The 117,500-nt window shown below is 41.6% G+C and overlaps 2 protein-coding genes across 3 annotated transcripts; one reads left to right on the forward strand and one right to left on the reverse strand.

Annotated features, from left to right (window-relative positions):
• The first annotated feature begins 15,450 nt into the window (after positions 1–15,450).
• On the forward strand, positions 15,451–37,161 carry LOC143284783 (ras-related protein Rab-7L1-like). The gene is made up of 5 exons (XM_076591787.1): positions 15,451–16,010; positions 22,135–22,206; positions 27,233–27,414; positions 30,013–30,134; positions 32,391–37,161. The coding sequence occupies exons 1-5, from the start codon at positions 15,890–15,892 to the stop codon at positions 32,527–32,529; spliced, it is 636 nt and encodes a 211-aa protein (XP_076447902.1). The 5' UTR covers positions 15,451–15,889; the 3' UTR covers positions 32,530–37,161.
• On the reverse strand, positions 34,825–83,995 carry LOC143284782 (isoleucine--tRNA ligase, cytoplasmic-like). 2 transcript variants are annotated; one of them, XM_076591785.1, is made up of 30 exons: positions 83,812–83,995; positions 81,557–81,681; positions 79,407–79,563; positions 76,750–76,869; positions 76,196–76,330; positions 75,650–75,734; positions 74,737–74,865; positions 73,799–73,886; positions 73,326–73,386; positions 72,391–72,489; positions 71,683–71,805; positions 68,961–69,052; positions 67,705–67,803; positions 66,182–66,308; positions 65,235–65,308; positions 64,035–64,229; positions 62,834–62,920; positions 61,218–61,446; positions 55,726–55,846; positions 54,678–54,769; positions 53,311–53,388; positions 52,595–52,819; positions 51,373–51,456; positions 48,110–48,190; positions 47,189–47,404; positions 46,193–46,288; positions 44,539–44,706; positions 43,301–43,573; positions 40,152–40,427; positions 34,825–39,467 (listed from the first exon to the last, which is right to left on the reverse strand). In XM_076591785.1, exons 2-30 carry the CDS (start codon positions 81,673–81,675, stop codon positions 39,339–39,341), a joined length of 3,858 nt encoding a protein of 1,285 aa, XP_076447900.1. In that variant the 5' UTR covers positions 81,676–81,681; positions 83,812–83,995; the 3' UTR covers positions 34,825–39,338. The 2 variants fall into 2 exon arrangements, with proteins under 2 accessions (XP_076447900.1, XP_076447901.1); XM_076591786.1 differs by having other exon boundaries at positions 81,557–81,690.
• Between the last annotated feature and the right edge of the window lie 33,505 nt (positions 83,996–117,500).

Raw genomic sequence — 117,500 nt, forward strand, 5'->3', positions numbered from 1 at the left:
AGGTCCCTGAATGGCGGATAGGGGAACGGCCCTCAGATATGGGGGTTAGCTGCGATATAAGTCAGGCTTGCCTGGCCGAATAAGCAGTCCGGGACCAAGTGGCGATGTTCCTACCAGGACGGGGTGGGTCAACAGGTGGCACTGTTGTCCTCACTGAAATACCCCATGTGTCCTATGACGGGTTCATCATGCGGTCAAGAGGCGCGTTATAACCTCTAGCCCCGGTGTGGGACCCTCGGAGAAACAATCCCCCCTGTGCTCACAGGGCAGGATGTACGGGCCATGAGCTAAGGGTGAGGCACACCGAAAGAAAACTCCAACTGAAGACGGCGGTATCGGGTCACTGGCGCAACTAAAACCATGGTACTACGCATCCACGCTTCCATGATGATGCAGTCCACAAAATCTCGATGTGGCGCTCGACCTTCGGAGACCCGCCGGGGAGCCCCGGACCCGGGCCCTATATGCCTCAAAGGGGCCCACCCCAAGCAACCAGTGGTCGGACAAGGAAGAGGAAGTACTGGCCAACACCGACAGCAGTGGAAGCCAAGCTGTACGGCACCCTGGAGGAGCTGCGACGGACGGCAGCCTTCATCGAGGACACCGGGCTGCTCATCTAACGGGAGGCGAACGAGGAAGAAGAAGAAGGCTCCACACTGCTTGCACACACACACACACACACACACACACACACACACACACACACACAACATTGAGAAAGACAGAAAGAGGGTGGCTCGGTGGGGGAGTGGGGGGAATAATATATACTTAAAAGGTGAAACTGATGGATAATGAACAGAAAATGAAGCACATAATAGGGACATCAAACACAGTTCAAATTAGCAATAACTGTCCCGAAGGACAGTATCTCACAAGCTCGATGGGTGAGTGAGCAAGAGAGAGAGAGACAGGATATGGCAGAGCAGGTATTATGGTAGCAAAAGCGTCGTTGGAAAGACATCAGCAGAGAGATGGCAGGAGGAGAGGGGGCTGGGGGTGGATGCAGAACGGAAGAAGAAAGAGAGGAACAGAAGAAAGTCGTTCGGATTGACTGGAGGTGCATGTGGCCTTGTGGGACTGATGGTTTTTCGTGGTCGTTGTGTTCTGGCTGGGATGCAGGTTGCTGCAGTGGATTAAGGCAACAGGTTCGACAGCGAATTGTTTTCAGGATGAGGACCGAGGAAAAAAAAAGGCACACGCTTTTCCAGGGCACCAGAGGACGGTGGTTCTGATGATGGTGATCCTGGCGTTTTTGGAGTGGGGGTGGAGACAGGAGTGGGGTGAGGAAGGATGGCGAGGACACACTGACTGCATGCTTACTGATGGACCCATCCTACCTCCCTCCTCCCCTCCCCCCCCCCCCACCCCCCTATTCATTACCAAGCACTACACTACATGCCTTCTTCTGACACGCTGTAACCCCCCCTCCCCCCCTCCCCTCTTCGTTACCAAGCACTTCACTGCACGCCTTCCTCTGACACGCTGTAACCCCCTCACCCCCCCCCCCCCAACCCCCACCCCCACCCCCCCTTCCCCTCTTCGTTACCAAGCACTTCACTACACGCCTTCCTCTGACACCCTGTAACCACCCCCTCCACCCCCCCACCCCTCCTCGTTACCAAGCACTTCACTACACGCCTTCCTCTGACACGCTGTAACCACCCCCACCCCCCCTCCCCTCTTAGTTACCAAGCACTTCACTACACGCCTTCCCTGACACGCTGTAACCACCCCCTCTACTCCCCCCCCCTCCCCCCCCCTCAACCCCCCTCTTCGTTACCAAGCACTACACTACACGCCTTCCTCTGACACGCTGTAACCACCTACCCCCACTCACCCACCCGCCAAACCCCCAAACCCCCACATCCTCTCTCCCTCTCCTCCCTTCCTTGGCCATTGAGTGAACTGTGATGCTGCATCACAAGAACATTGAGAGACACTTTGAGCTGATGCGGCATTGCACAGTCAATGTAACTGGAATGTGTTGATGCTGATACCTTGACATAGCCAGTGTGTGTCTGGTTTAATTGTGTTTGAAGCTGATGACTGAAAGAAGTGATGCTAACATGTGATGCAATGTGACCTTTACAGGAGATCAAGGCCCCTATATGTGGAAAACCACATATATTGCTCACAAGATTGTTCACTGTTAGCTTTTTTTACATTCATCGTCTTCAAACTAATTCTGCTCTTTAAGACAGTATGGGAATACACATGAAAATGAAACAAAACCGATCAGTGAATAAACTACTTTTAAAGTTTTGAAAATAACATTTTCTGGAAAACATGTCTCAGAGTGAGTGTATGCATGCACACAGCAAACACAGGCACAGAAAAGGTTGTTGTTTTCTTGTTTTCTATTGCTTTTTACAGTATCAAATTTTACCGTTATTATATTCATTATCACAAATTTGGTATTCAGTTCATCTAAAAAATATTACATGGATCAGAACAAAGAAGTCTGCCAATGTGCTGATATTTCTATCAATGGATTATAAAAACTCTGTGTGTGTGTGTGTGTGTGTGTGTGTGCATGCATCTTATATATATATATATATATATGTGTGTGTGTGTGTGTGTGTGTGTGTGTGTGTGTGTGTGTGTGTGTGTATTCACAAATTATACTAGAAAAACAATGAAACACAGTAATGCAATCTTCCACACTCTGATTTTGTTTTATTTATCTGTCATTTATACGCATCATGAAATATATTTTTAAAAATCAATCACTCTAGAAGTAGTCTGAATCATTGACAAATACCAAAGGGTTGTTGCCCTTTGATATGTTAAAAAAAAATCAATTTGACATCACAAACTTTAATAGTTAATACACATATTATCATGGATAAGTAAGATGTTTACAAATGTGCTGATCAAAATTTAAAGAAACTGAAATATAAAGGCACTGCCAGTAAATAAGAGGTGGGTCAATAAACAATCATCTATTAATAAAAGGCATACAACTACAAAGCACATCACTGAATGAAAAGCTTCCATCATTCTCTTGACCATGTCAATGAAGCTCATTTACAAACATGAGCGCATGCTGCTACAGTTTAAATCTCTTAGGAGCGGGGATGGTGGGAGGGGTCGGGTGGAGGGTAGGGGGTGAGGGGGGGGGGGGCTAAGATTTTTTTTTTTTTTTTTTTTTTTTTTTTTTTTTTTTGCAGTATGATTTTTTTTTTCATATATTACAGGACAGTGTAACAGAATAGGATAGGCATTGAACTTCTGATCCAGTGATCACCAGTGATTGGACCTTGAGGCTGCATTTTGGTATGGTGTTGTGTTGAGGCTGCATTGTGGTATGGTGTTGTGTTGAGGCTGCATTGTGGTATGGTGTTGTGTTGAGGCTGCATTGTGGTATGGTGTTGTGTTGAGGCTGCATTGTGGTATGGTGTTGTGTTGAGGCTGCATTGTGGTATGGTGTTGTGTTGAGGCTGCATTGTGGTATGGTGTTGAGTCCGTGGGAAAGGCACTTCAGTTTTCCTCACTCCACCCAGGTGTTAATGGGTACCTGACTACGGTCACGGAAAGTTAATACAGCTGAAGGAGAGGATTGAGCCCCGCCTTCCTTTGCTGAACTCTGGATACAGAATATGAATTCACTGTCCCTATGGCAATGAAAGGTTGTGGGACCTGAACTTTTTGTAAACCTTTACTGTTTGTTGTATCACTGTGCTTGACAGTGTCTTTGAAATATACCAGTTCACTGCTGTGTTGACAAACCTAACTTTAAATCTTCATGCTCTCAACACCTGGATGTGAAACCTCAGAAATTTGACTGGGGGTATATAAACAACGTTTCCAACATCTCAGATGCAAAAGGTCTTTAAATTCTAAGTGGATGACAAAATGTTTAATACGAAATTTTCATTGAATAAGAACCAGCAAAATCAGAACAAAGCCCTCTCACAGTTACTGAAATAGTCTCTGAAATAAAATAAAAATAATACAGCTTAAAAATACAACATATACTCTTTCTATTTTTAAAAAGTTAAAAAGTATTGTTCTTTTTACAATGGTGAAAATAATCACTGTTCATTCACAATCAATGATAACCCCCACCTACCCCACACCCCCATAACAACAATAACAATTATAAAAACAATAACAAAATAATATTCACAAAAATCATAACAATGCAATGATGACATTCTTTAAAATTCACATTGAGTAGATCGTTTCATAAAACAGTAAAGAAGAACACACACGAAAGTGTCTCTGCATTTAGTAAATAGGTAAAGTTATTCAACAAGGAAAAACAGGAATAGAAATTGTACAAAACATGCATGCATACATAGATAAATCCAACAAAAGGTGTTCCACGCATCATAATTTTGCATACACTGATATCACATTGCATGGGTGATAAGAAAAAGAACTTTCATAACTGTGTGCATAAGACAGAGTAAGGTGACACTAAGACGATCAATCATTTTCCTCAATCAACAATTACAATCTGAGAATGTGAAAACTTTTTCAGTGAGATGAATTTTGACACCAGAGCAATGCTCAAGTGCAGGGCTCCATGACTAAGAAATGTACAGAACAGATGTACTTCCAAGGCCAGCTTTTATGAACAAAAATCATATCCCCCCACCCATGCACCCAAAAAACAAAAGAAAGAAAGAAAAAGACAGGACTGGAAGACAGACAGCAACAGTAGATGAAGGAATTCACAGACACACCCACCCAAAGGGACTAGAAAATGCAAAGGCTGTGACAAATCTGAATGTCAACAAATGACTTTTAGGAGGAGAATTATACAGGGGGTGGGGAGGAAATTCAGCCAATGGAAATATTTATCAAATAATCCAAGGAGTTAGAACTGTAAATAAAACAGAAATAGCAACTCCATAGACAGGAAATATACAGATGGAATACTGATACATAAAAAGATCATGTAAGAAAAAAGACAGAATGGGGAGTTAAACCATCACTGAGTTCAGAGTCGGTAAAGGCACATTAGGGACTTGACGTTGTGTCATCAGATGCAGATTTCAACACAGTGTTACATGCACTTTATGTAATTTACTATAATGTCTCACTTATGACATCCAAGTACACCACTAAACACAACTTTTTCTCTCTTCACTGTCACCTTATGTTTTACAACCACACTACTGCTGCATTGGCATAATGAATTCTCTCTCTCTCTCTCTCTCTCTCTCTCTCTCTCTCTCTCTCTCTCTCTCTCTCTCCAACAGCCTTTTCTGGGGGTGGGCGTCTCCCAGCAGATTATCAATCTGAATTAGAAAAAACAACAACAAAACATTACAAGATACCTAATTATTTTAGAGTAACATTTAAGAATACATTCATGGACACCAGGCTGGACTTGGTGTGGACAGTTCAATTCTGGTGACCTTTCATGAAAGGAGCAAGCTAACTGCATCCCCCCACCACATCCCTCCCCTCCCCCTCCATCCCCCACCCCCCAGCCCCTCCTTTTTCCTTCCACTCAAAGGTTACAAAAAGGCAGTCAATGCCACAACAATAAATGTGGGACCTTGTGAAATGAGAGCAACATCAAATTCAATGTGTCACATCACAGGACTATAGCTAAAATCAAGCAAGAAGAAACAGACTTGCACTGCCTTCAAATAATGACCCCCAGGCACAGTTACATATTCCACATGTCATCAAAACCCTGGTCAGCAATTTAAGATATCTGCAAGAGAGAGAAAGACAGAGAGACTGAGACATAACGTCAAGTAGAAAACCATTAAGTAAAATTTGAGCAGAAACTGATTAAGTAAAAATTAATCAAGTAAAAACTCATCAAGTACAAACTCATTAAGTAAAAATTCATCAGGTAGAATCTCATCTGACAGAAATTCACCAGTGCATTAAAAGAAACAACAATCATTCTAGAAACAAATTCTTTGATTTATCCCTATTGAAATCAAACCCTTGTAAAAGATCCTAGTGTGGACTGCAAGACTTCTGTGCTGAAACCAAACAGGGGTGGAAATTATGCTGCTGTACTGGACACTGTTTTGCACTGAAACCGGCCGCATTTCACATCAGTGATCCTCCACATGAGGCTGGTTCCCTGAGAGTTGTGTATGGACACAGTCACTGGGCAAAAATTTTGAAAACCAGTCTTTTAATGAATACCCATGCTCTGCGGTGTCTGTTGCTTGATGTATGAAGCAGGTCAACTGACAAACAGATGAATTGAAAGTCTGTATTGCTACAGCCTAGTCTAGTCAAAGCCTCTAAATTAGCTATCTCAATTGAACACCATCTTGTCATCCCACCTGTGTCATTGCAAAGCTTTTTTTATATAAATTTCTTTTCTTTTTCTTTTTTTTCTTTTTTTTTTTTTCTTTTTTTTCAGTTTAGGTGATGGTCAGTTTCTCTATTTTACCTCAAAATCCTAATTGTATGTGTGAACGTATGTGGTAACTTTTTTCATTGTTGAATCTATCTACTTTGTAATAATATAACACAGGATCTTCTGTGTGGCACCTCAATGGCTCTTCACAGATTTTAGGGAGAAGAAGAAGGACATAGGATTCAGATAACATTGCAAGAGCCTGCTGAAAATTAATATTATGATGATTTATTAACATTTTATACTGCCAGAGCCTAAAATTAAAGCTATTTAGGCAGTAAGTGACCTGCATGCTATTTAAAAAAGGATCATTATATACATGAACTAAATATAAGATTGCCTTGCAATAAAAATAATAAGAAAAACACAAAAGATCCGATACTGAAACATACATGATAGTTCCTAAGTACACTGCATAAAACAAGTCACAATAAGATACAACATCACATACGCTAGATTTGCCACAAATAATCCAAACGGGGGCACTGCATAAAAACCTGTACCCAAGACAAAAGTTGGCAGGGATAAGTAAACCAAAAATATTATATAAAAAAAAAAATTACAGTGAGATTACAATGTTAATTACAGGAGCAAAAATATATGTATGTGTACAGCCCAATGCAGTAAATAAAATGTCACTTTGTGAAGAAAAAAAAAAAAGACATCGGAGCCTGAGTAAAGTGGATGAAATCTGACCCATTATATAAAACATTACAATAATACTAAATAACAATTTCAACGTATGAGCATTCGAATCACACATTAAACATGTTAATGCAGATTTAAGGAAAAAGCAATGTAGGCTTATTCTACAGCCATTATAAACATAAGAGGGAGACCAGAATACCGTCCCACCATCGCCCCAGCATCCCTAACGGCTCTAAGAGCAATGGAGGGGTGCCATCCAGGTCAATTGGTAGCACCTTACAACTGAAAAGTTAACAGCATGCATAATCAATATAATATTATGGCTACTTACATACAGTTAGAGCCTTCAGCATATCTGGCACACAAGACAAACCACAAAAGCTTTCTTTATATAATATTTCAGCACATCACACCTCAAACACAAAACATCGCTAACACTTTCTTAAGTACAGTAACATATTTTTCAGCATAGCTATATAGCACAAAGAAAATTACCAATGCTTTCTTAATATTACCAGATATTTCACCATTTATAAGTTAAAAAAAAATTACCAACCCTTCCTTCATATTAGTCTCTCAGCATATAGCACATAAAACACTGCCAACTATGTCTTCATCATATTACCACATATGTCTCAACATATACACAGTAATATTCATTACTAACCCTATTTTATTATTGCCATGTGTTTCCACGTTTTTATATGGTACATAAAGTATCAAAACCTCACATGAATTTGTGCTTAGAGCCTGAAATAAAATAAGTTCTTTCTTTTAAGTTGTGAAACTTGAAGCCTCATTTCAGAGATCTGAATGAGCTGCAAGTTTGTCAATGCCAGCTAGACTGTCCCCACTGAGGCAGCCAGAAAAACACTGAAGCACTGAGCACACACCATGCAGTCATTACCTCTTAAAAAATTAACTTTTTTCCCCCCTGAACTTGGAGGGGAAAAAAATCATTCACAAAAAGCCCACTTGTGTAAGTAAGTACACACTGAAGTCACAGTCCATTAAATAGAAGGAATAAAATCTTAAAAAAATACGCCCACCCGCACCCCCCATAAATAGAACAAAACACAATACAAAACAAAAAAAATCAGTCACACACATGGTTAAATGAGTGCAGAAGATACCCAACAAATGATTTGTAAAGCTGTTTATTCTTCGGCGCTGGTATTTTCATCATATATTCTTGACTGTTAATGTTTACAAAGAAAAGCAGGGTAACTCCCTGGAATGTTTACATGCACCACACAATACTGCCTTCTTTTGTCATGTCTTTGCCTCAGGTGATCTGATTCAGCAATGGTATTCAGCTTATGAAATGATAAGTGCAGCAGTAGCCTGATGATAATATATCCACTATGAGGTGAGAGCCCATGGGTTCAAGTTCCGTAATGACTGGAATTTTTACTCCTCCCTCCACTTGACATTGTCAGCAAAACAAACAAAAACCAAAAAAGGTGCAAGAACATTATGATCTGCAGTTCTTTTGGGTGGCAACTTCTTCAGTAAAACATCCACTACTTCCATAAATATCTTACTCATAACAATATGACAGGATGCCAGAGATTGCTGAAAAGATAATTTGAGAAGGAAATTCTAAGTAGTAAAGTACCACAGTTTTTTTGTTTGTTTTTTTTTGTTGTTGTTTTGGGGTTTTTTTGTTGTTTTTTTTGTTTTTTAATAAACCACAAAAGATACCTGTTAAACCTAACCTTTTTCGTCTCTGGTTGGCTCTGTAAGGTTGATTGTTGATGTTGATGCTGAGATGGTTTGATTTTTTTGTTGGTTGTTGTCTTTGATTTTTTGTTGGTTGTTGGCTTTGATTTTTTGTTGGTTGTTGTATTTGATTTTGGTACCTTTTTTCTCCACCAAATTGAGTATCATACTGAATGATTCCAACCCATCAGATCCTCTGTGTGATCACACACCCCCACCCCACCCCCACTAAGGCCTTGAAAACGTATCATAGTGAAGTCAATTAAAAGAACAAGAATAACAATAATACTGATCATAAAAAAAATTGAAGAAATAAGGTGCAATCATAAAGTCACAGATATAAAGACCCACCCTGGGCTACACTCACACAAAGCAAGCCCACCATATATATACAGGACACACACAAACTGCAACCCACCAACGTATGAAAAGATGACAATGCAATGAACTTTGTCTAACACAGGTCAACACATTCCTGTTGTGGCTGGAAACATTGCCGCAGCTTCTGAGCAATATGACCTTGCTCTGATTTTTCAAGGGCTTCCAACAATCTGTTGAATGCTTCAGGCTCTTTTCGCATCAAAATGTCAAGCAGTGTTCTCACTTTATCCTTTGACAAAGGCTGGACAATCACCTTTTCCTTTTGATCGACTGTGATTACCTTATCCTGAAAGAGGTGATCGAGAAGCGTTGAAGATACAACATCAACATTGTCCAGCAAATAAATCCAGTTGTTCTGAATCACTTTCTTCTGCATTTCATTCATTGTGGAAAGTCAGAATACATTCCTTTTCCTCCTCCTACCCCCCAAAAATGAATATTTTTTCTTTAAAAACACAAAACGACAACAATGAAAAAGCAGTTCACATCAACATCTTCTGTCAGCAGTGGACATTCCCGTCATTGGCAGCAGCACAGTAATCCACAGGACTTCACTATGACCTCACACTGCAAAAAAAAAAAAAAAAAAAAAAAAAAGGAACAAAATGAAACCTTCTGTTTGAGTTTCAAGGAAATGTCAAAGCATGAGGACTGATCCATATCCACAATACCACATCTTCTGTAGAGAATCTGTGAAAAAGACAACAACAAAAAAGAAACGTACAGATTGATGCTGAACTGTGCATAGTCCCTACACACTGGTCAGGCCCTGACAGCCTCCCTTATGTCTGTGTAAAACATTAACATAACATGGAATAAAAGATAAGAATACAAAATAAATAAGTAAATACATTAATACAATCATAAAGTGAAGAATATGTACTGTTCCATTCATGCAGCAAATCAAACACACACACACACACACACACACACACACACACACACACACTTTTACAAGTACAGTTGACCACACACACACACACACACACACACACACACACACACACATCTTCAATGTTGACGATCTTCAGCAGTCCATTGCTAATGTATGACTTTTTCAACTCCTTGTTAAATAGTCCAGTTGGTTCGCTGTTGTTAGTTTTTCATTAGAAATATGTTATATTGTTATTTTTTTGTTTATTTTTTAAACAAAACTTAAATCAGTAATTTTCACACACACACACACACACACACACACACACACACACACACACACACACACACACACACACACACACACACACACACACACACACACACACACACACACACTTTCACTTACTCGTATGCGTACACAGCTACTGTCTTCTTTCCTGAACTCATAAGGTCTCCACTGTGGAGGATCCAGAGAGAAGCTGAACACCCATGAATTTAATCCCTATATTTTGTTTGTAGGATGTTGACATTCTTTCAAATCTAACAGTTTCTCTCATGTCACTTTTCACTTTCAATCCTTTATTTGAGGAAACTGGAAAAGACTGCAAGAAGTGTTTGAATCTTCATTTTTGAAAAATGGAAGGGCTGGATATGTGATCTTCATTTTCCTTCACAACTTTATCCTCAGTTACATTTGGCTTTTTCTAGTATACAAGAAGAAGAAGAAGGGTGTGAATATTGCGCTATGTTTTTATTAACAACTTCAGTTGTCGTTTATTCAACAGCTGAGTTAAATTCGTGTTCTCTACATCCGCTTACCTGTTTAAATCGACCCGATGACTTCATTGACCAAGGACATGATGACTTCAGTATCTGAGCAACTGATCAGTTTATCATCGAATCGACTTGTACGCTCTAGCCTTTTTGCCGGTGGGTAGTTTTTACGTTGATCAGTTCAAGTCCATTGATATGTCATACTTTCTTTCTTTTTCGTTTTCGACAAACAAAAAATCGAAGTTAGTGCCGCTGTCGTACATAGAGTATGAGTACTCTTCGTGTTTAATATTTCTCTTCTCTTTGCTTCGTTTGTTTCCAAAAACAGGATCGCTCAGCACTTTCGAGATTACAAGGAACTATCGGCGAAGAGAAGCGAAAATGATAGATCATACTCTGTTAATGCAAAAAACGATGAGTAGCAGTTTTTGTTTGGGTTTCAGTTCCAGTGATCCGTCCTGATAATTTACCACATTCGTTTAAAGATTAAGCATAACACTAACCCTATATATGTTAAAACTGCGGCTGATAATCAAGATTTTTTTTAATACTTTTATTGTTTTTACTATTTTTAAACGTACACATGTTAATATGCCTTAAACCATCATAGTCGGGATGTGCGCGCGCGCACGCGCGCGTATCTACATCTTCAGTTGTGTGGAGTGGGTGTGGGTTTGTGGGATGGAGTTGGAAAGGGTGTGCTTGTGTGTTTTTAGTATGCACGCGTCATTGCATTTTTTTTTTTTTTTTTATTGTAAACGCCCAGGGCTTTTGTATCATTAGAGTTGGGCGTACCAAATGTCCTTTTTGTTGTTGTTGATAATTAAGTTAATCAGTAAGCTCCGAGGGGAGAGGCGTTACTGGTTTCAACAAGTATACTGAAAGACCATTGTTTTTCTTCTTCCTTCCGACCAACATCGACTTGTCGATGACTCTGGTCGTGGTTAATGCATGCTGAGTATTGACGGTTCGTGTCACGGCAGTATTAACCTACCGAACACTGCGGACGACATGGATTAGGATCTTTAACGTACGTGCGTTTTTGTTTTGTTTTTTTATCTCAGTGTTCAGCGTGATATACACACGAAGGGGTTCACCGTACACGGGCACTTGCAGGTCTGCACATATGCTGACATGAGAAATATGGGCGCTGTTACCGAGATTCGAACATGGGACCCTCAGATTCAGTGAAAGCAGCGTACGGCCGGTCCAACGCTTTAACCATTCGGCCACTATGATCAGTTGCCGTGGCACCCAAATTCAGAGTCATGAACTCAGTGCACCAGCCCTCAATCCTCAAAATGCTACAGCGACATTCTACTTCAAACGGGCAGACATGACTATTCAGTTCACTTTCCTGATATAATCTATTATATGTTTGTTTGGTTCACATTAATATAGTCACAACATTTCTCACTGATAGTTTGCTGAATAACAATCTCTCTCTCCCTCTCTTCGATCTCTGTGCCTGCATGTCAGTTAATATGTTTATCACTTATATGAAGTTCATTTGATGCTTTTATGTTTTTTCAGTTCCGGCATTTCACGTTTCTGAATCTGTCATGAAGTATAACATAAATCGCTATTGTTTTGAGAGTTTTACGCCCGCGCGCACGCGTGTGTGTCCGTGATGTGTGTGTGTGTGTGTGTGTGTATCAGTGTGTGTGTGAAGTCAAGTCAAGCCAAGATTTTATTTCGTGATGGTAAAGCGCGTGTGTGTGTGTGTGTGTGTGTGTGTGTGTGTGTGTGTATGTGTGTGTGTGTTTTGGCTATTGCGTACTTCTTTTTTTTCTTTTTTTCTTTTTTTTTCTTTTTTTATTAAACTCTGTCGTATATAATGTAGTTCAAATAAATGTAGACCATATCAAGACCCATGGACTGAACGGAAAAAGGGGGTTTACCTACTTATCCTTGAAAATACATATTTTTGTTACGGTGTCTTGCTTTCTCGGAAATTGTGGCGGACTCTGTAAAACAGGCAGTATTTGGCTTTACTGCAAACTGACCTCCCCTGCCTGTACTGAGTAGGGGTGAGTTTAACGACCTATTGGCATTTCGCCCTTCATGCAAGTCATGTTCGTGATTGTGGTCTTCAGTTTCCGTGAAGGGTGGTGTGGTCGAGGAGTTGGTCCTGTTCAGTGTCATGTGTAGTTCTGCAGGCTGGCGGTCAGAGGGAGGTCTTCGCTGTGTCCTGGACGCCCGTTGGCGTGCTGACGGTGTCCGTGTTTGCGGTCCGAGGATTGTCCGCGCTGCATCAGTGCGTCAGTCCTAGAGACGGTGCTCTCGGGTGGGGTCGGGAGTCCTGGCTGGCGGTCAGAGGCTGATCCTCACGGTGTCCTGGCTGTTGACGGGTGGGGGAATCCTGGTGGATGTTGCCTACCCCCGTCTGGAACATGTCATCGTCAGTGCTCTCATGTCTCACCTAGAATCCAACGAAATCTTATGTCAAGAACAACATGGCTTTCGCAAGTTTCGGTCCTGCGAGACACAACTACTCAATTTTACAGAAGAACTGTTTGGTACTGTAGAGAAAGGAAATCAGGCGGACGTCATCATTATGGACTTTGCGATGGCCTTCGATAAAGTAAACCACAGCCTCCTCATCCACAAACTGAAACATTACGGCGTCCAAGGAAAGATCAACAAATGGATAGGAGCTTTCTTGAAAGACCGGCAACAATCGGTGGTAGCGGAAGGCGCAGCTTCCAGCCGGGTCAGTGTGAAGTCTGGGGTCCCACAAGGCTCTGTTTTAGGGCCAGCGCTATTTTTGGCGTACATCAATGACTTGCCAGAAGAACTCTCCTCACTGACACGTATGTTTGCTGATGGCACAGCTGTCTACCGTTTAAAGGCCTCCAAAACTGATCAAAACTTACTTCAGGAAGACCTCAAGAAGCTAGAAGCATGGGAGCACAGCTGGGACATGGCTTTCCATCCTGGAAAATGTACTATTCTCCCAGTTACAAAATCATCTTGTCCTGCAAAATCCAACTATACCCTCCACAACCATATCCTAGAAACTGTTTCTACCTCAAAATACCTAGGCGTTACCATCACAAGTGATCTCAGCTGGGACCTGCACATCGACACCATTTGTGCAAAAGCCAGTAAGACCCTCGGCCTCCTCAGAAGAAACCTGAAGATCCCAGCAGTGCGCCTCAAAGAAACAGCATATAAGACTTTCGTCAGACCAATCTTGGAGTACGCGTGCACCGTATGGGACCCGCATACCCAAGACAACATCAAGAAGATCGAAGCTGTCCAGAGACGAGCAGCACGGTTTGTGGTCAACCGGTACCACAACACATCTAGTGTCACCGCAATGATCGACAGACTGCAATGGCCGACTCTGCAGCACAGACGGAAGGTAGCTAGGCTTGCCATGCTACGGAAAATAATGGACGAAGAGGCGATCGTCGACAAAAGCCGCATCGTGCCAGCCCCACTCAGACAAAGAAGGAAACATTCTTGCCAGCTCAACCAATATTCCTTCTTCCCCAGAACGATACGTGACTGGAACAACCTGCCTGAAACAGCTATAGCAGCAGACACCTTGGACACCTTTAAGTCTAGGGTGCCGCCCAATCAGTAGTCAATTAGATAACAGGTCCCCTACCCCTCCTCCTCCTCCCCACCCCCTCTCTTACCCTAATATTTTTTTGGGGGTTTAATTTATTTTGGGGGGCCCTGCTGTCTTAGATCAGCAAGGGACTGGCTAGCTCGGAAGGGCGAAAAGTGAAGTGATAGTAGCCTGCCGGAGAACCCACTTAGAGTAGGACTAAGTTTTCATCCTCACTAATAGGTCTGTCACTTTCTGTAGCTTGTTTTTCTTTCATCGCAACCCAACAAAAACGGCGTAAAAATCAAATTGATGATTGTGGCCGTCAACGCAGTGAAAGTGAAAGTCACCTCAAGTAGGGGAGACTACGCCAGGAGAGGAACGACTAATGGGGGAACAATCACTACTACCGGCCTGGTAACCGGCGGCCCCTCCTACCCCACTTTAATTTACCTTTTACACCGGTCCAGTTGTCAGTGACCCACAATGCAGCAGAACTTCAACATTAGTTTGAAGAAGAAGACGGAACAAAAATGTTTTGCTACCGCCCGGCAAATGAAAAAAGTTTCGTGCAACACCGGCTCAATCTAGTAGCATGATTAATTAATCAACTTGACAAATACACGGCTGTCTTGCACGTAGAAAAAAGGAAAAAGCTTTTTAAAAATATATGGATAGAATAAAAATGTTGCACACTGCACTGACTGCCCGGGTAATGACGAGCCGCGGCTCTCGGCCCGGTTGGGAGAGCAGCTCGATCGTGTCTTTCAGACAGAGAAGACGCGACTCAAACTTCAACTGAGAGATGTCAGCAATACAACATGGACCTTAGTTATGGTGTGTGGCCCATGCGTGTGTGCCGAACCTTTTTTCATGCATTAGAGTTGTCTTTTCATTGATAATGGCAAGGAGGCTTGCCAGGGGATATGTTTTCGCAACATAACGTTCTTGACTCTATGAGTCATATGAAATTTTTGTATATAAAAGAAATGGGGAGGGGATTGTCAGAAAATGCGAAAGAGTGAATTCTAGTAATGTCCTGTTTGACTTCTTTTCTTCACTTTTTTTTTTAGACCGACGGCAAATCCTCTCTCATTACCCTGTTAAAGGCCTCAATCACGTGAATAATGCCCATGTGCTTGATCATGTGATTCCAAAAGAGCAGAAAAAGTTCTGTGTACACACTCACTTGAAAAAGTAGAGGTTAAAAAACACTATTTGCTGACAGTTTACATATTGCTGACTGCTAGTGTTTCCGTGATTTAAACAGTACAGCGTTAGAAACGTTCTCGGAGAAAGGTTGAATGAAGTGTTGCAAGAATTAAGTTTCTGCTGGCACTGTTTTCAGACAAACTAGGGTCTTGTGAAAGATCCGATTCTCAAACTGCTGCCGTGTGTGCGGTGCTTGGCATGACTTGACAATGAAGTCTGCATGATGGGGAAACGTCTTCTTCGTTGCGCGAAATTCTCTTTGAGGAGGTAAAATAGCAGTTTCGAAACTGCAAAACAGTTGGTTATTACACATTGTCGAGATAAACTTCATTAAGCCAGTTCACGTTTTTGTTCAAAGAAAAAAGAAAGAAAGCATGGCGGAAGAAGTTCTGTTCAAGGTGATCATTATCGGTGATCCAACAGTTGGCAAGACATCGTTTGTACACCGCTACGTGAATGGCACTTTTCGACGCGACTACAAAATGACTATAGGGGGTGAGTCATCAGTTAAAGCCAGATCTGTTTGTTATAAAATATATGTACACCATGTTTCACTCGGTGAAGTGTGGGGAGGGGGCTGGATGAGGGAGGGGGGGGGGGGGTTGGAGGGGACGAGAGTTGAGTTCCAGGGCGGTGCCAGTAAAAGAGCTCTCAGAAATGTTGTGCATTAAGCATTTTTGTCTCTGTGTGTGTGTGTAGAAAGACGGAAAGATATTTTGTGTCCTAAAATAGGCAAATGTTTAATTAAATAAGCGGAAAAGGGATGGATGTGTGTGCCCAGTGCTCCCTGTTGGTCCATGCACTAACTTAGCAAGACAGCGAGGTTATCACACACTCTATCGCCAAAAGCTTGTCCTCTTGTATCTGGCCTTGCTACTCCTCAGTCAGTCATATACACCAGAGCCAAACCCAGGCCCGAGTGCTGATTCATCAGAGCATCCTAGTACTGATTGGCTCTGTGGTGTATGTGATGCCACAGTAACATGGGAAGACAGAGTTGTCACTTGTGAGGCATGTGGACTGTGGTAACATGCACACTGTGAAGATATCCACTCTGAGACGTACGCAAAACAACCTACTACTGTACTAGTGTTTGATCTTCATTCTAATGCAAACAGCCTAGACTGGTCTTTCTCCACCCTACCAGATCCTTCCAGAACAGGTTCATGTAGTAGCCAAGCAGAGGTAGATTTCAGACCTCAACATGCTTCCACTCCTACAAGAGCTACACAGCAAGACAAAAGACTCAACAAACCCTTAAGAGTGCTCAACATTAACTTCCAATCAGTAACAGGCAAGAAGGCAGAATTTGGGTATCTGTTAGATAGCACCAAACCAGACATTGTTATTGGAACTGAGACCCACCTATCTGAAGAAATTAAGAACTCTGAATTCCTGCCAAGTAGACATGGGTACAAAGTGCATCGGAACGATAGAAATAGGGATGGAGGAGGTGTCATGATTCTTGTCAAAGACTGCTACAATAGCACCCGAGTGAAAGAGCTGGAGACAAACTGCGAAGTAGTATGGGCGAAACTAAGACTGAAAGGTCGACGCACTCTGTATATCTGTGCATATTACAGACCCGACGTCTCCCACAAGGCCAGTCTACAGGAGTTTGAAGCTTCAGTTCAGAGAGCTTCCAGCATTCCCAACGCGATGCTTCTGATCGGAGGGGATCTCAACTTCCCTGGATGGGACTGGACAACAATGACCCTAAAGCCCCATACCAAATATGTTGACCTGCACAACCAACTCCTCAGAATCATAGATGAAAATGGACTGGAGCAGATGGTGACAGCCCCCACAAGATGGGAGAACACACTGGATATCATCATGACTAACACTTCTCAACTCATCTCGCGAGTCGAAACTATGCCACCCTTGTCAGACCATGAAGTAGTCTACGCAGAGCTGAATATTGCCCCTCCGCGGAAGAAAACAGTGGAGAGAATGATCACCCTGTACAACAAGGCAGACTGGAACAGCATGAAGGAAGCTGTAGAGAAAATAAGGGAAGAAGTTGATGGAATGAAGGACACTGCGAGCACTGAGAGCCTGGGGACTCACTTTAAAACAGAGCTACTCAAAGCAGTCCAGACCCACATACCCTCCAAGAAATCCAGACCCAACTACAGCCAACCTTGGATCACTCCTGAGCTCCGCCATCTAATCAACCACCGCAACCGAGCATACAAAAAATGGAAAAAGGGAGGAGGCGAAGATCTCAAAGCTGAGGCTAAAGCAAGAAGGCGCGAAGCCCAACGACATATGCGCCGAGCTTACTGGGACTACATCAACGCCACTCTGACAGAGGAGCCCACAGAACATGCACCTAAGTACAAGCGATTCTGGAGCTATATTAAGAACCAGAAAGCTGCCAATGTCGGTGTAGCCCCTCTGAAAGTAAACGGATAACTGAAAATGGAGCCCAGAGAAAAAGCAGACGTACTTAACAACCAGTTCCAGTCCGCATTCAGCGAGGGAAAAACCTACTCGCGGGAAGAATTCCAAGAGAAGTGCAAGATGGCTGAGGGAGACTACCCAGTGCTGAACTCTGTAGACATCACGGAAGAGGGCGTTAGGCGATTGCTGATGAAACTAGACCCAGCAAAAGTGAGTGGACCTGACAACATCAGCGCCAGGCTCTTGAAAGAGCTGTCCTGTGAGATTGCCCCCATCCTCACCACCATCTACAGATCCTCCCTGGACACTGGTTGCGTCCCCGCAGATTGGAAAAAAAAGCCCTGGTGATGCCTATCTGCAAAAAAGGCGAACACTATGACCCGGCAAATTACCGCCCAGTCTCACTGACCTGCATTGCCTGCAAAGTGCTGGAGCACATCATAGTACATGTCACCATGAAGCACCTGGAACAGAGTAAAATCCTGTGTCCCCAGCAACATGGCTTCAGACAGCAGAGGTCCTGCGAAACACAGCTCATCGAGTTAGTGGAAGAGCTCACCTCAAGCATGGCATCAGGGCGAAGAACAGACGTCCTTGTGCTAGACTTTGTGAAGGCATTTGACAAGGTAAATCACTCACTACTGCTGCACAAACTGCATAACTACGGTGTAAGAGGCAAGATCAACAAATGGATCTCTGACTTCCTTGCCAACAGATGCCAAGCAGTTGTAGTTGAGGGGGCCCAGTCAAACTTCATTGACGTCAAATCAGGCGTTCCACAGGGATCGGTCCTTGGACCATGCCTCTTCCTGGTTTTCATCAACGACCTCCCCGAGAACCTGACCTCAAAGACAAGAATGTTCACAGACGACACTGCCATCTACCGCACAATATCATCAACGGAAGATCATGCCCACCTGCAAGAGGATCTTGAACGTCTCCAAATCTGGGAACGGAAATGGGAGATGGCCTTCAACCCGGGCAAATGTGCTACGCTCAGAATCACTCGCTGCAAAAGTACAATCAGCGACAAGTACCAAATGCACGGACACGAGCTATCAATAGTACAATCAACGCCATACTTGGGAGTCACCTTGAAGAAAGATCTGGAGTGGGAGGAACACATCAACAACATTACAAAGAAAGCAAGCAAAGTCCTAGGATTCTTGAGACGAAACCTGAAAGTTGCCTCCAACGAGCTGAGAGAAAAAGCATATCTAACCTTCGTAAGACCATTGTTAGAATACTCCAGCTCAGTTTGGGACCCACACAAGACAGGATGCATAAAGAAATTAGAGAACATCCAAAGAAGAGCAGCTCGATTTGTCCTCAACCGCTACCACCAGCGTGCAAGTGTAACAGACATGCTTGAAAAGCTCAAGTGGCCGCCTCTCCTGAAACGACATCAAGCAGCAAGGGTCACAATGTTGTATAAAATACACAACGACCTGGTGCAAGTCAACAAAAGTGTCCTCCAAAAACCAGTTATGAGAGACAGAAGATCACATGACCAACAATTCCAATGGCTTGTGAACCATAAACAGCAGTATCGGCTCTTTTCTTTCTTCCCACGTGCCATTCGTGAGTGGAATGAACTCCCAGCAAACACTGTTGAGGCAGACTCCCCCAGCAGCTTCAAAAGCAGAGTCACCTCTCACCTCAAGGTCGCCACTCTTGACAGTCTCGCTGCTGCGAAATTCCAAGAGTAGGCAAAACCACAGGATAAATTACAGCAATTGTCGGGTATGAATGTGAGAGTGAATGTTTAGGTAAGTAGTGGGTAGGGGGAGTGCTGGAGGGAGGGCGCTGCGGCGGGGGGTGCCAGGGGCCATCAATAGGATGCCTGCCTGTCACTTCTCGCCCCCTCTGATCCAGTTAGCGGTTAGAAGGGAGAGTGTGAATGTGATTGGAGTAAAAATTTTTTTTTTTTTTTTTTTTTTTTTTTCAAGCAACCGGTCTGCGGAAACCCCCCCCAAAATGTGGCAAAATAATCAATGTGTTGATTGTGGCTACACAACAAAAGAAGAATTGCTTTTGTCTGATTTTAAGGTAAAATTGTCTGTATGTATTTATGTACACATGCATATATGGTAATGTGTGTACACATGTATCAATGTATATTCATATGTATGTATGTGTATACATCTTTTACATGTATGAACATGTATATATATATATATATATATATATATTTATGTCTGTATGTATGTATGCATGTATTTATGTATATACATGTATGTATGTGTAATCATGAATAATTATGTTTACATTACTTGTATGGATCTGTGCATGTATACATGTACTTATGTATGTGCGTGTATGTATGTATGTATGTATGTATGTATGTTTGTTATGTATGTATGTATGCATATTATGTATGTTTGTATGTATGTTTGTATATATGTTGTATGTGTGTGTGTATATGTATACATGTATGTATGTACGTATGTACTAGTTTGTAGGTATCTCTCTCTATATATGGATAATGGAGAAAGATACTCCTGTTCCTGGGTTGCCAAGGAGAAAAATACAATAATGACTTTACAATGATTCATGACCAAATACTAAATAAAAACTGCTGTATTTCATGTACAATGACTTGACCAAGCATTGCTTAAAATAGCCTGTTTTTTGTGTGTGTTTTTTTAAGTGTTCTTTGTCCATATATACATCCCATTTTGTTTTGTGTGTTTGTGTGTGCGAGAGAAAGAAAGAGAGAGAGTGTGTGTGTGTGTATTGTGTGTCATGTGTGAATGTGTGCATGTCTTAATCAGCTGGAAGTGAATCAACAATAAACCAATTAAAAGAAGAATCCATTGTACAATGATTCTTGACCAAATAATGATATATTCACTAGACAATGACTCATAGCCAAATATTGAATATGATGGTTTGTTAAACAATGCATCTTGATAGAATGTTGAATCAGATCCCCTGCTATGACTGAGGGCCAAATATTAAATAAAATACTCTGTTATACTTACAGCCAATACAGTAATTTATGACTGAACATTGAATGAAAATAGTCTGCTGTAGAATGACTTAAGGCCAGATATTGAATGAAATAGTCCATTGACTGGTAACAGAAACATACCAATTATTGCCATTATTGTCCTTGAGTGTGAAACTCATAAGGAGGCCCCAACATAACTGTGGGATTTAATGATGATGACCAGTGCCAACCCATAATTCAGTGTGCCATCTACAGGTTGGAGATGGGAAAACTGGAACCATGTAGTTTGTTGTTGTTATTGTTATTACCATATTATTATTCATGTTGTTATTATCATTGTCATTTTATACAATGATAGTAATAATCTTCTTTTTTGTTTGTTTGTTTCTTTCTTTCTTCTTCTACTACTTCTTCTTCTTCTTCTGCTTCTGCTATTACTTCTTTTTCTCCTTCTGCTCATCATCATCATTATCCATTATCATTAGTGGGAAGGAAATAGACCAGTGGTGTTTTGTACTGTAGAAGATTAGAGAAAGAAAAGGGACAGAGATGTGAAGGGAGAGATGGAGAGATCCAGAGAGAGAGAGAGAAGGGGAGGGGGGAGGAGATGGACATAGACTGTGTGGACTGAAATGTCCTGATACATTGATATGCATGGTCATGAATGCCAGTTATGAACTGTATATATAATGGAAAGGGAGTAAGACTAAGTGGTAATTTGTGTGTGTGTGTGTGTGTGTGTGTGTGTGTGTGTGTGTGTGATAACTATCTATTTGTGTGTATGTGTGTACACAGGCATGTGTGTATCACTGTATGTGTACAAATGTATACATGTGTGTGTATGTGTATGTACATTTTATGTATGATGGAATGTGTGTGCTCATGTGTTTTGCCATTATTCTTACCATGATAATGATAATAATAATATCATTCACTTTTATTGTCGGATGAAGCAGCTGCACGAAGTAGAAGAAAATATAATTGCCACAAAATATAAAGCTTTCCTTCAGGTTGTTATTACTGACTGAATGAATCTTGTTTCAATATATGATATTAAGATTAAGAAACTGGTGATGAAATAATCACACATATTATGATGTACACATGATTAATATTACAATAATAAACCATAGGTATGTTAAGTTAATGGCAAGAACTTTGATATTTTTTTCCCCTTTAAAATTAAAGATATGATTTTACATTTGAGTGATTCAGTCATGTGATGACATTCAAATGAGAGTGATGGCATGTGTGTTGCAGTTGACTTTGCACTGAAAGTGATCCGCTGGTCTGATCGATGCAACATTAAGCTACAGCTATGGGATATAGCTGGTAAGCTAAATGTATTTGTTCAGTATTGTTGTTGTTATTGATACTTATGTAATGCCTATTCTTGGTCAGAGACCAAGCTCTGAGGGCTTTACAAACACAGGATTGTTTGCACAACAGGCTGCCTACCTGGTTAGAGTCAACTGGTGGCTGCCTCTGGGCATGTGTTTATCATTGATTTCCTTTGTCATTCAGTCAGGATTAAGTCATGCGCATGTGCGTGCATGCACACTAACACACACACACACACACACACACACACACAGAGTAATGCTGTGTACTGGTTTTTTTTGTGTTTTTTGTTGTTGTTTTTTTTGTTGTTTTTTTGTTTGTTTGTTTGTTGTGACAAGTCTATTCGTGGGTAGGGGAAGTCCATTGTGTGTGTACATATGTGTATGTGTGTTCAGCAGTCAACAGTTTTATATCTTTCCACTCTGACTTCAAAGTGACCCAAGACATTTTTCAGAAAATGCTCTACTGACATTCACTGGAAAGCTTAATCTGAATGTGCATCAGTGCGTATGCACTTGTTTATAAGTTATACAATTGCATGTGTGCATGTGTTTATGTGCAATCATATAATTCATAAGCAGGTGCATACACACACACACAAATATTCATGCACACATGACAGCTCATTCACAAACCTGACACAAAGACTACATCACAGAGTGCTTCCTATACTATTAATAATACCACTGTTATATATATGGACTGACAGGATGTTTGAACCTTATTTCTCGTTGTCTCTTCTGATCAGTGCAAATAGGTTTTCTTTCAATTCACAAACAGTTTCCTATCAGTAGGTATGATAACTGACAAAAGGGCATGGCCCAGAAACAGGCTGACTGAATTTGTGGTACAAAACACACACACACACACACACACACACACACACACACACACACACACATATATATATATATATATATATATATATATATATATGTCACAGTTGATTTTGAGCAGAATGTGTCACACAGATAAGGCCACAACTCATTAAAAAGAAGAAAAAAGGGGCAAAATAGAAAATAAAACAAAAGTAGATTTCACTTTTGTAGAAGTATTTTCAGGAATTTGGTATTGTAACAGAAATTTAATCTCTCTCACTGAAGATATTATCTGTCTCTGTCTGTCTGTCGCTCTTTCTGTCTCTCACTGTTTCTTTCTCCTTTCTTCTTTTTTTATTGTTTAAAATCTTATTTGTAAAAGCATTCCTGTAAGTTATTTATTATTGTTACTGAAGACTTATCTTTCTTCAATATCATGTGCTCACTGTCTCTCTGTGGTGTTTGTGTGTGGGTGGGTGTTTCTTTAATTTAACGTCTTTTCACTTTGAGTAATATTAGATGTGTGTGTGTGTGTGTGTGTGTGTGTGTCTGTGTGTGTGTGTGTGTGTGCGTATACATGTATACCTATGTGTGTGTGTGTGTGTTAGACTGTGTGTGTGTGTGTGTGTGTGTGTGTGTGTGTGTGTGTGCGCGTGCCCGTTTCAGAAATAGCAGCCTGTGTACAGGCAGGACTGGCATAGAGTTCTTTGTTCTTCCTTTATCAGACAGGGTGGATAGTATGAACTGTGGCTGACAAATATATCTCTGTACTGGTTCTGCTCAGAGCTGGGTCACACTGATCCCTTTGGGAGAAAGGGTGACAGTGATAAGGGGGAGTTTCCTGGGTGTGTGTGTGCGCGCGCGTGTGGTTGGGGGGAGGGGGGGTTGGGGGGGGGGGACCAGGGGCCAGGTGGGGTATGAGGGGGGTGGGAGTGGAGGTGGGAGAGGAGATGAGTAGGGGGAATGGGGGTGGGTGGGTTAGAAGTGTCATGGTGATGAACTGTTCAAAGCCTGGTGGATAGTAATTTTCATCTTCCATCACTGATTATCATTATCTTCTTCTTCATCATTCATGATCTGCAACTCCCATGTTCACTTGTATACATGTACATGAGCAGGCTTTTACATGTATGATTTTTTTCCCTGCCATGTAGGCAGCCATGCTCTGTTTTGGGGGATATTATCATTATTATCTTTTATTATCATTACTGTTAGCATTATTATTATGATCATTAGTAGTAGTAGTTGTTGTTGTTGTTGTAGTTGTAGTCATGTTTATAGTTGTACTGACATGGACCACGCTTGCACATAGTTTCCTTTAGTGTTTCATTTTTTTTCCTTCAGAGAGCTCTGTTCTTGGATTTCGTGACACTGATTAGTTATATAATAGGATAGTTCAGGATATTTTTCTGCTTTCAAGCATTAAAAATTTAAAAAATTTAAATTCCAATTTATATATATATATATATATATATAAACTAAAGGGACGATAAATTGAGTGGAAGGGCAGACGTCATCAATACAGCTGGTCTTATTTATTTCTAGGAGCTTAAAGGTCAAGATAATGTGTCATGAACTGTGTTGTTTCGCAGGGTGTTTTTTTTTTTTTTTTAGTGATTTTATGGTGTGACAGTTTTGTGTGTTTAATGTGTTTAAAAAAGAGAAAAATATTCAGTAGGGCAGGCCTGGAACCACCTTGTGCAGTCAGCTTGACTCCGGCAAAGTCATGGCAGAATCAGTTTAGCATTGGACTTCTGATCCAGTGTTCACCAGTGATCAAGGTTCAAAGCCCTGTTTTGGCATGGTGTTGTTATGTTCCTGGGAAAGGCACTGTTCTCCCGGTTTTTCCTCACTCCACCCAGGTGTGAATGGGCACCTAGCTGCGGTTTGGGAAGGTGGGAAGGTTAAAACGTCAGAAGGAGAGGTTTGGGAAGGTTAAAACATCAGGAGAGGTTTGGGAAGGTTAAAACATCAGAAGGAGAGGTTTGGGAAGGTTAAAACATCAGAAGGAGAGGTTTGGGAAGGTTAAAACATCAGGAGAGGTTTGGGAAGGTGGGAAGGTTAAAACATCAGAAGGAGAGGTTTGGGAAGGTGGGAAGGTTAAAACATCAGGAGAGGTTTGGGAAGGTGGGAAGGTTAAAACATCAGGAGAGGTTTGGGAAGGTGGGAAGGTTAAAACATCAGAAGGAGAGGTTTGGGAAGGTGGGAAGGTTAAAACATCAGAAGGAGAGGTTTGGGAAGGTTAAAACGTCATCAGGAGACAGTGGGGTCCTGGCTTCCTGTGCTGTGCCCTGAACACAGAGGATAATAACTCACTGGTCTTTATACACCCTGTGACACTTTTCTTCAACAGTACATCATGAAGAATCAGAACTGATGAATGGTTTGTTTGTGGTTATTCAGTGCAGGGTTGCTGGCCAGTAGGTCAGTAGTTTCAGATAACTGCCCAGCAACAGTGGCATGCCTTGTTCAAACAGAGACGATGTCATGCGCTGTGCTCAACAAGGACTGATCAGCCCTCCTTTTCCTTGTCCTGTGTATCTCTCTCCAGTTTGTTATCACAGTGTGATATGTATTTGCGATAATAATGATGATGATGATAATTATGATACTAAAACAGTAAAAGTAGTAACAACATCAACAACAGTAATGATACTACTATGACTACTATTACTACTATTGCTACTTCTACTGATAGGTTTATTTATTTCACACTTTTTCCCACATTTGTGTATGTGTGTGTGTGAGGGGGTTGGGGGGTGCATGTTAGTGTGTGTATGCATGAGCATGTGTATATTTCGTTTATGAGTATGATTGATTGTGGATGTATTCATAAACTGGATATATATGATTATGTGTGCATGCAGTGTGTGTGTCTGTGTGTGCATTTGTTTGTGTGCTAGAATTTATTTATAAAATGTTCCTTTTCATCTTTGTAAGTTATCCTGTGAAAGGCATGATACTGTAAACTTGCCAACAGAAGTGTGCTTTCCAAGTGCCTCAGTTTTATTTACTACATTTACTACATTCATGTTTATTTACTACATTTACTACATTCATGTTTACAATTTTAGAAAATGCTTTATTTATCTGAATACTTAAATATGTGCATGTTATTTAAGTTTTAAGAATTATACTGCTTCCGGTAGTAGTTCTTGAATATGTAATATGTTCTTATATGTGTCAATGTAATTTCATGTGATCCTTTGAATTCTTAAATATGTACTTGTCTCTTAGGTTTACACTTACTGTATGTATTGTGAGCATAAGCAACACGACCACATGTTTTTGGGTGTGTGTTTTTTTAAAGGGAAATCAGACGGACATCTTATTTGTCCAACAGATGAAGTGGACTTTGAATGACTGTGACAGTAAGTCAAAACCCGTGCACATGTTGTCATGATTCACTGAGATACAGCTATCCTCCCTCTTTCTGTCTGCATTCTGCCATTTTGTGATGCATGGATCGTTCAGCTTCTCCATATAGGAGGAGGTGAGTGTCTGCGGGTTGGAATCCCTTATTCGGATCAGGATTTTTACTGCATAGTCCACTAGACCGTGAGTGATGGTCAGGATGCTCACTTTCAGATGAGATGATCAGCCAAGGTCCTGTATGCAACATGCACTAAAGCAACACATGTAACAAGAACCCACAACAACAGAAGTGTTCTTTCTGGCAAAATTCTGTAGAAAAAGCCACTTTGATTGTAAAATGAATACAAAAAGCCACTTTGATTGTAAAATGAATACACGTGCAGACAGACAAAGGAAAAATAAAATGCTTGAAGGGGTTGCGCTACATCATGGTGGTGCTCTCTCCCCACACACAGAAATCTTTTGTGACAAAAAGTAATACAATACAGTACAATACATTAAGTCCATCGAGTAATTTTCTGTAATTGTACTTAAATATTCAATTCAAATTCCACCCTCCGTCTCCCCAGTTTCCCCCAACTCACTGTTCATTCCCCTCCCCCTCCTCTCCTGAACGATAACAGCACAAATGTAAAACTCGATACTCTGACAAAACGTCTACAATCACCAGTATGTGTGAGGGGACATAAAACAAAATTCATCATCAATGCAGTACAGTACAGTACAGTACAGTACAGTACAATGCAGTGCAGTGCAGTGCAGTGCTATATAATACAATGCAGTACAATGCACTGCAATACAATACAATACCATACATGTGACAGGTCAGGAGCGGTTCACGTCCATGACACGCGTGTACTACAAGGATGCCCATGCGTGCATCGTGATGTTTGATCTGACACAGAAGAACACGTGCCACAACGCTGTGCGGTGGAAGAAAGACCTGGACAACAAGTGTCAGCTGGCCGATGGTACCTACGTCCCCTGTCTGTTGCTGGGAAACAAGGTGAGTGGGTCGCTGGGCAATAAGGGGAATAGGTGAACAAGAAGGTAGGTGGGTGGGTAGGTAGGTAGGTGGGAAATAAGATGGCGGGTGGACAATAAGTTGGGTGTGTGTGTTGGTGGGCTGTAGGTTTGATGGGTAGATGAGTGTGTAAGTCAGCAGAAGTTCAAGAGGCAATAAGGTAGGTTGGTAGGAAATAAGGTAGGTGGTTAGGTAATAAGGTAGTGGGCAACAAGGCAGGTGGGTAGGCAATACGGTTGGTGGGTAGGTGGGCAATAAGGTAAACAATAAGGTAAGTGGGTGTGTAGGTAATAAGGTGGGCAGTAAGGTAGGTGAGTGTGCATGTAATAAGGTGAACAATAAGGTAGTTGGGTGTGTATGAAATAAGGTGAACAATAAGGTAGGTGGGTGTGTATGAAATAAGGTGAACAATAACTAAGGTAGTTGGGTGTGTATGAAATAAGGTGAACAATTAGGCAGGTGGGTGTGTATGAAATAAGGTGAACAATTAGGCAGGTGGGTGTGTATGAAATAAGGTGAACAATAAGGCAGGTGGGTGTGTATGAAATAAGGTCAACAATAAGGTAGGTGGGTGTGAGTGAAATAAGGTGAACAATTAGGCAGGTGGGTGTGTATGAAGTAACGTGAACAATAAGGTAGGTGAGTGTGTATGAAATAAGATTAACAGTTAGGCAGGTGGGTGTGTATGAAATAAGGTGAACAATAAGGCAGGTGGGTGTGTATGAAATAAGATTAACAATTAGGCAGGTGGGTGTGTATGAAATAAGGTGAACAAAAAGGTAGGTGGGTGTGTAGGTAATAAGATGAACAATAAGGCGGGTGGGTGTGTATGAAATAAGATTAACAATTAGGCAGGTGGGTGTGTATGAAATAAGATGAACAATAAGGCAGGTGGGTGTGTAGGTAATAAGGTGAACAAAAAGGTAGGTGGGTGTGTATGAAATAAGGTGAACAATAAGGCAGGTGATAAGGTGTATGAAATAAGATGAACAATAAGGCAGGTGATAAGGTGTATGAAATAAGGTGAACAAAAAGGTAGGTGGGTGTGTATGTAATAAGGTGAACAATAAGGCAGGTGATAAGGTGAATGAAATAAGGTGAACAAAAAGGTAGGTGGGTGTGTAGGTAATAAGGTGAACAATAAGGCAGGTGGGTGTGTAGGTAATAAGGTGAACAAAAAGGTAGGTGGGTGTGTAGGTAATAAGGTGAACAAAAAGGTAGGTGGGTGTGTAGGTAATAAGGTGAACAATAAGGCAGGTGGGTGTGTAGGTAATAAGGTGAACAAAAAGGTAGGTGGGTGTGTAGGTAATAAGGTGAACAATAAGGCAGGTGATAAGGTGTATGAAATAAGGTGAACAATAAGGCAGGTGATAAGGTGTATGAAATAAGGTGAACAATAAGGCAGGTGATAAGGTGTATGAAATAAGGTGAACAATAAGGCAGGTGATAAGGTGTATGAAATAAGGATGTTTGGGTAGGTCAGTGGGTAATAAAGTGGATGGGTGGGTGTGAAGCCAGTGAGTTGGGCAGTAAGGTGGGTGTGTTGGTTTGTGGGCATTAAGTTTGGTGGTGGGTGCATTGGCAATAAGGATGGATGGATGGGTATGTGGGCAGTAAGGTTGGTGGTGGGTGCATTGGCAATAAGGATGGATGGATGGGTATGTGGGCAGTAAGGTTGGTGGTGGGTGCATTGGCAATAAGGATGGATGGATGGGTGTGTGGGCAGTAAGGTTGGTGGGTGGGTGCATTGGCAATAAGGATGGATGGATGGGTAGGTGGGCAGTAAAGTGGGTGGGTGGGTGTGTGGGCAGTAAGGTTGGTGGTGGGTGCATTGGCAATAAGGATGGATGGATGGGTAGGTGGGCAGTAAAGTGGGTGGGTGGGTGTGTGGGCAGTAAGGTTGGTGGTGGGTGCATTGGCAATAAGGATGGATGGATGGGTAGGTGGGCAGTAAAGTGGGTGGGTGGGTATGTGGGCAGTAAGGTTGGTGGTGGGTGCATTGGCAATAAGGATGGATGGATGGGTAGGTGGGCAGTAAAGTGGGTGGGTGGGTATGTGGGCAGTAAGGTTGGTGGTGGGTGCATTGGCAATAAGGATGGATGGATGGGTAGGTGGGCAGTAAAGTGGGTGGGTGGGTATGTGGGCAGTAAGGTTGGTGGTGGGTGCATTGGCAATAAGGATGGATGGATGGGTAGGTGGGCAGTAAAGTGGGTGGGTGGGTATGTGGGCAGTAAGGTTGGTGGTGGGTGCATTGGCAATAAGGATGGATGGATGGGTAGGTGGGCAGTAAAGTGGGTGGGTGGGTATGTGGGCAGTAAGGTTGGCAAGATGACAAAGCTCACTGGTATTGCCCATGAAATATGTTTGTTTTTTTCATTTTGTTTGTCTTTTTTTCCTTCCATCCGCATTATTCTTTTGGGGGGTCTTCCACCCTGTTTTTCCCCACTTCTTTTTGTTGTTGTTGTTGAGTGAATGTGGTAGTTACAGCCCATGTTTATTGTTAGCAGAATGAATCCATCTTACATGCTTCCTTTCTGTGTGTGTGTGTGTGTGTGTGTGTGTGTGTGTGTGTGTGTGCAGTCTGATCTGGATCACCGGGAGGTGGAGCAGGACGAGATAGAAGACCTGTGCAAGGAGCATGACTTCCTGGGCTGGAGTGAAACGTCCGTCAGGGAGGGCACCATGATTGAAGAGTCCATGAAGTAAGGGGCTGAACTGATGCCTGGCACTTAGCCATCGCTTAGTTTTCTTCCATCAAGTTGACTGCTACGCTCTTCCTGTTTTGCTCAGCATGGCAGTAATAGGGTTAATGAAATAAAGAGTCCCTATTTTTTCTCGGTTGTCCAACACTTATTCTCTTTAACCCTTGACTTGCGGAACCATTTGATTTTCTTTTCTTTTTTTCTTTTTTTTAACAAACAAATTAGCAACCTCTAAAACAAAAACAAAAAAAACAAAAAAATCACAAAAATTAAAATAAAGTACAAGCTTTCTTGAGGGAAAATGGAGAGTATGTATATATACAGATTTTTAGAAGAAAAAAAAACCCATAAAATGTTTTGACAAAAAAAGAATAAAACTCAAGTCTGTGTTTATGGGTGGAAATGGTGCTAAAATATTTGCAAATTTATTAGACACAACAAACAAGTGCAGTTATGTTGTTTTTATCAACTATGATGTTGTTCTAAACATAAACATGATTCATCAGCACTCACACACCCATAAACACTGTCACACAATATTACAACACAAAAGCTCACTGTAATCAGTATTTCAGTTTGAAGCTTTCATTTCATAATAAATGACAACCCCAAAATGAAGGTTTCAATTTAAAGTATTGGGGTTTTTTTTTACACCCATTTTTAAACAACCCCACCCCCATACAGATATATACAGACGTACTTTTATTTTACATGTAATCATCATCAGGATTACCAGAATCACTTTGGTAGATCAACAACATTACTTACATTTACTGTCATGTTTTCATACTTGCTATTGCCAACGTTGTGCGAAAAATCAAACAAAATTCTGGCCACCTCTTCTGTACTGTATGTCCTTGCAACCATGGTGAAACGCTCAGTGTTCTACTGTACAAAACAAAACACACCAAAAAAGCATCAAAATCAATTCAAAACTTGCTGATATATTGCTTCGAGCATGTGTCAAGGCAGTCACTATTTGCAATGAAGTAAGTGTAGTAGAGTGACCGGCTGAACCGTTGATAATGCAGTTACCCTTAAAGTGCAGATATATCCACACTTGGAAGTGAAAGGCTTTACCCCTAAACTGCTGTTTAAGGACAGCATGTGTCATAAAACACATGGGTGTTATGCTGTGTTGACATACACTTTACATGCAAATACCATGCTCTTTCTGTTTTGCTTAGCACAGCAGTGGAAGGGTTAAGGAAGTAGGATCATAGCTCTTCACCAGTTGTTATCATTCTTTGATGAAGTGAGAGTCCATGTTACAGCGCTTGTCCAGCAGTTATTGTTATTGGATGAAGAAAGAGCCCAGATCACAACACTTTTCCAAGTTACTGTTCAGCTTCTTTGTAGAAGTAAGAGTGCAGATTACAGCATTTGTCCAACAGTTATTGTTCCTTGATGAAGTAAGATTCCAACAGTTATTTGATGAAGTAAGAGTGCAGATTACAGCATTTGTCCAACAGTTATTGTTCCTTGATGAAGTAAGATTCCAACAGTTATTTGATGAAGTAAGAGTGCAGATTACAGCATTTGTCCAACAGTTATTGTTCCTTGATGAAGTAAGATTCCAACAGTTATTTGATGAAGTAAGAGTGCAGATTACAGCATTTGTCCAAGTCATTGTTTTTTTTAGTGAAGTGAAATTCCAACAGGTTTAGCATTCTACCAACAATATTTTGATGAAGAGGACAAGATTACAGTACTACTAACTGCTGTTTTTTGTGTTTTTTTTAATGTTTTAATTTGAATGTGTCGTGGATGTAGAGGAATTAACAATCTTCATCAGGCTGGGGACTTCTGTGGACAACATTTTATTTCTGAAAAAGGAAATTTCATTTGACCAAATATTTTATCGAGTTCAAGATTGTGATAGGCCATCATTGTGTTATTTGAAAAAGTTGTCCCCAGATAATCAACTTTTGATTAGAATATTATACTGCAGTACACTCTGTGTAGTAGGTAGATAATACATTATGTTCAGTGCTTGCATGGATGGGGGTGACTCATTTTTGGGAAGGGGATTGCCAGAATGTGAATATGGAAATCTGTATGACACAGAAATACTCTCCATGCATGGGCCCCGCATAGAAGTTTTTTTTGTTTTGTTTTTTATATGTACATTTGTTTTTAGGAATGGACTGATGTATTGTTTTATGAGCTATGAACTGATGTATTGTTTGTTTTGATATGTGAACTGATGCTTTATAGATACTGTATGAATAATGAATAAACAATGTTTTCCACCAGTTACCTGATTGAGGAGATGATGGTGAAGCATGCAGAGCTGGAAGGGTTTTCAGACTCTGTGACGCAAGGCAACGGCATCATCCGCCATCTTGGTTCAGAGGACTCTGACAGTCAGTCTGGGAGTGGATGCAGGTGTTGACTTCATGTGGAATATACTGAAGCTGTTTTGTTCTTATCAACATGTTATCATATAATCTGAGACACTATTTTAAAACTAACAAATCATGAGACAATTTTTTAACTAACAAATCATGAGACACCTTTTAACTCACTCTGGACACATAGTTTTCTCCCTTGCTTTTCTCTGCAGACGACCCATTTGTTAGGCTTAGGAAAAAAAATCACAAAAAATACAAAACACAAAGTAACTGAATGAAACTCTTTGTACTTGACCCACTGACCCCTCTCCTCATGTCATGTGTACGCCCACCCCCCTCCCTCTCTTTACAGCCCTCAGAAGCTGAGTCAGTAACTTCTTGCTGGTAGCTTTCTTCACTGCAGATACTTTATTCAACGTCTTCATCATCCTCGTTGATGCTGAAAACTTCAGTTTGAAGCATTTCAATCACTTCAGCAGCAGTAAAAAGGCACTGTCGTGATCTAGTTTGCTCCAAAAATTTCCGCTTGTATCGCCAGTGACGCCATTTTCAATACGTATGCAGATTAGCTTGTCATATGGGGTGCAGAGATCAACGGTTTGCCAGCGAGTGTACAGTTACGGAACCTCACGAAGAAATTTTCCATAAGACCCTTGACACATTCGCAATGCCTGGTGTAGCTGCGATTTTTATGCTACCCCATGAGGAAAAAAATTTTGATTGTTGAAACTGCTATAGTGTTCCGCGTCTGGAACGCTGCCTTTCGTCAGGAGCATGATAGCGTTCCATCGTCCGGAGTGAGTTAAACATTTTAAACTAATTAATCATGAGACACTTTTTAACTAACAAATATTGAAAGAAAAAATACTGGGCTTTGCTAACATTCCATTTTACTCAAATTTTGCATGAAACTTGGGATTTCTAAGGAATCCTGATTTTATAAGCTTAATGAATGAATCTATATATATTAGTTTTAGTTGTATGTGCGTTATGTTGAGGCTGACTTTTGGGGCTGCTGGACCAGACTGTGTGTGTGTGTGTAGTGTGTGTGTGTGTGTGTGTGTGTGTATTTGTTGCTGTGCATTTGTGTGGGTATACATGAATGAGAACATAATTATGTTTCTGTGTATGTTCTTCTTCATTTTCTCATTGGTTGTCTGTTCACTATAAAGGGATATAGATAGACATGGTGTGTGTATGTGCGTCCGTGTATACGTGCAGGTGTCTGTGTGTATGTGTGCAGGTCTGTAAAAGGATAGCTCAACATGATATTGTGACACAGGTGGTATGTCATCAATCCCATTTACTCTTGACCCACCTCACTTACACGTGACTCATTTTGTCAAGACATTCCATTTTTAGGACATTGTCCCAGTTTTGGACTTTTGTTGTTGTTGTTGTTGCTGATTCCCATTGGATGGGTAAGACTAGGAGTGACTGACTTTTGTGACACTGAAAAGTCTGCAGCAGGGGGTCCATCAATCACTTATCTTAGTACCAAAACAAAGTAAAATAAAGGATGTGTGTCTTAGTACTGAAACAAAATAAAATATAGGGTGCATGTCTTTGTAATGAAACAAAGTAAAATAAAGGGGTGAAAGAACTGCCAAAATGCCAATACGCGAATCAGCATAATACAGAAGTACTCCCTTCCATGTGATTGTTGTTGGTGCCAAAAGAGGGGATGGTTTGTACTGATGTATGGAAAACTTTGGCATAGTGATCTGGTGGTAGAGTGGTCACTGGGCAAACTGGTGTTGCATGGAAGGGCAGTGCAGACCTGGGGTGGCTTTCATAAGCAGTCTTAACAGCACTAAGTTTGCTTAGCTCTAAGAATTTCTCTAAGCCCATGTCTGCTCCACAAACTTAGGAAAAATCTCAACAGTAAGCAAACATAGCGCTGCAACAATCACAGATGCAACCCAGTTTTGCTGCCAGTGTGATTTTCGCCGGTTTTGATCGCAGTTTTTCTATTGAGTATGATAATATGCCATATTGAATATAAATTTACCACATTAAAAGAAAGAAAAAAACAAGAGAAAAGGAGTTGTTATTTTTAATCCTCCTAGCCATGTAACATGATGAACAGGACTCACACAGAGACAGTCAGGTGAAGTCCAGGTCATGTTGAAAGTTCCCTTGTTTTGCCAGTGAAAGTGTGCTACTCTTCTTTTTTTTCTGAAAGTACGCAAAGTATAGATACTAGGTTAGGAAGGACTGACAGTGTATTTGTTTCATTTTTCTTTCCACCTGCCTTCATTGTCTTCAGTCATATTGTGGTTTATGTGGGTCATCATCCAATGGTCTGTTCACACTGATGATGTTTGCTTAATGAAGGATGGATTACTGGAGTGTGTGTTTGTGTGTGTGTGTGTGTGTGTGTGAGGAATTCTGAAAAAGGATGAGGGTGAGAATTTGCTTAAGTTGGAATTGAGAATGAAAGATGTGCAGTTGTGAAAAGGGTGGTATCATTTTTTTTTTTTTCATTTTTTGTTGGTGGATGGGTGTCTTTAAGTGATATATTTGATAGCAAGAGTATGTTAAGCATTTTACATTCCAGTTTATATCATGTATTCATCTGGTATATGCATATATTTTTTTTAACATGTGCAGATACACACTTTTATTCTTTTTAAGAAGAAATGTCAAAACTGATTTATTGTTTATACTGTTTTATCTTTTTTGTTGTTTCTACCTCTTGTTTTATGTGTTGTTATTTTTTTTTTTTTTTTAACCTTTTGTCTAGTATGGGATTTATCTGATGCTGTTAATGGCACTTAGTATGGTGATTTTCGTTTTTCACTTGGGATATCTGCAGAAAAAGTAATTTTGTGCCATTATTTCAGTATAATGTTGTGTAGCTTTTCTTCCACAGACATACATACCGACATGGATGTTCAATGTGCGTAGAAACACACATGTGCAAAGTAGATTTCTTCTTCTTCTTCTGCGTTCACTCGTATGCACACGAGTGGGCTTCTACGTGTATAACCGTTTTTACCCCGCCATGTAGGCAGCCATACTCCGTTTTCGGGGGTGTGCATGCTGAGTATGTTCTTGTTTCCATAACCCACCGAACGCTGACATGGATTACAGGATCTTTAACGTGCGTATTTGATCTTCTGCTTGCATATACACACGAAGGGGGTTCAGGCACTAGCAGGTCTGCACATATGTTGACCTGGGAGATCGTAAAAATCTCCACCCTTTACCCACCAGGCGCCGTCACCATGATTCGAACCCGGGACCCTCAGATTGACAGTCCAACGCTTTAACCACTCGGCTATTGCGCCCGTCGCAGAGTAGATTAAGATGTACACACTCACTGTGTATATAGGCATGTGCATTCACACACTCTTATGGGCAGATATTCAGTTTTCTTTTTGATCATGAACATCTTTCTATGGTTCATGTTGATAAAAGTTATTGATAGGTCAACAGTTGACACAAAAATTCAAACAAGGGAAGCTTTGAATCAACATCTATTGTATGTATGCCTGTGTGAAATCGTACATCACTCTTTTCAGATTTTATAGCAATTATCAGAGGATCTTTGTAATATATATGTATTTCCAGCACCATGTATTTTTATTGTGATTTTTCAACAGGTTTATTACTGTTGGTGTCATTCACGAATTGACACAGCTGTATGTTCTATTCACTAAAAACTTTTTTTTTTTTTTTGGTCAAGAGATGTAAAGTATGTGATGACCGGATTTTTTTTTCCTTTTTGGGTTGTTGCTGCATTGTCATTTTTAATTTTGGGGGAATAGTAAAGAATAAGAGGGATGGGTTTGCCTCAGGAACCTTTGCAGCGTTAAGCTTTCTAAGCGTTGAGTTTTCCTATGTTTAGACTATGCATAGACTTGGGAAATTTCTTTATGCTAAGCTAATTTAGTCCTGCTTAGATCGCTTACACAAACCAGTCCATGACAGAAAAAAAGGATATAATTATAAAGTTTGAGCTGGTTTTGGTGTATACATATATAAAATGCATGAGAGTATCATTTTACAGCATGACTGCGTCTAGTTTGGCCTTTGGTAGTGAGCTGTGAAGTGAATAGTGAGAGAATGTGTGGGGGGGGGCCAGTGAGGAGATGGTTGGGGGTTTTGGAGTGCTGGGATGGGGGTGGGTGGTATACTTACTTACAAGGGACCCAAGGCTTACCTAGGTAAAATCAGGTGTTTTTGCTTATAGGTCAGTTTTTTTGTTTGCTGGCTGACTGAATCAAATATGTTTTTATATAGGTTATATCACATATGGTTGTCTTTTTTTGGGTTTTTTGTTTGTTGTTATTTTTACCAAAGTTTTGTTGTTGTTTTTTACTACTTGTGGGCTAAATAGGTGTTGATATCATTGGTGATCCTTGTTTTTATGTCATAGGTGAAGTCAAGTGGTTTTGCTTGCTTGTTAAGTCGGGCATTTGCAGTCAAAGGTTAATTCAGAGGTGTTTTGTGTCGTAAAATATATCCGATGGTTTTGATCTTGAGCGAAAGCATAGTTGTTTTTGCACTTTGGTTAATAAGGTGTGGTGTTTTTGCTTGTGGGTAAAACAGGAGTTGTTTTTTGTGCTTATGCATCAAATCAAGTGTTTTGCCCAAAAGGTTAAATCTGAGGTGTTTTTTTTTAATCATTGTACATTCGGTTTCTATTTTCATCAGAAATCTGTCAACATCATAAATCCAAAGATTTTGTTTTGTTAATGTTTATTCAAAATATTTTTTTCCCTTCTCGAAACTTGTTGATGTGCTGTCCATTCAAATCCACCCCAATGTTCAGTCTCCAAAGACAGAACAATACCGATACATGACAGTCCAAGAAATGAGCAAATCTTGAACACAGAAGAAATAAGAAAATGCGAAACAGATTCTAATATCAGTAATAACTTAGAATACATTTACAGTAAAGTTTTGTATGTACAAAATGGATCATTTAAAGAAAAGAAAAAAAAATCCTGCAGATTTCAGAACACTGAAAAGTAACAGCTACATTTTTACAAAAAAGATTGTATGGAAATTCTATATCAGTTTAAAGCCATTCTTCTCTCAATTCTTCTGAAAGTACAAGTGAAACCTGAAATTTATCTTAAACTCTTGTACCAATCTGGCAAAAGGCACATTATGCACTTTGAGGGAAACTACTTACCAAAATAATAATAATAGAAATAAAATAAAACCAAACCATACACACAAGGAAAACCATGTTGTGAAAAGTATTTTCCCATATACCAAAACACTGTAGTTTGATGCACACTTTAGTGATGTTTACATTGACCAGCTCAGAACTCTGGTTGTGGAATACAGCTGTGATTAGATTTCAACATTACGTGTCTTGCTCAGGTTTGCATGCTCATCAGTCCAATGCAATGGTCAATGCGGATTTTTGCTAATTTCTCCAAGTTCCTTCAAACTGTACTTTGTTAAAAGTGTTAAGCCATGTTAGAGAGATTGTGTTATGAAATAAATCAGTTGGCAGTCCAGTCTTGGTAATTTCTACAGAGCCTCTCTTCTCAATGCCTCTCTTCTTCATCACCTCGTTTGCCTTTAAGCTTCAGTTTCTTCATTCTCTTGATCATTCAAATTAAGGACTGTTTATACTATAAACATGGGCCTCCTGTTATATTGCCTGAAAGGTACACATCCCACATTGGAAAGACCTCATACCCGTCACATAAGTCACACACATGGCACTGAAGAAAAGAACCCCAGAACCTCCATTGGTTACACACACAAGGACCAGCACAGGACACAGGATTTTAATAATGAGCAACATTCTTCCTTCACAATGGCTGACAGGGTTCCCTCAAAGCAATTCAGTTCCCCCCACCCCTCCATTTGGCAGCGCTCACAAAAACACACTTCCAACACATCATAAGGTAATGTTGGTTGACACACACACAGCTCAAACCTTTCACCACGTTGTCATTAGATGTTCCAATGTTCTGGTTTTGTGTTGTGTGCAGTGGCTGAGTCACCAGCATGTCCTTTCACTACAGCTATCATTCCATAATGTTCTTATGATCAGGCTGATACACAGTGCTTGAGTGAATGTGTGTAGTTCATGTGAATATACATATTCAGCACAGTGCTTGAGTGAATGTGTGTAGTTCATGTGAATATACATATTCAGCACAGTGCTTGAGTGAATGTGTGTAGTTCATGTGAACATACATGTTAGATCCATCTGTTTCACTTTATAACAATGTGAAATAGTGCCCACAATGTCCATTCCAACCTCATTATCTCAAGCTGTTATATTTGGTATCCAAAAGACTGTCAAAACGGTGCTTGCACAGAGAAGTATCAAGTCATTCACTTTATATTCCACAAAACCACAGTTCAAACATTAATTACATCACTAAAAACTCTTCACAGTAATATCACTTTCTTCGTCTGATTCTGATATCACTGGTCAAATGAGATAATGAGATAACAATGATGTGTGTGCATCTTCTGTGTATCTGTGGACCAACACATTTAGGTATGCTTGTGCAAGCCTGTAATAAATACAGATATAGTATGTCAAACACATAAAAAAAACTGAACATGAAATTTCTCACTTATAATTAGACTCATTCTCTTGGTTTGAGATGGTCCATTCTATTAAAGAACAACAACAACAAAAAAGCAAGAAGTCATAAATTATTCTTAACCAGATGAAATCCTAAAGACCACAAAAACTGCACTCAACATGTGACCCTATATTCAACCTACAACCACAACAACAACAAACACAGCAAGGCAAAATCAACCGATCTCTCTCTCTCTCTTCGCAAACACCCTGAATGCTGTCCTGACACGACCAGTCGTCATCCTATGTTGGAGGGAGGTGGGGGATGGGAGGAAAGGATCACAGCACAAACAGGTGCTTGGAATGGAGGGACAGGAGGTCCAGAGAGCCCAGGGTCAGGGCGTCCTTCTTGTCCTTGGAGGAGCTCAGCACCACCTGTCTTCCGTTCAGGCTGTACACCGCTCGCACCTGCTCCACACACACACACACACACACTCCTCAGAAATGGTGATTTATTTACAGGGTTCACCTATCTCCTGTTCACATTGCACTGCTCACACCTGGTCAATACACATATCAGAAATGGTTATTTATTTACAGGATTCACCTGTTGAAATTCACTGCTCACACCTGGTCAACACACACACTCCTCAGAAATGGTGATTTGTTTACAGACAGCAGGATTCGAACCAAGACCCTCACAGACACTGAATAGGCAAATAGGCATTTTAACCATTCCACCATCGTCAGGAAGTCAGGACCTAATCCTATCCTTAACTTCGTCCTTAACTTAAATCCTATACTTCATTGAATAAGGCAAGTTATAATACTGAGAGATGAACCAAATCCTGCAGGCTGCATGTGGTGTACCGCTGGCCCCTAACTGAACACACTAAAGGCTGTTTCAGGCACATGTGCACCATGAACAGCTTGTAAAGTGCATTTGAATAATCAAATGTTTCAGCCAAAAATTCACAATTATTCAGTTGTTCATAAACAACAGCTCTGGGCCCTCTGTTCATTCAGCCTTTGATGACAAGAAAATCACTTTTCTCCCTCGACTCACAATCACCCTAGCCTTCCTTCCCTAATACAACCACCACCCATCCACCCATATGTTTGGGCAGTATTCTAACAGGCTGTGTAACTCACCTGGTCCAGGATTTCAGAGGCACTCAGAATGCTTCCCCTTGGGTTCTCTAGCATCAAGGTGGCTTTCTTGCTGCCGTGTTCCACGTTGACAAAATGGCAGATGGGCGACTTGACGCTGCACTCGGACGCACTGCTGCTGTCACAGGTGGTGGAGCAGACATACAGAGTCTTTCCTGACAGGTTGGACACTTTCTGCTGACCACTCACTGCCTTGGTCAGCTTGGCATCTTCAAACAGCTGCACCCTTCTCCCCCTCAGGCCAAACGCTACCTGCACCTGGTGTGGAGAAACACAGGTATTGTTTCATGACAAGAAAAAGAACAGGAAATGTTTGATCGACGCAAAAATTACAGGGGTTATTTCAATGGCAATGATCAATATAGGAAACTTTTGATCTACGAACACATTACAGATATTATTTCAATGACAAGGATCAATACAGGAAACAGATGATCTATGCTCAAGTTACAGCTGTTATTTCAATGGCAATGATCAATACAGGAAACTTCTGATCCATGAACACGTTACAGGTGTTATTTCAATGGCAATGATCAATACAGGAAACTTTTGATCTATGCACAAGTTACAGGTGTTATTTCAATGGCAATGATCAATACACGAAACTTTTGATCTATGCACAAGTTACAGGTGTTATTTCAATGGCAATGATCAATACAGGAAACTTTTGATCTACACACAAGTTATGTTGATGGCTAAGTGATGCAGACAACAGGCAATGAACACATGAAATGATCAGGATAAAACTGGTGACCCTGAGAAAGTGAGACCAGCTACAGGTCTAACACTGGTATAAAAAAAAAATCAATTTGATCAGATTGCATTTGTCATGGAGAGGAGGAAACCCATAAGTCATACCTGCGAGTACAGGCTGCAACTTGCACTCATCTCCTTCAGTTCTCACCCTGCCATGTGGGCAGGTATATTTGTATTTCCATGCCCACTGAACACCAACTTGGATTTTAGGATCTTTACCATGAGTATCTTCCACATGTATGTACACTCAAAGGCAGTTTCTGCTCTGGCATGTCTGCACAGATGTAGACCCAAGAGAATGGAAAATTATCTACCCTTAACCCACCAGGCACCAATAACAGGACTGAACCCAAGACCCTCAGTTTGAAAGTGCAGTGCTCTAACATTGGGGCTGTCAGTCATGTCTATGTTGAGGTATGAAGTGCTGTCTATGCCATGCCATCCTGACCATCAACCATGAATGGTACAATTTGAAATGCACTCTCACTGCGCTGTAGACATTAATAATAATAATAATAATAATAATGGTACTTATATAGCGCTGAATTTTGTGCATAAACAAATCTAAGCGCTTTCGCACCAGTCATTCTCACGCACGCATAACTCTAAAACTGGAGAAATTAAAGACAAGGAAGAGGCAGGGAAGGGAGGCTATTTTGGGAAGAGGTGGGTTTTAAGGCCAGACTTGAAAGAGCTGAGTGTGGAGACTTGACGAAGCGAAAGAGGAAGTTCATTCCAATTGCAAGGTCCAGAGACGGAGAAAGAACGGCGGCCAACAGTCGAGAGTTTGAATCTGGGTATGCGTAAGTGGAGTGGATCCGAAGCTGATCGTAGTGAGCGAGATGGAGTGTAGAGGTGAAGGCAGCCACAGAGATAGGAAGGGGCTGATTTGTGAATACATTTGTAGCATAGAGTGCTGATCTTGTACTTTATTCGGTGTGAGACAGGGAGCCAGTGGAGATGTTGCAAAAGAGGAGTGGTGTGCTCAGATCTTTTCTTTCTGAGGACGAGTCGGGCAGCAGAATTTTGTATGCGCTGAAGGGACTGAATGGATGAAGCAGGCAAACCAGACAATAGAGAGTTACAGTAGTCAAGGTGAGAGAGAATGAGAGAAACGACAAGTCTAGATGTTGCGTCAATAGACAGATATTTCCGGATGGAACTGATGCGCCGCAGTTGACAGTAGCAGGATTGACATGTCTGATTGATAAATGTTTGCATGGACAGTGTGTTGTCAAGGACAACGCCGAGGTTCCTGACTCACATTGGGTTTAAGTCATTAAATGACTGGTCGACAACACATTCAAACTATCACCTATATCTTGCATACCAAATTTCAGATTGACATCCCAAGACAGTGCACATCAAGAGTGCCCATTATAAGCTTTTTTTTGGTTTTGTTGTGGTTGTTTTTAAGCATATTGGATGTCCTAGCAACATAAATATTGGTCTCACAAGCTTTTATGTGATATCATAACAAGTTACTGAGCTGAATGCATGGAGATCCAATTACAGTCCAATGCCAGTAAAAAATTTTAAAAAATTATAACTGTTGAGCACAGGAAGAAAAAGCTTAACTAAAGATTTTTCTTTTCTTTTTTTTCATTTTTATACTGCTCGTGTCTCCCGTGAAGAAAAGTAACCAACCTGCACAGCATTTGCGCAAGACTCAAGGTTCCAAAAAGGTGACCAAACAAATTCTACATTTTTTTGTAATCTTTTCCAGACTTGACTGAAAAATTTCCAAACCAAACACAAACTAAAACTTTATGAAACGTTTGTCTGCTTCACTGCCCAAGGAAGAGAAATCCAGGTTCTGATGTTCAATTTTCCCCATTTTTTCCTCTTTTTAATTTTTATTTTTTAATGCATTCATTCAGCTCTTTCCTGAACGGTGCTGGTCAAGGGTTTATCAAAATCCCAAGACTTTTCCAGATCCTGAACAGCAAAACATTTCTTCCAAAGCAAAGACATTTTCAGCCCTGGAAATGGTTCTCTCATTTATCTAAGACTCTTCCAGATTTCCATGAGTCTGTATGAACCCTGAAGACTGCATACACTAAACATGGGAACAAAATGCAGTGATGACTACAAGGTGCAGAAAAATCAACAAAGGAGAGTTCCAGGAAATAAATGCAACAAAGCAACAGTCAATCCAGTCAACACAACAACCACACAGCAGCAGACCTGGGCCAGCAGAAGGCCAGAAAAAGAATAAAAAGAAGTCGCGTTGCACTGTGACGGCATGCTTTCCCAGGGAGCAGAGCAGCCCGAATTTCATAGACAGTAATCTGCTGTGACAAAACATAATACAATGCAAAGCAATATCATACAGTACAGTACAACACAACATGACAGTGACATGAAGTGCAGACCTGTGCCAGCAGGAGGTCAGCAGACAGCACGTTCTGTCCGGCAGGATTCTCCAACAGCACAGTGGCCTGGTTCCCCTTCCGCCCCTCCCCCGCCGTCACGCCCTCACACAGCTGCACGTTGACAAACTTCATGCACGGCTGAACTCCCCCCACTACCGGCGCCGGGGACAGGGACAGCATGGCCTTGGCCTTGCCATTGGCTGAGGAGGAGGAGGAGGAGGACAATGATGCTGGGCAGCCAGTCAGAGTCATGTCCAGCTGGTAGTTTTTGATCTGAACAGAGGGAATGAAGAAATGAATGAATGAACTTGATTTACGTAGCGCACCTAAACATTTCAATACATAGGTTGTGCATTCACAGTGCCACAGCACTGAACGGAAGATCGTAACACTGTTAATACCCACAGTACAATAACCTACCACAATTAAGCACTCCACAGAAGACCTTACCATGGTGTAAAGTGGAACAGGAGTCAGTGCCATGAAGTTAGTAGGCCACCAGACTTCAGCAATGAATGGAAGACCCTAATGCGATGTAAAGAGGGACAGGGGAGGGGGAGAGGGTGGGTTTACTGTCCACAGTTCAGTGAACCACTTGAGTTCAGCACCCAACAGAAAGCTTTAACACAATGTAAAGAGGAACAGGAAGGGAGGATGGTGGGGTGGCGGGAGGTTACTGCCCATTGGTCAGTAAGCCACCAAAATTCAGCACTAAATAGAAGATTAACAAACAGTGAGGCCAGGAGATGAAATGATTAACAAATAGTAAAGAGTGCTAACTCTCTCCATTCACAAGGTACACAACTTCAAGTCAGTGCTGCTTACGCTACCGATTCAGCTAGCACACAGGGAAATAAAAGGTACATTGGAACAAGCCCAGACACTTCCTCAAAAAAGGAAGCGCCGGGTCTGTCCTAAAACCAATCATCTGACGTGCACACAGCAGCAAAGACAGAAGAACTGTACAAACACAAATAAGCTTTTATTCCAGACTGGCATAGCCTCTTTAATCCTGAACAAGCCACACACAACACATTGACAATACAGTACAAACACATGGTTGCCCCTGTGGTTTTTCAACTGGAAATTAAACAATGAAACAGAAGGGGTTTACTGCCCACAGGTTAGTGAACCACCAGAATTCAGCATCCTACAGAAAACCTTAACACAGTGTAAAGGAAGAAGTTTGGGGTTTACTGCCCACAGAAGAAGACATAAAGGCAGACAGTGTGACTCACTGGCATAGACTCGGCGATGATGATGTTGTCGGAGGGTGGCACGGGGTAAGGTTTGAGGGGCTGTTTGATGGTGGCCAGGATGAAGTCTGAGAACTGCTGGACGATGCGCCCCAGGTCCCCAGAGGCCTGGTAGTACACCACGATGTCGTCTGACGGCATCAGCTTGGCCTGTCACAGAAACAGAGTCAACTTTTATTGATCAAGTTGTCATCCACATTCAACATCTCTGGAATTAATGAGTTGATAAGTGGGTGGGAGAATGAGCTAGTGGATGAGTGAGTGTGGGAGGGTGTGTAAATATGAGGGTGTATGAGAGTGAATGAGTGAGAGTAAGTGTGTGAGTGTACAGTGTGGGGGTGGGGGTGGGAGTGGTGAGGATATGTATGTTGGTGTGGGTGTGGGTGTATGTGTGTGAGTGTGGGTGTGTCTGAGTGAGTGTAGTGTCTGTATGTATGTGCATGGGTGTGCACAAGTGTGTGTGTGTGTGTGTGTGTGTGTGTGTGTCTGTGCATGTGTATGAGTGTGTATGAGTGTGTGCGAGTGTAAGAGTGAATGCCTAAGTGTGTGTATGAGTGTGCGCCTCTGTGTGTGTGTGTGTGTGTGTGTGTGTGTGTGTCTGTGCATGTGTATGAGTGTGTATGAGTGTGTGCGAGTGTAAGAGTGAATGCCTAAGTGTGTGTATGAGTGTGCGCCTCTGTGTGTGTGTGTGTCCTATCATTCATGCCATTTCAGAGGCTTTACATATTCTCACACCACATGTCCTGGATTGTCTGTCCCACCCCCAGCAGTCAACAGGGAGCTAGAAATCAATGCTAGGTCATCAGGAGGTAGGAAACCCTGAACTCACTGTTGAGTCACTTCGATGGTGTTCAGTACTGACTGCTCTTATTCAATACACACATGACAACAACTGTGACAAAAATTGGTTAGTTGCAAAACATCCCAAGATGTTTGAAAGCTATGATATTAACTATCATGATAATGATAGGGATACTTATATAGTGCCTATCCTCAGTAAGAGAGCAAGCTTTAAGCTCTTTACAAACACAGAATCATTTGCACAACAGGCTGCCAACCTGGGTAGAGTGAACTGACATTTGCCTTTGGGTGCTCATCACTTATTTTCTGTGTCATTCAGTCAGGTTTCAGTCACACACACACACTCTCACACAGACCTCTAACATCTTAAGTGTATGACCTTTAACTATATTAAGCCCAACTTGTAGGCAGCCATTCTCCATTTTGGATGTGTGTGCATGCTGAGTATGTTCGGGTTTTCCTAACCCACTGAAAACTGACATGGATTACAGTATCTCTATGTGTGTATTTGATCTTCTACCTGCATATACACACGAAGGGATTTCAGGCTCTAGCAGGTCTGCACATACGCTGACCTGGGGGATAGGAAAAATGTTCACCCTAAACCCACCAGGTGCAACATGGACAGAACTCAGGAAACTCAGGCAAGAATACAGTGCTTTAAACATTTGCCCACCGCACCTGTCACCACACTGTATCAAGAAGTATTAATCACAACGTTAATTTTAAAGTGTCATAGTTATCTAACAGATCCTTTAGAACTTTTTTCCTGTTCCCCAGTTATTCTTCTAAGGAAGCTATACGTGACTAAAAAAGACAAAAAACAAGACATCACCTTTTTCCTCAGTCGCTGAACACGATTGATGACTTCCCTGGCCACCCCCTCATCCAACATGGACTGGTCCGGAGTGATGTCCAACAGCACCAAGATCTGATACACATACACACACACACATAACGCAGGTCACAGGTCAGACTTATTACATAAATGTTGCTTTTAAGTTTTGATTTTAGTGCCCCGTGTTGTTAATTTATGAAAGCATTTCCTACATATTGATATTAACTGTTAGCGCTCTGAGCCCCTGTGCAAAGAAGGTTGAGCGCAATATAAGTACCCATTATCATTATCATTGCAGGCTGGTATTTTGTATCAGCTGCCCAACTAAGGCTTTCATTCAGCCAAATGTCTAAAAGATTGTGAAATATCATCCCTCAAATGACTTGAGCGAAACATTCTGAAAACATCTTTTCTCCAAGGGCTTGAGAGAAACACCATGTAAAACAGCCTCCCTCAAATGACCAGTGAAACAAGTAAAACATCATCCCCAAAATGACTGGAGTGATATATGATCCCCACAATGACTTGAGTGATATATGATCCCCAAAATGACTGGAGTGATATATGATCCCCACAATGACTTGAGTGAAGCATTATATCCAACATGACTTCGTGAAACATCATCCCCAAAACAACTAGTGAAACATCACCCTCCAAACGACTTGCATGAAACACCATCATCCCCAAAATAACTTGAATGAAACATAATCCCAAAATGACTAGTGAAACAACATTTCCAAAAAGACTTGAGTGAAACATCATCCACAAAAAATTAATCTATACCAACACATTCTGCCAACTAAAAATAGCAACAAGGGAATGACTGTGATCCTGTAATGTTCTCTCTGAATTAAACCTGACCTAATACAGCAGCTATAAACTGATACTTCCATCCTGTTTTCTCCACACTATTCCTCTCTCCTTCTCCCCCCATCCCCTCCCCTCCAGTCCCCCCACCCCCACCCCCCAAAGTGACCCCAACAGCTGGCTGACCTGTCCGTCAGAGTGGGCCTCATACTGCTGCCCCTCCCCCTTGCCTTGCTGCTGGTCCCCCACGCTGAACATCACCCGCAAGTCTCCCGTCTGCAGTCTGTGACCCCCGACCTCCACCGTCCCTATCTGCAGGAAGCTGGTCAGCTGGCTGTCTGTCAGGCCTCGGATCTGCTCCGACACTGCCTTGAAGTCCCCCTTCAGCTTGGAGCCCAGCACCTTCATCACAATAATAATAATTTATTTTAACACGGTGCTATAATTCAGCTCAACGCTCACCTTGGATCACAGATTGACACAAGCTTACAGATGGGCCAACAGCAAAGTGAGAGCTAAATGATTCATGGTTTCTCTACTGCCATGTGAACTTGTTTAAAGATTAGTCTTTTCTGAAGGACTATCACTCTCAAACTAAGAAGCAGGATTGCACTGGCTCTTAATGCTGCAACATTGGGGGCTAGTTGACATTTGGGGATCATCCCAACACTGTCTGTCCTAAAGCCCTCTTGGCCGAGAGAGTGGGGATGTTCTAGCCCAGACAGATAGACAGCAGTTGCCTCCTCTGCTGTTCTGATGGTCATAGTTGGACATGACTGACTATCATTCATACATACATATGTAATTCAAGCTCTAAGCACTTTACAAATCCATACTTAAAATAAAATGGAAGCACACTAAAGAGTCACAAAAAGTCATAAAAGCACTACCATTAATATCATAAAAGCACAACTTACGGTAACACACAAAGTGATTTTTTTTTAAACCCTGGATGCAACAACTAACACTCCAGCTCTCAAACACAAAAAATGTAAGTTAACAACCAAAAGAGCAATCATAGTTAAAATGTAAGTACATGTGAAAAAGAAGCACAGAGAATATTAGTTTATATTCAAGAGATTAACATGATGAAATGAAGTAACAGACCTTGTGGTCAGGTTCTGCCCTCAGCTTCACCCCGTACTTCTCCTTGTCTGTCGTGGTCGTCAGGCTGCGCACGTTCAGCTCCTGGGGAGGTGCAGAAGAAAGGAATGTTATACTGTGGGAGGTCATGAATTTTCATGACAAAAAGGAAATTTTCTATCTAAAATTACGTTTAAATAACATACTTACCGTGACCCAACTAGTGCAGACTCCGGCAGGGGTCTGACATTCCTGTCCTGTGCAAACTACTATCCGCCTATGCGGAGAAAAAGAGAGCAACTATGGCCGATAACCTCCCGGAAGTAGGTAACCTCCCCTTTGTCCCACTAGCTAGCGCCCTCTTTTTCCGGCAGCCATCTCGACACCTGTTCCTGTGCTCCGCATACGGCTAAGTTTTTTCGTATTTCTTTCTGTCTATCAACTCCTTGGCGTCCTTGTTGTTTATCTAATTATGCCTTCCAACAGGTCGCATGATTATGTACCTCGATTGGGCGATCGGGCTAAAATTAAGGCCTATGGTGATGGGTCAGGCTGTGTGCTGGGCACGTGACCAGGCTGCTGGGAGGTGGTCGTGGAGGGTGGGAGCAGATTTGCTGCAGCAGAAGAGTGAGCAGTGGTAGATGGTGTGGCACCTGGAAGCAGAGTGGTGCATAATTGATGCAGCAAGTTGACAATGAGTTGCTGGTTGTTTGGCTGAGCAGCTTGCTGATCCGCCTTTAGTGAGTGGGAAACAGGAGCAACCGACTGTATGGCAGATGGTGTCATCGCCGCAGAGCTTGTAGGGGCCAAGCACGCACCTGCACTGAAGGCGAAGGGTGGTGTCGGAGCAATGGAAGTAACTGCGGCGGTGACCGGAAAGGGCACCGAAGCAGGAGTTGCCTCCCTTGGATCGGCTGCTCGAGTTAAGGGGGAGGACGTACGCGTATGGGCGAGTGTGTCCCCTAGTGGTCCACCTTCCTCCCTGCACCTGGGGAGGGAATCCCTAAGCACCTCGGTCGCTATAGGACCCGAGACGGAAGAGGCATGCCGCGTGGGGGGCGCTTGAGCCGATGTCACGGCCGCCGCCACGGACGCATCGCACATAGGGCCCTGTCTAGAGTGTGGATCCAAAGCCAGTGTGTGTTGTTTTCCCAAAGGGATTGGGGCACATTCCATTGTTGATATAGTGGGAGTTGGCAAAGAGATAGAGGAGATCGACTCAGGCACTGCCGACTGGCAGGACCGAGAAAACGCGGATTGCATCGAGTCCGTTCGCGGATGAAAAAGAATATTGTCAATGGCACCACTGAACTGAGTATGGGGTAACGAACCCCTAGAAGTCGGCGGAGGAGACGTCGGAAGCAGTGGGGGCCTGGAGTCGACCGGAGGTAGAGGAGGAAGTGGAGGCTGCAGGTCGGTGTTGTTTACCGGGCCCAAAGTAGAGGGCCCAGAGTGTCCGCGAATCGATTGCGATCGCGCCTTAATTTTAGCCTGATCGCCCAATCGAGCTACATAATCATGCAACCTGTTGGAAGGCATAATTAGATAAACAACAAGGACGCCAAGGAGTCGATAGACAGAAAGAAATATGAAAAAACTTAGCCGTATGCGGAGCACAGGAACAGGTGTCGAGATGGCTGCCGGAAAAAGAGGGCGCTAGCTAGTGGGACAAAGGGGAGGTTACCTACTTCCGGGAGGTTATCGGCCGTAGTTGCTCTCTTTTTCTCCGCATATGCGGATAGTAGTTTGCACAGGACAGGAATGTCAGACCCCTGCCGGAGTCCGCACTAGTTGGGTCACGGTTAAGTATGTGTAATTAAAAGGAAATTTCCCCCTAAGATTCCATTTAATCTAACACACTGTACCGTGACCCTCTAGCACCGACTCTGGCAGGGGTCTGATTCCTGTCTTGTGCAGAGATTCCTAAAGTAGCTGTGGCTAGTAGCCTCCCTTAGTATATTACCTCCCTTTTGTTTGCTCATGCAGCGTCCTCTTTTTGAGGAACCATGTTCCTTTCCTACTGTCTCTACTTTCTTGTAGGTAAGGTTTTTTCCCCATTTTCTATCTTTCTCCACATTAAACATTATTTAACAGGTTTAATCTTTTATTCTTTTTTCTCTTCTGCGTTCGTGGGCTGCAACTCACTCATATGTATACAAGTGGGTTTTTATGTGTATGAGTTTTTACTCCAGTTTGTAGGCAGCCATACTCCGCTTTCAGGGGGAGGGGGTGTGCATGCTGGGTATGTTCTTGTTTCCATAACCTACCGAACACTGACATGGATTACAGGATCTTTAATGAGCATATTTGATACTCTTTCATTCAAATTCCACTGTAACATCTTTGTGTCCGTTACCCCACAAACGTCATGGTTGCCCCCCCTCCCTTCCCCTTTTCTCTCTGCATTTAGCAGGGACAGACTGAAAGACTAAGCTCTCCCAAATATCTTTTCCAAGAGTACGTTTCTGAGACCGAAGCTTTCTTTGATAGTAACAGCATCAACAGCAGCAGCTACAACCTCAGCTGTGGCAACACAAGATGCATGAATACTTTACATAAAAACAATACGCCAACAAATTCACCCGTCAGCAAAGTGTGTCTTGTCATCCTGAGTAGGGCACCATGTACTGAAAGGTCCAAACAAACTCCCCTGCCTACACATAAATACAGTGTCAGAGCTGCAGAAACTCTGACCTGATATGGCTCTGACTCAAGTATTACTGAGCACCAAGAAAACAGCCTTAGTTCATGCTGTACCAGACCTGGACTCATTCCTCCCAGTCAGATCAAAAGTTTCCCTGGACCAGCTACCAGACATAGCTACTCCAGAATCTATCAGACCTACAGCCTCTAAAACTCCGGAACAGAAACCAAAATCATCAGTGACACTGCGTCGCATTTGCTTGTAGTAGTTATAATTTTGAGCTGTCTGCACAGTTAAAGAAAATACTAGCACTAATTTTGCTTTTGCCGGTGTTCCTAACGCAACCCTTTAGTCACTGCTCCAAAGTGTTTTCAATGTAGTTCTCACACACGTTTTTCTTCCCCACCATGTTGGTTTGCTGACTCACTAAACAGCCTTTATAAATTTCCAGCTCCCACAGAATTCTGGCACATGCACATTCATGCTACTGTTGTGATCATCTCAAAAGATCAACCTCATGCAATTTTCTTCGTTCCAGAACGTCCACATATTCTTTATATTTTCATAATGCGGTGAATTTTTTACTGGCTTTCTGGAATAAATATGGACACATTAGGACAGTAGGCATATCTGAGCTACTCACTTCCAGAATGTATTTCTCCAGGTAGCGTACTTCCTCCAGAGCTTTGGGGTCATTGGAGATGACCACCACTTCCTTCAGGGGATACTGAAAACAACACATAGTTCTGTTGGTGATTCTGTAAGGAAAAAGTACAAACTTTTAGAAAAAAACAAACACACATTCAGAAGATTAGCAGATTCCTTAATGCAACCCCTTCACACCAAAAATCTAACTTGGCTTGTTTCAACTTTAGGTTAAAAGATCATTTATACTTAATAAACCAACAATACACTTTATACCTAATAAACTAACAATACACACACTGGAACTACCATCCCTCTCCCACCAAAAAAAGTTTTTCTTCTGATCCAGCTGGAGCAACATGCCAGACAAGTCCATAACAATCAGGTGATCACTTAATTTGCCTTTCAGAACTGTCTTACTGCTAATGATAAAAAATGGTGTGTTTTGTTATTTTCATAGCACTATAATACATGCACAAGCAAGCTCTAAGTGCTTTACAAATCCAATATCTAAAGTGAACCAAGTAAGCACAAAAGATGATGTATAAACATTTAAGAGTCATAATAACACAATGAATAATATCAATACATTATTGAGGAAGACTTACATACTTATGAAGATGCTCTAACCATCATGTACTAAAGCACCTGGTCCAGCATCAAATGAGTTTCTATATACATCTTTTTAACTCAGTATCAGTATCAGTAGCTCAAAGAGGCGTCAATGCGTTTGGTCAAATCCATATACGCTACACCACATCTGCCAAGCAGATGTCTGACCAGCAGCCTAACCCAACGCACTTAGTCAGGCCTTGGAAAAAATAAATAAATAAAAATTTAAAAAAAATAAAAATAAATAAATAAATATATATATATATATATATATATATAAAATAAAATTAAATTAAATTAAAATTAAAAAATAAAATGAAATAAAATGAAAAATAAAAATAAACAATAAAAAAAATAATAATAAATACATAAATAAAGTAAAAATAAATAAGTGAAATAGAAAATAAAAATAAATAACAATGAAAATAAAATAAAATAAAGTAAAAATAACAAAAATTAAAAAATAAAATAATTTTTTTAAAATATATAAAAAAAATCAACAGAACACGTCTTTCATTAAACAAAGACATGTGGTTGGCGATGACTTTGGCACCTAAGATTTCAAAAAACAAACATCACAAACATCAAGTGGCCATCCAGCAGCCCACCTTGAGGGGCAGGGTTTTGCGGTCCCTCACAACACGCCCCAGTTCAATGACAGTCTGCATGCGGGACACCGCCGACTCAATTTCCTCGTGGATCACCTCCTCCTGGGTCTTGGGCAGCATCAGGAAGTGGATGCTGCGCGTGTCTTCTGACGATGCCACCGGCCCAACCAGAAGCTTACGCATGCTCTGGTACATCGACTCCGTCAGGAATGGCGTAAACGAGGCCTGGAAGGTAAAAAAAATAATCACTACTTATTCCAAAAAGAAAGGAATGACTGAGTCAGAGAGAGTGATTTTTCTAATACTGAAAAGTTCATGGCTGGGATCCTGAGAAAGCTTAACTGAAGTATGTGTCTTTATGCCGGAACAAGGAAAAATAAAAAGGAAAACAATATTGAAAAATCAAAATCACCAAAATATATGGAAATTCATGTCATTCCGAAATACTCCCAACAATGGGAATGAAATACAATAAGGGTGACATTTTATCTGAAAGTACAGGCTTCTGTGCACATCTGATGAAAAATTAGAACTGATGTCAAAAATAAGACCAACAGTTAAACTCAGAAAACATGGATAGATCACAGCTATCATAGAAGCTCAACAATTGGTGGGGACTGAATGGAGGGGGGAATGTCAACTCTTTTTCTGTCACACAAAGGCATGTCTTCACAGACACAGACATCAGCACAGTGACAGGTACATGTGTGACTTACCATGACCCGACACATGGAGAACAGGACTGAGAAGAGAGTTTCCAGAGCCTTGTGACAGTCTGCCAGGCCTCCCTCACCCTGCACAGACACACATCATACACATACACACACACATCATACACATACACACACATGCACACACCGCACATATATACATACACATGCATACACACACACATCATACACATACACACACCACACATATATACATACACATGCATACACACACATGCACACACCACACATATATACATACACATGCATACACACACATGCACACACCACACATATATACACACACACATACACATCACACACATCATACACATGCACACACATGCACAAACCACACATATATACATACACATGCATACACACACACATCATACACATACACACATATGCACACACATATACATACACATGCATACACACACACACCATACACATTCACACATATGCAAACAACACACATATATACACACACAAACACACATAAATACACACAGAAACACATACATACACATACACACACACACACACACACTCACGCACATGCGCGCGCACACACACACAAACACAAATGCATTTAGAAAAGTATCAGAAACATGGGTGTACAAGGAAATGTGTAGACAGAGAAAATGGACGTCTGTCAGTTTGCATGTGTGTGTAAATGTGTATGTATATGTTTACATGTGTGTGTGTGTGAGTCCTTAATTTCTATATACTTACAGTGATTACAGTGACTGAATGAGTGAGTGAATGAGTAGGAGTATATGTAAGTGTTTGAGTGTGAGTATGTGTATGTGCGTGTATGTGCGTGTATGAACATGTTTGTGCACATTATAGAACTACAAGCGTACAATGTCTTTACTCATTTCTAAACAGTATAGGCTTGTAATTCTTACCCAAAATGAAACAAATGGAACAGAACCTGAGAATCATTCACAAGGCAAAGCAATATCAATAATATTCAATAAACATCTCATTCATCTTAAAAAAATAAAATAAAAAAAAAATCTGAAAAGACTGCTTCATTAAAACAAATTCATTTACTGTGCACATGCCTCCACCACATGCATCATCCTTTCCTATGCTTCCTGTAACTTTTTTTATAAAAAAAAAAAAATCCAAATGATTCAATCAGACTATTTCTTCTCCCAACGCAAGCCAAACAAACAAAAAGACCTAACCACAAAAACGATCTCTACCTCCGTCTGCATCTGTCCAAGCACTCACCCTCACACGCCCTCATCAAAAGTACCGCCTTACAGTCCATAAACTATGATAACTTCCAACCCTGCAAACTGAGCATCTCATCATAGGCACAAAAAACCCAACATCCACCCCCATGTCCGTGCACTGACCTTCAGCCTGCGGCGGTTCATGCGGACATACCAGTTGGTCAGCTGGTCCACAAACTTCACCAGGTGGGGCATCACAGTGTATAGGTGGTATGCTGCACACCCACACACACACACGCACATACTGTATACATACATGAAAACACACATGCATGCGCACACATAAAGACACACACATGCAAGTACCCCCTCCCCCCACCCACCCACACACACACACAAACATAAACAGAGATATCAGGGACCATTTGGGTTCCTTTCATTCTCAACAACAGACCACATTTCAAAATGATCATCCAGAAAAGTATGTCTCATGTCACTACTGGGTTGTTATCAGTCATGCTGTTTTTAACCACATATTCATCATCTTTTTTTCTTCTTCTCCAAGTTGTTCCCTAGCCACCCCAGCAAAACTGCAGCCTGTCTGTGTGCTATTGGGTAAAATGTGATTTAGCCAACAGTGAAATTCAAAAAGCGGTGGTCCTTTAAGGATTTCTGGTCCATTAGCACTGATGTGTTTGAGAGAATGCAGTCTTAGCTTTCTAAAGGAGGAGTTTGTATTATACTCCATGTTTGGTGTTGCATATACTTACCATGTCAAACTGATGCAAACTAGGCCTATCGGTCTAACTTGCTTTCTTGTCCTGGTAAAAAGCTAATGCTAGCTGTTTGACACACAATGACACAGCAAGTGTGTGTTTATGTCAGTGTCACTATAAATGTGGTCAGGGTCACAGTATGAGTGGTTAGTCTTCAAGCTTTTGTTGGCTACATGAAGGTTCTGGATGCCAGAACGTCAAAGATGAAAAACTGAAATATAGTTCAAGCAAACTACTCTGACCCACAAAGAGAAAAACACAGAAAGAGAATGAGACAGGCAGTGACAGACAGAACGAGACAAACAGAAAGACAAGACACAAGATAACGAACAAGGTATCAAAGCTGTAACTATCAAAACAATCAGACGGGAAACAAACAGCAGAGAGGACATGGCAGGAGAGAGATAGACAGACAGACAGAGAGAAGCAGCAACCAATCAGACGCTGTCCCTGACCTGCCATCTCCTTGGTGACAAACTTGATGAGGGACTGGGTGAAGGAGAGGATCCAGCGGTCCATGTAGTTGTCTGACAGCTGAAGTGCTGCCTCGTTGAACACAAACTTCGCTCCCTCTTCCTGCCATGTCAACACACACACCAGCATGAGCATGTGCACACACACACACACACACACACACACACAAAATCCACACACGTAAGCATACTCATTTACTGATGGCAGTGTGTAAAGTCATTTCTAACAACATGCCTCCATATCATGAAAATAATAATGGATAATTCTTACACAGTGTGAGCCCCCAAAATACCAAGACTGAACATGATGTACAAAATATAAATACCAGTCAATAACAATAATCAATAAACAATAAAAATTAACAGTTTCATAAAACAGGTATTAAAAGTACCCTTACCACGGCTGTGCCGCTTAACTTCCAGCAGAGCTATTTAGTTTCAGAGTTCAGTGAGCGGTCAGGAGCACGGCTGCTGACCTAGATTCCACTGGGATGGGAGGGGGGGGGGAAGGGGAGCGCGCGCCGCGCTCTTTGTGCCTATGTTTCCAGCAGAGAAAGTTGTATTGTTTAAGTGATTTTCATTTAATCATATTCGTGCACACCGGTTTTTGTTTGCTGTCATTTTTGTGTACATGATTCCAGTGAATGTGAACTTTAAGTGTGTTGTGTGATTTACCAGACACTGTCCGAGTGTTTGTGTTACATCCAGTTATTTGACCTAAGTGTGTGTGTGTGAGTGCCGACAAAAATGGAATCTGGTGCGGTAGTGGCAGCATTGCTGACTGGGCAACACACCTTCAGTGAACACTTGTGATGTTTGGATAATATGTTTCGTGTGTGTGGTGAGCGGGTTCTCAGAAGAGATAAAGACAAGGGGTTGAATGCAAGACTTTGTGCCAAGTATTCTTCTGAACTGTTTCGTTTTTTCGGTCTAGATGTTTCGAATGATGAAGAGGGCAAACATCCCACATGCATTTGTATCAAGTGCTACAAAAAAATGAACAAGGGGGGGAGGCAACACACGCAGTCGTCAATTCACTCAAAAAGAAAGTATTAGGGATGCAGTCACAAGATGACAAACTGCGTGTCATCATGCAAGAGCACATGACTATTGTCTCCCCCATGCTTCAGCAAGTCGTACCCCAAGCAGGAGAATCACGGCACAAATCAAAAAGTAAAGAATAAAGAAATTTTCAGCCCTGTTCTTTTCTCCACCCTGAATCCCTCCCTCCTGCACACACACATTGTAAGGAAAAAACAAGAAAAGAAAAAAAAAATGTTTGAGTTTAGTCAGTGTCACACTTCAACTGAGTGGATTACCAACTACAAACAAGGAGTTCATACGGATTTACAAGTTCAGGTAGGAATGGATTTTATTATTTAGAACTTACAAATGCATGTCAGTACGTTACATTGTGATCGTTTACTAAAAGCATGGTATCGTCAAGGTGTATCTTTTAGACTGACCAAATGCATGTCGCAAGCAAAGGCACACATACTGACACGCAAAACATCTAGTCGGCGAAAATCTCTCCCCCCCCCCTCTCTGTGTGCGTCTCTCTCTCTCTCTCTCTCTCTCTCTCTCTCTGCGTCTGTCTCTCTCCCTCTCTCTCTGTGCCTCTCCCCTTTCTCTCTCCGTACACGTTCCTCTGTTTCTCAGTATGTCTGTCCCTGCATATATGTCTGTCTGTCCGTCTCTCTTCCCGTGATGTTGAGAGAAGTGTGAAACTTAGGTGGCTGGCAGCAGTTCTCAGTGGAGCTGACCGTTAAATACTGACACTAATTCCGGGGCGGTCTGCCACCTCTAGGTAATGTATCGGCTATATTTTCCTTCCAGTTGTATCGTGGAGACATGCATGTATATCATGATATAAGTTTTATCTCCAAGTAAAACGATGTACACACACAACACGGAGTTGAAATTGAACTACGTTTCGTGTGTGTTCCTCAGTTCGAACAGAATGTTCGTGTGCTCGCTAAGTTTTGGACCGCTTGTACACTGCCTGTAGGAAATTAAACCTACTCATGTTTGGTATCGTTAAATTTGTCAGAAAATCACACATCCATTCACACCCATAGCGCCCTTCTTGTTGCATTCTGACATAGAGTATTATTTTTTAAAAGCACATAACCCTGTTTCTGACAGTTTATCAGCAGCAGCGAAGCTGTTCACAGCTGTACACACTGCCCGTGTAACATGCGCTCCGCTGAGAATAGCGCGAAGTTAGTGGTGCGCCAGAGCGCTGCCCCATATACTGCCTGCCTGTCTGTCCAGGCTATCACCTTTCCAACGTTTCGCGCTCGCTCGCTGTTCATCCCTCTCCCCTCCGCTTCGCGCCAAAACTAAAAGGGCTGCCTTGTGCCGCCGTGTTACGCATATCACCGGAGATTAGAAAAGAGAGATAAACCACTTGCAGAAATTGCTGAAGCCAGGCAGCCTGCGCCGCGACACGCATTCATTATTCATGAGTTGCCTTTGCCCCGCCCAAACGAGCGAGGCTGAAGTCAGTGACGCAGTCTCCTGAGTGATTTTATAATTTGGATTACACCTTTTTTCCCTTTTCTGTTTGCTTCATCCCACGCAGATGTCAAACTCAATTTTGTTGTTACTTTTATTTCCCTATCACCACAGCACCATTTTTCACGAGTCGAAAGATGACCTCCATTGCGGAAAACTATAATATTGGTCTTATCGAGATTCACTGTTTGTGTAGTCTGTCTGTTTCTTGCTTAAGGGCATTTAATTGATTTTGTAACCCTATGGGTGTGTCAGACAAGAGAACAACATCATCAGCAAATAGCATTAAGAGCAAATCTGTTGCGCCAGGTATCATTTGTATTCCATGTCTCCCCTTCTTTGATAACTCCACTGCCAATTCACCGATGAAAAAGGAAAACAGCTGTGAGCTTAGCATACAACCTTGTTTAACCCCTCTTGGACACTGAAAAAAGTCTGAATAAATACCTTTGTCACGAACACATACAAGTACAGAATCGTAGATGCTTTTAACAGCCATGTAAAACTCCCGAGAGAGAGAGGGAGACAGAGACAGAGACTTAGAGAGAGAGATAGAGCACAATACAACGGTCTGCTCGGGCAACATGAAGCGTTCGTATATATATGAATTATATATATGATTATGTACATATAGATAGATTTAGATTTACATACTGATAGATCTATATGAAATTATGTATGTATGTATTCATGTATGCATGTATGTATGTATAGACAGATGTTAGAAGAGAGACAGAGCTGAATATGTGTTTTATATTTTGATATATATATATATATATTTTTTTTTTTAAGAAATGGTGATGTAAACCAGAAAGTGTGAAGAAAAAGTAGCGTTACGAAAACGCAGTTCAATAATTTATAACTGTCTCTCTCATGTGCAACATTGCGCTGGGGGGGGGGGGGGGGGGGGGGGGGAGGGGAGTTGGTGGTGGGGGGAGCTGCTTTATTTTCTTTTTATATTATCTACATTCAAGCAGATGCAAACGTGCTAAAAACCAAGCAAAAATGAATCGGTTTCCATTGTATACAGCGAATCTTACTACACGTGGGAAATTCCAGGCATAACTTAACTTTCGCTTTACTGCAGCTGTGTGTGTGTGTGCCGTCAGAACCGACCAGTTTCCTTCAGGTGGGGAAGGAGAGGGTGATTTACCCCCACCCTTCCGCACTGCGTGTGTGCTTCAAAACGGCTTCAGCACTGTTATAGACAGTAAGAAGGGACCTGCCGCGAGTGGTTTATCTCTCTTTTCTAATCTCCGATATCACCTTGTTCACAAACACAAACACACACCACTGACAAGCAGAAACAAACGGCCAATGAAAGGAGAAGGCCTGTTGAACAGATAATTATATGCAACTCTCTCTCTCTCTCTCTCTCTCTCTCTCTATATATATATATATATATATATATATAAACACACATGCACACACAAATCGCCCAGACAGCCCTTTATCGGACACCATAAGGTAGGTGCAAGGAAGGCCAAAGAACACCTGATGCAGAGCAGTCGAAGGAGAACTCAAGACTGAAGCATCCCTGGGGTACTATTCAGAGACTGGCCCAAAATATGACAAGAGTGACTTCTTTGCTGTTGTAGGGCATGACAGACAGTAATCAAGTAAGTAGCCCCACTCACCCTCTCTACATTCTGTATGAGGATCAAGTAAGTAGCCCCACTCACCATCACCACATTCTGCATGAGGATCAAGTAAGTAGCCCCACTCACCATCACCACATTCTGTATGAGGATCAAGTAAGTAGCCCCACTCACCCTCTCTACATTCTGTATGAGGATCAAGTAAGTAGCCCCACTCACCATCACCACATTCTGCATGAGGATCAAGTAAGTAGCCCCACTCACCATCACCACATTCTGTATGAGGATCAAGTAAGTAGCCCCACTCACCCTCTCTACATTCTGTATGAGGATCAAGTAAGTAGCCCCACTCACCCTCTCTACATTCTGTATGAGGATCAAGTAAGTAGCCCCACTCACCATCACCACATTCTGTATGAGGATCAAGTAAGTAGCCCCACTCACCATCACCACATTCTGTATGAGGATCAAGTAAGTAGCCCCACTCACCCTCTCTACATTCTGTATGAGGATCAAGTAAGTAGCCCCACTCACCCTCTCTACATTCTGTATGAGGATCAAGTAAGTAGCCCCACTCACCATCACCACATTCTGCATGAGGATCAAGTAAGTAGCCCCACTCACCCTCTCCACATTCTGCATGAGGATCAAGTAAGTAGCCCCACTCACCCTCTCCACATTCTGTATGAGGATCAATTACCGTAAAGTTCGGTCTATAAGCCGCGACTTTTTACCCCAGCTTCAACCTCTGCGGCTTACACCCTCATCATGCCGAAAACGTGACGTAATGCCTATGATGCAGCCTTCAAACTGAGACGATCGACCTAGCAGGCAACAGTGCAAGCGGCGAACCAGCAGCGATCTCCACTTTGCGTTCATGTTCATGAAGTGAAAGCGAGGCTGAAGTCAGTGACAAGATGGCGGAGGAAGCTGTGCTGGTTCTCTTCAACTCGGACACTGAAGACGAACATTTCAGTGGATTCAGTGAGCAGGATGGCGCTGAATAAATGTGACTATCCCTAAATTATGGATCTTATTTTCGTTGTGTTTATTTTTTTTTTTTTTTTGTGGCACTAGCAGTATTTACACTTGCTTTTCTTCGTGTTGTTCCGGCTTGTGTTTATTTCATAACCTACAGTACTGACAGCTTTTCTGTAGTATCAGTATGTGTTCCGGTACCAGAAATAAGTGCGGCTTATAAGCCAGTGCGGCTTATATATGTATGGAGTTCAAGTTTTTCCAAAATTTAGTGGGTGCGGCTCATATACCAGTGCGCTCAATAGACCAAACTTTACGGTAAGTAGCCCCACTCACCCTCTCCACATTCAGCATGAGGATCAAGTAAGCAGCCCCACTCACCCTCTCCATCCTCTCCACATTCTGCATAAGGAAGCGGAAGGCGTTGTACCAGGGCAGGAAGACGTCCTTCACCACGTCACGCACACCGTCCTCCTTGAAGCGCAGGTTCTCAGCCCGCACTGCAGGCGAGTTCACCAGGTACAGACGCAGGGCATCCGCCCCATATTTGTTGGCAATCACCATGGGGTCCGGGTAGTTCTTCTTCCGCTTGCTCATCTTCTGTCCATCTCTGTGGGGAAACAGTGTCAACAATACTCATCTTCTGTCCATGTCTGTGGGGAAACAGTGTCAACAATACTCATCTTCTGTCCATCTCTGTGGGAAAACAGTGTCAACAGTACTCATCTTCTGTCCATCTCTGTGAGGAAACAGTGTCAACAGTACTCATCTTCTGTCCATCTCTGTGGGAAAACAGTGTCAACAGTAATCTTCTGGCCATCTCTGTGGGAAAACAGTGTCAACAATACTCATCTTCTGGCCATCTCTGTGGGGAAACAGTGTCAACAGTACTCATCTTCTGGCCATCTCTGTGGGGAAACAGTGTCAACAGTACTCATCTTCTGGCCATCTCTGTGGGGAAACAGTGTCAACAATACTCATCTTCTGTCCATCTCTGTGGGGAAACAGTGTCAACAGTACTCATCTTCTGGCCATCTCTGTGGGGAAACAGTGTCAACAGTACTCATCTTCTGGCCATCTCTGTGGGGAAACAGTGTCAACAGTACTGATCTTCTGGCCATCTCTGTGGGAAAACAGTGTCAACAGTACTCATCTTCTGGCCATCTCTGTGGGAAAACAGTGTCAACAGTACTCATCTTCTGGCCATCTCTGTGGGGAAACAGTGTCAACAGTACTCATCTTCTGGCCATCTCTGTGGGGAAACAGTGTCAACAGTACTCATCTTCTGGCCATCTCTGTGGGAAAACAGTGTCAACAGTAATCTTCTGGCCATCTCTGTGGGGAAACAGTGTCAACTGTACTGATCTTCTGGCCATCTCTGTGGGAAAACAAGTGTGAAAAGTATTGATCTCCTGTCCATCTCCATGGGGGAAACATTGTTTTTAGTCATCAAATGCTATTTCTGCAGTATGCAACAATAGAAAACTATTCGCTTAAAAGCAACAATGTCCCTTCTTCTCACTTTCTGGGAAAATTGCTCTGAAACTGGAACTAACATTCATTTTCCTCCTCAACCTCACCCCCACACCAACAGCTGCTGCCTTTTGACATAGCTTTAACGAAGGATGTTGATTTTTGGAACTTGTTGAAAATCAGTGCATCTTGTCCACTTCTGACACAATCACGTTTTCTGATAAAAAAGAAAAGATATAAACATCTCTTAAACATGACAGAAGCATCCCTTTAAACATGTTTTGATGAAGGATGCTAATTTTTGTAGCTTGGCGAAAATCTGTGTACCCTGTTAAAAATAAACAATCAGTTTTGACAAAACCATCATAGTTTCAGATTAACAGGAACAAATACAAGAATCTCATGAGCACAGCAGAACAATCTATCTGAACATGTCTGTGCTTTGGCTTAGGATTTGATGTAGTGTGTACACAGCTGACAGAAAGAGATCACAGGCTGATTCAGACAAAGGGCAAAGCACTCACGAGGCCAGCACCAGTCCGTTGGCAACCAGGTTCCTGAATGGTGGCTTGTCAAACAGCAGTGTGGACAGAACCAGCAATGTGTAAAACCTGCAGCACAGGGGTTATAAGGATGATAATAATGAAGTGTGTATTTAGCGCTGAATCTTGAGAAGAGACATTTTAAAGTGCTTCTGCACCATTCACACACACGTTCAGTTCTCTTTCAGAGGGATGAAATGTAATACATATATGCTACTCAGAAAGCTAAAGACACTGTAGACTGGAAAGGAGGAGGGAAAATGAAAGCGAATGGATGGAGGGGGATGATTCTGGACAGAGGTAGGTTTTCAGGCAGACTTGTGTGAGTGGAGATACTGATGAAGCAGAAGAGGAAGCCTGTTCCAAAAGCAAGCCTGGAGACAGAGAGAGAGAGAACAATGGAGTGTCTGAATTTGATAATGTGGAAACAGAGTGGATCTTAAGCTGAGTGAAGATAGTGAGATGGGGTGTAGAGGTAAAGGCAGTCAGAGAGATAGGAAGGGGCAGATATGTTTATACATTACAAAAGACAGAAACATCTGATAGAGCAGAAGAGGGAGCTCGTTCCAAACGCAAGGTCAAGAGACAAGGGAAAGAGCAATGGAGTGGTAAAACAGACACAGAGTGGATCTGGAGCAGACTGAACAGAGTGATGGGGTGTAGAGGAGACACAGAGCATGGTTTACAACACAGTGTGTCAGATCAAACATACACCATGACCTGCAGATAACATCTCTCAACACTGTTTTTATAAAAGTCTTTGTACTTAACTACCCTTCAAGAATGATAGCAGATATGACTTTTTCTCTTCAGAACTGGAGTACCATACAATGAACAAGACTATGAAGAACCCATTCTCTTTATGTATACAGATACCCCAAAATATCTATTTTGAAACAGCTACGAAATTTCATACTGTCCCAGCCTTCCTTTGGTTTGCGTTAATATAACTGTCAACAGAAAGCGAACAAAGAATATCAGCTGCAATCAGTGCAGAAACCCCTGCTTTCTGTCTTTCGTTCTTCAGTTTAATGTCCTTTCACTCTGAATGATATCAGAAGTGTAATATTCATGTGTGTGACTTCATTCATATGTGACTGCTACGTGCTGATCTCATTCAAAAAAGCAAATTCAACACACATAAAAACAAACAAACAAGACAAGATGAAGCAAAGTGTTATACCATCCACGGGTCTGGTCGATTCCCTCTGCAATGAAGTCAGCTGGGAAGGTGTCCTCGAAGTCCTTCTTGCTGGCGAATGGGTAGTGGCTCTGTGCATAGGGCATGCTGCCAGACTCAAACCAGCAGTCAAACACCTCGGTCACACGGCGCAGCACTCCCTTGCCTCGCGCAGAGGGGATCGTCAGGGGGTCGATGCTGGAAGACAACACATCAATGACATAAATAATGTGCATTTATTTGATCACACCATAGAATGCAACAGCATTAAAACAATAAAAACCCGGACATGTTATCAATCTATACAGAATAAACAACGCGAAATTGTCCATCTTTGTCAGAACACACAGGCAAGGAACAGCGCACAAATTGTCTTTCTGGGTTTTCCCCTGGCCAGTAAAGAAAACTATGTGGAGAGCACTCCACAGACAACAACAAAAATCAGAATGAATAAGAAAAGAAAATATGTGTGCTACATGAACTTGCAAACAACAGAGGCCACAGAAAAGGGTAATTATTTGGCAAACTGTCAGTCAGTACACAGCATTTGTTAGAAGCACTGCAACCACTTTATTCTGCAGGTATACATTATGAAACTTCTTGTCATTTCATTACATACCAACACATTATTTTTCTTTTTTCTTTAGATATTACCCAAAATCAAAGTATCAATTTAGGCTATCAATGTCCTCCCCTCTTGAAGCCAAACTCTGACCAGAACAGCTGCAAATGCTTCATCACAAACTGAGGACAAATGATTGAAGTAATGTAACAATGTCATAATGTCAAAATGTAACTCCCAAGATCATGTCTCTTCCGCAATGTTCCAGCTATGGAAGTCATACTTCGGTTTACTTTTTGCAAGTGAATACATAAACCCCTGCCAGTGTGCAGAAGTGAGCTACAGTGAGTGTGCATAATCATTTATTGTTTTAAAGTGACGGCTGAAGATTCATGATAAGAAAAGGAGACAGGGGATTGCTGAGTTTATTCTGATTTGATAAAAAAAAAAAATTTTAATTAAAATTTTTAAAAAAAAGATCATTTAATCCGAACACACAAACACTCATGTTCTATGTGATTTGATAAAAAGAAAAGAAAAAAAACCATTTAATCCAAACATATAAACACTCACAGTGGATCAAGGGCAGCAGACTGGGGGAAAGCTGAATGGAAGAGCAAAGAGAGAGCAGCAACACTTACTTTTCCCTGTGCAGGTCAGTGACCTCGACACCTGTCAGCTCCTTCAGTTCTGCCAATGATCCCACACACACCACCTGCCAACATCACACACCATATCTTATTCACCTTTTTTGTTTTGTTTTCTAACAAATGATAATAGCCAAATGGTTAAAGAGTTGGACATCCAATATGAGAGTCCTGGGTTCAGTCCCAGGGTGGGGATTTCCCAGGTCAACATGTATACTCACATGTTATCGCCTTAAAACCCTTCAAGGATATGCACGAGCGGAAGACCAAATGTGCAAGTTAAGAGATTCCGTAATCCATGTCAAGTGTTCACTGGATATATGGAAACGCAGACATACCCAGCTTGTACCCACCACCGAAACAGCGGTATGGCAGCATTTATGGATAGGTAAACACAGTCATATATGCAAAAGCCTGCATGGAGATAAGAGTAAACTTGCAAGCTGCAGCTCAGAAACGAAGAAAAAAAATCCATAGACTTTCAGCAGTGTCGGCATAAAGACAGTTCTCTTGAAACACTGAAACATTCAGAAATGTATATATCTAAAGGGATAACCATAAAAACCTGCCAACTATGCTAAAACTTTGCAAAATGAAACTTAGATGCTCCTGCGTCATTGGACATATCATGGCAGTAGAGGTGTTCCACTGTCCACAGTCCTCAGAGTTTGCTGGTGTCACCCCATTATTTGCTGACAAGTCTGAGGTCTCTCTCCACAGTTTGTCGTCAGCTAAATTTGAGCTGTCCTCTCTTCCTCCAGCCTGAATGGCATGTGATTCTTTAAGTACATGTCCCAACCAGTGAAGATGTTGTTTGCAGATGACAGTTGACACGAGAAGCCAGTAGGATTGCTCTCTGACTTCTTCATCTGAGATAAAATCACACTAAAATGAATAAAACAAACCCAAAATGAAAACGAAAACAGAACATAAACCATTACCTCCTCTCCGTCCTCGCTGACCCAGAGAGGGACAGGAGTGCCCCAGTAGCGGTTCCTGGACACAGCCCAGTCACGAGCATCACGCAGCCAGTTGCCGAACCGTTTGTCCTTCACAAAGTCTGGCACCCTGTCCACCACAGTCATACACAACACTGTCAACACCACACATATCTGGCACCCTGTCCACCACAGTCATACACAGCACTGTCAACACCACACATATCTGGCACCCTGTCCACCACAGTCATACACAGCACTGTCAACACCACACATATCTGGCACCCTGTCCACCACAGTCATACACAGCACTGTCAACACCACACATATCTGGCACCCTGTCCACCACAGTCATACACAGCACTGTCAACACCACACATATCACTGGGAGTATATACAGTACAACTTCCAAATTAACATTGGATAAACACACTCCTACCGCTGCTACTTCTGCACATATCACAGGGAATACACACGATGCTACTTCCAAGTTAACACTGAATATACACATGGTGAGGCACTATGGCAGAATCAGGTAGGCGCTGGACTTCTGACCCAGTGTTCATCGGTAATCAGAGTCTGAGCCCCTGTTTCAGCACAGTGTCATGTCCTTGGAAAAGGCACTTTTTTCTCATGTCATCCAGGTGTGAATGGATATCCGACTTCAGCTGCAGAAGGTTAAAACAGCGGAATGAGAGGGCCGAGTCACTGCTTTCGACTGCTGAGCCCAAGACAGTGTATAAAATTCACTGCCCCAATGGCCGTAAAAGGCTAAAGGACCTTTAATCTTTTTTAAACCTTTATAAACTGATACATTCTAACCCTAAACACATGGTGACCTCCACATTAATGTTGAATATACTACTACTTTTAATCTTCTGGATAAAAGTCTTCTTCACTAAATATCAAATATACATCTCATATCTTTATAAACAATAAGTCTTTATAAATGAATATAAAAACATCCATCTTTTATCATTATATACATTGACAGAATCTCTCCCCCAAGAAACCCCTGACATAAACATTCACTTTATTATTATTCTGATATGAGGGATCTAGGTCCCAAGGTCGCCCCCGACTAAGATTCAAAGACGCTTGCAAACAGGACCTGAAAAGTACAGGTACTGATGTGCTGTCCTGGGAAAGCCTTGCAGACTCATGTGGAACCTGGAAATCTGCCATTCAGAGAGGGGTGAAACAAACAGAGAGAAACCGCATTGACTTGCTGAGGAGAAAAAGGGCCACATGCAAGTTAAACTCTGTAAACCAAGCAGCATCTACCAATGTCTGTCCCACATGCAGTAGAGATTGCCACTCCAGCATCGGTCTACACAGCCACAGCAGAAAGTGCAATGCCCGGCAATGACTACATTTCTGGTGCAGCCATCGTCTCTCGAGACAGAAGGAGGCCGACAAAGACGACGATATGAAGCAGGAAAAGAAGGGTGAATGAAAAGAAGTAAGACAAACAAGGTCACTGTTAAAAACCCCTGTACATTTCCAGGGTGAGCAAAGTGCCTCACCAGTAGGTCTTCTGGTTGTTCTCCAACAGTTTCTCCTGCGCCTGCTCCACACGGATGAACCAACTGGGTACTGCCTTGTAGATCAGGGGTGTCTCTGACCTGCAACACACCACCCCCACTGCTCTTGGTCCTCATTTCTCACTGTTAACTAATCATATCACACCTTCGTTGTTTAATTTTTTTTTTAACACACAAGGAGATTTATTATACAATTCATACTTCCATGCTCACAACAAAGAGTGGTAACTCTCTCCATTTATATGGTACACAACTTCAAGTCAATGCTGCTTCTGCTACCAATTCAGCTAGCATACAGGTTAATAAAAGGTACACTGGAACAAACCCAGACACTTCCTAAAAAATGTAAGCCCCAGGTTTGTTTAGTAAATAATTATATCACATCTTTGCTCTTGTTGCTGTTATGTTTTTAAGAAACAAAGAGATTTATATAATCCATATTTCAATGTTCACACTGTGGAACTGCCTTATGGACAAACACACATATAATATTCAAACATTAAATAAACTGATGTCAATGTCCTTTTTTTTTTAACACAAAGATTCATTATATAATCCATATAACCAGGTTCGCATTATAGATAAAATAATCGTGTACAATATATACCACATAAATAAACACCAAATTATGTCTCAGTCTTTCTTTGTACATTCACAACTACACATACACATTCATCCACACAGATGAATTCTTACACACTTTAAAAAGTCTACAGAATGTGTCTAAGATCACTACAGTTTCCCTCTCGGTTTTTTTGTTTTTGTTTTTTGTTTGTTTGTTTTTTGCTTATTACTGTGACCTCCTTCCAAAGGGATTTCAAGAAGAGGACTCAGTATGTGTAACTGTGTGATTTTGTTTTTGCATGCATGTGTGTGTGTGTGTGTGTGTGTGTGTGTGTGTGTGTGTGTGTGTGTGTATGTATGTGCAGAAGGTCAAATTCGCACGTTTAAGATCTCATCATTCATGTCAGCATTTTGTAGGTTACTGAAACAAGAACATACCCAGCAAGCAAACCCCTGAAAAAGGGAACATGGCTGCTGATCATGGCAGGGTAAAGTAAGTAAAAGCCCACTCCAACACAAAAGTGAACATGGGAGTTGCAGCCCATGAACACAGAAGAAGAGAAGTCAATGCATTTACATACAATATTTGTCAACACACAAATTTCAACTGCACACTCACAGCCACACACACACATTAAACACTCAGGTACATGACCTTTGACCCCATCACCCACCTCCAGCAGAAGGGGTAGCTGTGTTTACAGGTGGACTTGTTTACCAGACGGCCGTCCGCCTCCAGCCGTTTGATGATGGCTTTGTCAGCGTCCTGCACACCCAAAACGCATCACCATGTCACCGCTGTAAAACAGGAGCACACACAGTGTTTCCTATAATGCACTCTTCCACATCCTTTATGCACAAAATCTGAAAAGGACCCCCAGTTTTCAGTATTGTACGTCCCAAGAATGCACATGTTTTTCCTGACAAGTTTTAATTTCTCGGTCGATTTTCGAGACCACAGACTCGGCATTAACACTATCACTGCACAGCAGATGCTACCGAGTGTTCAAGACTTGTGTCCCTTGTTTCTTGCGACTTTCTCCACTTCAAGTTCCTGCTCAACAACAATTGAGAAAAGACGATGCTGTGGGCAAATTTCAACAAGTTGCTGAAAGACGAAAGTAGACGAAGAGATGAGTCTAAGACTGTTGTGAGAAATTTGCACTGAAGTTTGCAGAGAACATCAAGTAAAATAATACCACAAACATACCTCAGAAGAACTCAAATTTATTTTTGCTTTACTTATGATTAACCCTTTCGCTGCCAGGAAAATAAGATTTAAGTGAAATCTAGTTGCCAGGGGTTTTTTCACAAAAAACAGGTATAAATTTTTTTTTAAACTCTGTGCTCTTTGTTATTGGAGGAAGACACATAAAAGTATACATTTTCTGAAAGGTAAATGAATAAAGAATACAAAACATATGATGTTTTCCCATTTTATATATTTTTAGTGACATGCTGTTGTTTTGAAATCAGTGATTTGTTTTTTGTCAAATTTTCAACTTGTTCTTTACAAACAGTCAGACAATTTGCACTAAAATATCATATTTTCTGGACAAATGGATATCTGCACGCACAATATCGTGCTAGAACAACCACAATATTTTTTTTAAAGAGATAGATACACAATGCATTGTGACTTCTCCAAGTGATAATATGGATTTGAGGCTCCCTCAGTCTCCAACCCCTCCTTTTCACCACTCTCACACAGTCACTTTATCCAGTTCTCATCAGACCGCGTTGGCTGAGTGCCAAGAAAATTGCTCACACTGTGTCCTGCTAATAATTCGGTCACTTTCTGTTGTCTGCTACAGCTGTACAGCCAGCGTCACTCACTGATAGACGTATCTTGGCCAGTCTCTTGTTTGCTCCCTTTATTTTCTATCAAATCGTCCTATAAATATTCATTACTGTCTTCTTTACGCTTTATTACGCTTCAATTCTTTCTGAGCATCAGCTAAAGAAAGCAATCTTGGTTGATTTAGTTCCCCACGATCGCATGTCTTGAGCACGGCGTCAGTCCGACATTTTGCTGAGCGAGCGAAGAAAGGAGCCAGGCAAACACTGCTACAGTAACCCAACCAAAACGTTCAAATAAAGGACTGCCTCATGATGTAGATGGGGTTTCTAGCTATGAATTGAATCTAGAAAGATTCCCCAAGCTAAATCTACCAGTATTTTTGTCAACGAACTGAATGCAAACCAGGGAAAAATCGGAATATTTCAATGACGAGTTATCTCGTCACAGGTGGCAGCGAAACGTACATGCTTGCGATGACGAGTTATCTCGTCATATAGGCAGCCTAGGGGTTAACTGCAGTTGATTTATCATTCAAATTACTTATCATTTAAGTAATGCATCACTTTTGACAGTCACAGACAGCAGATATCCAGTCTTACCCAGTCTCACAAGTGAAAACAAGTGACAGTGTAAATTTTCAGTTGTTTGCTTTATGGGGTCAAATAATTTTGCTTACATTATGTTTAAGCTTGTCATTGTCTTGACAAATTAAAACCAGCAGAGAGGCTGCTTGAGTGAAAGCAAATGACAGTGAAGTTTATAATCCCACTTGAACGACAGAGAGACTAATGGTGTGGCCGAGACAAAGTGACAGTTCACAATGAGATAAAATTACAGTTCATGTATAGTGGAAAATGAAGAGGCTTACTGAGGGCAAGAAAAGTCTTCTAACTTGACAAGGTATTGTCCCTGTTTTTTTGTTTGTTTGCTTTTTTGTGCATATGTGTGTGATTGTTGAAGTGGTTATTCTTTAATATTGAACATGGAGACCATTAAAAATCCCGGAATGTCCCCCAAAATTTACATAGGACCATTACATTTTATCTTTATGGGAAACACTGACACTGTGTTTCATCTATTAATATCTGTTCCATCATCAGGCAATCTGATTGTTCACAAATTATTTTCCTCATCTGTAACTGAGGACTATCAATCGATCCAGCTATAACTAACAACTATCAATTGCTTTGGCTGTTTATAAATCATTTTCCTCATCTATAACTAACAACTATCAATAGAAATGATGACTTATTATGTTCTCAAGCATAGTTGTTTTTTCAACCAAAGCATACAAATATATATGATATACATGTTTGTGTGCACAATCTAATATCTTTTTCCACCCCCAAAGAATGCTGGACATCACAAAATAGCAGATATGCAACATGAGGGTCCTTCTAACTCTGGACAAAGTATGTATGTATGTATGTATGTATGTATGCATGTACGTATGTATGTATGTACAACAGCTAGTAGTCTCAGACTATGACCATCAGAACAGCACAGGAGGTAACTGCCGTCCTGACCATCTAAGTTAGACACAGTAACACTCCTATCAATCTACACACAGAGCAAGACGCTGGAGCGTCACTTACCTTGACGTACATGCCCTTGAAGTCTGGCACTTCGTCAGTGAAGCATCCACTGGCATCCACAGGGCACACGACCGCCATCTCCTTGGTGATGATGCCATTGGCCAGCCCCAGGTTGTAATCGTCCTGTCAACAGTAAGAACAATACTATTTCTCATTCTTCACAAACATCACTATATACACATGTGGGGCAAGCAACATAAGAGTACAAATACAATGAGGGGGAAAAAGAGAAAAGCAGAAAAGAGACAGGACAGCAAATCATGTTAATCGCACAGTACACGTGACTCAGTTCAGACAATGCTAACAGGCATTGTTTCTATGGTAGCAATGGGATAAACTGAAAGAAAAGACGGTGTTCCGTTTGCTGATTTCTGGAGAGCTGAGCGTGAGGTTATCATACAGTACAGCCAGTCTTTATTGTTCTCAATCATTCTCTTTGTATAACTGTTAAACAAATACAATATCAACACTTGCGAAACTCACCGATAACATTTAAAGCATGTCCCCTACAACATTCTTCTCTCATAAAACATGCCAACTAGTTAAAATTCAATGTTAATGTCAGTGAATATTTAGTCATCTTCTCCATACTCTGCCCATGTATCAAAGACTTGTCACATGTTCCATTTATTTGTGATACTGATCCCCATTAAACACCTCTTTTTCTTTCCTCTGTGCCAGAAAATTCGTAACACATGGATGTCATACCTCACCAAAGTAAGGAGCCTGCTGAACCACCCCTGTACCAGCATCAGACGTCACGTATGTTCCGGTCAGAACTCTGAAGGCACCGGTCTTTTCCCGCATCTGAAAAAAATAAAACCAGTAATCATCTGCATCATTCACCTGCACTGGAACGTCACTGCAGTCCAGAAAAAGCTTTCAGTTTATAGTGTACATACATACATCTCACAATGAGCAGGATATATAGTAATTTCCTCAATTATTTAAATTCTTTTCTTTCTTTTTTTCGTTAGTTCATTTGCTTTCATTTTATTATTTCCATGTTCCACTCCCTTCGATTTGGTCTTACTTTTTTACCTCTTTTTCTTTTCTTTCTTTTTTCTTTTTTTTTCTTTTATTTTTTGTTGTTGTTGTTGTTGTTTGTTTTGGTTTACAGAACATACTGGTTGTCACTATATTCCAAGATTTTCATTTGGCTCCCATCCACACAGTTATTGTTCCACTCACTGACAATGTTTAAATGGCATTGTAGAAAGAGTTCAATGCATTTTCTATGTCCAAGACAAAAAGACAAGCAAAAACAAAAAAAAGACAGAAAGTGGCTCTGGATTGAAATGAATAATTCTAAACCAACACATTCTCCCCGGGTAAAGTGGTCCAAGAGAAGTTTTGTTATCGAAGAGAAAAACAAAATAAGCCGACTGCAATAAATATGATCTATAATTAGTGCAAGCAGCCTGTTTTGTTTAGTTTTCAGTTTTGTATATTCCCTTGTCATGCACTATTAGACACTTTGCCTTTTTCAACTATCTACATGCAACCTTTTTTAATATAACTGGATTGAAAACCAGCTTATAATTTCATTACTGAGAGATGAAGTTCCATTTATTTTCTACATCATTAAAGAGTTTGAAACTTCCACAAGCACAGTTCCAAACAACACATATCTAAGTTCTTACGTAGGAAAAGTAGTTGAAGATGGGTTTGTATTTCTTGCCCTCCAGAGTCTTTCCTTTGAACCTGGAAACACACACATACACACACACACACACACACACACACACACACACACTCACACGCACATACAAAGTACATACATACGCACACACATACATGCAGAGACATATCATATATCATTGCAAATACATAGTTCTCAGAGTTTACAGAGACACACACACTGCTGATCTCACAAGCTTTTCATGAGGGTTGCATATTCCTGAACTGATTATGTTCTAGTCACCAATTAATTCTTAGAAGAAAAAAAAAAGACTCATTTTCCCCAAATCTACAATCAGATGATAGAGTACCTCATTTCTTTTTCTCCTAGACTGCAACACATTTGGACATGTACTCTAATACAGACCCCTGAAAAAAATTACACCTTTGCCCTGATGTGAACAAAACCTCAACAAAGATGACACAAGATACTAACTTTTCCAGGACAACATATTCGTCTTCAGACTTGAACAAGGCTTCCAACCGTGCCTCCATCAGAATGTAGATCTTTTTGCTGGATTTCTCTGCACATGTTGTATGTATGTAGATTAACAAATATAAATGAATGAATGCATGAAATGTAATAAAAATGTTCTATGATCAATGAGGTTACATGAAAATGTGGACATCCTTAGTTCATAGTTTCTTTGCACAATATTGCCCCAAAGATGCGATTCACCCATAATTTCTGTATGTAATATTTATCCCACAGAGATAAAAACTATAAAGCCATTAATGTATAATTTCTTTATGTTTGGTCATTTACCTTTCAGAGATTAAAACAACAGAAAATGATCAATGGACGCCCACTTGGTGGAACAGCTGAGTATGTCAACATGTGCAGGTACCCCGAGTATCCCAGGATTGCATTTCCAGGAGTTGGTAAACCAAAGTGACAATCAGAGCATTCCACAGTGATACGCCTTATTGAGACACAACTTAGAAACAGAGAAGAACCTGTGTAAAGATCCCAAATGAAAATAAATACCACACTGTATAAAAACTAAGTCAGCTGAACCTTAGGAATAATAATCATTTACCCAGACTACAATCTGTGAAAGACAAAAAAATTCTATAACTTTTTGCTCTTGTAAATAAGATAGGAGCATTTACTCAAGACAATGCCTTTTGATCTTCACAAATGCCATACAAACAAAACTTCTAAAATACAATGTTGCACCAAGATGTTTTGGTATGAAACATAATCCATGAGAGGTTGGTTAAAGTATATATCAAAACAGAAACCCTCCAAAGTCATCAAATCCACACATGGATGAACATTTCTTTCCCTTTTATTAATTTTTGTCACACAGATTCCTTTGTCTATGAAGTTGAGCATTTCAACCTGAGTTATGAAATAGCTTCCTAATTCACCTTGAACTTTGACATAGTCAAGGTCAGGGTGCACACAAAGGGCAAGGTTGGAGGGCAAGGTCCAGGGAGTGGTTGTCCAGGCAACCATCAGGACACTGGGGTCCTCCTCTAGAGGAAAGTTGACAATCACTGAAACACAACACCGTCGTCATCATCACTTGTTATCATTGTACTACAACACCCATTTCTTCCTAATTCATTAAACTTCATGAATTGAAACTTATGTAGACATTCACAAAATGCAACACTCTGAAATGAAATTAACATTACCATTGTACAATGAAAACCATATGCAGATGTTCATACTGATTACATCATATCATGTTGATTATGTCATGTCATACAAGATTCTGGTAAGAGACACTTCTGCCCCACACTGGCAAGAAACTGACAAATAAAAATATGCTTCCTTCCAGAACTGTTTGATGTATTTACTGCATGTGCAATCACTTTACTCCATATATTTCCTCATGCACACTAATACACACACACACACACTACACTCCTTTACACACATACTCTTCTTAGATCTGGAACAGCTGATAATCTGTACAGAGAGAGAGAGAAAAGGTAAACTGCTGAGGAAGACTTCTTCTAGTTTGCAACCTCCAACCCATTTTTGGCTTTTTCTGACTTGAAGACAGGAGCTGCAGCCCACAAATGGAAACAGAAAGAAAACAGTCACCTATCACGTCCATCAAATGTGGCTGCAACCAATGAACTCTACAGACTCAAGAAAAGAGAAACCATACAATACTGAGATTATGTGAACAGCATTTCTCTGACAATATCCAGGCCTGATATTTAGATCACCCCAACTCAATGACTTGTCTCTCAGTTTTGACCAGAATACAGTGCATGTTATGTCACGTGACCAACCACGACCCCTAGAATACCTAAGTCTGATGGATACCTGCAGGATCAACAACGTCCTTGTAGTTCTGGCCGGACTCAAAGTTGGACAGTGGGGTGTTGCAGGCTGTGGAAAACGGCATCACCTGCAGTCAGAATGATACAGAATGATACAATCTGAACTCGTGACATCTTGATGTTGTTTAAAGACTATTTCAGCAACAAACCTACAGATCTCCACTGTCCAACATGTGTAAACTACAACACTTAACACATTAGAGCAACTATTGCAAAGAAAAATCTCTTTAGATTGGGTGTGCTCTGGAGTACTTTTTGTGTGATAGAATGTTTTTTGTGCATGAAAGACCTAATGAGTAAAACAGAATTTAAAGTGTGCACACTGTGAGTATATGTATACAAGCAAGAATTGTGGATTCTTGAGAGTGTGTTTGTATTTATCTTAACTAATGAGATATATGTGCATGCATGCATGCATGCAATCACAGTTTAAGACCTAACAAAGAACATGCCAATCACAAGGCTGCGCGCGCGAGCGTGTGTATGTGTGTGTGTGTGCGTGTGTGTGCGTGCGCGCGTGTGCGTGTACCTTGTATCCTCTGTAGACCAGTCCCTTGTTGTAGAGCTGTTTGAAGACCCACCAGATGGACTCCATGTACCAGGGGTACATTGACTTGTAGTCATTCTTAAAGTCGATCCATCGACCCAATCGGGAAACAATTTCCTGTTTGCACCATTCCAGAATTATATCCATTATCATCAGGGAATTTCTTTCTTTTTCTGTTTTTTTTTTGGTCAATATCTCAAACCATCACATGATCCATGATATCAAAAGATTTCAAAGAACTGATGAGGTAAAACACTAGCATAGCATATTCAAAATATAAAAATGAACAAGGTTGCCCTGGAATCAAATGACACAAAAATAGAGCTAATAGTTCTTTGCAGTTCAGTTTGGCAGGTACAAGAACACACACAGCCTTTTAGACACTGGGTTCTCATCAGACAGACAAAACAAACACAAAGCTGATCTACTTTTCACAATACAGTTCCCTCACAAAGACAGAATAAAGACATATGTTCCCTTCACAAAAGAGCAAACTGACCTATCTTTGTGCCAAGCAAAAGAGGAAAGTGGCCTACCTCCCAGTCACCGCAGTATCTGGAGACAATCTTGCGGCACTCGTCATTGTAGGCCTTGACCCCCATCTTCATCACATCGTCAGGGCCCTTGATGCCCAGGGTCTTGTCAATCTCGTGCTCCTGGGGACACACAACCACCTCCATCACGCTCTGCATCCTGTTCACAATACTCGAGGCATTTAGATGAGTGATCTCATTTATTCGCCATGGCCAGACTTTTGCATAAGGTTTACGAAAATAATTAAGGATAATTAGGGTGAGATGACCATGCAAATACTTCATATACACACAAAAAAGTTGGTTAATGAGAAATGCAATGCCAATTAAATACATCCATGATGTTTAACCCTCCTTCAACATTTACGTCCGGTAACAGTGTAACACCCAAATGTGCCCGGTACCACTCGCTACACATGTGCTTACTATGGATGCAGCCATTGTTGTTTACATGAACAAGACTCTCATGAGATTCACAGCTTCATTTTCGGCACTTCCTGCCATGCATTTTGCGCTTTTCAAAGTCCGATTTGCTTAAGTTTTGACAAGTTGTGAATTTTTAAAGTTGCAAGATGAGTTTGATGATTGCTGAGAGCTTTAGCGTAATCTGAACAACGATTCTGAAGATGACTTTGAACCGTTTTAATGATTTATGCATGAGAATCTTGTAAAAATCGATCGAACATATTGACCTAGATATCGACCGACCAATTTTTGCCGACAATGAGTTGGTCACTTGAATGTGAATTGACTACCAGACCTCCAAAATCATGAATCAAACGCCGTACCTCTGAAATCGATACTGTCAGTGAGTTCGTCTTGATTTCACTGATATTTATTGGTGTTCTGCACGATCTTCCTGATTGTACTAGTTCAGTTGAATCTATTACTGATTTGGTTAAGTTCTGCCAAAGTTTTGAAGTTTCAAAGTTGCAAGATGAGTTTGATGACTGTCGAGAGTAGTAGCATAATCTGAACGACTATTCTGAAGATGACTTCTGCATGAGAATTTTGTAAAAGTCGATCATACTGAGTGACCTAGTCATCCACTGACTGAGTTTTTCTGATATTGAATGTGTAGTCAGTACTTGAATGTGTGAATCAATCGCCAGACTTCTGAAATCGTGAATCAATCACCCAACCTCCGAAATCATGAATCAATCGCCAGACCGTTGGAACTGATACTGCCAGTCGTTGATTGCACTGATACTTACTGGCATTCTGCACGATCTTCCTGATTTTGCTAGTTCAATGAATTATATTTTTCTTTTCATTATGGAGAAATTACATGTGAGGTAGGTTTGTTGTTTGTTTTTGTTTGTTGTTTTTCTCCCCACGAAAGAAAAACACATCATCCCTCAAAATGAAAAGAACATAAAAATCAGCATGTTCATTGTTGCAATTCAAATTGAGTAAGAAAAAGAATAAAAAGATGATGTGTTAGAAGACACTGCAGACCAGATAAACTTATTTCAAAGAAAATCATACTGTAATTAAACAAATTTTTTTCAAAGTTTACCATCAAATTTGACAAAAATTCTTCTGCAACTTTATTTTGTATAGAATGCAGGAAAAATAAATATGTGCAACAAAGATGGTAACAGGCACTTAGACTTAAGTTCACAATGCAAGTTTTGTTGATTTACGCTGTGCTGCTAGGGAATTAAGAGGAGGTGGCCTGTGTAAGCTGAATCTGAGCAGACAGACGAAACAACAATCTGCAATGACTCAGCAGCAGTGCAGGGTCTCTCCTGTGTTGGGGGCTCCTAGTGACCTACAACAGACAGCCCCTTGTGCTCCCTGATACTACAGCAGACAACCTCGAGTTTGGTTGTGTGTGGTGGGGGGTGGGGGAACTCAGGCTGAGTGGCATAGAAGTGATGCCACAGAAAAAGTGCAGGTGATACAGAAGTGGAAACAAAAAAACACTAACATTGTTCTGCCAAATCCTGACTAATGGCTTCAGAATGTCACAGAATATGTGACGAAGATTTTGCTAATAGTAGGGATTATTCTTTAGTATGACTTAGCAGCTGAAGACCTCTTCTTGGCTCCCATATCCTCATGAAATCAGCCGGGACCACTTAAGTACTTTTATTACAAATGCTAACTTGGTGACAACAAATACCAACTGAATTCAGAGTATTTTCCTAGCCCTTTCACTTTCTCTTCTTTCACCTGCTTGCAAGTTATCTCGGTTTTTTTCCCCAAATTACAACTGGCACCACACTCTGTTTCACTCTCCACACAATGACACAAACATATAAAACCAAAGCTGACTGCTACACCTTCTGAAACTTCACTTCCAAAATAGTTTTCAGTCAAGATTATGAGACACAATTACACACATAAAAGCAGAGCTGACTGCTACACCTTCTGAAACTTCATTTACAAAATATTTCTTAGTCAAGATTATGACACAGTCACACATATAAAATCAAAAGCAAAGCTGATCGCTTCACCTTCTGAAACTTCACTTAAAAATATTTTTTAGTCAAGGATACCAGTATTCATTACCAAACTAAACCAGCTAACATAAGAAAAAAAACTTGCATTTTGACAGAAATGCTTCTGCAATTGTTTGTAAAAAAAAAAAAAAAAAAAAAAAAATATATATATAAAAGATATTAAGAGAAAAGGGGAAGAAACCATGGACTGACCACAGGCAATCCATGACAATCCCAGCCGAAGCGTCTCTCCACGTGGAAGCCACTCATGTGGGCCCAGCGGGTCACCACATCCTTGATGGTGCCGGCCAGGATGTGACCATAGTGAGGCAGGCCAGTGGCAAAGGGTGGGCCATCATAGAAAGAGTACCTGAAACCACACAGCTCATGTTGGCCTTCCAAGTCTTTCTTTTTTTTCTTTCTGAATCCATGGGTTGCAACTCCACATTTATATAAAATGGGGCTTTAAATACATTACAATGTATGACCATTCTTACCACTATTAAGGCAGCTATACTCTTTTTCTTTTTTTTAAGGTTTACATGCTGGTTATGTTCCCATTTCCTAAACCCACTGAATGTGGACATGGATTTTGGAATCTTTAAACATGCATATTGGATCTCCTGCATCTGAATACACATAAAGGGGATTAAGGCACAAGAAGGTCTGTATTTATGTTGACCTCGGAAATCTGAACTCAACTCTACACTCCCCTGTCCCCTTGTAAAAGGACAAATTATTAAACAAAATGAGGGGGAATAAATCTCACCTTTCCACCAACCCCCTTTTTTTCTTGATGATATACCAGCCAGTTTTTTCTTCAGTAGTTCTTCAGAAGTGTGTACAAGTTTGTGCAGTATGTGTGCAGGTTAGTGTTGCTGACACACTTAATGACACTTATCACCATTTATTTCCAAATTAATCAACAGCCAATTGTCAACCTTTCGGAAGGAATCAAACTCTTCTGGGGAAGAAAACAACCCTTGAACATGTATCTCTTTAACCCTTAGCCTGCCAAGGGATTTGGCAAATAACAACCTTATTTCACTATTTGCCAGGGAATTTTCACATAAACAGGTAGGTGTAGGGGGGCGGGGGATCTGGATAGCTTTCTGAGCTGACACAAATATAAATTTTTTTTTAAATGAAAATGAATGAACATGTTTTGCTACAATCAAATGAATATGCCACAAACAAGATGTTTTAAAAAATAAAATTACACATGCACAATAAGTAATACAACATACACATCACACACAGACACACACACACACACACCATCCCCAACAAAGGAATGCCTGGACTGAACTAAAATCATCAGCCCAATATCAAACCAACCACAAACACACTGCCATCCCCCCTTGCTACTGCCCCCCTCCACAACCCCCAACTCATGTGCTTTATGGCTCTGCACACTGTAATCGGATACCTTCCCAACCGCTACTACCCCTCACAGGCCTGTCACTCAGTGGTGTCTGTTCTCAATTCACTCAACATTGTCTTCTGCTAGCAGTCAAACTGCTCCCTGGGTAAAATGTAGGAACTGGAGGCTGATATTCCTCACCTTCCTCCTCCAAAGGATCATCAAACTGCTGTTCATCTTTGTCTTCTTCAAGCATTCATTCTGATTTCCACTGAGTGTGCAGCTAAATCATGTGTCATAGCATTTAGCTTTGCTAGCACTCTGTTTGGGTATTGCCATTTTGTTTGACTGCATTGATAATGAGTTGTTGACATGCTCAAGTCAGCCAGTAAAATCTTTTTTTTTTTAAACACACCCTTCAGTGACATAAAAGATTTCCAAGTTATTAGAGTGAGGGGAACCTTTGCAAATCTAAACCTACCAATCTAATCACTCCCAAACAATCAATTAACATTCACAAGACAGAGAGGATTATGTAGCTGCCATCTGGTAATGACTTACATGGCAGAGGCAGGGGAGTTAATTATCCGTGATTCTTATACAGCTTACATGTTTTATCAATCAATTTTCTTTTTTACATTGGTCACAAGCAAACTAAACATCTCTGAAATGAAAGGACACTACACTTTCTGACACAAACAACAGCAGCAGATAAATCAAATATGAACAATACACAGCATGCATTATTCATTTATTGTCATGACAGTGCTTACCATATTTTCTCCCCCTGAGAATGGAATACACACTGAAAAACAATACACCCCTGGCATCCCACCATTCTTCTTTCCAAAATTTTTTCTTCTGTTTTCTAGCAAAAAGAAAAAGGAACAAATTGAAGAATCTATAACCATACGCCTTTTCATACTAACAAAGAAAAAACATTACCAAAAAAATACAAAATGGACAAACATAATTGCAATTAGAACCATAAATGACTTACTTTGGCCTTCCTTTAGACAGCTTCAGAGAAGTACGAAACGCATCAATCTCTTTCCAGAACTGATAGATCTTCTCTTCTTCCTCAGGAAAGCTGATGTTGTCTGACGTAGCCTGACTCATGGTGTCCTATGGAGGTTGGTAATGAAAACGGCAGGATCAGTCATATATACACACACACACACAAATATAAATGCAATGAAAACATAACCAAAAGTATTCAAACTGCTTCAGGAATTTCTCTTTCCAGTAACTAGGGCTCCCGATAATGCATAAATCATATGCATCACTGAAGCTTAAAAAATGGAAAGGATGCAATGAAAATTCAACCTTGAGACATTCTAAAAATTTCTACTATGAACATATAAAACAAGTAAAAAATATGCACCAGATTCTGGACCTCAGTCCACAGCTAGGATCATCTGCTCCGAAGAAAAGTTGTCTCCCTTCACTTCTTGGCCCCAAAACTATGTCAAGAAGGTATACCTGCGATTTTACATAAATAGTGATGCAGGTTGGATCAGAATGTGCATAGTGTTTAAAAAAAAAAAAAAAAAAAAGCAACAGCAGATAACTAAAGTGCCAAGTAATATTTTCTTTTCTATCATTGTGACCCTGTCAACAGCTCAATGACAAACAATTTTAATATGCTAGCACATTTTGATCAAATGATTGACAATTTATAATCTCCTGTGATTTAAACAGAAGTGAGGGATGCTGTTTTTCTTCTCTGTTTTTTTTTGTTTTGTTTTTTGTTTGTTTTTTTGTTTGTTTGGTTGGGGGGGTTTTTAATGTCATAAAGTAAGTTTTATTTCTTCTCAGTACTAAGCCTGCCTTTTTCTAATTTTGACAATCATCATCTGCAGACATAATTACCATTAAATTAAATAATTGTACATTCAATATCAAAGCTAAATAAAAAGCAGCATGGGTCAACTGAGTAAATTTCCACGGGTTATCATCACAGACTGTAAATGTAATTCACCTCTCTAAATGCCATTTTTATCGTGCCTTTTGCAGTCTTTGTCTAGCTGGTTCTGAATTAAACAGATTATTTCTTGTAGACCTACCATTAACACACCATGATACAGTATAGATCTGGATAAGAAGACTGTGAAGGAACAATGTTGCTGGTCATTGCATCACTGGGTGTGATTATCAGCACTGTCCAAAGATCAGTTCACTTCTTTCTTTCCAGTAAAGCGATTTCTTTTTAAACTGCAGTATAGACTTCATTGTGAATAACATGCCTCCTTTCCTACCAAGAAAACACACAGACACAGACACAGACACACACACACACACACACACACACACACACAAATCAAACAAAACAAACAAATCAAAAAATTATTGAACTTCAGTGACTACATGAACTGTCATAGCAAAAATGACAACTGACTCCAGTTAAGAAGAAATCTGTCAACTCGTACTGGAATACTTGTTTCTGATCAACACAAGCTGCTAGCATGTCATCTCAGAGATGACACATTATAATACAAATGGTAAACTTTCTGGAAAATATGATGATCCAGTCTCACCATCTCTGTCTTAAACTAGTAACAGTAACAGTAACAGTTTTACTTGCAGAAGGAACTAACACTGAACAGGTTTGTTCTTCTGTTCTAATACTCATTGATATACAGCCAAAGAGTGCATAAATATGATGTAAACATGATGAAATGTTTATGAAAATTATAAGTTCTGTAAAATATTGTTCAACAGAACATCAATATTTCTCATGCAAATTTTGACTGTTGGATGGTTAAATTGTTCCACTGTCTGGCTAAGGTTGTAAATTGTAATTTGTATGCTGAAAAAGTGAAAGTAAAACTAAAACAGCCTTATCATGGTTCAACATCATCATTATGGATGCATGTCGATCTAGGGCACCCCTAGATTTACAGTCATACTGCAGTAACTCTCAGATTTTAGCCCTGTGTTAAACTGTTGTTGTTTTTTACGTGTTTGTGTGTTTGTGTGCGCGCGTGCGTGTATGCGTGTATGCAAGTGAATGCTTGTGTGTGCATATTCGTCAGATGCATGTAAGCTTATAAAAGCCAGGCAAGTACTCAATACGTCTAAGCAAGCGAATTTCCCAGAGACACTCTCGACTCGACAAATGAAAAAACGTTAATTACCTAAAGTTAAGCCATGCTTTATATCTTAAGCTCTTGCTAAGAATTTTACTTTGGCAAGAGAATCTAAATATGGTGCTCAACAACAGAACAAAACAAGTTATGAATCATAACATCCGACCTGTACAAAGGCTGCTCCTCGTTGTGACGAAGATGTCAACAACAGGTGTCTAGTTTCGATCCTGCACCTTTAGTTTAATTGCCTTTTATATTTTTCTTAGTAGGCTTTTGCTAGTGGTTGCGTCAGACGCACCGAACAATCAGGCCGCCATGTGTCTTGTAACATCCGGTTTAATGTGGATAGAAAATATGGACCGGCGTTCCAACGAAAATCTTCCTGTCGTTTGGGCGTTTCGAAAAATGTCCAAGGGGTCGGCGGCCTTCAGGGGAGCGTGTCGATACTCCCCCGACTCGATACTTTTTTTGGTCAGGCATCTGCTTGGCAGATGTGGTGTAGCGTATATGGATTTGTCCGAACGCAGTGACGCCTCCTTGAGCTACTAAAACTGAAACTGATACTTTTTTTGTTGTTGCTGCCCCATGATCTGCACCGTTTCAGTGGCATTACTCCCACGCCGCTCATTTAGATTCCCCCATGCACGGCCACACCCGGGTTCGTCCAACACAGTTCCAGCGTCGGCAGTCCGCAGGGAACCATCAATGTCAGGTCGCCAGGAGGCCACACACCAGAGGAGACCCTGCACTGCTGCTGAACCGTCACTTTGGTGGTGTTCGGAGGTGCCTGTTCTGATTCAACGTCGCCGTCACTTTAGGACACCACCTTCTTAGCCCCCTACTCAGAAACGATAATAATGGCTTAGTCGCCGGCGGCGAAGCCAGACCCACTGAGCTGAGCCGTGACCGTCCCTCCCGGAGTGGAGACCGCCACCACGTCCCTCAAACAACAGCCCCCCATTAATCTGCCGACTCTGAAAACACTGACAGGACTCACCCCAACTGAAGTACAGCCAGCTCGATACTTGTCTCCGGATACTCCTGGCCTGTGTCACTACCTCCGGCTGAACCCCCCGGTGATACTCGAGTCCCCGGGCCGTGTCCGTCGATACCCCCCCTCACGTGTGTGTGTGTGTGTGTGTGTGTGTGTGTGTGTGTGTGTGTGTGTGTGTGTGCCGGCAGTGCCACTGCCAGTGTGTGTGTGTGTGTGTGTATGTGTGTGTATGTGTGTGTGAGTGTCAGTGTGGTGTCAGTATGTGCTGTTGCTGTTGTTCAGTGTTGTTGTTGTCGTCTTCTTCCCGTCTCAGTTATTCTTCTTTAGTTTAGCGTCTTTTAGCCATAAGTGTTTTTTTTGACAAAAGCAGTAGGGGGGGAAAGACGGCCACTGGTGAGGGAAACTGAAGTAACTGTCACGCATGTAAGTTAATATTTTGTGTTTGTGTGTGCCAGTGTGTGTGTGTGTGTGTGTGTGTGTGTGTGTGTGCCGTGTGTCAGTGTGTGTGTGCCGTGTGTCAGTGTGTGTGTGTGTGTGTGCCGTGTGTGTGTGTGTGTGTGTGTGTGTGTGTGTGTGTGTGTGTGTGTGTGTGTGTGTGTGTGTGTTAGATTATAATAGGTGAAATTTTGTTTAAAAAATAAGATTACAATATAACACTCCTTAGAACGAAATACTAATGATAACAGTAAGCGAACTTGACTAATCAACAAAGATTTGAATCGGTACTAATATTAAGCATTGATGATCAATATAGTAATGTAATGTGATTAGCAACATAAACAGGGAAAAAAGATATTAATCAATTGCATGATTTTTAAACGCATATAGTATGGGGGATGGGGTTATACATGTTTTCGATTCTTCGTATTGATTATCGTAGTTTTCACACACACACACACACACACTGAGACACACACACACACACACACACACACACACACACACACACACACACACACACACACACACACACACACACACACACACACACACACACACAACTTTGACTGTCGTAGTTTTCATACACACACACACACACACACACACACACACACACACACATCGTTTTGCCGCTGTCAGATTTAGCATGTATAATTCATGTTATATAATTTGCAATACATAAAATAAAGAAGGAAATTAACCAGTCATTTGTATGTGTCAATTAACTGCTCGTTGCATTTTTTTTCTTTTCGTTTCGTTTTTACTGATTATTTTCACACACACACACACACACACTCACACCGTGTTCACACGCACGCACGCGCACACACGCACACTGCAGCAAAGGCAGACTACACACAAACTTCATCCGCCACCATATGTGAGCGCCCGGCTGGACATTAGTAGTATATCTACTACAGCAACGGTCAGTGTCATGCGCCTTTTCCATAATATATAAATCCCCAAAAGTGCGTTACCCTCATATCCATCCTGAACAACAAATAGGGTAGCGACACTTTATTGGTGTCAGAAGTGGGATAGAACGAACTCAGTAATATTTTGACACCAAGACTGTTTAGAAGGAAAAAAAAAGGTAACAGTAAGAAGACATTTCAACGGCATTTAATTCTGACTGTCATACGTTTTGTTAACACTGTAGTTTTTACGAAAAGAAAACAAAAGAAAATTAGTACAAGAACAATATTATCAGTCAGAATTTCCTTGTTGCTGTAAGTAGTTATTTTGTGCAGTGTGAACACTTTTTTTTTTTTTTTTTTTTTTTTTTTTTAGAAATTAGAAACAAACAGAACACCAAATAACTTTAAAAAGAACAAAAAGTTAGTAGTTTTTTTGTTTTTTTGTTTGTTTGTTGTTTTGTTGTTGTTGTTGTTTTAAAGGGGGTATCAAGAACTGAAAAGAAAAACAAAATGGCTCCAAGGTTAAACTCAAACCAAGCGTCTCCCCAAGAAATTTTGGACATGGTTCCGGGGATGGAGGCTGAGGAGGAACATGAGCTGGTGCAGTGAGGCATATGGGAGAGGGAATCTTGGTTTGCTGGACGCAGTACTGGGAGTTGAGGTGGAAGCCTCACTTTTCCTGGAGAGCCAGCACCGAAGCAGGAATAGGTGAGCAAAAAAGCCACACCCAAATATCCAGTCTCATCACCAGGCTAGCACCATACCAACAGTCCCGATTTCCGCCCCAGCAGGGAACCAGCAGAAGAGACCCGGGCTCACGAAGAGCGCCCCCGACGGCTAGAAGACAAAGAAGGTCGTAGCGGCCCCCCGCAGCGAGTCCCATTACCAAACGGAGAGGGACAGCAGTGGGGACATGATGCCGTCCCAACACAGACGTTGGAGAGAGAGGTCCCAGCCGTGAATCCCAGCAATGGAGTAGTAGTGGCAAGGGCAGAAGTGTCTCTCCCGACCAGAGCAGAAGGGCAGGGCACAATACCCGCCGCGCCTCCCAGCAATGGGACAGAAGTGGCTATGGGAGATATGACCCATCAACCTTTGCTGGGTGCAGGGGAGATCCCAGCAAGTCAGATGAGATTCAGGACGACCTGAGACTCCTGAGGTTGGCTGTGAAAGAACTGGCCAGCCAACTGGAAGTCCTGAAGGCTGGGAGAAAGCAGGGGGTGACAAACCCTACCAAGCCAGCTGATGGTGCTCGGATGAGGTGCTTCTTCTGCAGGAAGAGAGGACACCGGAAGTCAGAGTGCCGCCAGTACAAGAAGAGCCAGTCAACCTTAGCGTGTACCCGAAGGGACTCCCTGCTGCAATGCTCATTTCAGTGTCAGTCCAGACTGACACCCCTGTCCAAGACCCTCCAGTGTGCAGATACAGGAACAGTGGGAAGATATCACCCAAGAAGTGGTTGAAGCCATGTCTCTTACAGACAAGGTCAGTGTTGAGACCCATTTCACAGGTCTGGCATCTTATCCGGACAGAGTCATGGTGGCAGCCATGATGGACACAGCTGTGAAAGGTGAGGGTGAATTCACTGAGACTACCACCAATGGGGGTTATGGTCGATCTGTTGGTAAGTCTGAGCTGATGAAAACCTTAGATATACAGGTTTTGGCAAATGTTCATGGGGGTCCGCATAAACGCTCACGGTACCCAAATTGAGCAAGATACATAGCCTGAGTGGGGTTCAAATGGGTTCAGCCCTGTCGGGCAGGACTCAAAATCTGTGTGCAACTCTGAGTGAGTCCGGTCACGGGCACCCAGACTCCGGTATGACTCAGTCAGACACAGCCTATTGTGGCCGAGCTCGTGGGGAGGGGGTGGGGGGGGGGGGTCATTTTCACCCAAAAGGATTCTGGCCTTGGGGATCGAAATCCGAGATGGGGTGAATCTCCTAGGGGTTTGATCCTTTCGGGGTTGTGGTGTGCTAGCAAGACACCCTGCCACCACTGACCTGCAACATGGACCATTGGAAACCCACACTAGAGCATTTGTGGGAAACCAGTGCCCCTTACTTAAATCATGTGTTGTGTCAACTAATGTTTTGGGTGAGTCAGCTGCAGGTGCCCGGGTGTTTCGCGTAACACATCGGTAAGTCCTGCGGTACAACTGGGGAAGGTACCAAGGTGCAGTATGTGGCACAGACTATCCCTACGGTGAACCGGACCAAAGGACAGAAGAGTCCCTCTGTGACTCCGGGGAAGATACCAACCCACGCTCTTTCTTAGGGGGAGCGTGATGGCCATTTGGGCAGTGCTACCGGCGCCAACCAGGTATGACCAGAAGGTGCGTTGCGGATGCAGCACTCTGGCTCCCACAAATGTCCACGGGCCACAGGCAAGCTGATGGGAGCCAGACGGTACCAGGTTCGGTATCATCATCCAGGGGTGATTGCCGGTCAATAATCAGAAATTGGCAATTCCCAGAGCCCAGAGTAATGAATCCCAGGTCCCCCAAGATGAAAGGAGGGGGGAAACGGTGAGACATCAAAGGAAGAGGGCATGGCAAGGGTCTTCTGGGCTCTGCATGGAGTCTACTGTGACTGACCGTCCCCAAACAGGGGCATCGGCGCACCCTGTCCCTAAGTCTCACGACTCGGAGGTGCAGACATCTGCCTCGGACAGTTGCAGCCTCCACACAATGATTTTCCAGTCAAGACGCTGGGCATGTGTCCTCAAGGTGCCACTGAAGACGCTGGCAGCAGCAACACGAGGCCCAGATGAAGCTGTTAGGCATGAGGAGCCCCAGTCTTCAACACACCTCCACTGGCACTTTTTGGTCATAATGATCCAAGGAGGTGAGTAGTGCTAGAATGTAAAGTGGAGGCAGTGAACATGAAAATCATGCCTTGAAACGCCACGTGCCCAGAAAATTTAACAAGCGACTGGATCCAACCCTGCCTTTAATCCTAGATTTGAGGAAGGATGCCTTCGTGCAGGTCGCGATGTGGCTGTCATCAGATCGGGGTATGACACACCCCGAGTTAGCACAGTTCATGGCATGGCAGAGCTGACTGACGGATGCTGACAATAGCATCACAGAGAGTCAGCAGGCTGCAATGGCCGCCATGTCACGCTTTTTGGGTGAGCCTATCCCAGATGTGTACAGCTTACATCCACTAACCTCGACATCGGCCCTCTGCCTCCAATGCTCTTCCAGTGAGATTGATGATTCGGCGAGCGCCTGAGCCAACCAGCTAGTGAAGGCCGCCCGTGCGTCTGCAAGGAAAAGGATCTTTCATCATAAAGATGGGGGGAGTGTTGTGAAACTGGGTATAGCAGACATTTATACCCAAATGAAGGTCGCATGCCTAACAGGCTGAGTGATTCTAGCTCTCCGTATTTTTGTTTATTGTGTTGGTTGTGTTTGGTGTTGTGTGGTTAGGTTCTGGAGAGTGTTTCATTATGGATCCCTTCGAACAATGGATGTATGTGTGTGCCCCGATCTACATAAGACTGGCTGTGTTTTGGATTTCTCTTTCTGCTTTCCTGTCAGTTTTGAACTGCGCCGGCCCGCCATTCATCTCTCCCTTCAACACGCCTGTACACGTGCAAAACGTAACGTTCAGTGGTAGTGGACAGGTGGGCAGCCTTTGTCAAGGTGAGTGCAACGTCCCTCCCTTTGATCTGTACTCGCGTGCTGAACTGTTTGCTATCAAACCTGCACCTTTGACCCCTGACCTAGTTGTGCACCTGCGAGGAACAGGCATAGGCGCTTGCCTACCACGAAAACGAACTCGCCGAGCAGGAAAGAGAAAACAAAAGCCCATCAAAACTGTCGTTTCCGTACGGACCCCCAACAGCACTACTGACAGTACCCCTGATGCGTCACCTGTGTGTGTTGACAGATCCACTTCATGCGGCGCTGTTTGTGCTGCTTCCAACCTCAACACACGTGTTCCTGCTAACATTTTTACTTTCCGTGACATTGTCCCCTCTGATGACAATATTCCGAACTGCAATGTATCCCCCGTGCCAGTTATAGCCTCTGCTCCGCTTCCTACTCCTGCCACACCAGTAGTATAAGGGATGGGGGTTCTATATGTGCCCATTTAAGCATTAATAAGGCCTAACAACGCCTTAAACCATAAAAAAAAACACCCTGCAATCGCTTTTTTTGGGCTTAAAAAGGTGTATGGAGGGCCAAATGGTCCCCGTGTGTGTGCGACCACTCGGCGTGTGTGGGACGGGATCAATAGCAAAGAGTGTGGTCCCGCCCTCGGAGATAAGGGATGGGGGTTCTATATGTGCCCATTTAAGCGTCCATAAGGTCTAACAACGCCTTAAACCATAAAAAAAAAAACCCACGCAAACGGTTTTTTTCGGCTTAAAAAGGTGTATGGAGAGCCAAATCACTAGATAAAAGAAATGATGGTTAAATATGTGTATGGAGGGGGGAGCCAAATGGTCATGGGGGTTCTATATGTAACGATTTAAGCGTCCATAAGGCCCAACAACCATAAAAACGAAAAACGGCTTAAAAAGGTGTATGGAGAGCGAAACGATCCCCGCGCGCGTGTGTGTGTGTGTGTGTGCTGGCAAGCTAGCGACCGCTCGGCGTGTGTGGGACGGGATCAATAGCTAAGAGTGTGGTCGCGCGCAGATCTTCCCGCCCGCGCGCACGGCTTGTGATCACCCTTTTAGAGAAATACATTATATTGTAAATATAGAAAAAATGCCTTGCATGGGACTCTATTGCAAAGATCATATTAAATGCCATAGAAAAGGAATGCCACTTCCAGTACTTGGTTTAAAATGCAACCTTTATGTACGCACGAAGTATGCTATTTGTTGTACATGTAAGTATAAAAAGGAGATGCCTCCTCCCGTGGAGAAAAAGATTGAACCTATACCCGATTGTGGAGAACATTCAAGCGACTCTGAGGATGAGGATTATGCTTCTGATGATGATGATGAAATTGACCCTTTTGAAGCCTATTCTAGAGGGTATATTCCACCCTTTGGTGGAGTTATCATTGGATTCAGAGATTGATCAGCTTGTGAAATCCTATTAGAGAAAAGATTATATATAGAACATATTGAGAGTAAAAATGACGCAACGATATTCTGAAAAGTATTACCGTGATCTTGCTTCTAAAAAAGAGATTCCTAATCATGAATCTATGAATAAAACTGAGTTGATTAAAGCACTGGGGTTTGATGCTTTGGAGGGGGAGACCAATGCTACGCTTAAAGATATTGCACGAAAGCTCAAAATTCGTGGTTTTAGTAGAATGAAAAAAGATGAACTTATTAAAAATATACGTAAACTACAACATAAAGCTGAATCCACGGAGGAGTTTGGTAGTATTATTAAAAATTATAAACTTGCGGCTCTTCCAAATGAAATAGATCCGCTTTCGTTTATGATGAGTAAAGTGGACACTATTAACCAAAAAGCTATTCCACTGACCAAACAAAATATTGTTTTAACGGTGGAGTTTGGTAAAATTAAAAATGATGATACTACTGTAGCTGTATTTCGATCGGAATATCAAAGTATTATTGATGTTGTTGATGATCAAGATATTGAAAAACAAATAAAACATATTTTGTTAAAAATAGAAAATTTTACAAATGAAGGTTCAGGATGGTTCATTAAAAGAATCTTTAGTTTATGGGTGAATAGAGTTTCTATTACATTTCCAGGATCCTTTATTGAATCACCACAGTGGTTAAAAAATAAAAGAGCTGTGATTAATATTAAAAATAAAGATGATCAATGTATAAGACATTGTTTACGTGCACACAAGTTTCCAACAAAAACGAATTCTAATTTAACTTCTGCCTATCCTTCTGATGATGGGTTAAATTTTGAAAATATTGACTTTCCTACACCTATAAAACAAATTACAAAGATTGAGACTCAAAATAATATTGCTATTAATGTATACTATTTAAAAAATAAAACGATTGAATGTGCAAGAATATCAAAACAACCCGCCAACATGGAGCGTATTAAACTTCTTATTATAGAAAATGAAAATGGTGGACAACATTATACTTATATTAAGAACTTTAACAGACTACTTAGTAATACAAACAAACACAAAGCAGCAATGTACTTTTGTGAGTATTGCTTGACAGGTACAACATCATCAGAACTTTTAGAAGAACATATTAAGCGATGCGCGCAGATCAACCACAAGAACTATTCTCGCGTTGAGATGCCATCGGAGAAGACAAAAATGATCAAATTTACCAATTTTCAAAATCAAATGCAAGTTAGTGATGTGATATATGCTGATTTTGAGGCGATTTGTAAAGAAATAAAAGACGATTCCGATTCGAATAAGACCATCAAAGAAAGCGAACACATCATCTCGTCATACGGGTTTGTGCATGTTACTAGAGTGCAAAAAAAATCAGATCTACCTCAAAAGTAATCTACCTTTTCCCGCAAGCATTTTTCCAATCTCCAACTTCCATTTTATAAGTACCCCAAGATTTTTTTTTGGCTACCAAATTTCGGCAACTTTTTTTTTGGGGGGACGCGATTTTTTTGCACCGATTTTCCCCACCATCTAAAATACACATCTATCCATTCCAAGAACTAGTCACCAACAAATAGAAGAGGAACGTCCAGAAGAGGAACAACAAATAGAAAGAACAAATAGAAGAGAGCATCCACAACAAATAGAAAGAACAAAACAGAAAGGAATACCCCACAACAAATAGAAAGAACAGAAAGGAATACCCCACAAGAAGAACTATCCACAACAGAAGAGAACTACCTACAACAAACATCCAGGAAGAAGAACCATCCACAACGCCTAGAGAAACATCCAGGAAGAACAAAAATAGAAGCATCTACAAGAAGAAGTACCAACAACAAAAAATAGAACCATCCACAAGAAGTATCTAGAATTCCAAGGAAGAAGTATCCACAAGAAAAAAGGAGAAGTATCTATACCAAAGAGGGGAGAAGTATCTACAAGAAATAGTATCCACGAACCAAGGAAATAGAAGAGAAGCATCCACAAGAACCAAGGAATCCACAAGAATAGAAGGGGGTCTACCAAATAGGAGGCACAACAAGTATCCACCATATCCATAGCAAATAGGTGCTATACAAAAAATATCCACAAGAAATAGTAGAGAAGAAATATATAGGAGACCTGCCCCCAAGAAATAGAATAGAAGCTACCCCACAAGAAACAGCTCCAGAAGCATCTACAAGAATAGGAAACAAATATCTACAACAAGTATCTACCCAGCAATACTAGAAATCTATCCAACAATACTAGCAAGCCACCCAGCAATACCAGAAACCTATCTAGAAATCTATCCAGCAATACCAGCAAATTCTCAGCAATGCTCAGTAGCTTCTCAGCAATGCTCAGTAGCTTCTCAGCAAATTCTCAGCAATGCTCAGTAGCTTCTCAAATTTGGTGCTACAAATTTCCACAATTTTGACAATTTCTACAAAACCAGCAAAAGTGCTATAGCAATATTTTGCATTTTTCTACTTTTTGTAGCACTTTTTGCTGTTTTTGTGGAAATTGTGGATTTTCTATTTTTTCTATATAGAGAAATACCACTTTTTGTGTATATGGCACCAAAAAAATATTTGTCTCCTGTAGAAGTTCGAGAAATAGAAAACACAAGAGGCCAACTTTCTGCAGTAGATGCAGCAGAAAAGTTTGGTGTTGGTACTAGTAGAGTGTACAGAATTTGGAGAAATGCGAGGAAACGCAAAGAGGAGGGATTGTTGCAAAGGAGACCCCGGCAAAGAATTCGTCGATAGACGAAAAAGAGCAGCTGGAAGATCGTACACAACCTGTGGAAGAAGAACAAAGTACACAACAAAACAGCGAAATAGCTGTACTGCAACGTACTCTACTACAAACACTACAGAGGTTGGAAAGACGCACTATAGAACTCTCTAGCCAGCAAAAAGACAACAACGATGTAGTGTTGGATATTCTATCTCTTCTCGATGTAGACGAAGAAGACAACATTGTAGAACAGATACAAGAAGACGTAGCAGAAGAGTCCAAATCTTTGTTGGAACAGATACAAAATAGCGTTTGTGTATACAACACTGCATGCTATATTCTACCAATTGCACTTGCAGTTGGTTCTATATTGTACAAAACATGGAAAGCTACAAAGAAAAATGGTGTTTGGAACATACCCGAAGAAGATCGACAATTTGTCCATCTCCCAAAGAAGACATCTGGAGATATTGCCAAAGAAACAATCCCAAAACAAATTCCAACAAAGTCTAGAAACCCTTTCGAAATGGAATAGGATAGCATAGAGTCTATTGTACTATTTGTGTGCAATTCGTGGATGTAGTATATTTTTCTATTTGTATATATTGTATATATAGGACAATGCCAATAGTATTCGATCCACCTTGTTCTCCAAGATTCGACTTCGAAGAGTTTTCGAAAGCAAAAAAAGAGTATACAGACAGTATACAATTCTCTCCAGCCGATATGGATAGAAAGGTAGTAGAACTAGCAAAAACACATACAGATCCTGTTCCTCGTATATTGGGAGAATGTCCTCGAAAGAAAAAAGAGAAACTTCTCGCTGTTGCCTATTGTGGCGAACAATATCTCTGCTACCAGTGTGGCCGTATTCTAGTTTTCTTCGATAGATGCTACTATATAGAATAGTCTATCTTTCTTTTTTTGTGGATTTGTCTTCTCTCCTCCTACTCTACACAACATTGGTTGTTTCGTCTTTTCCAGCATTTCTCTGCCACCATACCGTTCTATCTCTTTTTCGAGAAAATAGCCGTGTACTGGCATTTCTATGTCTGTAGATGGAATACCATTGTTGTCTGTTGGAACAATGTACAAGATATACTTCTCTTTTTTGCGATATTCGCCTACAGCATACTTTCTACAAATATATTGTCCTGGTTCTATTTCTAGTATTTTTTTCCACTCTGTACAAAGTGGTAGACTTGTACTACCTAGGGTCGATTTGGTCTCTATTTCCTTCTTCTCCAGTTCTTTTTCTAGTGCTATTTCTACAAGAGATGGGAGTTCTATTCCGTCTGGTACAGATGTAGGTTCCACTGGAAACCATTCTATTTCTTTGTCGCTGCCATTTGGTACGAATTTCTTTGGAGGTAGAACTCGAAATAGTAGTTGTATACGTTTTTGCTTGTATAGATCGTCTTCTTCGAATATACGCTCTATTGGAAACCAACACAGTTCTCTATTGTATCTATCTTTCTTGCATTCTACGAATTTCTTTGTTGCATGTAGAATTTTTCGTAGTCCAGTATTTGCCCATATGGAAATTGGTTCTCCATCGTCTTTTGCAACTACGACTCTACAGTGGTCTTTCCCATCTTGTTGTCGATATCCTAGAACGCTCCATATACCTTTGTTGGAAATTTTGGATATATGCTCTATTTTGCCCAAGAAAGTTCTTTCTACTAGTTTTTCTATTTGCAACGAGTTGTATTGGTCTCTTTCGTTTCTTTCCATTTCCTCGTATATTTGTTCTATTTCTCTTTCTCGTTGTTCTATTGTATTGGTATGTTCTCTGTGGTAGTTTTCCAGTTTGTCTATCGCACTTTGTCTCCATTCTTCTGCGCATTGTTCTTCTCCAATCTGTGCAAGTTTCTTTTCTCGGTCTATACTAGATAGTAGAGATATTTGTTTCTGTTCTGCAATTTTCTCTATTTTGTGCAGTTTGTAGATAGGTTGTTCTACTCCTATTGTATGTGTTTTCTTTGGTCTCCACTCCCATTCTATTGTGTTTGTAGGTGGAAGAAGCATTGTAGGAGGTTCTACGTCTGGATGTAGTTGGCAAGGTCTATTGCACGCTACAAGTATTGTTTTCGAGTTTTTGTCTTTTGTATAGCATTGTAGTTTGGAAAGATGTATTCCACTTATTTGTCTGCACATAGTATTTCGGTTTGGAATATAGGACAGTTGCGAAAGCCAAAGTCTCCCATAGCCCATAGAATTGCAGTATTTCATAGTTTGTCGTCGTCTACAGTATTTTGTGTTGGTCGTATTCGCACACCTGCCATTCTTTTTGTTCTTGTATGTGCATACCAACAGACATATATTGCAGATTGTGGTCTATCGGCTAGAACAAAGCATCTGTCGAGTTCTTTTGCAAGATTGTTCCATTGTTGTTTTGCTGGTTGTACTACAAATAGTGGATTGTTTGCAGGAGAAACCAATTCCAATACATCGTCTACAAGTTCGTTTGCTGTTTCTGGTGTTCTATCTCTGCATACATACAACGATACTTCTATTCTAGTACAGCCTCTAGATTGCACATCTGGATGGTGGAAGGTTTTTCGAAGATGTTCGTTTGGACAGTCTACGTAGTCTGCTAGATGTCCGCCGAATTGTTCTCGTATTTCTCCTGCTTCGAAATTGGATACTATTTTGTTGTATAGTTTGGTTCTCGTTGTATAGCCATTGTGTTCGGATATCCATGTACATACGTGGTTTCCTACAGAGTGTGTGTTGTCGAGTATTGTAGGCTGGGAATCTTGTATGGCTTCTACGAATGTGCCTTGTTCTCGGAAGTTGTGTTCTTCTGCTTGGTATTCCACTAGTGCTTGTCTGTCTAGAGTCCCGGAGAAATCTCTGGTGTAGTCTATGGAATAGATACCATATCCGTTTGCTACTTATCTCTCCTCGAATGTTGGGAGGATTTTGTGTAGATGTTCGATAGATAGTTCGGATACATCGAGTTTTGCTACAAATAGAGCATATATTGGTGTATTTGGATGTTGTTGTTTCCAGTTCTCTTTTGCCTTGGAATTCGTTTCTCTTTCTATTCTATCTATAGTACTAGATATTGTACTGTTCTTTGCAGATATAGACAATGTGTGCACAATGGCAATATGTACGTGTTTGTATTCCACTAGGTCCGATAGGTTGGAATATATTCTAGATACTATATTTTTTGCCGAAGAAGTGTCTCCGGTGGTACATAGTACTTTGCCTTTCGATACTACACAATCTTTCTGTTGTAGATATCCGAATACGTATAGGTCGTCTACAAAGGTTGGAAGACCTTCTAGAGTTTGTATATGTGTTCTGCCATTGTTGTTGGCTAGATAGTCTACCTTGGATATATCTGGCACCAAGTTGCTGTTGTATGTATTTTCTAGCAATATATGTGTTGCTATCGCCTTCTCGGCACGTAGTCCAATTCTTTCGAAAGTTGTAGATACGTTTGTCTCCATGCTATACAGTAGTAGATTTCATATGTTCAAATGGAGATTGGAAAAATGCTTGCGGGAAAAGGTAGATTACTTTGAGGTAGATCTGATTTTTTTTTTGCGCTCTAGGTATTCCAGTAGAAGAAACCCAGACATGGAAACTCTCTTTCCAGAATCCTGCTTTCCCTTGTATTCCTTCTAGACTGTGGAAGAAAGCACTAGAAAAAGAAATAGAAAGAAGAGTATATACAGAGAAAGATCTGGGGGAAATTCGAAGATCGCGTCCCAAAAAAAGTTGCCGAAATTTGGTAGCCAAAAAAAAAATCTTGGGGTACTTATAAAATGGAAGTTGGAAAAATGCTTGCGGGAAAAGGTAGATTACTTTTGAGGTAGATCTGATTTTTTTTGCGCTCTTGTAAGGTTCATCAGGCTGACCTTTTATTTTTACCCTATGACAGAATCGGGCGTAAGACGTATAAGTATGCGCTGACTGTCGTTGATGTTGCGAGTCGATATAAAGAAGCCGAACCCCTAACAACGAAAGACAGCGTCGAAGTGGCGGCCGCTTTTTTACGTATTTACGACCGTAGCCCATTGAAGTTGCCCAAACTTCTTCAGGTAGATCCTGGCCGAGAGTTTATGGGTGCTGTGAACAAAATTTTTAAAAAAGTAAGGCGTGGAAAGACACACAGAAGCCAGGCTATTGTAGAAAGATTTAATCGTACGCTGGCAGAACGATTGTTTAGTCATCAATATGTGGCTGAAATGAAATCGCCGAATCGATCAACAGAATGGGTCACTAGATTACCGGCTGTTGTGGCTGCATTGAATAATGAGGTGACGAGACTTATAGGTAAGAAACCGTCGGTCGCAATAAAGGCCAAATCGGTAGAAGCCGAATCCTCTGCACCGACTAAAGATGATAAAGGAGAGTTACCGCGTGATGCGCAAGTTCGGTACTTGTATGAGCCCGGTGAGCTCGAGGGTGGAGCTCGCAAACGAGCAATGGATCCCGTTTGGTCTCTTAAAGTTTATAATATTAAGCGTATGATGCCCGGCGATCCTATTCTTTATTATTTACAAAATGGCCCATCCAGAGGGTTTGTACACGAAGAGCTTATGGTTGTTCCTCACAATACAGAAATACCATAGTGCCCGTAGGCGTAAGATGTAATACCATCATCTAGCCAATAGCGTTTGGAATCGTACGGTGAGAGTGATGTCTTCATTTGCTTGATCGTGTACATCTTGTGCTTATACGATCTGAACGTTCTCATACAATTAGTAAATTGAACAGATCGATCAATACACTCCTTATACATATCGGGTTCAATTTCATCCTTCACCACACATTTTTTTATGCCCTTGGCTTTCTTGATAACTGATCCATCATCCGCTACAACCGAATACATCTTCGAGCGCAAGCCGCAGAATTGTCGGATCGGTTTACATCCGAGCTCACTTTTCATGTATCCTGGCACTTTCTCTATCGATTTATCGTACAATCGATGATCTTTTGGAAAATTACTGCGGTCATGTACATTATCATCCATACCAGCGATAAAATCCTCGCATTCTACGTGGAGAATGAATGAATCGGTATCAGTATATAACAACCTGCATCCATATTTTTTCTTGTAGTGGTTGTAATACAAATCATACATGAGATACTTTGATAGGTCGAGAATGGCCATCCCGATATAGATAGGTTTATTGAGCACAAGCTTATTTTTTTTGTAGTGAATCGCTAGAAGTTTCTCGTTGATGATCATATGATCGACATAAGCCGGTTTGTTTATTAGTTTGCGTGCCTTGTCCTCTTCATCTAACTTGAATAATTTGATATTCGTTCTCATTCTGATATTTTCCATAGTTTTACCAAATACCGAGTTGTTCATTAATTTATACAGATCTTTATCGGCATCGTTAGTAGCGGCTTGTCTCAGTTTGGTGTTCATCAATATATAGGGCGCCATCCAGGGACTTTGATTAAACTTTAACACTTTTGTGATTTTAGTTACTTTCATGCCAAGTTGCGTGTATAGCTTGAGATTTCTATAGTGAACGACATAACCAACCTTATTCCATAGATTCGGAACTAATTTTCTCGTTTCCTTTCCGCGCATCTCGAGTTTTTCACGAAGGCGTCGTTGATAGGGTGAGAGGTTTTCGAGTTTTATTTCTATTTTCTCAGGAGCTAGGGGATAATCGTTATGTTCGTCGTGTAATTCCTTAGGGTACTCGATATCACACTCCACAAGATATCCCGTCTCATCATCGTCGGGGTGATTTAGAATCTTTTCGAGATTGGCATCGTTATCCCAGATAAATCCACCCGTGGGTAAAGCTTGTAACATCGCCCAACCATACAAGTTGTTCGCGTCGAGATACATGATATACGAATCCGTTTTTTCAGGCCTGTAATCTTTCATATACTTGTTATTAGCCTCCGCGTATCTTCTTACAGTCATACTGATTCCACCGCGTATTCCCGCCTCTATCATGTTATATTGTTCGATATCCGTCAACAGTTCGAGTTCTATTCCCGTACTCTTGAGTAAAGCATCCCAAGACATTCCGGGAAGCGTGTAATAATGAACAGGATCGAGATTATGAGTTCGCAAACACGTATTTCTAAAATTCTGGAACACATCGGCAAGTAACAGCACATCAGTGACTAAGTACAGATCGTTATAATCACCTAGATTCTTACATTTAAACTTCTTCCACACATTCAAGGCATGCTTGTGGTCACTTTCTGATATATCCGTGTTGTTAAGTTTACTAAAGAAATGACTTTTCTTTGGTAGTTGTGTATCTTCGTATTTACTCCAATCGGTAATATATTCGTACGGAAAGACTCCTTTTCTCGTAACAAGCTTGAACTCCTCCTCATCTGTGAAATGTTTGCGCGTTAAAAACTTCTTATCATCCGGAAGCTTCTTCGCAAGCTGGTCGAGACTCGAACTCAAGAATGCGAAACTATCTAAAAACTTCAACCTTCCCCAACTGAATGTGATGTACTTCTCTTTATTATTCGCGATACACGTAATTCTACCACCACCTTTGTTCGCGAGCTCTGAAATGATCGCGTGAGAGTCGTAACCTTTGAGGTTGTGAAATAATATCGGCAACACAAATTCGTCGGGTTTTATTCTCAATTTAAGATTACACGATGCATGCGCGGCACCTCTATAGTTCCCTGTGATATGGTCATGATCTCTTACTTTATCATTTGCGAGTAGTTCCCCTCTACATATCCAACAAACTCGTTCGTTTTCAAACGATTCGTTATCTTTTTTGGTCATCTTTATTGGAACTGGTTTTTTCAATTCCTTGACAGTATGATAATATATTATTCGAAGTTTTTCGAGAAAATGACTGACCGCATTCTCACCACGAAATAGTTGCGGTTTGTACGCCCTTCCATCAGACCTAACATGTACAAACCCGTATGACGAGATGATGTGTTCGCTTTCTTTGATGGTCTTATTCGAATCGGAATCGTCTTTTATTTCTTTACAAATCGCCTCAAAATCAGCATATATCACATCACTAACTTGCATTTGATTTTGAAAATTGGTAAATTTGATCATTTTTGTCTTCTCCGATGGCATCTCAACGCGAGAATAGTTCTTGTGGTTGATCTGCGCGCATCGCTTAATATGTTCTTCTAAAAGTTCTGATGATGTTGTACCTGTCAAGCAATACTCACAAAAGTACATTGCTGCTTTGTGTTTGTTTGTATTACTAAGTAGTCTGTTAAAGTTCTTAATATAAGTATAATGTTGTCCACCATTTTCATTTTCTATAATAAGAAGTTTAATACGCTCCATGTTGGCGGGTTGTTTTGATATTCTTGCACATTCAATCGTTTTATTTTTTAAATAGTATACATTAATAGCAATATTATTTTGAGTCTCAATCTTTGTAATTTGTTTTATAGGTGTAGGAAAGTCAATATTTTCAAAATTTAACCCATCATCAGAAGGATAGGCAGAAGTTAAATTAGAATTCGTTTTTGTTGGAAACTTGTGTGCACGTAAACAATGTCTTATACATTGATCATCTTTATTTTTAATATTAATCACAGCTCTTTTATTTTTTAACCACTGTGGTGATTCAATAAAGGATCCTGGAAATGTAATAGAAACTCTATTCACCCATAAACTAAAGATTCTTTTAATGAACCATCCTGAACCTTCATTTGTAAAATTTTCTATTTTTAACAAAATATGTTTTATTTGTTTTTCAATATCTTGATCATCAACAACATCAATAATACTTTGATATTCCGATCGAAATACAGCTACAGTAGTATCATCATTTTTAATTTTACCAAACTCCACCGTTAAAACAATATTTTGTTTGGTCAGTGGAATAGCTTTTTGGTTAATAGTGTCCACTTTACTCATCATAAACGAAAGCGGATCTATTTCATTTGGAAGAGCCGCAAGTTTATAATTTTTAATAATACTACCAAACTCCTCCGTGGATTCAGCTTTATGTTGTAGTTTACGTATATTTTTAATAAGTTCATCTTTTTTCATTCTACTAAAACCACGAATTTTGAGCTTTCGTGCAATATCTTTAAGCGTAGCATTGGTCTCCCCCTCCAAAGCATCAAACCCCAGTGCTTTAATCAACTCAGTTTTATTCATAGATTCATGATTAGGAATCTCTTTTTTAGAAGCAAGATCACGGTAATACTTTTCAGAATATCGTTGCGTCATTTTTACTCTCAATATGTTCTATATATAATCTTTTCTCTAATAGGATTTCACAAGCTGATCAATCTCTGAATCCAATGATAACTCCACCAAAGGGTGGAATATACCCTCTAGAATAGGCTTCAAAAGGGTCAATTTCATCATCATCATCAGAAGCATAATCCTCATCCTCAGAGTCGCTTGAATGTTCTCCACAATCGGGTATAGGTTCAATCTTTTTCTCCACGGGAGGAGGCATCTCTTTTTTATACTTACATGTACAACAAATAGCATACTTCGTGCGTACATAAAGGTTGCATTTTAAACAAAGTACTGGAAGTGGCATTCCTTTTCTATGGCATTTAATATGATCTTTGCAATAGAGTCCCATGCAAGGTCGACTGCATACTCCACTTGTTTTAACTTTGGGGTACTCGCAAATGTTACGCGGAAAAGGCATTTTTTCTATATTTACAATATAATGTATTTCTCTAAAAGGGTGATCACAAGCCGTGCGCGCGGGCGGGAAGATCTGCGAGGTGGGCGGGACCACACTCTTAGCTATTGATTCCGTCCCACACACGCAGAGCGGTCGCTAGGCATTTTTTCTATATTTACAATATAATGTATTTCTCTAAAAGGGTGATCACAAGCCGTGCGCGCGGGCGGGAAGATCTGCGCGCGACCACACTCTTAGCTATTGATCCCGTCCCACACACGCCGAGCGGTCGCTAGCTTGCCAGCACACACACACACACACACGCGCGCGGGGATCGTTTCGCTCTCCATACACCTTTTTAAGCCGTTTTTCGTTTTTATGGTTGTTGGGCCTTATGGACGCTTAAATCGTTACATATAGAACCCCCATGACCATTTGGCTCCCCCCTCCATACACATATTTAACCATCATTTTTTTTATCTAGTGATTTGGCTCTCCATACACCTTTTTAAGCCGAAAAAAAACGTTTGCGTGGGTTTTTTTTTTTTATGGTTTAAGGCGTTGTTAGACCTTATGGACGCTTAAATGGGCACATATAGAACCCCCCCATCCCTTATCTGCGAGGGCGGGACCACACTCTTTGCTATTGATCCCGTCCCACACACGCCGAGTGGTCGCACACACACGGGGACCATTTGGCCCTCCATACACCTTTTTAAGCCCAAAAAAAGCGATTGCAGGGTTGTTGTTTTTTTATGGTTTAAGGCGTTGTTAGGCCTTATTAACGCTTAAATGGGCACATATAGAACCCCCATCCCTTATACTACTACACCTGTCTCAACTCCCGGACTTTTTTCTTCCTTCTCATTGTCCTCCACTGCTCAGTCACCATCTTCCTCTTCCACTGTCTGTCTGCCTGACTCACCTGCTTCACCATTAGATTCCTCTCTCCTTACCTCTGATCTCTTTCATGCCTGTCTGTTCAATGCTCAGTCTGTCTGCCCTGATCAAAAGACTGACTATATTTCTGATTTTATTTTTGAAAAAAAACTTTGATATCGTATTTCCTACCGAAACCTGGTGAAAGTCACAAGGTCACGAACCAAAACTTAAACAACTGACCCCCCCTGGATATAAAACTATGTCACTTCCTCGATTGTCTCGTGGAGGTGGCATCGCCAGCGTCTACAGAGATATCTTGGAGTCTTCCCTCTCCTTCTCCCATAACCACGCCTTTCCACATGATACCTTCGAAATGCTAGAAGTCACTCTCAGTGTTCCCGGTCACTCAATCATCTTCTGTTGTCTCTATCGTCCTCCACCTAGTCGTGAAAATAACCTAACATCTTCTCAGTTTCACGATGAGTTCCGAACACTACTTGATTACTACAACCTTCGTTCTGGCAAACTTATTATCCTCGGAGATTTCAATTTTCATTTCGACAACCAGACTTCCACTGATGTCAAACGCCTATGTCAATCTCTGTCCACTCATTCTCTCTCTCAGTTCGTTACAGAACCAACACACAGATCTGGCCATACGTTGGACTGGCTAATCGCACGTGAGTCTGATGCCATGGTTGCGTCAGTGACTGTAACTGACAAACTTTCTTCCGACCATTCTGCTGTTATATTCTTGCTTGATATTTCAAAACCTACCAGAACCAAAAAATCTGTTACTCGTTGCAACCTGAAATCCATCAACATTAACACTTTTTCTTCTCAAGCTGCTGAACGCCTTTCCAAAATTTCTTCCCTTACCAACGTATCCACACATTACAACACTGTCCTCTCTCAACTGTTGGATGAACATGCACCCCCCACTACCCGCATGCTCCCTGACAGACCCTCCGCCCCATGGTACACACAAGACATTCGACTTGCAAAACGCAAACGTCGCCAACTGGAAAGACGATGGCGATCAACAAAACTGCAAGTCCACAATCAAATATTCCGAAAACAAATAAATAAAGTCAAACATATGATCTCATCAGCAAAAACAAACTTCTTTTCTTCTCAAGTTCTCGATGCCACATCCACCAAATCTCTTTACTCTGCCATGTCAAATCTTCTCGGAACTGCAAAAAGGACTCCTCTTCCTTCTACCTACACTTTATCTGAACTCCCCAATGTCTTCTCCTCTTTCTTTTTCGACAAAGTCCAAAATATTCGTACCATCTTAGACCAAATGTCTTTCCAACCTGTTCATCCTGATCCTCAATACAGCGGCACTCCTCTCCATTCCTTTAATCCATTGACTGAAACAGAAGTTCATGAAATCCTAAAAGAAATGACAGTAAAATCCTGTGATCTCGATCCTATACCTGCCTCAGTCTTTTCCCAATGTGTCTCACATCCTCTCCCCACAATCACCAATATTGTCAACTCATCCCTTCTCACTGGAACGTTACCATCCACTTTCAAAACTGCAATCGTCTGGCCTCTTCTGAAGAAACCCAACCTTGACGCAAACATTTTGAAAAACTATCGACCAGTTTCTGATCTTCCATTCATGTCCAAACTCCTTGAAAAAGCTGTCCTCAAGCAGCTTAACAACCACCTTTGTTTCAACAATCTCATCCACCCATTTCAGTCTGCCTATCGCACTGACCACAGCACCGAAACCACTCTCCTCCACATTCTGAACAATCTACTGATAGCGTCCGACTCAGGAAAAATTTCCCTTCTCACTCTTCTCGACATGTCAGCCGCCTTTGATACGATAGACCATTCAATCCTTCTTTCCCATCTTCATTTTACATTTGGTATCAACGGCACTGTTCTAAACTGGTTCAAATCTTATCTCACTGATCGATTCCAGTCTGTCATTGTTGATCATTTCCAATCTGAACCCATTAAAATCGAACATGGAGTCCCACAGGGATCTGTTTTAGGCCCAGTGCTCTTCGAACTGTACACTGCTCCTCTCGCTGAAATTATCAACCGCCATAATATCAGTCATCATTCTTATGCTGATGACACTCAACTCCAGAAGAGTGATACCCCTGAAAAATTGTTGTCGCTCTTGCAAGAAACATCCAACTGCTTCCTGGACATTCAAAACTGGATGACTCGAAATAAAATACAATTGAACGCGGACAAAACTGAAGCAATGATCACAGGAACTAAACAAAAACTGTCTTTCATCACAATTGACACAATCAAACTTGGCAGTACATCCATCCCTCTTTCCACGTCAGTCAGGAACCTCGGTGTTGTCCTTGACAATACACTGTCCATGCAAAAATTTATCAGTCAGACATGTCAGTCCTGCTACTGTCAACTGCGACGCATCAGTGCCGTCCGGAAATATCTGTCCATTGACGCAACATCTAGACTTGTCGTGTCTCTCATTCTCTCTCGCCTTGACTACTGTAACTCTATTGTCTGGTCTGCCTGCTTCATCCATTCAGTCCCTTCAGCGCATACAAAACTCTGCTGCTCGACTCGTCCTCAGAAAGAAAAGATCTGAGCACATCACTCCTCTTTTGCAACATCTCCACTGGCTCCCTGTCTCACACCGAATAAAGTACAAGATCAGCATTCTATGTTATAGATGCATTCACAAAACTGCCCCTTCCTATCTCTGCGGCTGCCTTCACCTCTACACTCCATCTCGCTCACTACGATCGGCCTCGGATCCACTCTGTTTACGTATACCCAGATTCAAACACTCGACTGTTGGCCGTCGTTCTTTCTCTGTTTCTGGACCTTGCGATTGGATTGAACTTCCTTTTTCGCTTCGTCAAGTCTCCACACTCAACTCTTTCAAGTCTGGCCTTAAAACCCACCTCTTCCCAAAATAGCCTGCCCTTCCTTGTCTTTAGTTTCTACAGTTTTAGAGTTATGCATGCGTGTGAATGACTGGTGCGAAAGCGCTTTGATTTGTCTCTGCACAAGATCCAGCGCTATATAAATACCATTATTATTATTATTATTATTATTTACCCCGAGACTGCGATAACCAAAGGGCGGTCACTCTTGCAAGCGGAAGCAGACGACGCTTGCTGACAACTCAAAGGCGCTCAGGCATCGACAGTGACAGCAACCGCGCTGCAGGAAAGCAACGCAATAAAAACACGAACTGAGTGAGGGAAAAAAACAAAAGAAATGAACATGTCCAAGCTTTTGTACACTCTGACTGATCATTTACCTCAGGTCACCATCATTTACCTCATGGCCCAAAAGGGGTCAGCTCTATGTTCCCCCAAATTTTCTTTCAGCCACTGAGATATAAGTTCACCCAGACTGCCACTGATCATTGACCACTGCCGACCACTGACCACTGCAAACTACTGACAACCACTGACCACTGCTGATCACTTATTACTGCCGACAACTGCCGGACCACTGACCACCAATTACTACTGACCACCGCTGATCACTTATCACTGCCGACCACTGACCACCATTGACCACTGCTGACCAGTACCCAAAAGTGTATGTATTATCAAGCATGCATAGGCCTGGGGGGAACATAGACATGCTCCCGCTCAAGCAGCCGTGACTGCCGACCACTGCAAACCACTGACCACTGCTGATCACTTACCACTGCCGACCACTGACCACCACTTACTACTGACCACCACTTACCACTGATGACCACTGACCACTGCTGACCAGTACCTAAAAGTGTATGTATTATCAAGCATGCGTAGGCCTGGGGGAACATAGACATGCTCCCGCTCAAGCAGCCGTGACGTGGAGTCACAACCACTGGCGGCATGGAGAAATGGGTGAAAATATGAAATAAGTCGTATTTGTTATAATTCAAAAAGATAAACCAAACACAGCTATGACAATCATAGAACCAGGGCTCAAAACAGAAATCAAAGTCTCACTGAGACAATGCATGTTCTATAAATATCATTGCACTTTCAGTACCTTTGTTAATTTTATCAACCGTCTCTTTAGTTTTCAATGGTAACTTAAGTAGAAATTTTGGGAGCAAGCAGATTTTTTTTTATCTACTTGTCTAAAACCACTTGTCTAAAACTAAAACTTATGATGTTTTCTTGCCCGGCACAAAACACACATACACACACACACACACACACACACACGGAAACGACCCCCCCCCCCCCCCCCCCCCCCCCCCAACCCCCCCCCCCCCCCCCCCCAAAGAAAAAAGAAGAAAACAACAAAAAAAACCAACAACAAGAAAGACTAATCTAGTAGTAATCTATAAACACTAATAGTAGTCAATATCTATTGGTGTACTGCTTTTTTTTTATATTATTATTATTATTATTATATATATATCGTTTTGTAAATGCTTGCTTTGGCAGTGGATTTGTGTCATATGAGGGGACGTGTTTCCGAACTTTGATGGGTGGGATGTGGTGGGTTCATGCACGTAAATGTGTGTGTGTGTGTGTGGTGTGTGTGTGTGTGTGTGTGTGTGTGTGTGTGTGTGTGTCAGAAACGCAGCTGTACATTTCATTATCACTCTATTCTTGCATATATACGTACATGAATTTTTGCCCGTTTTTCATATATATATTCTTTCTTATTTTTCGTGGGTTTTTTTTCAGATGGCTTAATGTAAATATATATATATATTCGCTGCAGCCGCGAACCCAGACCAGACTTTCCCTTGCAACCGCTGCGGCCGACTCTGCTTTTCCCGCATTGGCCTTGTCAGCCATGAGCATGCCTGCATCAGACGTGGACAACGCCCTTCCTAGATCTTCGTCAGCGAAGCCAGGCCATGATGATATATATATTGTAATTTTTTAAAATAAATAAAAAGACAAAAAAACAGTTATATTTCAGTTTACCATCTTGAGGTAATTTGAATTTTATTTTCACTCCCACTCATACATTCCATACACACTACTCCCATAACACTTAAAAAAGAAAAATATTTTGTACATTGACACTGACGTATTTAATTATTGATTTGGCCTCTACAGAGACGCATGTCATCAGTAAACGCAGATTCGAGATTTGATTAACCTTAAGAGCAGACCAGCACAAACGGCAGAAAATTCTACGCGCATCTGTGCATTAAGAAGCACTCCCTGACTCATCTCGTTATACACATTCCGGCGGTACCGCAAGGCCCCGCCCCCTATCGCCTGGCCCGGTTGAGCATCATGATGCGGAGATGCGCCGTACCGTAGTTACTAAAAAAAAAAAAGCAGAGATGGTGCATAATAATAATAATAATAATAATAATAATAAAACATTTAGATTTTAACTTGTTTCTTTTAAATTGTTATTCATTGCGCTAGTTACGTAAACTTCACACTGAATGACGGTCAAACATTTAAAATCTGCTTTTTAGTACCTGCCTTTATAAAAAGGTGAGTACTATTACGATGGAAGCCATGTCACAAAATTTATGTCTGTGTGTGTGTGTGTGTGTGTGTGTGTGTGTAAACACAAATGTGTGGCAAGGGCTACATTAAGATCTACTGGATGTGTGTGTGTGTGTGTGTGCGTGCGTGCATGTGCGTGCGTGCGTTTGTGTGTGTGTGTCTGTGTGTGTGTGTGTGTGTGTGTGTTTATTATGTGTGTTTCACAGTTTGTTTTGTCTACTTCATCGACGGTGAACTGGACTATGAATAGTCCAACAAGTATTTCTGTTGTGTAATTTTGATATTTGTTGTTGTTGCTTCTTATTTCTTTTTTGTTGGGTTTTGTTTGTTAGTTTGTGTGTGTGTGTGTGTGTGTGTGTGTGTGTGTGTGTGTGATATAATATTTCTGGGTTTTCTTACGTGGTTTCTTAAGTAGTTGATGTGTCGCTAGTATGTGGTTTGTATTTATATTTTGTTGTTGTTGTTTTGTTTTTAGTGTTATGATGGACCAGTGCGAGAAATTTCCGTCTGAGTGTCTCTGTGTGTGTGTGTGTGTGTGTGTGAGTGTGTGTGTGTGTGTGTGTGTGTAAACACAAATGTGTGGCAAAGGCTACCACAAAATCTACTGGACCAATTGATCTAAAATTTGACACACAGTTCGGCATAATTCTAGTGATGATGCCCGGCCATTTAGATTGTCACTTCCGGTTCTGGGAGACTATTTCCGGTCCAAAAAACGGTTTGGGCGCTTAAGCACAATAACACAAGAACTAGATCTAGCCTATGGCTTTATTTGGCCTATGACTGCGTTGTCTTTCTGTGTTTCAAGTTACGTCTTACACCTCTGCAATTCGTTTCGACAAGCAGAGAAAAAAAATGACGTCCAATAATGACACGATTTGATGACGTAATCTCACTAGATTATCAACACCGCATTATCTGGGGAGAACTCATTGAATGATCAGGGAAGGGAAAAAGTTAATCTACATTATGTTTGCTGCTTTTATTGATCAACAAATTCTTAGATGGAGGATAATTAACATTATCATTGTGAATTAATTACCAAGTTAGTGACGCATCCCGCTTATCATCAGATTCTGCGAATTTTCTGCCGTTAGTGCTGGTCTGCTCTTAACGACGTCACACCCCTCCCTATTGGGGCATGGAAGATTTCAGAAAACGGCATAATCAGGAAAAGGACTGGGAGTTTCATAACGTTTGCGTAAATTTAGGTAAAATGAGCGTTAGCGTTCTTTCTCGGCTTCTGTATGAACGTATCCTATGGAACCTTGCAAGTCATGATGAATTTAGTCAGTCTAAAGAGAACCCGTTTACTTGCGCGCAGCGCGCGCGCGCGCACAAACACACACACACACACACACAGAGAACATGTGGCTACATTTCATGAAAAATACATGTTCGATTTATCAATTTATGGGATGGAAAAAGTGAAGAAAAAAAAAAGATGCCGTGAAAAGATCAAAATAGAAAGACCGAGAGCGGAAGAAAAAAGAGTGGATACTATATAGTACTGAAAGCAGTACAAGACAAGGAAATGTGTGAAACAAAACAGTCATAAAAAAGAGTAACGATTGGGGAGAATTATAAACATTATAAACCTGAAGGAGAAGAGAGACAGACAGACAGACACAGAGAGAGAAACGGAAGTGGGTTTGAACCCCAGACATTAAAGTCGAAAGCCAAAGACTTATAACAGGGCCCAACCACGTGCGAATTCATATAAATCAAAATTAATATTTAAACTTACGTTTTTAGCGCGGTAAACTGACTGCTCTATTCAAGGTAATGGCACCGTTTAAATCATGTTATTTTCATGTATTTCAGTTATGAAAGACATTCTCAAGTATGTTGAAAAGAAAATGACGTTGCCATTGCGTCAGGCACATCGCAACATATTGCTGTTTTCTCGAGATCTACGCAGACCGGTGTACGCAACTGAAAATAAGCGAAATAGAGTCCGCATTTCAACCAAATAAAATGTGTATCTCGCGCTTCGTACTTTCTGGCCCCCTTTTAGTATTTTAAATGCGATGTACAGTTCTATCGGGTATATTACAATTTATTTCTTTTGCAATTTTTTCCTTGGGATTTCTTTCCTTTCCTGGACGACCAGTAGACAAGTCCGTCTATTGTGGTGGTGGTGGTGGTGGTGTGTCCATCGAGATCGATGATGACCATCGTTGTCATCCAGATGGGGGATGGGGGGAGGGTGGTGGTGGGGTGGGGGGAAGGATGCTCATGAATCTATCTGTGAGTGCGCAGATGGCTGAATAGTCCAATCTGCGCACGAAATGTTCGCTGACAGTTGGGGCAGACAAAGACAGGCATATCATTGTCAGGGAGCTTGTTTGCCCGTGACTTTCTGACTGATGACTTGCGCGATGAGTTTGTTTAAAGTGAAGAGGAGTTGCGCAACGTCGACCTCACTCTCTCGTCCGGGTCCACCAATTTCCAGTGGCAAGACTAAGTCGAGACGACTGGAGGATGAGCACGGATGCAGTGGATGACCAAGATATCCTTTCGGTGTCTCATCTTGCTCTCTGCACTCCACAGTGCGTTGCTGTAACCGCCTTCCTCTCCGTTGAACCGATAGGTTTCTTCCGCAGATTCTGCCGGATCCAGACTTCGCATACATGGGTAGACACACCCCGGGGGCCAACTGCGTGTGGCATGCACACAGCACAGTGGAGCTAGATGGCCGTCGGTGGCTCTCCTGAGCCGACGCCCTTTTATGGATCTCCATAAGGGTGTCTAGCCACCCGCCTCACCAGTCCCAGAAGGGAGCGGTGGAAGTGCCGGTTTAGTCGTCGGCAACCCGTCTATTGTAGTTCGTAGCACACACACCAGTGGTGGCGGTGCCATGTGCGGTAAATGTCACGGAGAGGAGAGGTTAACAAAGGAGCCGGCAAACGGGGGTGGAGGAGGGGTGGTGGTTAAAGTGACGAAAGGGGGGAGGAAATGGGCAGGGGAATGTATCGGGAAACAAATAAAACATTTGTGGCCTGACGCAGAAGATCGATGAATGGTTGCGGTCCGAGGAGATACCTGATCTTTAATTAGTATTTTCGGTAGGAAAAACAAATAAAACTGCACGCAGGAAAAATAATAAAAAATAATAAATTTAAAAAAAAAAGGGGGGGGGGGGGCGCTGTTGTATAGCGACGCCCTCTCCCAGGGGAGAGCAGCCCGAATTTCACACAGAGAAATCTGAAATACAAATATTTCATGATAACTTGCTCCCTCTGCACTCGGCCAAGGAAAGGGGGGAAGGGAGAGAGGCGGTATGGGGAGGGGTGTTGGTGGGGATAGATGCCATGGAAGGGGGAGGGAGGTACTCGGGAAGGAGGGGTCCACCAGTAAGCAGTGTGTGCTGGGAAAACCCCACGCTTCCACCACAGGCGCCGGACACACTGTAGGGGAGGGAAAGGTAATTGTGAACGATTCCGCCCCACCTCGAAGCGTTCTTAACGGTTGCATTTAACATTATAACGTCTGCTTCGACCTTTTCCCAATGTCTTAATGAATATCCATTTCAAAGAACGAGCCAAACATCATGCAGCTATTTTCGCGCTATTTCTTCTCTTCGGACACCACTGCAGATCTAGGTTACAAACGTACTCTCAAAATCCGAAAATCAAGTAGAAGGACTTGAACTTCGACACAGTTTAAGACAGTTTTATTTGGTCGGATATGTTGATTGCGCATTACCAGTGCTAGGAGAATTTAAGAAACCACATTGGTGACAGATCAGAACGTCAGTTTTGACAGGAACCTGCAAAATATTGTCGTTTACAATTCAGCAGTAGACCATAGGATATTCTGACGCCGGTGAGTCTATTTGCGAACGATGCTGCGCAGTTACTAAGCACTCTCAAAAAAAGGTGTGTTTGTGTGCGGTGTGTGTGTTTACTGTAAATGTGTGTTTGTGTGCGTGTGTGATCAAAACCAACAATACAACAGTCTGGTGCGATGTTCCAATAATATGTTATGTCTAATGAGTTAAAGACCTGCTTCTGTTTTAATTGTCTACATCAGTGTACCCAAAACCATCGTTCGCATTTATACTTGCCCGTTCGCATCAGTTTACCCTCAGGCACCCCTGCTATTTCAAACGTCCACAAAAAGTTGAAAAGAATTAGCAGACAAACTTTTCCTGGTGCAACCAGTCGGAGAAAGCCTTCAAAAACAAAAGAACTACGTTTGACTATCACACGACATGTAAGTCTTTGCAGCCGTACACACGCTGAGCTGGTCGCTTTAACTGAATCGTTCGCAATTACCCATACCTACCCAACACTTGTAGTGTTTGCACGTATGTGACTGCGTGTTTGTATGTGGTATGTTTGCATCCGCGCATGCATGTAATCAGGTATACAGCATATCATTGTGTGTGCATGTGCGGTTGTGTGTACGTGTGTATGAGCATGTGCTGGGACAGTGTGTATCATAGTGCGTAGGCGGTGGCCGGCGGCAGTGTGAGCGTGAGTGCGCGTGCCGGCGGGTGTGTGCATGCGTGCTGTGAACGCCTGTCCCAACAAAAACAAGTAATTCGGTCACAACACGAGCCTCTAATACACGGCACGCACCTGGCTATCCTGACATGGAACGTTCAAACAATGTGCGAATAATCCCCAGTCTGTCTTCTCAAAGGCATTGTCCAAAACCGCTACACGCGCACCCACTTGAAAACGACACTCCCTCAGTCCTATTTTGCCGGTGGGTCACTGATGAGAGGAAAGTAGACTTGTGGGTTTTGGGGCCATGTTGTGCTGCTTTAAAACGGACGATGGTCATCAAGTCCTTTCTCGCGGCCTTGTCGTGCGTTCGTGAGCTACGACTCCTACGCTCACTACTCAAGTTGTATGGATCCACGAGTGTGTGTGTGTGTCGGTGTGTGTGTGTGTGTGTGTGTGTGTGTTTCTGCGTGCCCTGCGGGTGTGTCTGTGTGCCGTGTATGTTTGTGCATTATTCGTGTGTGTTGTGCCGGGGTGTCTGCAGCGCATGATTCGCTGTATTTGCACATGCGTGTGTGTAATGCTTGGCAATATAAGGAACATTATTTGATTTCACCTCAGTGATGATCGAACAGCCCGTGGTTGGTCCGTTCGATAGATTAAATTTTGACAGAAACTATGATGATATAGGCCTTAGTAAAACAAAATAATTCCGCTGATGAAATGGAACAGAACTGGAAGAAACTACACTTGAAAACAAACTGCCACCCAGCTCTGACCAACCGCAAATTCGCTTGCGCGCGCACGTGTGTTTGTGTGACTATTTGTGTGTGCGCGTGTATGAATGTGTGTGTGCGTGTGTGACTGTGTGTGTGTGTGTGTGTGTGTGTGTGTTCTTGCACAGGCCAACAGTTGAGTGTTATCCACTTCACGCACTACATATTGAAAGTGTCCCTCCATTACAAATCACCGTGTTAACATTGCTGGTGTCTGGTACAGCTATCTGCCATGGTTGACGTCAGGATAGTATGGTAAGTGTACGTGGCTAGGTCAGGCCATGCAGATTTGTCACACGCTTTCGAACCGAAACTGACAGGTCCTAACACTTCTTGCAGTGCCCATCAGTAACACAACTACAGCAACTGCTATTACTGCTGCTGTTAAACATATAGGCCTGCATTTCCTATTCAGTAACACAACTACTTTAACAACAACAACAATAATTACAATAATGATAACATTGATCATCTTCATTCTTCATGTTACAAGACTAGATCACTACGCTGCTGTCACTATTACTCCTGCTGTCACACATATACATTTCCTACCCATCAGTAATACAACTACTACCCGGCATTACCCCTGCCGCTACACACATACATTTCATACCCCCCATTGACACAACTATTGTTACGATTGCTGCTGCTACACAAATATATGTAAATACCCTCCAGTAACACAACTACTGCTACTGCTATACAGCCTGTAGGAAATATACGTTCGTAGAAATAATCTGAAAAAAGCAATCATTCAGATGAAGAAGCTATTCAAGAAAAACAGAATACAAAGGAGATGTACTAAAACAATCTTATTGAAGAAACACACACACACACACACTAAAAAAAAAACAACAAAAAAACCACACACACACACACACAAGGAATATATAAATAGATAAATACAATAAAATGAATTAAAATAAGAAAGTGTATAAACAAAAACGGGATGAGGGGTGGCGGATAATTAGAGGAAAAGAGAAAGAGGGCAAGGATCAGAAAGGGGTTAGAGAATGCCTGGAAGACCGCTGCCGTCACTCTTTGGTGTTGAGTCCAGCTGGAGCGAGGGTACCAAGGCGGGCAGTCAGGGTAGACTCCATGAAACGTCGGTACAGGCCAGTGGACTGGTTCTGCCAGACAGCAGCGATCCTCGCATGGGCAAAACTGTGAAGGGGGCTGTTGAAATGGGTGCCCACTGGGTCACTGTAGTCAAGGCGCATGGAGCGCAGGTGTTCAGTGAAGCGCTCGTTCAGGCTGCGGTAGGTTTCACCAGTGTACTTTTTAGCACAAAGGGTGCAAGTGAGGATATACACCAGGTTCTCTGACTGGCAGTCGAAGTGCGCCCTGACTGTGAATTGCCCAGTGGGGCCGGTGAGGGTGGTGGAGGTATCCACGAAGGGGCAGATTTTGCACCCCTTCCGGCCACAAGGACTGGTACCGGGAGGGAGAGGGTGCCCAGATCTACGAACAGCAGCTCGCACCAAGTGGTCCCTTAGGTTAGTGTCTCTCTTGAAGGCAATGAGGGGTGGGCGGGGAAATATCTCACTCAAGCGTGTGTCAGACTTAAGAAGGTGGAAATTGTTGATTAGGATGCTGCGTACAGGGAGGTTGTGGGGGTGAAAGGTCAGGACAGCTACAATACGCTCATCCTTTTCTGTGTGTTCTCGGGGCATCAGTGCCTGGGAGCGGGGGATGGCACGGGCCTCATCAAGGCCTCTCTGGATCAAGGCCTCAGGGTACTGTCTGGCTAGAAAAAAGCCGACCATCCTCTCAGCCAAAATCCAGCTCATCACTACAGATACGTCTGAGCCGAAGAAAGTGGGAGAAGGGAATGCTGTTTTTGCAGGCCTGGGGGTAACTGGAGGAGTACAAGAGGTTTGAATGCGAGTCAGTCTCCTTATAGAAGACACTTGTGGTCAGAAAGTTGCAGGTGGGTTGGATGGTGACAAGGATGTCCAAGAACGGGACGGAGGAGTTGGAGATGGTGTGGGTAAATTTTAAGGCAGGGTGGAAGTTTGACATGAAGCCTATGAAGGCCTGAAGGGAATCCGTCTACGGGGCCGGTGGCTATACCTTCTATTGCTACTGCTGCTACTACACAAATACATTTCATACCCAACAGTAATAAAACCACTGCTACATTTCCGCTACCGCCACACGTATATGTCGTGCTTAATAACGGTAATTAAATTTTGCGCATGACCGGTAATGCGCAACAGAGCACATTTGCAGATGCACGCACATACTACCCACAAGCACACACATATACTGATAACACGTCATGACACAAAACGTTAAATGGAACAACAGCTACAACTGCTGCTACTTCTTCTACCACACCACCACCACCATTACTACTACTACTATTACACACACACACACACACACACACACACACACACACACACACACCACTGCACATGGCTACTGACGACTAGCGCAGCGTCACTTTAAATTCCATGAGATTGAAAGACTGACTCGGTAACTAAAAAACATGTTCTTCATCTCACACAAAATGCATGTTGCACACATCTAAGCAAAAACTGCGAGTTTCTGATTGGTTGACAGTGTATAACTTGCAGCTCTGTTGTCCTATCAGAAGAAGAAGAAGAAAAACTAAACTGGCCTGGACACCAGTGCACGCTGCACGATGATGATTTTTATTCACGCTTCCGGGTGACCCCTGAAAAATGCACCACGTAAAGCCGACAGCGGGTGCATTCGTTTGCCGTGTTGAACCACTAATGCCTTGGCCAGTATGTAAGAGCTTATATCACAGATTGACATAAGTTTACAGTTGGGCCAACAGCAAAGTGAGAGCTGTATTATCAATGGTTTCCGTCCAAAGCAATGAGGAACCACTTACAGCTTAAAATTAACAAACAATGAGGCCAGGAGATGAAATGATTAACAAGTAGTAAAGAGTGGTAACTCTCTCCATTCACAAGGTACACAACTTCAAGTCAGTGCTGTTTACGCTACCGATTCAGCTAGCACACAGGTAAATAAAAGGTACATTGGAACAAACCCAGACACTTCCTTGTGAATGGAGAGAGTTACCACTCTTTACTACTTGTTAATCACTTACAGCTTAGTCTTTTGTGAAGGACTATGACTCTCAAACAAAGAGGCAAAGTTGCACTGGCTCTTAGTCCTGCAGCCTTGGGGGGGCTATAGCTGGCTTTTGGGAACCATCCCAACGCTCGACTCTCTTAAAACCCTCTTCGTCGAGAGAGTGGGGATGTAACTTGGGCAAGACACTCTCCACTGTAATCAAATTCTAGCCCAGACAGTCGGGACAGCAGTTCTGATGGTCATAGTCGAAAACGACTGACAATCATATACGATACCACTAATGCGTGGGATGGGGAAACCCGAACATACACTGACAGTGTTGCAGAGTGGACCGGAAAATCAGATGCACAGACCCGGGCTTGACAGACCTGAAGAACACGATCTCGTGAACTTGGCAGTTCTGTGCGGCACCACAATGACTCTTCACAGAATTAAAGATCAATTAAGATCAAGAAGAAGAAAGACTAAATCGTACTTGAGACAGGTCTTGTAGTTGTTCCTGAAAAAGAAGATGCAGAGAGT

The sequence above is a fragment of the Babylonia areolata genome, chromosome 8 (assembly GCF_041734735.1).
Source record: "Babylonia areolata isolate BAREFJ2019XMU chromosome 8, ASM4173473v1, whole genome shotgun sequence".
NCBI lineage: Eukaryota > Metazoa > Mollusca > Gastropoda > Neogastropoda > Buccinidae > Babylonia > Babylonia areolata.

Bases quoted from the DNA above. Each gene is read 5' to 3' on its own strand.
- LOC143284783 (XM_076591787.1), top strand. From the start codon at position 15,890: ATGGCGGAAGAAGTTCTGTTCAAGGTGATCATTATCGGTGATCCAACA. The intron at 22,207-27,232 runs GTAAGCTAAATG...TACATGTGACAG, and splicing joins ACAGCTATGGGATATAGCTG to GTCAGGAGCGGTTCACGTCC. The intron at 27,415-30,012 runs GTGAGTGGGTCG...GTGTGTGTGCAG, and splicing joins GTCTGTTGCTGGGAAACAAG to TCTGATCTGGATCACCGGGA.
- LOC143284782 (XM_076591785.1), bottom strand. From the start codon at position 81,675: ATGAGTCAGGCTACGTCAGACAACATCAGCTTTCCTGAGGAAGAAGAG. The intron at 46,289-47,188 runs GTCAGCCAGCTG...TATGTGTATCAG, and splicing joins AGGCCCACTCTGACGGACAG to ATCTTGGTGCTGTTGGACAT. The intron at 43,574-44,538 runs GTGAGTCACACT...CCCTCTGTTCAG, and splicing joins TCATCGCCGAGTCTATGCCA to ATCAAAAACTACCAGCTGGA.